Source organism: Miscanthus floridulus, chromosome 11, assembly GCF_019320115.1.
Source record: "Miscanthus floridulus cultivar M001 chromosome 11, ASM1932011v1, whole genome shotgun sequence".
Taxonomy (NCBI): domain Eukaryota; kingdom Viridiplantae; phylum Streptophyta; class Magnoliopsida; order Poales; family Poaceae; genus Miscanthus; species Miscanthus floridulus.
In genome coordinates this window covers 52,321,685-52,464,639 of record NC_089590.1, presented here as the reverse complement: position 1 = coordinate 52,464,639, position 142,955 = coordinate 52,321,685, and the positions used below count along the sequence as shown (strand labels likewise).

The window sequence follows — 142,955 nt, the reverse complement described above, 5'->3', positions numbered from 1 at the left end:
AATGCCTCCTTCCGTAGGAGGCACATCAGCAGCACAGCGATGAGGCTGAAGTCGCAGATGAACTTCCAATAATAGCCGGCGAGGCCCAAGAAGCCCCGCAGCCCATGGGCGGAGCGAGGTGCTAGCCAAGAGGCGACCGCAACCACCTTGTCAGCAGTCCATGGCGATGTCGCCCGCTGATATTACGTGGCCAAGGTAGGCCACCGAAGACTGCCCCAAAGGAACACTTGGAGCGCTTGAGGTGGAGCTAGTGCACCCGAAGTGCGTGGAGGATGATGCTGAGGTGTTGTAGGTGTTTGGCCTAGGAGGCACTATATATGAGTATGTCATCAAAAAACACAAGCACGAACCTGCGCGAAAAGGGGCAGAGCACGTCGTTCATCAAAGCCTAGAAAGTAGCCAACGTGTTGGAAAGGTCGAACGGCATGACCAGGAACTCAAAATGGCCATGGTGAGTGCAGAACGCCGTCTTGGCAACGTCGTCGGGGTGCATCCATACTTGGTGGTAGCCTGAGCGCAAATCGAGCTTGGTGAAGAAGCGAGCCCCATGAAGCTCGTCGAGAAGCTCATCGATGACTAGAATCGGGAATTTGTCCTTGGACGTCTTTGCGTTGAGGGGCCGGTAGTTGATGCAAAAGCAGCCAGGAGTTGTCCGCCTTGCGCACCAACAGCACAGGGGGCAGAGAACAGGAGACGTGCTCGACCAGATGATGCCTTGGGCGAGCATAGCAGCGCATTGATGCTCCAACTCATCCTTCTATAGCTGTGGATAGCGATAGGGGCGAACAGCTATCGGAGTTGTATCCGGCAGCAGGTGGATGTAGTGATCATATGGCCGCATCGGAGGGAGCCACTGTGGCTCGGCGAAGACCGTCTCAAACTACTCTAGGAGCCGGTCCAGTAGTGGCTAGGAGGAGGCAGCGGCGATCGCACACACGGCTGATTCTCGAATGTTGTCGCGGGGGGAGCCCAGGCCCTTCCACAGAATTCATCGAGAGCCCCATGTGAAAGCCATGCACAAATCCTCAAAGTCCTAGAGGATAGGACCCAGTGTACGTAGGAACTCGATGCCAAGAATAAGATCAAAACCACCTAGGCTGATGCCATAGAAGCTGATGGTGAACTCCTTTGTACCAATGGCCAAGGCCATATCCCGGGTGATGGTTTCGCAAGGCACACGATCGCCGTTGGCCACCAGTACCCACATGGTAGGGTGCAGAGCTATAGAGAGATTTAGGCGGCGTAGGAGATCAGCGTTGATGAAGTGGTGCGTCGAGCCAGAGTCGAGGAGCGCCACAAGACGGTGGCCATGCACGGAGAGTGGAAGGAGCATAGCATTCTCGGTTTGGATGCCGGTGATAGCATAGGGAGACACCTGAGGCTGGACTGTAGGTTCCTGCACCGCTGCTGGGGCTGGCGCATGCACAGCAGCCTCCTCTGGAAATGCAGCAGCGGCGGCCACCTCCGCGGGGATCTCATCGTTGAGGAAATCCGCCGACTCAAGGTAGAATAGGCGCTGGCACACATGACCGCGCACATAGGGCTCATCACAATTGTAGCAGAGACCTTGGCGGTGACGCTCCAATTGCTCCATTGGGGACAGGTGGCGGAAAGGATGAACAGGGGCTGCAGCGCCCGCTGGTGCCTGAGTTGTGGTCGCACCTGGGGATGCTGGTATCACTGCTAGCAGGCTGTAGCGACGCTAGGAAGCCCAGACGCTAAGGAGGCCGGATGCCACGCGAAGGAGTGGCTGGCATCGTGGTAGCGACGCAGCGCTCAAAAGCCCTAGCCAAATACATGGCCGTTTGGAGGTCCTGGGGTTCCCGTAACTCCACGTCGACCTTGATGTGCTCCAGGCAGCCCGCCCACAAACAACTCCGCCTTCTAGGCGTGGAGAGGTTCCGAGCATGACAGAGCAATGCATTAAAGCGGTCAGAGTAGTCCTGTACCGTGGAGGTGAAGGGCAGGCGAGCAAGTTCGGATAGACGGGTCCCACGAATCGCCGGCCCAAAACGCAGATTGCACAGCTCCTTGAAACGATCTCACGTAGGCATGCCCTCGTCCTGCTCGAGGGCATAGTACCATGTTTGGGCCGCGCCGGTGAGATGGTACGACGCTGAGCCAAGTGCGGTCTGAGGCGAGGGTGCGCTGCCCGCGGAAGAACTGGTCACAATGATTGAGCCAATTGAGGGGATCCTCGGGGCCATCGTAGGTGGGGAACTCCAACTTGTAGAAGCGCGGAGGGTGAGCGTCGTGGCTGACACTCGGAGCTATTGGTTCTAGAGCAAAGGCCGCGAACGGCGAGGCGCCGGGGTGGTGCTGCATGTTGCCGCCATAGAGTAGAGGGCCATCAACGCCCCCATAGAAAACCCCCTCCGTGTAGGAGGGCTGCTGGACCGCCCCACCGTAGTGGATCAGGGTGCCTGTGGTAGGGGCTGGGGCAGCCAACGTCGTGGTCGCCGGGAACGTTGCCATCATATACACCGGCCCTACCGTCGAGGCCAGGGCATAAGATGGGATCGGCGACGGAGAGGGCGGCATCCGCAGTAGATGGATGGGCACACCCGTTGTACTGGACTGGGGCATCCCAGCAGGGAACACCGGCGGCAGGGAGCCATGGCCGATTGGGGCGACGGTGGCGGCGGTGGTGGCCGCGGTGGGGGAGGCAGCGGCTGCTGCAAACTGATGAGATAGAACTGCATCGCGGCCATGGAACGGGACAGCTCGTGGATGGCCGCGGTCATCTGCTCCATCGACATTGTAGAAGACGCAGCGACCGTCGAGGCGGATGACAGTAGGGAGGAGGATGTAGGCTACGCAGCAGTGGTGGTTGGCGACGGCGGCGGTGGGCTGGTGGAGGTGAGAAGAGAACCTGACATCTCTGATACCAGATTGATAGGACTTGATGCCCTACCGGAGTTGCTGCGTAGGTTATAGGGGTGGAAGAGCGGAGGGCGAGGCTTAGGGAAACGGCGGTGGGTTGGCGCCGTGGTGATCACGGCGCAAGGAGGAAGAGGAGGTGCGGCTAGGGCTCCCAAGGGAAGCCGGCAACAAATATATTGCTTCTGCTTAATTCCAATCTCAATTGTTTACAGAGTACTTATCCTCTTGAGAATCCTATAATTAAGGAATAAATACCATAAATAGCAAATAATAATAATATGGGCTCTTAGCCCTCTATAGCCGGCGCTAATGGGCCTGCGTCCTATTATAATAGACGCCGATCATAACAGTAAATAAGTGAACACAAGAAGTAAAGGCTTGCGTTTATATTCATACAATTGCTATGGATCAGTACTACAACAAAACATCTGCCACTGTGAACTGCGATGTTTTTCAATGCTTTGTTCTCAGATCTCTGCATAAAAATATGAGCCAACCTCAATGCTCTGTTCTCACTTGGAAACTAGGAAAATTAAATATAAGAAAAAAGGAACATTGTATTTAATATAAACATTAAAGCCTGGATCTAACCATCCATGCATAAGCATGAGCTATAGGTCACCATAATCAATATAACACGCAGGGTCATTTCCATTTCAAAGGGAAAACATGCCCCTCTGGCGAAGTGGCTAAACTGTGCACGTCCTGAACCCAGGCTTAACAAAATGATGATCAAGTTAATAAAGCAGTATATACCAAAAATTTCTCCTGATTACTCCCAGAAGCACATTTAAGTTACTAAGTTCTGCTATCTGTCCTTCTATCATGCAAATTAAAGCTAGATACGATTTCAACCCAATGTTATGCCAAGATGAAACCAGCTTCTCACAAGTTATACCGGTTTGAGCAGTGTGCTCGGGGTCTCCCCTTGCCAGTCCGCGTTCAGATCCTGGTACAGCTTCTTATTTCAATGCCCAGGGGCTTCTTCCCCCCTGTGGTCGAGTTTTTGTTATGTCAAGATGGAAGAGGTTTTATTGCAATATGGCTACACACAAGAAACTGAGCCGCACAACACCACTAATTAATGGCACCACCATTAACTCGACGATAGAACCACAGGAAAACTAGAAGAATGAGTGTTCACACTGCTGGCACATTGCAACAGATTAGTGGCCAGTGTGATTAGATTGGCCAAATAAGGAAGCAGCTCATGCTCATATACACAAACAAACAGTATTGCAATATGAACCTACAGCTACTGAAAGGGACTAAAGAATTGAAGAAAACCAAGATTACCTTGGTGGTTACACAAGAGGAGCCCAAAAATTGCCAAAACGCGTCTGGAAAAAAGGTACATTGATACAGTTCAATGTTCAATTCCAAGGAGAGATTGCTCCAAAGATTTCACAAATAAAATTAAGAGATCCGCTAGGTAATAGAAGCAGAATATTTGCCCTGCCTGGGAAACAAGACTGTAGAACTTGCAGTAATCCAAAACTAAATAATAGCGCCCCAACTGAAATTACTTGCATTCCCTCAAAAAAAAATACTTGCAAGTTGGTAGCATGGAATAGCTTTTGCATGAACTACTGAGTATGACTTAAGTTCAATGGCCGTAGTTGCAGCACAAATATAGGACAAATTAGCATCGGCATTGATCCCGATCCTCCATAGTTGAATTGGTCTGCTACTTTGTTAAATTGGATTCAACCATCATTGAACCTGCTGCTCATGTCCTCGCTTGGGACAAGAAAGAAGGGCTAAGGGGCAGCAAAAGTGCAAAACCAAACATCAGAGAATAAAATTAACCTAGCTGGTAGTGCAGAAGAGACAATCAGCATCTTCCTCTCCGCATCAAGCTGGTACTCACCCCAATCGTCATCTCCAGCACCAAATCGCTCTCCCTCCCACCTATCAAGCTGTTGCTCACTGAGGTGCTTGAGGCTTGAGCACTAGACACGGGGAAATTGAAGCGTGGCCAATATTCGAATAAGATGACAGAGATAGCTAATGCACTTTCTGTAAGTTATTTTCAGCATCTTAAAACTACATTGAAACAAATATATTGCATTCCTACGATTCATTATGCTTTGCTCGAACACGGTATGACGGATATCTCGAACACGGTATGACGGATATCTGACAATCCTAATGCTGAAATCCATCTTCTATTGTCAAAATTTGTAAAAAAATTCAGAGGTCACAAGAACAATAGGCCACTGATAGATAGCAATGAGCATTTGCAAGGTAGAACGATCAAGTACAGGTGTTGCTCATATTAGATAAGTAACTAGGTAGCTTACAAAAGATGTATATTTACAGGTAGATTTTAGATATTTCTCCTGAAGAGCTTTGCATAGTAGAGGAACATCCGAGTTTTCAAAACTTGGGCATTCCCTGTTTGGCTGCTGAAAGCTGATCAGAGGGCGATGAACTCAAGCAAGCAATGACTTCTCCAGAACAGGGCCTTCCTCGTTCCATTCAACTACCAATAACCAAGAGATTAGCTACTTCTTATCTCTGTCATCCTCGCTTGTTTCCGACACGGCTCGATCAGATATGCCCTCGGGCTCCCAGCCTTGTATTCCAGACTTCATGATCACCCACTGAAGTGATTCAATCACCTGCCGGTCATACATCTGCTTCTGCTTCATCATTTCCTGGAATTGCCGCGCCTCCCTCTCCACCAGCGCCTTCTCGCTACGCAGGCACGCAATCTTGGCCATGGCCTCGTCAGCTGCAGACGCTGCAGCATGCCTCTCCTTCTCCAGCTCCTCGAGGGCAACCTCCTTCAGCAGCCTCTCCTCCTTGAGCCTCCTCCTCAGATACTGCACATTGCCTTCTTCTGAATCGCTGGTCTCTCCATCATTGTCCTCTTCCTCCCTGGCAGCCTCCTGCTCGAATTCAGCAGCCAGCGACCTCGAGACCGGCTTGTCAGGACAAGCGCTCGAGTCGTCCGAGCGGGTGCGCTCCACGCCACGGCGGCCTCTCTTCAGGGCCTGAATCTTGGACCCGCACAAGGCGCACACGACTCCCCCCACCTGCATCGCACGCACCGCGGAGTCCGTGCTGCCGACGCGCCCCTCCACGGCGGCGCAGCGCTTGGCGAGGCGCCAGACACTGACGGCCAGGAAAAGGAGCGAGATTGCGACGAGCAGGCGGTGGTGGGCGCCGACCGATCCGGCCAGTTGAGCAGCCCGCCGCGCCGCGGAGGCCCACTCTCCGCCGCCGACCTCAGCCCACCGCGCCCCGGAGGCCCACTCGCCGCCGAACTCCGCCAGCCCGGATGAGTGGAGCACCGCCATGACGCCGAGCGCGGAGCCGACGAGGAAGTACACGGCGCCGGGAACGTAGGCAGGGGAGACGCGGTTGAGCGGCTTCAAGCAAGCGGCACCGGAAACGCCGTTCTTATCGCCGCCCATTGTGACCCAATTACGGGCAAAAAACACTCCGAAATTTGAATTGGATTGAATTGAAATAAATAAACGGAGGAAAGGATGCGAGCTTTGGGGTGCTCGTGCGGCGGTTCCGGTGGAATCGGTTGCAACTGGAAGAAACCTGGGGCTGTGTTGGTTCTAGGACGGAGCTGGGGATCTGCACGGGCGAGCTGCGGCGGCGCAGGCGTTGGCGAGCGGAAGCACGGCGAACGGCGGTGATGGCGAGCGGCCGTGGAGAGATTGGAAGGCGAAGCGCTTGGAAACAGGAAAGCTAGGGGGAGTAGTACTAGTACTCTGTTGGAGGCTTTTGGAGGTTTCTGCGGATAAGTTGTGGGCGGTGTCGCTGGCCTGTGGGTCTCGTATCTCCAGTGGGCCCGAAAAGTCGGTGCGTGGCGCATGGGTTTCGTTTTGTGTGGAGCCGGACAAAAGGATCGGACGTGGGTAGTCGACAAGTCGTATCATTTTTTTTTTCGATGATGAAAAGGAGTCGAATACTTGTGGGTACTGCATGACAAATGGGGTCACAACGGGGTATGGCCGTATGGGCCCAGTTGTATATGATGTGGAGCTCATGCCATAGCCACACAGATATGGGGTCACGACGGAGTATGGAATACGTGGCCATGCAGAAAGGCATGGGAAGATCCAAACGGCCGAAGATTTTCATCCAAAAAAAAGTTCAAGGAGGTTTCTTGGCGGAAAAAAAAAGAAAATCTCTATGGATTTCTTGTCACCTGATATCGTATGGCTTGTGATTTGTCATTTCCGAAGGGACAAAGGTTTGCATGTAAACTATTTTTAATAAAATGGTAAATAAGTGCTGTGGGTTTTTTTTTAAAAAAAAAGCTCACAATTTTATACTTTTTTACTTACAAAAACTATAGTTTTGCTATACCACATCTTTCGAAACCTACGTCTAATCTATCCAACATCAGAATTGGACTAGCAGGTCTTCAGTCTTCTAATGGTATGGCATACGCGCAACGGTTTGGACTAGCAAGTTTCATTGAAGTCCCTGGAACTTACTACATGAAATTCGATGCAATTTCAGCATTTTGAAACTAGCTTCATACGGTTTCTGCAAGTCTTCGAATGCCACAAACAAGTTTCGTTCCTCTTTTCGGTAATTTTTCTAAGGAACTGAGGCAGGCAAAAAGGCCACCTGAACTTTTTTATTGCAAATGGCATAAGTAATTTACATGCAAACAAGGAAGTCCTTATGGATTTTACAAAGGGGTGAGAAGGCAGCAGAAAAAGGAAGATGGTTCACCATCCTCAAGCTAAGGATTGAGCTAAGAAAAAAGGCACAAAAAATGAAGCTCCACGGAACCTAACTGCCAATGTGAACGTAGAGCCCACAGAGACTAAAAATCTCGAGCCACTCTCCAGGCCTTTTCTCGGCCCATGAACTCTAAAACTTTTTAGCCCATGATGAACTATATAGGATCCCACATTCTCTCTTGTTAGCAATCTCTTCATTGGCCCAGTAAATATATTTGTTTCATGTGTCAAACATAAACACCTATAGGAAATCCACACCTATATATGGGCACTTATGCAGCATTACATAAAAATCATTATCGAGGTTTTAAAATATTGGATTGCATGTGGTCATGGTTTGCAGGACTACAAGTAAATGCATTAATGCAAAATGATTGTAGTTATGCCTATCGTCAAGTGACAACACACTTTTTTTTCCTCGAAGGAAAAGGTATGAGACATCTATTTTCTCGAGCAACAGGGCACGGCGACGTCGGCACCAGTATCCCAATTTTCAAGACTATTATATGTTGAAAGCAAAGTATAATAGTTTCATCTTTATAAAATACATTTTATCTTATGAAACTTTGATTATCTCTCTTCATTTATATTGTACCATATCACATACTCATAAAATTCTCACTAACACTGGCCAACCCACCTGGTCCCACCACCGTGGCACCGTGGAACCCTAGACCCAACCCAAAAGAAAATGCGGTTAAAAACCGTCCCAAAACGTCGCCGCCAAACCCGCCGGCGTGGCCCACGCCATGCAGCAGGACCGCGACGAGATCCCCAGCAGCAGAGGAGAACGTGCAAGGGCAAGGCTGATCGACTCCCCGTCGGTCTCATCACCATTCCCTACGCCCGGTCGCCGCTCCGGCCGCCGCCGCCAGTTCTGGTGCCGTCCCTTCAACCGGCACGGACGGCCGCCGGCGCCGCGCGAGCCGCGAGTTCCTCTCGTCGCGCCCAAACGACAGAACCGGGCGTCCTGTCCCTGTGCGGAGGGATCCGTTCAGGCCCCTGGCCTCCGGTTGGTTGCCAGCCGCTGCCGCGCTGACCCGAGTAGAGCGAGGCGGTGCCCTTGTCATGAGTGAGCCGTAAGCCACGCCCGTCCTTCGCCAGAGAGCGCTCCGGTACACCCACCGAGCACGGATCATACAGCCCAGCCGCATTCGTCATCCATATGCAACGTTAACCTGTTATTATATATATAAAAAAAAGGTGGGTACGAAACCGTGCATACGTTACGGAACATGCTTTGATCACTTATAGAAAGTCTGCCGTAGTTGCTACTACTACTCCGAGCTCCTCTACCTGCTGACAGCTAGCCACAACAGCCAGGCCGGTCGTTTTCTCAAGTACAGAAATCATCTTGCGATCCAAGATCCAGCGTTAAAGGCGTTTCGGGACAAAGGGACTGTTCCAACAGCGACGAGAGTCTGCAGTTTAGGCACACTGACCTCTGCTGCTTCTTTTTTTCCTACTCTATTCCTACCAAGTGCTATAGGATTTGATTTGTTTAAATCCAGTAAAGCTTAGGATTGTCACATCGGATGTGTACATCAGGGATATTATATGAGAGTGTTCGGACAGTAATAATAAAATAAATTACAAAAGTCCTTAGTAATCCGCGAGACGAATTTATTGGCAACATATCAGGTGCAAATCAACCAACCTGTGCAAACTTGGAAAATATCAATCAGGACCCCTAAATGTTGATCCAATGGATAGGGTGAGGAGGCTTAAGCGCAAAAAAAAAAAAGGTCGGCGGGTGGGGGCTTAAGCGCAAAAAAATCTCACCTCTCACCCCGTCCATTGGATCAGCATCTATTGGTCCTAATTGGTAGTTTTCAAGTTTGCACAGGTTAATTGGTTTGCACCTGATACGTTGCCAATTTATTAAGCCTAATTAGTCCATCGTTAGCATATGTTTACTATAGCACCACATTGTCAAATCATGGACTAATTAGGCTTAAAAATTTATCTCATAAATTAGTTGTAATCTGTGCAATTAGTTATTTTTAGTCTATATTTAATTCTTCGTGTGTGTATATATATATATATATATATATATATATATATATATATATATATATATATATATATATATATATATATATATATATATGAAGTAAACTTTAGAGAGAAAAACAAAACAAGGCCTGATTGCAAAAATCTTAGCGCACCCTACTGGATCCCAAACTGACAATCTGGCACTTGGCACTGTGCACGGTGAATGCTGGGCTCACGGGCACTGTGAATGCCGATGCTGCTCCCAATCTGGCAATCTATACAATCTGCTAAAAAAATCTATACAAGAACGGAGAGCTCAATAATCCTGTACAGAAGGAAACTAGCTGTTCAGTTGGTACTGTACATAGAACACGCGTCGCACGCCAGTCAATCAAACAAAAAAAAAAGAAAAAACGAAATATTCATACATGGCATAACTTAGAGGCATATAATTGAACTGTCAACCTTTATATCGTCAGATTAAGCGATTATTCTCTGGTGTACTCTGTGCCCACAGTATCTCGGCCCTTTAAGCAAATTTTATGAAAGCTGTACTTGTATACGCGGAGCCCTTGCTTGTACAGCAAGCAAGCACGCGTACATCCAGCACATGTGTGTACGTGCGTACAGCCGCGCTGGTGACGCCCAAACCGCGTACAGGAGATGGCGGTGGCATCAGCAGAACCTTTCTGCTTGGCGCAGAAGGAAAGCGGGGGGTCGAAGTTGAAGGGCGGGGGCCCCGCCAACCGAAAATGCTCTCATACGGAAAAAAGTCAACGTATTCGTGCAGGACCAAAGTCCACGAAGGCGTAGATTCTCCCTCTCTGGCAGGCACTCTCCGGATGCTCTGTGATCCTGCACCGTTCATGGCGTGCACACCGCATACGCGTCGAGGTCAGGCCAGCCGAGTAGGGCAGAAGGCAACTGCCGGTCCAGCTGAAAGGGGTTTCCGCTCGACGGTCGTCTGTCTTTGCTCTCCAGATTTTCACTTCGCCTGCGCGTGCCTACGCTTTGCATCAGCTTGACAGTGTCACACTTTCAAAAACGGTGCGTGCAGATGAGTGAAAAGGGAAGGCCTTGTTTGGTTACCCCTCCTAAAGGTTTTAGAATCTAAAATCTGGATAGAATTTGTCTAAAGAACCACACAACTCCTGAAAGTTTCTAAAAACTTTAGGAGGGGTCAAAAACTTTAGGAGCTCCACCCTCTCCTAAAAGCTCCTAAAGTCCATCCTAAACCCCCAGTACCCCTCTTTTATTGCCCCCCCCTCTCTCTCCCACCCTCCCTCCTACCCGAGCCTCCACAGCCGCGAGGAGCGGAGCCGGGGCACCATCGCCGGAGGCGCGGGGCTGGGCCGCCGCCGCGTGCGAGTGGGTCGTCGGGAGCTGCCTAGGCGCGGTCACTCGAGCTCGTGGGCGGAGGGAAGCCGGGCCGCGATCGTCGGAGCTCGTGAGCGCGGCCTTCCCTGGATGTGGGCGCCGTCGGGAGCTGCCATGGCCGCTGGGGCATGAGGCGAGCGCGTGGCCGTCGGGCGCAGCTGCGTACGCCGCCGAGCACAAGCTGCCACACGGCCGGGGCCTGCGAGCTGTGGATGAGAGCGGGCGCGACTGCCAGGGCCACGCGTGGGCGCCGGTCATGAGCGGCGTGGCTGCTAGGGCTACGCGCGGCCACCAACGTCACGGCGCAGCTACCGGCGTCGTGCGAGCAGGAGACGCCGCCTTCGGGGGCACGGGACTGGGACTACATCGCCGTGTCGGGATTGGGCCTAGGGGTGTGATGGGACAAGGGGTTGTTCCTGATCTTTCGATGAGTGTTGATAAACTCGATTTGGGATGGATTCGACGTTGGTTGTCCGACTACAACGACCACAAGGTTGTTGCGCCTTAGCAACAGGTACACCGACTCCGATTGTGATGTTTTTGTCGTGCCAAGAACACTATGAACCTGCAAGCAACCGAGAACAAGCAAGAACAAGATGAACAAGCAAATAACTCACGGATTTAAGCCAAAGGCTGAATCTGAATCACAAGTTGGGGTCTTGAAACGACACACGCGTTTACAAGGAAGAAGCAGCAAGCTATCTTGCATCTAAACAAAACCCACCCTCATTCTGATGGCTGTTGGTTCTATTTATAAGGAGGAGAGCACAAGATGGAGTGGGAAACCCTAATCTGGGCGTCCCTCAATGGGCTCTAGTCAGTACAAGGCCTAGACCCAAGTTGTAGGTCTGTGCATCATTTTGCTTGCTGCGCACAGCTTCGGTAGATTATGATAGTGGGGTTAGACCCATCTGAAAGAGGACGACGAGCTCTTTCCAACAAGTCAAAAACCAGCTTCATTGGATCTCGTATCAAGGAGTTATGGTATTTTTGATGGAGTGTTTCCTGCTGTCTCGAGATGAGCTGAGCGCCCCATTAATGATGATTCTCACTTGTTCGGCTGCTCCATCCTCATTATGGGGTCTAAACATGAGGCAATGGGGTTTTGACCAACATTTCTAAGAATAAGACAATCATCACCATGATTTAGTAGTATCCAATTCTGAGACGAGTTTGTATGAACAGCGAGGAACGACTTTACCTGATAATTAAGTTGTCGTGCTCGAGCTCTTGTCATTGGACCTTGTTGTGGAGCAGGTGTGGTTGTATCAATGGAAGGTATGTCCTCATCATCCTCCCCTTCTTGCACTTGAGTCGTCCTCGACTCTAGTCCAAATATGGCTTTAAATCTGCAATGTTAAATATGGGGCTAACCCCAAAAGCTGCAGGTTGCTCAAGTTTGTACGCATTATCATTAATCCTTTCTAACACTTTAAAAGGATCATCGGCTCTAGGCAGCAACTTAGACTTTCGCAAATCAGGGAACCTATCTTTTCTCAAATGGAGCCAAACTAGATCACCAGGTTTAAAAATGACATGTTTCTTCCCTTTGCTACCAGCTAGTTTATACTTTGCATTCATGCACTCTATTTTCTCTTTAGTGGTTTCATGCAATTTTAAGATCAGTTCAGCACGTTGTTTAGCATCAAAGTTCACTTGCTCCGTGGTCGGAAGAGATAACAAATCAATAGGAGCACGTGGCACAAACCCATAAACAATCTCAAAAGGGCTTTTCTTAGTGGTTGAATGCTATGAACGATTATAAGCAAACTCAACATGAGGCAAACACTCTTCCCATATTTTTATGTTCTTTTTCAAAACAGCCCTAAGCAAAGTAGATAATGTTCTATTGACAACCTCAGTTTATCTATCAGTTTGGGGATGACAAGTAGTGGAAAATAAAAAGTTAGTCCCTAGCTTAGCCCACAAAGTTCTCAAAAAATGACTAAGAAATTTTGCATCCCGATCATAAACAATGGTGTTAGGCACACCATGTAATCGAACAATCTCACGAAAGAACAAATCAGCAACATGTGTAGCATCATCGCTCTTACGACATGGTATGAAATGTGCCATTTTAGAAAATCTGTCCACAATAGCAAACACACTATCCCTCCCCTTCTTTGTTCTAGGCAGTCCTAAAACAAAGTCCATTGAAATATATTCCCACGATGCACTTGGAACAGGAAGAGGCATGTATAAACCATGAGGATTAAGGCGTGACTTAGCTTTCTGGCATGTTGTGCAGTGAGCAACGAACCTCTCCACGTCTCTCCTCATCTTGGGCCAAAAGAAATGACCAGCAAGGATGTCCTCTGTCTTTTTCACACCAAAATGTCCCATGAGTCCTCCTCCATGTGCTTCCTGCAACAATAACAAACGCACGGAGCAAGTTGAAATGCATAGCTTGGTAGCTCGAAATACAAACCCATCAGCAAGGACGAATTTGTTCCAAGTTTGTCCCTCTTTGTAATTCAAGCAACACATCCTTGAAATCATCATCATGAGAATATTGTGCTTTAATTGTTTCTAATCCAAATATTTTGAAATGAAGTTTAGACAGCATGGTATAACGCCTAGACAAAGCATCAGCAATGATGTTTTCTTTACCCTTCTTGTGTTTGATGACATAAGGGAAAGATTCAATGAACTAAACCCATTTATCATGCCTACGGTTCAGTTTTGCTTGGCTTTCGAATGTAGTTTCAATGACTCATGATCAGAATGTATAACGAATTCTTTGGGCCATAAATAATGCTGCCTTGTTTCTAAGGTTCTAACTAAAGCAAGCAATTCCTTATCATAAGTAGAATAGTTCAGACTAGGCCCGCTCAAATTTTCACTAAAATATGCTATAGGTTTGCCATCTTGTAGCAGCACACCACCCAAACCTAATTCCACTAGCATCGCACTCAAGCTCAAAGGTTTTATTGAAATCAGAAAGTTGGAGCAAGGGTGCATGAGTTAACTTATCTTTGAGCGTGTTAAAAGCATCCTGTTGGGATGCAGCCCAAGTGAAGGTTGCACCCTTCTTGGTGAGTTCATGTAGCGGGGCTGCAATGGTGCTGAAGTCCTTCATAAATCGACGGTAGAAACCAGCAAGTCCTAGAAAACTCCACACTTGTGTGACCTATGTAGGGAATAGGCCAGCTGTGTATGGCCTCAACCTTGGCTTGATCAACTTCAATTCCATGCGGTGTCACAACATATCCAAGAAAAGAGACTCGATCTGTTCAAAAGGTGCACTTCTCAAGGTTGCCAAACAAGTGTGCATCCCGTAGAGCATTGAAAACGGCACAGTAAATGATCAAGATGTTCCTCTAATGATCTACTATATATCAAGATGTCATCAAAGTATACCACCACGAATCTGCCAATAAAATCGTGTAAAATCTCATTCATTAATCTCATGAAAGTGCTGGGTGTATTAGTCAATCCAAAGGGCATGACTAGCCATTCATATAAACCAAACTTAGTTTTGAACGCTGTTTTCCATTCATCTCCTAGCTTCATACGAATCTGATGGTAACCACTACGTAAATCAATTTTAGAGAACACAATTGAGCCACTCAATTCATCAAGCATATCATCCAACCTTGGAATAGGATGACGATATCTGATTGTGATGTTGTTTATCGCTCTACAATCAACACACATGCACCATGATCCATCCTTCTTAGAAACTAAAAGCACAGGAATGACACAAGGGCTAAGAGACTCACGCACATAACCTTTGTTGAGCAATTCTTGTACTTGTCGTTGAATCTCTTTTGTCTCGTCCGGGTTGGTCCTGTACGGCGCACGATTAGGCAAGGAAGCCCCAGGGATGAGGTCAATCTGGTATTCTATCCCTCGAATTGGTGGCAGCCCCGGTGGTACCTCCTTTGGAAAAACATCGGCATACTCCTGCAAAAGATTAGTGATAGCAGGAGCCAAAGAAATAGATGTATCTTCGAGTGAAAATAAAGTTTCTTTGCAAACTAAAGCATAGCAAATAGTAGTACTAGCATCAATCTCATCCAAATCAGATTTGGTGGCAAAGTAACAAGAGCCTTTCAACTTGATCTCATTTTTATTATGATGAATAGATTTGCTAGACTTCTTCTTATGTTTCTCAAGTTCATTAGCGACAATCTGATTTTCACTAGCAACAGCCTGATTCTTAAGTTTGCTAGCTCTAGCAAGTTCATCTCTTAGAATAGCCTCAGGGGACATGGGGTGCAACACAATCTTCTTGTCATTATACACAAAATGAGTATTGATTTGTTTTACCAAAGTGTAAGGAATCTTTATCAAACTGTCCATGGTCTACCTAACAACATAGAGCATGCTTGCATAGGACACAACATCACAGTCAATGGAATCATGATAAGAACCAATGGACAAACTCTACCCTTACCAATCAGTGTTACCTTCACCTTACCGCTGCTGTTAAGCCACTGAATGTAGTAAGGCTGCGGGTGTGGTTTTGTGCTCAACGAAAGCTTCTCCACCATTTCAGCACTTACCAAGTTGTTGCAGCTTCCTCCATCTATGATCACATGGCAAGAGCGTTCCTTGATCACACACTTGGTTTGAAACAAAGTGTGGCGCTGATTTTGTTCAGCCCTCTCCATTTGGGCACTTAGCACCCGCTGCACCACGAGGCTCTCATAGTGCTCAGCAGCTTCAGCCTTAATGTGCTCTTCGTCTTGTTGGAAATCATCTCCTTCCGTTATATTGTTAGCAGCAAGCAAAGCATATGTTTCTTCATCAAAATCACTAGCAGAGGAGTACCCACCATCAGCCCGCACAACCATCACACGTGTGCTTGGGCAGTCCTTGCGTATGTGGCCATATCCTTTGTAGCGTAGGCACTAAATATCCCTTGTTCTCCCCATGGATACCACTGAGGATGAACTCTTGGCAGATGTAGCCGTTGCTCCTCTAGTTGGTTCACTTGGGCATGGTACATAATTTGTTGTAGAGGAGCGTGGCTTGATGGTCGAGGAAGATTGTGGGGGTGCACGTGTTGACGGTGCAGCAGCATTGGAGGGTGTCCACGGGCTAGCACGACCTGCAGGAATGTTAGCCCTCACGCTAGCTTCATCGTCCCTGCACTTCTCGTTCAGCTTTACTAAGCAAGGTGAAATAAACGATTGACAGAATTATATTCCTTGTAAGCTAGAATGTCCTGAATCTCCCAGTTCAGCCCACCCATAAATCTAGCTATGGCACCATCCTCATTTTCCTCTAGCCCGCAACGAAGCATACTCATTTGTAGCTCTTGATAGTACTCTTCTATAGATTTGGATCCTTTTCTCAATTGTTGCAACTTATGTAAAAGATCACGGGCATAATAAGAAGGAACAAATTTGGCCCGCATGACCTGTTTCAAAGTATCCCAAGTTGGTGTGTTATTTGGGTTCTTACGATGGTATTCAGACCACCAAACAGAGGCAAAGTCAGTAAACTCACTAGTTGCTAGCCCTAACACGTTTGTCCTCAGGGAAATCATGGCAAGTAAATTTTTGATCAACAGCTAATTCCCAACTAAGGTACATATCAGGATTATACCTGCCATCAAAAGTAGGTATGGTGAATTTAATCTTGCCAAATGAGTCATCGGCACGTACCTCTTACCATGGTGGGCGAGGACCTGTCTCATGGCGGCGGTGATGTTGTTCGATGCGTCGATGACCATTCACCTCCTCATCAAGCTCAGTGTCCGCTACATATTCTTCTTCATCATGACCAGCAGCGCTTGCCCATATTGTTGTTGTTGTTGTGTTTGCGTCGTTCAAAACCATCACATCGATTCTATTCCATCCTCTCCAATCGCTCCAAGACACCTACAAGAGATGTATTAACAGAACCAAGAGTGCCTTCTAAGGAAGCCAACTTGGTGTTGGTCTCAATCTGAGCCGTCTCCAATTGACCAAGGCGCTCATTTGTGACACGAACATCCTCATCAAGGTGTTCAGCATGGAGCCTCACTTTGCGTTCAAAGTGTTGCAGCAAGGCTTTCGATCGAGGTGATTGTGGAGGGGTCTTTTCACCTTCTCCTGCCATGGTTAGTATGCAGCAAGGGAATCACAAGAAAATATGTCCTACCAACTAACTAAATTAGGTGACAACAATTTTCATTCTCTCAGCATGTGCAACCGAGTTCTTACATGTCCTTACCTTGCTATGCAGATGGAGTTGGCGACGACAAGAACAACACAAGTAGTAGCAAGTAGAACCCTGTGACGTTGTAGATAATTTGTGGAGTTGTAGGTGGCTTAAAAAATCAAGGTACAACTGAAACCACATTAGTCAATGCAAGTTAAATAAGTGTTCAAAGATAGTACCGTGCTAGTCCTAGGCTAACCCGTGCTAGAGACGCGAGCCTAGACACAAATGTTGTCACCAGACAGTAGCAAACAATGGAAATGATGAGAGTAAATGGCATCAACTTAACCCTTCTTTTTTTGTTTCTTTCTTTCCTCCTTTTCCTTTCTTTTTCTTTTCTATTTTCTATTTTCTATTGTGTTTTCTTTTTCTTTTCTTTTCTTTTCGACAAGTAGCACAAACTGAACTTTTGCAATATGATTATAATAAGAATGCAACAAGTAGCATAGACTTTCTTTTACTAGGGATAAGGATTGCAACAAGTAGTACAAATATGCAATTTGAACTCTCTTATTTTCAAAACTGAGTGTACTCAGATTTGCACCAAAAGGACAGGTGCATAAGGTAGTGTTTGTGTATGCGCTACTGAAGGTGATGATGGTGAGGGTTTCAGCGAAAAGGTGGAGAGAGCAGCGGTGCTTTTGGTGGTGGTGGTGGTGGTATTGGTGGAGATTGCAGCGGCTGAAGTGGGGGGAAAGGCAACAACGGATTATGTGGTGACTGAAACGTGACAAGAACTCGAAACTCTAAAGGATTAGAACCTAAGAACCAGCACTTGACACCACGATGTAAACCACAAACTCAACAAGCAAAGAACTAAGCAGATCAGCAAGGCTCAAACTTATGTTTGGAATTTCAGTTCTATCCTATTTTTATATTTCTAGACTATAGGTAAAGTAATGAACGGTAAATCACTCACCAAAGAACCTTGCTCTGATTACCACATGATGGGACAAGGGGTTGTTCCTGATCTTTCGGTGAGTGTGGATAAACTCGATTTGGGGTGGATTCAACGTTGGCTGTCCGACTACAACGACCACAAGGTTGTTGCGCCTTAGCAACAGGTACACCGGCTCCGATTGTGATGTTCTTGCCGTGTCAAGAACACCATGAACCTGCAAGCAATCGAGAACAAGCAAGAACAAGATGAACAAGCAAATAACTCACGGATTTAAGCCAAAGGCTGAATTTGAATCACAAGTTGGGGTCTTGAAACAAGTAAATCGGGTGGTCTAACCGACACACGCGTTTACAAGGAAGAAGCAGCAGCTATCTTGCATCTAAACAAAACCCACCCTCATTATGATGGCTACTAGTTCTATTTATAAGGAGGAGAGCACAAGGGGGGGGGGGAAACCCTAATCTGGGCATCCCCCAATGGGCTCTAGTCAGTACAAGGCCTAGGCCCAAGCTGTAGGTCTATGCATCATTTTGCTTGCTGCACACAGCTTCAGGTAGATTATGATAGTGGAGTTAGACCCATCTGAAAGAGGACGACGAGCTCTTTCCAACAAGCCAAAAACCAGCTTTATTGGATCTCGTATCAAGGAGTTATGGTATTTTTGATGGAGTGTTTCCTACTGTCTCGAGATGAGCTAAGCGCCCCATTAATGATGATTCCCACTTGTTCGGCTGCTCCATCCTCATCATGGGGTCTAAACATGAGGCAATGGGGTCTTGACCAACATTCCTAAGAATAAGACAATCATCACCTATGATTTAGTAGCATCCAATTCTGAGACGAGTTTGTATGAACAGCGAGGAACGACTTTATCTGATAATTAAGTTGTCGTGTTCAAGCTCTTGCCATCGGACCTTAGTTGTGGAGCAGGTGTGGTTGTATCAATAGAAGGGATGTCCTCATCAGGGTGCTGCTGCCGGGACGGGGACGTGGCCACCCGGGGGCTTGGGCGTTGGCCGTCGGGCTTCCCTTTTCTTTTTCCCGTGGCCGTAGGAAGAAGATGGCAAATAGAGAAATAATGGACAAAGGGGGCCGGACCCCTGTCACCACCCGTGCTCCGCCGCTCGTGCTCCCCGACGGGCAGGGGGAAGGCCGCGACCAAGACGAGGCGGCGGCACGTGGTTGAGCTGCTCACGCTCCCGTCCGTCGAGATGGCCACCTCCGCGGAGACGGCGAGGAGGAGGAGAGCGAGGGCCACAACGGGAGCAGAGGAGCAGGGGTAAAGAGGAAGGGTTGCATGGTCTTTTTGCTATTGTATTTATACACTCTTTTATGAGATTTTTTCGGTCTCCTAAAATTTCTAAAACTTTTAGCTCCTAAAATAATTTTAGGAGCTTGGAATCAAACCGGACCGAAGTGCTTCGGCTTTCTGTCAGTGGCTGACTGCACGCCACGGCTTAACAGAAACGAAAGGCGGTTGACGTCGGTAGCTTGGGAGCTAGCACCACTGCTGCATCTATGGTGACAGTGATTACTGCGAAACAGTCCCGACGACTACGCCATCAACCCCATCATGACATTTACTGGCCACCCACCGGTGCTGACGGTTACGGCTCCAAGATCCGGTCGAGCTCGCCGCGGCCGTTTACTCTCTTGGTCGTGCCATGGCAGCAGAACAACTCTTGGCGTGCATCTCGCCGCGACGCGCCAAGTTGCGTGACGTCCGTCCATCAAGCGAGCTGGATTAGGATCGTCTTTCTTTATTACAAGTAGGAGGGATGCGGTACATGATTTGTGTAGGCTGTTGTCTGTCATACCAAACATTGCCTAACACACATAACAACACTTGTTGATTTGATCGATACGATTCCAGCTCAGATTGACATCTGTTTCTCATTCAGCACGTAGCAACTCCCCTTTTTTTTCTCACTGCCCAAGACTCTTGCATCAGGGCCATAGAACGTTCCATCCGGCGGTGCAGAAACCGTCCAAATCTCACCGTGGATCACAATTCACGCACCGTTGCGGGCTTGGACCCCCCTCGTCTTTCCCCACTGTACAGGCGCCAGCTGCACCTAAACAGCCCAGCGCCGGAAAAAAAAAAAAAGAAGCTTCTTTCCGATATTCGACTGTCTTGTTTCCATTCTTCCGGTCTTCCCTCCTCTCCCTCCCCCAGCAGCTGCCCCCGCATGGTGTGATCAGGCCGCCCGGGGTGGAAAGAAAAGGCGCGGCGCGACACAGCCAGCCATGCTCCCGCCGCGCGCCGCCGCCGTGCTGCTGCTGCTGCTGGCCCTGGCGGCCGGCGCGGCCCGGGGCGCCGACGACCTGGCCTCGGACACCGCGGCGCTGCAGGCCTTCCTCGCGCCGTTCGGGTCGGCGACCGTGTCGTGGAACTCGTCCCAGCCGACCTGCTCCTGGACGGGCATCGTCTGCACCGGGAGCCGCGTCACGGAGATCCACCTGCCCGGGGAAGGCCTCCGGGGCGCTCTCCCCGTCGGCCCGCTCGGCGAGCTCACCAAGCTCGCCGTGCTGTCGCTGCGGTACAACGCGCTCTCCGGCACGCTGCCTCGGGACCTGGCCTCCTGCGTCGAGCTCCGGGTGATCAACTTGCAGTCCAACCTCCTCTCCGGCGAGCTCCCCGCGGAGGTGCTGGCGCTGCCGGCGTTGACGCAGCTCAACCTCGCGGAGAACCGCTTCTCGGGGAGGATATCGCCGGCCATTGCCAAGAACGGGCGGCTGCAGCTGCTCTTCCTGGACGGCAACCGCCTCACCGGTGAGCTGCCGAATGTCAGCATGCCGTCGCTCACCTCGTTCAACGTCTCCTTCAACAACCTCAGCGGCGAGATACCCACGAACTTCGGCGGCATGCCGGCCACGTCTTTCCTCGGCATGCCGTTGTGCGGCAAGCCCCTCCCACCGTGCCGAGCGCCGAGTTCCGAAGCGCCGTCCTCTCAGTCTCCCACGCTCCCGCCCGAAGCACCGGCCCCGACGACTGACAGCCGCAGACGAGGCAGGCATCACCTCGCCGGCGGCGCCATCGCTGGCATTGTGATTGGCTGCGCCTTTGGCTTCCTGCTCATCGCGGCCGTCCTCGTCCTCGCGTGTGGCGCGCTGCGCCGGGAGCCGAGACCAACCTACCGCAACCATGACGCCGTTGCGGCGGAGCTGGCCCTGCACAGCAAAGAGGCAATGAGCCCCAACGGCTACACTCCACGCGTCTCAGACGCGCGACCGCCGCTGCCTTCAGTCCCACCAGCCGCAGCCGCGGGACGGAAGAAGCTTCTCTTCTTCGGTAGGATTCCTCGGCCCTACGACCTCGAGGACCTGCTGCGCGCGTCCGCCGAGGTTCTTGGCAAGGGCACGTACGGCACCACGTACAAGGCCGCGATCGAGTCTGGGCCGGTCATGGCGGTGAAGCGCCTCAAAGAGACCTCGTTGCCGGAGCGCGAGTTCCGGGACAAGGTCGCGGCCATCGGCGGGATCGACCATCCCAACGTCGTGCCCCTGCAGGCCTATTACTTCAGCAAGGACGAGAAGCTCATGGTGTACGAGTTCGTGGCCATGGGCAGCCTTTCCTCCATGCTTCACGGTACGTGCTCTGTTCGTTCTTGTCGATGTCAACCGACCCCTCTCTGTTTTGATGACCGAATTGAATCAGGTTTTCTGACGGGGTTCCTAATTGCATTGCAGGCAACCGCGGCTCCGGCCGGTCGCCGCTGAGCTGGGAGTCGAGGAGGCGCATCGCGCTGGCCACGGCGCGCGGCCTCGAGTACATCCACGCGACGGGCTCCATGGTGACGCACGGCAACATCAAGTCCTCCAACATCCTCCTCAGCCGCTCCGTGGACGCGCGCGTGGCCGACCACGGGCTCGCGCACCTCGTCGGCCCCGCGGGCGCGCCGACGACCCGCGTCTCGGGGTACCGCGCGCCCGAGGTGGTGGCGGACCCGCGCCGGGTATCGCAGAAGGCCGACGTGTACAGCTTCGGCGTGTTGCTCCTGGAGCTGCTGACGGGGAAGGCGCCGACGCACGCGGTGCTGCACGACGAGGGCGTGGACCTCCCGCGGTGGGCGCGCTCCGTGGTGGAGGAGGAGTGGACGTCCGAGGTGTTCGACACGGAGCTGCTCAGGCACCCGGGCGCCGAGGAGGAGATGGTGGAGATGCTGCGGCTGGCCATGGACTGCACCGAGCCCGCCCCGGACCAGCGGCCGGCGATGCCCGAGATCGTGGCGCGCATCGAGACGCTCGGCGGCATGGCGTCGGCGTCGACGGCGGCGCGGTCCGGCCGGAGCGCGTCCTTGGACGAGGCGGACGACCGGCCGCTGAGGACCACCGGATCGATCCGCCAGAGCTGAGGTCCGTTCGATCACCTGTGTTCTTGTCACTTGTCAGGCAGCAGCGTAGTGGTCATTCGGTAACTCATGGAAGGTTCGGAAGAAGAAGAAAAACAAAGAGATCTTTCTGTTCTGTCTTCTTGCGTTTGTCGTAGGGCGTTTGTCGTGTGCTGTTTATTCTTTGTTGAAGTTTCATGAATCTCTTGACACTTCTTCGTCCTCAGATGAATTGTTTCGTTTTAGCAGCGGTGAGTGTGCTGATGGTGTTGAATCGGTGGTGATAGGAAAAGCCTTGATGCAGTCATGCAATGTGTAATTACTTTACCTCTAGTACCTGAATGGTGTTCAATTGAAAAGTTTACGGCCGTTAGTTTGGCTGGTTTGTATTGTTGTTGGTTCGTAAAGAAGTACTGCTAATTAATTTATGTGAAAGAAAAATATCGTTCTACCTGGAAATTTACAACGATGAGGCCCAGCCAAACAAACGGGCTGTTAGGCTCCAGCCCCGCGTGCGGGCTGTTAGGCTCCAGCCCCGCGTGCGATCGTCTCAGCTGATTGATTTCATGTCTGAATCGTGCGTGCGTGTCATGTCTCGTCACCTACCAACTGCACCACGAAGGCACGAACCACAGAGTTGCTTTTGTGCCAGTACCCCAGCTCGCTGCATTGACTGAGCGCTATGCATCGGCCATGTACTCCAAGGTAGCGTTTGGTTTGAATTAAGATGGGATGGGATGATTTCAACCTGGGCCTTGTTTAGATGACCCCAAATTCCAAGTTTTTTCACTCTCTCTCCATCACATCAATTTTTAGCCGCTTGCATGGAGCATTAAATGTAGGTAAAAAAAATAACTAATTGCACAGTTTAGTTGGAAATCACGAGATAAATCTTTTGAGCCTAGTTGGTCCACGATTGGACAATATTTGTCAAATAAGACGAAAGTGGTACTATTCATCGAGTTGCAAAAAGTTGCAATCTAAACATGGCCCTGTTCGGGAGATTGGATGACTTCATTTTCTTGGTTCATGAGAGATGGGGCCAATCTATTTTTTGTTTGGCATGGAGACGTTAAAAGTGGGATCTGTCACTAATAAATGGGACCCATTTATAATTTTTCCTTTTTTTTTCTTCCTCTCTCTCCCCTTGTCCTCCCGTCCCAACAGCCGCTCGCACCAGGCCGCAACCTGCCTCCACCGCGAGCTCAGCCGCGCGCCACCTCGTCGGCGAACCTGGCCGCGAACCGCCCGGCGCCGCCTCCACGGCGGCAGGGCCGGCCCCAGAGCTCGCGCGCCTGTCGGGGGCGGAACTTGCTGGGGCCGGGCACGCCGGCGCCAGGGGCGAATCTCGCCGGGGCCGACCACGACGGTGCAGGGGCGGAGCTCTGCTCCCATGGCCGCGCACGGTGCCTGTGGATCTCTGTCTCGCCGGATCTCCACCTCCGAAGTTCGTCGGACCTCAGTCGCCCATGGACCTCCACCCCTGCCGCCCTCCACCGTGCCCGACCACGGCCTTCTCTCTTCTCTTCTCCGCGTCGCTCTTCTTTCCGACAGTTCGCACTCGCGGCTCGTCCCACCTGGGGCATTCTCGTCCGTGAAATTTCTGGGGACGGGGATGTCCGACATCTGATGGGTATATTCGCATGTGGGATGTCCTCGACCCTGCTAGCCTCCCAACCAAACACAGCTCGTCCCAGGTCATGTCGCATCCCATCCCACTTGGTCCTTGCAACCAAACACACGGCAACAGGATGGCGTCGTCACAGCCTCACAGGCAACCACCCTCAGAGCTCAGACCGACTTGTTCCTGAACAAGCGACCGAGACGGGCGAAGACGACAACCACACGCGATCTGACTGACGTAATGCTGGTTTGGCGTTTGTACACTGCGATTCTGCGAAACACAGAGAGATTGCGGAGGAAGCAAACACGAACATGGGCCGTACTTGCCGACCTCGAGCTCCAGCCATGTATGGTGTATCCATCCTTAACAATCCTCTTATTTGCGTGTTTAGTTGGGTGAATTTGGGAATTTAGGCTGCTGTAGCACTTTCGTTTTTATTTGGCAATTGGTGTTCAATCATAGATTAATTAGGCTCAAAACGTTCGTCTCGTAATTTCTAACCAAACTGTGTAATTAGTAGTTTTTTTTCGTCTATATTTAATGCTCCATACACGTATCGCAAGATTCGATGTGATGGGTACTATAGCACTTTTTTAAAATTTAGGGTAGAAACTAAACACGCGCTAAATCCTCTTATCCTCGAAGGAAATAAAGAAGAGAGGATGCTGGGGAGCTGGATAGATCATGCACGGCCTGTCATGTTAGTTGTCAGGCTTTATAAAAAGAAAGGCAGGTCGATGGAGCCGAGTCGCTCCCCCACTACGAGTCCACAACAATCAGTGCGCGATTTCCCGGCAATAATAATGCCCGCCCTCGCATTATTGCTTGCTGGTCTCGCCGGATAGCCGGCGGCACAGCTCGGCGCCACTGTACCGTGTGTGTATTCGCTGCATGGGCTCGATCGCTTCCCGTTCTTCCGGGCAGCCAACGCGCTTGCCTTTGCTTTGAGGCCGCTGGATCTGAAACTCTGAAGGGACGAGTCGTGCAGGGTCACAGTGATAGCGGCAGTGTACCGGGCGGGTTCACGAGCTGGCAGGCACACGAACAGGAAGCGACGCGTCCAGAGGAAGGAACCGGTGTGCACGGCAAGGCACCGGCAGGCAGGCGTCGTGCGGAGCAGTAACTGATGCCGGCTTCGGCCTTCGGCACGATGCAGCGAGCGCGAGGGCGCGCTCCTCCTGCACGGCCTGATCGGTCGATTCGATCGCCTTTTTCGCTGCGTCGAGGGTCCCCGCCCGCCGGCCGGGTTGGGACGTGCACATCAGATCAGCGCCGTCCATCGTGCGAAGAGCTGGGGCGGGTGCGTGGGGGCGCTGGCCGGCCCGGAACCGGCGGCCCGCGGAAGAATGGGTGTAGTGTAGTGGAGCCCCGGCCAGCCTCAGCAGCTGCACTTGGCAAGTGCGTCCCACCACGTGCCGTGCAGGCGATGTGTGTCCCCTCCGGAACAGCGCTGCGCCGCCTCCTCGTTCTACTAGTGCGGTGCGCTCTCCCGCGGCGGCCGGTCAGGCTCAGACCACCTCCTTCGTAAGTGAGCACGCGTGCGCTCCCGGCACCACGGCGTCGGTGTTTAAACACTTATTGCAGTAGAGTGTAGACAGTAGGCACATATAGCCCATGGCGTACCACGGCCCCTGCGCCGAAGGACCAGCTGGCAACTAGCCCATGGACTTACGAACCAGCAGTGTTGGGTCTTAGGCCCATTTAGCGAAACGGGACTGGCTTTGCCATTCTAATGGGCCACAAAGCGGCCCATTCTTCGTGAGTCAAGTCCAATTCCAACGCAAAACTCAGACAAGTTTTCTTTCTTCTCTCCCAATCCACAAAAATTGTCGACGGGCCCACGTGCCATGACACAGACCGCCGCTTCCGACCTTCTTATCTCGCAAGAAATGGGCGGACCCAACGCGCAATGAACCCCTGCAAAACCCGCTAGAACCCGCCACGCTCAGGTCCGCATAGCGCCGCCGCCCCCCAGACACACAATCCCCCAGGGTTCTCGTCCCCGCGCCGCCGCGCTCCCAAATCCCCCAGAAACAACCATGGCCGGCGGTCCTGCGGCGGTGTCGTTCCTGACCAACATCGCGAAAGGCGGCTGTGGGGCTCGGAGCCGCGGCCTCCCTCGCCTCCGCGTCGCTCTACACCGTCGACGGCGGCGAGCGCGCCGTCATCTTCGACCGGTTCCGCGGGGTGCTCCCGGAGACCGTCGGCGAGGGCACCCATTTCCTCGTGCCATGGCTGCAGAAGCCCTTCATCTTCGACATCCGCACGCGGCCGCACAACTTCTCCTCCAACTCGGGGACCAAGGACCTGCAGATGGTCAACCTCACGCTCCGCCTCCTCTCCCGCCCCGATGTTCAGCACCTCCCCACCATCTTCACCTCCCTCGGCCTCGAGTACGACGACAAGGTGCTCCCCTCCATCGGCAACGAGGTGCTCAAGGCCGTCGTCGCCCAGTTCAACGCCGACCAGCTCCTCACCGAGCGCCCCCACGTCTCCGCGCTCGTACGCGACGCGCTCATCCGCCGCGCCCGCGAGTTCAACATCATCCTCGACGACGTCGCCATCACCCACCTCTCCTACGGTATCGAGTTCTCACTGGCCGTTGAGAAGAAGCAGGTCGCGCAGCAGGAGGCCGAGCGCTCCAAGTTCCTCGTCGCCAAGGCGGAGCAGGAGAGGCGGGCGGCCATCGTGCGCGCCGAGGGAGAGAGCGAGTCCGCGCGCCTCATCTCTGAGGCCACGGCGATGGCTGGGACAGGGCTGATCGAGCTCAGGAGGATTGAGGCGGCCAAGGAGATTGCTGCAGAGCTGGCTCGCTCACCGAATGTGGCATACATTCCTGCTGGGGGGGACGGAAAGATGCTGCTTGGTCTCAATGCTGCCGGATTTGGCCGGTGATTCACTGTTTTGTTTTAGTTTGCTTGTGCTATGCTGATGCATGACAAACGGTATTTCGAAGGACAGTGATATCTGCTACCCTTGGCTATGTTAAGTTTCCCTCGTCTTGGAACTAAATGTGTGTCTTGTGCTCCAAATAAGTTTTTGGTCTCGATTCTGGGCAAGTGGGCATATTTACAATTGGTAGGGTTAATTAATGTGACATATTGAGTTGAGCCTGCATTCTAATTCCCCTTGCATTGCATTCTCATGTCAAATTCATTGATATCTAAAATTGCTTGAATTGTAGATCTGTTGTCGCCTTCTGATATTGTTCCTGCATTACAACTAGTGCTGTTATGATTTTTCTATGTGTTTTGACCTTTTAAGCATATATCTGCTGATTACTAGTGTGCTGTTGAGCCTGCAGTTGTCTAACTTGTAGGATGATATTTTCTCATCTTGGTTTTGATTGATAAGCTAGTGGCGTAGCTAGGACGTTTCTATTGGGTTTGCACTTTGCACCACCTGGCTATGGTGCAGTGGTAGGGCCCTGTCATCTGAAATAGGTTCTCATGGCACATTGAGATGCTTTGTAAGTGCCTCATAGGTTGATTACTTCCTTGTGATATCCTGTCATCTTAAATAGGTTCTCATGACATTTAAATACTAGCCCTGTCATCTTAAATAGGTTCTCATGACATTTAAATACTTTGTTGGTGCCTCATCTGTTGATTATTTGCTTGTGCTATAAGTGATAGGTCTTGTGATTTGCAGTACATGAACTGTTCATTCATTGACGAACCTATGCGTATTCTCTTCTTTTGGGAGTCTGTTATCAGATTTACCAATTGACATCTTAATATGATGCCGCATCTGAGAATATGTAGTTTTGAGCTTCAAGGAATTACCTATCAATGGATGTTTTTGCCCTGAACCCTGATGCATTGAATATTAGGTGTCCATTATCTTGTTTATACTCAGAGCCCTGTGGCATCTAGAATAGGCAAATTTGGAGTGCTTGTCAGTGCTATCATGGGTTGATCATTTGCCATTCTGGTGTTTGATTTTGGTGTTTTGCAGTTCATGAACTTTTTGATTTGTTAGGTGTTTTATTTGTTAGAGGTTAAGCTCTTATCGGTCAAGTTGGAGTTTGGCCTTGTGTATTGTTGGATTTTAGCTTCATAGTATGGTACAGCATATGAATCATAGTGAAGGATGTGTTGGTCCTGATGTATGCGAATATTGTTATCTTGATCTTTGGTAGCTTGCGATCATTCATAACCTGCCCTGCAGCGTGACTATGACTTCATATTTCAAATGATAGCCTTTCTTCAGGACCCGGTAACAACTACTGAGCTAGTGAGATTCATATACCAGTTTAGTTTCTGGTTTCTAGCATAATGTGTATTGATTCTATAGCTGTAACCTAAATTGACTAGCAAACTTAACATGTTGTACCAACAGTTTGGTACTCCAGATAAACCTGGCATTCGCATATATTACATGTGACTCTGAGAGCTCGTGGTCAGCTGTGAAGCTAGAACAAAATTGAGTTGAAAGGTTTGAACAAAGAACGATATTATTATTGTGTTTTTTATTTGGCATTGGTTAAAACCTGTATCCCTCGTCTGTCACATGAAAAACTCTTTATAAATGGCACCATCAAAACTCTTTATAAATGCTACAATCCATAAAATATTATTTCTTTCAAGTCTGACTATATTCTGCTATACATGCATGCCAAAATGACCTGTTTTAAACTGACCAACTGGTCTCTGTTGAATTTCCAAAATGACTAAAGAACCGATCAGCTCGGTTGGGTGAGACCGAACGCCCACCCTGGTTACCTCATTGTCTGTTATCTCCTACGAGTAAAAAGACAAGAACAAAAGTAAAACAAACATTTTTTTATGCGACTTTTTTTTTAGGTCGCTCCTTTCTTCTGGCCGTACAATACCCCACGTGATAGAAAAAGAAACTGTCATTCCTACGATCCTCGCCTGCTTTGAAGGAAACAAATCGATTATTTGAGGCCACATGTATCGAAGAAAACAATAATCATGTATGGAAGGAAACAATAATCATGCATGAAACAATAATCATGCATGGAAGAAATAATAATTATGCATGGAAGAAAACATCAGTTATGCCAAATAAAAGATGTGCAGATTATATATGGTGAGACTGGTGAACCTTCTGCAATTTCCTAAACGAATATTCCCACCGTTAATATATAGGTCCATTCCACTGTGTTTCTTCGTGCTCCCATTAGCATATAATATGAAAATACTGTTGTGTTCATCACCACTTCCAGTTGACTACTCCTATTAGCATATACTTCTTCTACCCAAAATATAAGTCGTTATAGGATGCGTGCAGGTCAAACTTTTTTAACTTTGACTAGGTTTGTAAAAAATACATGCAACATTTATATCTCCAAATAAGTTTATTATGAAAATATATTCAATGTTCTATGTAATGATACTAATTATGTATTATAAATATTAATATTTTTTATATATAATTGGTCGAAGTTAAAAAAAGTTAACTTCTTGGGAAGCGAGAATGAATCCTATTTTGGAACAGAGGGAGTATATGAAAGCAGTATTGAAAATATTTTAACAATCAAGTTCGTCTATGTCTGATTGGTAAGCTTAGATATCATAATGGCATCAAAAATTTTGATTCTCATGGACACCCTCATGGATCAGTGCAAAGCATCCTAATCCTACAGCATACACAAATGACAACCTTAAAATTATGATATTTTCAAAGGGTGTACAATAAAGACTATCTTAGACGTTCTGGTATTAGAGTATATACGTGCAGACACATAGACATGGTGGTGCAAGTGAGCAGCCAGCAGGAGTCGAGAGTCAGGGGTATTTGGATCCCGGGACTAAACTTTAGTCCCTGTCACATTAAATTTTTATATATCAATTAGGAGGACTAAACATGAGCTAATTATAAAACTAATTACATAAGTTGTGGCTAATTCACTTGCCAGCACTGTGCACAGGATGGTATGGAGATGTGGTGGAACTTATTCGTGGATTTATTGGTGCACGGAAGAAATGGATATCAGAAATCTCTTCCTGCCAGCATAAAAAATGATCTTAACCGTATCACGGAAAGATCTACATAGTAGAGTTTATGAGCCGCGACGCCACGCTCTCTGTGACTGTAAATTTCACGAACTTATCTTTTTGGATTAAATGTCACTTTAACGTCGGTCATATACTTTTACAGTATTGTTATCTTATCGTACGATCTGTTTATTTTTAGTACAAAAGTTTAGCTGTCCCGTAGCAACGCACGGACATGAACCTATTTGCATGTATACTCGAACTTGTGTGTACATGATTATATGGAGATGCAGCGGAACTTATTCATGGATTTATTGGCGTATGAAAGAAATAAATATCATAGAATTCTTTTTGCCGATATAAAATATTATCTTAGTCGTATCACGAAAAAGTCTATATAGTAGAGTTTGTAAACCTGCGACGTCGCGCTCTCCGTGACTGTGTTAATTTCATGAACTTTGCTTTTTGAATTAAATATCACTTTAACGTCGGTATTTAATTTAACAGTATTGTTATCTTATCGGGTTATCCGTGTGTTTTTAGTACAAAAGATTTAGTTGTCCCGTAGCAAAGTTTGTGAGCCGCGACGCCACGCTCTCTGTGACTATAAATTTCACGAACTTAGCTTTTTGGATTAAATGTCACTTTAACGTCGGTCATATAATTTTACAATATTGTTATCTTATCGTGCGATCCGTTTGTTTTTTAGTACAAAAGTTTAGCTGTCACATAGCAACGCACAGGCACGAATCTATTTGCATGTATACTCGAACCTGTGTGTACATGATTATATGGAGATACAGCGGAACTTATTCATAGATTTATTGGCGCATAAAAGAAATGGATATCGTAGAATTCTTTTTGCCGATATAAAATATTATCTTGCCGTATCACGAAAAAGTCTATATAGTAGAGTTTGTGAGCCTGCGACGTCGCGCTCTCTGTGACTATGTTAATTTCATGAAGTTTGCTTTTTTAATTAAATATCACTTTGACGTCGGTATTTAATTTAATAGTATTGTTATCTTATCGTGTGATCCGTATATTTTTAGTATAAAAAGGTTTAGCTGTCTTGTAACAACGCATGGACATGCTACCTAGTATATGTTAAAAGGTAACGTTGTATACACCATTGCAGCACCGTATCGCTCGGTCCTTAATATCTGGCCTAAGATTGACATTGCCTACCCAGATTGCTAGATCCTCCCATATGCATTAGGAGAATTTGCAATCTTTGGACAGGTGAAGGCAGCCGCCAGCGAAGAACGACGTAGAGGGTAGTAGGGCAGCTTTGAATTCCGTCTGTGGTGATCCCAAGTGAAAGCATCTAGGCCCCTAGTTGGATTTCGGTGATTAATGTCAATACAAGATTACTATGACTAACGTGTGTTTTGCAGAGGCAATTAAATTAGGTCATTGTAATAGAGATCGATTGGGCAATCGAGGTTGTCATGCCCCTACGATGGATATCGTTTCGGTTTTCAAAGGACGCACGACAAGGTTAAGGATAACTAGTTCTAAGTGTCAATTGGAGTTGAAGAGACACTTAGAGTAGTTTAGGACTTTGTTTTTCCTTTGGCCGTACTATGAAGGGGGGTATGAACGGGTAGCTTGACCTAGTTGAGTCTAGTGAGTTAGGTGTGGTGCACACTTGTTAAAACTAGCTCGAGGCAGCTCCTATGAATGCCTAAGATCCTTTGGAGCAAACTTCATTCACATATGTTCGAAAGTTGGAAGTGAATGGAGGGTCAAACACTGACCGGACGCTGGCTCCGGTGCGACCGGACGCTGGCCGCAGGGTCCGGTCAGTTCGTTTGATTAAGGTGGTCAAGTCTGGTGTGACCGGACGCTGGAAGGTCATGTGACCAGACGCTGAGGGCCAGCGTCCGGTCGACTCCAGTAAGGGTCCAGACTTGGAAAAGAGTGACCGGACGCGTCCGGTCAGTGTGACCGGACCCTGTGTATCCAGCGTCCGGTCGTTTACAGTAAGCATCCAAGAGCGACCGGACGCGTCCGGTCGGTACTGACCGGACCCTGGCAGCGTCCGGTCATCTCTTGAAAACTGGTTCGCGGGTTGAACTGACCGGAGCGTCCGGTCACCCCGCAGAAGCTCATAACGGTTAGTTTTTCAGGCTGCCCTATAAATAGAAGCTCCACTCGTGAGTGGAGTAACTTTTGCTCATTCCAACAGCTGAGAAACACGTTTGTGAGTGCCAAGAAGAGCAAGGTCCTAGTGAAGTGTTTGTGATTTGAGAATCCAAGAGAGTAGCCTCACTAGCAAATCAAGAGTAGCAAAGTGTGCATCCATCTTCTCATTAGGCTTCGCGTGGTCAAGTGAGAGTTCGTGCTTGTTACTCTTGGTGATCGCCATCACCTAGACGGTTTGGTGGTGATTGGGAGTTTGGTGTTCACCCGGCGGAGCTTGTGGGTGACCCAACTCAAGTTGTGAGCGGCTTTGGGTGATTCGCCGCGACGGAGTGTCGAAGAATCAACCCGTAAAGAGCACTTGATCCTTGCGCGGATCAAGGGGGAGCTACACCCTTGCGCGGGTGCTCCAACGAGGACTAGTGGAGAGTGGCGACTCTTCGATACCTCGGCAAAACATCGCCGCGTTCCTTTCTCTCCCTATTTACTTTGAGCACTTACTTTGAGTATTTACTTTGAGCAATTCAATACTTGTTTTACATCCATAGAATTGCTTGCTTGAGTAAGGTTGGAACATAGGTGGTGAGTTCGTTGTGCATTAGTTTGATAGAAACACTTTTCTAGGCACAAGGGGTTAATTGGGCTATCCGTAGGATTTGTTTATTGCAAGAGAATTTCGAATTAGCCCAATTCACCCTCCCTCTTGGGCATCTTGATCCTTTCAATTGGTATTAGAGCCTCGTGCTCACGTTTTTAAGCTTAATCGCTTAGAGCAAGATGTCTCACGGGGATGGACCTCCTCCTATCTTTGAGGGAGATGATTTTCCATATTGGAAAATCCGCATGGAGGCATACTTAGAAGCTCTAGATGTTGGAATTCTTAGAGCCGCCTCTCAAGGGTTCCCCGCACCTAGGAATGCCGCACAACTTCAAGGCGATGAAGTAAATTATGAGAAATGGAATGCAAAGGCTCGCAACACCATTTTTAGAGGCCTTTGCAAAGAGGTGTTCAATCGTGTAAGGAACCACAAAGACGCCCATGCTCTATGGTCGGACGTTTGTGCGCTCCATGAGGGAACCAAGAGTGAGCGTGAGGAACGCTATCATCTTGTGATTAAAAAGCTAAATTCTTTTGAGATGTTTTCCAAAGAAAGTGCTAATGAGATGTATTCTCGATTAAATGTTCTTGTAGAGGAAGTCAATGGGCTTGGACTTACTCAAATGTCACCATCCGATGTTGTGAGAAAAATCTTGAGTGTCCTCCCCATTGATAAATATGGGCACATTGTGACCGTGCTACATCAAGGTGATCTTTCCACCGCTACATCGACACAAATCTTGGGAAAGATCAATGCTCATGAGATGTACATGCACATCACACCACAAGATGGCTCATCCTCTACAAAGAAGAAAGAGAAGGACTTAGCATTCAAAGCTAGCCAAGACAAGGGCAAAGCAAAACTTGAGTATGAGAGCTCAAGTGATGAAGATGATGAAGAAAGTCTTGCCCTCATGGTGAAGAAGACCACCAAGATGCTAAAAAGGCTAAATAAGAGTGGCATCAAGTTTGATGGCAAGAAGAAGAAGTTCTTCACAAGCTCAAGAAGAAAGCAAATCTCCGAGATGGATTGCTACAATTGTGGCGAACTTGGCCATCTAGCTCATCAATGCACAAAGCCCAAGAAAGACAAGTTCAAGAACAAGGGCAAGAAAGATGATTCAAGTGATGAAGATGAAAAGAAGAAGAACAAGCCATACAAGAAGAGAGATGGCAAAAAGAGGGACTTCTACAAGAAGAAGAAGAGTGGCAAGGCCTACATTGTCGGTGATTGGCTCACGGACATTGATTCATCAAGTGGATCATCCGATGATGAGAGTGACGATGAAAAGGTGGCCGCCATTGCTATTGATCTTGCATCTTCACCGCCACCATCGCCATCATCCTCTACACACCTATGCCTTATGGCCAAAGGTGAACGCAAGGTAACTAAGAGTGATGATAGTAGTGATGATGAACATGCTAGTGATGATAGTGATAGCGATGATGATGACTCACCTACATATGATGATCTTGTCAAAATACTAAGAAAATATACTAAGATCATTAGAAAGAGTAGAGCCACAAATGAAAAACTTGATGCTAAAAATGATTCACTCTTAGCTAAGTGTGATACATTAGAAAAGGCTAATGATGAGCTCAAAGAAACAAATGATTCTATATCATCCAAACTCAAGGAGCTCAAATCTTCTAAGAAAGAGCTTAAAGATAAAAATGATAAACTTGAGTGGGTGCACAATGAGCTTGTCACTAGTCACCATAAGCTAAAAGATGAATATACAACTCTAAAGATCAATTATGATACCCTTATTATTGCACAAGAATTCTTACCAAATGAGCCACATGATGCTACTAACCATGTTGTTAAGATTGATATAGCTACCTCATGTGATGATTTAATTGATGAAAGCATTGAGCATGGATCTAGTAGCAAGGGCAAGCAAGTGGTTGAGTGCAATGACTATGATGAGTTTGTCAAGCTCAAGAGTGACAATGAGAAGCTCATGAAAGATCTTGAAGAAATAAAAAGTCACAACACCATTGTGCTAGAAACTCATGATCATGACAAAGAGGTGATCCTTGAGAATGAGAAGCTAAAAGAAGAAATCAAGAAACTCAAGGAGGAAAAGAACAATGATATTCTCAAAGAAGAGAACAAGAAGCTCAAGATGGAGAAAGAGCATCTCAAGGTGGGATTGAGCAAGTTTGCTAGAGGCAAGCATCTCCAAAGTGAGCTACTCATGAATACCGTCATGAAGATGGATAGAAGTGGCATTGGATACATGGCAAGTGTAGAGAAGAAGAAGGCTCAAGCTCAACACCAACAATCAAAGCCAAAGCCAAAGCCAAAGAGATGTTTTGAGTGTGGACAAGAAGGCCACTTTGCTCATGAGTGTCAAACTCCACCACCACAACCCTTGCCCAAGCATGCTAGACCCTTTGCTTTCAATGCTCACTACATGCTTAGAAAAGATTCGAGTGGAAAGATGAAAGTCATGTTCTTAGGTCCCCCCAACAAGAGTAGGCCTAAGAAAATTTGGGTGGCTAAGTCACTTGTTGAGAAGGTGAAGGGCCCTCAACAAGCTTGGATCCCTAAAGCTTGAATCTCTTGTGTGTAGGTGAACTACAAGACCGGTGGAAGTCATTGGGTTATTGATAGTGGTTGCACTCAACATATGACCGGTGATCCACGTATGTTCACCTCACTAGATGAAGAGGTAGATGGACAAGAGAAAATAACATTTGGAGATAATTCTAAGGGCAAGGTCAAAGGATTGGGCAAAGTGGCAATATCAAATGATCATTCCATCTCCAATGTGCTCTATGTTGCTTCATTGAGCTTCAACTTGCTATTCGTTGGGCAATTGTGTGATCTTGGCTTTCAATGCTTATTCACCGAAAAGGAGGTTGTTGTATCCAAGGTAGATGACAATCAAGTGATATTCAATGGATTTAGATACAACAATTTATATCTAGTTGACTTCACCTCCGAAGATGCAAACTTGAAGACTTGCCTATTCACCAAAACAACACTTGGGTGGCTATGGCATAGAAGACTTGCTCATGTTGGGATGAGCTCACTCAAGAAGCTTATGAAGAATGATTTGGTGAGAGGGTTGAAGGATGTGAAGTTTGAGAAGGACAAGCTTTGTAGTGCATGTCAAGCCGGCAAGCAAGTTGCAAACACTCATCCAACCAAAGCTTTCATGTCAACCACAAGAGTGCTAGAACTCCTACACATGGATTTATTTGGACCAACAACATACAAGAGTTTGGGAGGAAATCTCTATTGTCTTGTGATTGTGGATGACTATTCAAGATATACGTGGGTGTTCTTCCTTCATGACAAATCCGAAGTTGCATCATGTTTCAAGAAGTTTGCCAAGAGAGCTCAAAATGAGTTTGAAGTGAAGCTAAAGAAGATAAGAAGTGACAATGGCAAAGAGTTTGACAACACAAACATAGAAGCTTATTGTGATGAAGTTGGAATCAAACATGAAGTCTCCGCAACCTATACTCCTCAACAAAATGGTGTAGTTGAGAGGAAGAACCAGACTTTGATCACTCTTGCAAGGACAATGCTAGATGAGTACAACACTCCCGAAGCTCTATGGGCGGAAGCAATCAACACCGCATGTTATGCATCTAACCACCTATTTCTTCAAAAGTTCCTTGTCAAGACACCATATGAGTTGCTCAATGGGAAGAAGCCGGACGTCTCTTTCTTTAGGGTGTTTGGTTGCAAGTGCTACATCTACAAGAAGCGGCAACACCTAGGGAAGTTTCAAAGGCGTTGTGATATAGGTTTTCTTGTTGGTTACTCATTAAAGTCCAAAGCATATAGAGTATTTAATCATGCCACTGGCTTGGTTGAAGAAACATATGATGTGGAATTTGATGAATCTAACGGCTCCCAAGGAGCACATGAGAATCTTGATGATGTAGGTGATGAACCATTGAGGGAGGCTATGAAGAATATTCCGGTGGGAGACATCAAGCCAAAAGATGATGAAGATGATGTACAAGTCATTAATCAACCCTCTTCATCAAATGTACCACAAGATGGTGAAAAAGTTGGGAGAGTAGAAAATGAAGATACTCATATCTCCCATGAACAAATAGCGGTACAAGCATAAGATGTTGATGCTCCACAACCTCCTCCTCAAGTGGTCAATAGAAGAAATACACCTCTCCTATAAGATCATCCACAAGATCTCATCATAGGGAGTCCAACAAAGGGGGTGATGACTCGATCTCAAAAACTTACTTCATTTATTGCTCATCACTCCTTTGTCTCTTGCTATGAGCCTACCAAGGTAGAAGATGCTCTTAAAGATCCGGATTGGATCAATGCCATGCATGAAGAGTTGAACAACTTCACTCGCAATGAAGTTTGGAATCTTGAAGAGCGACCAAAAGATGCAAGAGTCATTGGAACAAAGTGGGTGTTCCGCAACAAGCAAGATGATCAAGGTGTTGTTGTGAGGAACAAGGCAAGACTAGTGGCAAAGGGGTTCTCTCAAGTTGAAGGTTTAGATTTTGGAGAAACCTTTGCACCGGTTGCAAGATTAGAAGCCATCCGTATCCTTCTTGCATATGCATCACATCATGAAATGAAACTATATCAAATGGATATGAAAAGTGCATTCTTAAATGGCTTTATTAATGAACTAGTCTATGTTGATCAACCTCCCGGGTTTGAAGACCCTAGATATCCTAATCATGTTTATAGGTTGTCCAAGGCACTATATGGGCTTAAGCAAGCCCCAAGAGCTTGGTATGAGCGCCTTCGGGATTTCCTTATTGAGAAGGGCTTCACCATTGGGAAGGTCGACACCACACTATTCACCAAGAAGCTTGATGGGCATATCTTCATTTGTCAAGTATATGTTGATGATATCATCTTTGGATCATCAAATGAAGACTCATGCAAAGAATTTGGAGAATTGATGTCTAAGGAGTTCGAGATGTCAATGATTGGTGAGCTTACATTCTTTCTTGGTTTTCAAGTCAAGCAAATGAAAGAAGGCATCTTCATCTCTCAAGAGAAATACACAAAAGATCTTCTCAAGAGATTCAAGATGGATGAATGTAAGCCAATCAAGACCCCAATGCCTACTAATGGACATCTCGACCTAGATGAGGGAGGTAACTCGGTTGATCAAACTCTCTACCGTTCTATGATTGGTAGCTTGTTATATTTAACCGCATCTAGGCCCGACATCATGTTTAGTGTGTGTATGTGTGCTAGATTTCAAGCTAGTCCTAAGGAAACACATTTAATTGCCGTAAAAAGAATCCTTAGGTATCTTAAGCACACACCAAGCATTGGCCTTTGGTATCCCAAAGGAGCTTTATTTGAATTACTTGGCTATTCCGATTCGGACTACGCCGGATGCAAAGTTGATAGAAAGAGCACATCCGGAGGGTGTCATTTGCTTGGTAGATCACTTGTGTCTTGGTCCTCCAAGAAACAAAATAGTGTGGCTTTGTCCACCGCCGAAGCGGAATACATTGCCGCGGGTGCTTGTTGTGCACAAATATTATACATGAAACAAACTTTACTAGACTATGGAGTAGTTCTAGAGAAAGTACCTCTTTTGTGCGACAATGAAAGTGCGGTAAAACTTGCAAATAATCCGATTCAACACTCTCGCACCAAGCATATAGATATCCGCCATCACTTTCTAAGAGATCATGTAGCTAAAAATGATATATCACTAGAAGGTGTAAGATCCGAAGATCAATTAGCGGATATCTTCACTAAACCGCTAGATGAAGCTACATTTTGTAGATTGCGGAACGAGCTCAATGTACTTGATTTTAGTAACTTCACAAAAAATTGAGCTTGTGTTGTCCCTTGCATTCATTGTAAAATACAACATGTTTAATTTGTGGCAATGCATATAGGGCTTGTCTAACATGGTTAAGATAACCGCCGAAAAGCGTGTGAAGAAGCTTAACCTTGGATCAAACTTGACAAGCAACTAGATTTACTTACAAGTATTACATATGCATAAATGTTGTTTTGTCATTTTGTTCCATTTGCCCTCTTGTTGCCTATTTTCTTAAAAAGAATTATAGCCTAAGGCAAAATATCTTGAAAAATATGAGGGTTTGAGAGAGGTCACTCACATCAGTCCCAATTGGTGTTTATTTGGATCTTATTCAAGTTGGGACTTGATTGGGAACAGGTAGCGCGAAGGCATGTTGAAGAATTGCTGGAAAAGGTGCACCGGACGCTGCATCGGACGCTGCTGTCCAGCGTCCGGTCAGTTCATAGAAGGTGAACTGCTGTTGAAGGAGTGACCGGACGCTGCGTCTGTGCGTCCGGTCAGAAAGGGTCCAGCATCCGGTCGATGAAGAAAGGGCAAGCTGTACTGATCGGACCCTGCCTGCGTCCGGTCATGGACCACCGGACGCGTCCGGTCGCGATTCCAGAGGATTTGGACCTCTCTGGAATCGACCGGACGCTGGGTGGTAGCGTCCGGTCGCTACCACCGGAGCGTCCGGTCAGTGGATCTCGCGCGTCTTAAGGACTCTTTTCCCGTTTCCTTCTCTGTCGCGTGTTGGGGGTTATATATCCGGATCTCCTTTTCTTCTTTGACCTCAGCCCGAGCCGCCGCCGTGCCCTAGCCCTCGCGCCACCAAGCCGCGCCGCCGCTGCCTCACCGAACCCGCCGCAGCCTCACCTGCGCCCGCGCCTCCGTGCGCCTGCCTAGCCGCGCCGTCGTGTCTTCGCATCGCCGCGCCTCCACGCTCGGCCCCCGCTCGCCAGTCGCGCTCCAGCCGAGCCACCGCGCCAGCTCGCCTCTGCTGCACCTCGCCGGTCACCTCGTGCCCAAGCTCGCTGTCCAATCGTTGCCCAGGGCTATCCTCCCATTGATTGGTATGGCAATCTTTGTATTTCAATCTTGATCTCAAATTATGACCTAGGTCAAACTCTAATCGCACTGATTCCCCATTGCATTCAGGGCGTCTGACCAAACCCTAGCCCGGTTACGAGAATCCCCCGCGTGATATCTTATCTCTTCTCGGATCGTTGATCGTCAGGTAGAAAGCCACTCGATTCAAATTCGCATCTACATTGCTTTCTCTGTTAGGATTTCGCATCCATTAGATATATGGTATTTATTTGTATATCCATCTATTCTATCGTGCAGCGAGTCGGTTCCGTTGTGTTTCGTCTGGCAGTTGGCAGTAAACTCGGAGCCAAGCTCGCGAGTAAGGATCGAGGCAAGCCTCGAAAGCAGCAGTTTGACAGTTGATCTTCATCAGCGACAGTTCACCATCTTGTCAGTTCAGATGGCTCGCACCAAGAATGTTGGTGGTGGTCCAGGTGATGATGATCGGAGGCCCCCGCCTCGTCAGCCAGCCGGATCCAAAGGCAAGTCAACCAAGCAAGTAACATCCAAGAAGCGGAAGTACCCCGACGCAGAGACAGCAAGAGCAGCAGCTGTTGCAGAGGCCGCAGAGCGTGCCGAGAGAGGTGGTACCCGCAGCGGAGTTGTCATAGCAGATCAGCCAGTTTCACCCGTAGTCAGAGCTACGATTGAGGAGGCTGAGCGTCGTCATGGTAGTCCAGCTGGGACTGCCACGTTGGCAGGACGACGGGTTGCCATTGAGGAGGGTCCGTCAGCACAGCAGTAGCCCCCACCAGCAGAGCCTCAGCCAGCCCAGGAGACTCAGGAGAGTCAGGAGACCGAGCCGGCACCTCAGCTACGTCGCTCGAGTCACACCAGTGCTGCAGTTCCACCGAGGCTAGTTACACGGCGCAGGGGTTCACGTCCCCCGCCCAGACCAGAGGGTCCGCCTCCAGTGGTACACCTCGACTTGAGGGCCACTACAGCCAGGCAGGTTCAGCAGCTGCGGTTTGTTGAGTTTGAGATCTGGTTTCCTCCGAGGAGGGATGAGAGAGCAGCTGAGGGGTTCTACACGCCACTGCATGAGGATTTCTACAATGCATATCTTAACAGTGGGGCAGTGTTCAGATCACAGAGGGTCTGTCAGATAGAGTCCATTATGGCAGCAGCCGGAGAGGGCATTCGGCAATACTTGTCATATTTGCCAGGACTGTCAGATCTGATTGGACGGACAGGGATATATGTACCTTCTTGGGTCCGTCAGTTTTATGCCTCGCTCTATGTTGATCCTCATCACAGATTCATTCACTTTGCTTTCAACGGCAAAGACCACAGAGTGACTAGTGGCAGAGCCAGGGAGATACTGAGACTACAGGAGCAGCCTGTAAAGATGCATGAGGTTTGCTATGGACAGCAGGGGCCTCCCAGGCGTCCTCATGGAGGGCAGGTGCCCCCCACAGATTTAGTGCGGCATTGCTTCAAGGAGCCGTTTGGTGAGGGGTCGAGCAGGAACCCCAGTGACTTGACTCCTACAGCGAGGATACTAGAGGCCATCATCAGGAGGACACTTCTTCCCAGGTTGGGATACAGGGAGGGCCTGACTCGCTTACAGCTCTGGCTTCTCAATGCCATCATGCAGATGACAGTGTTTGACATCTGGGACCTCCTTCTTTCTGAGATGGAGGATACTATAGCTGAGGGATTCAAGGGTCGCAGGCAGCTTCCCTATGCTCACTGGATCACCTTCCTCATTCGCAGAGTTGTGATGGATAAGCCCCCTGGCATGATGGATGAGTATACAGGTGCCACCACAGAGTTCCCAGCTTACAACCTGTCACAGCGGATCAGACACGCCACTCCTCAGGCACCCAGTCAGCCTAGCCGTCGCCCCGACGTGCCAGAGTCTGCAGCTCAGCAGGATGAGATCATCAGAGGGATTGCAGCTACTGAGGAGGAGGAGCTAGAGGCACAGCAGGAGGTGAGCGAGTACAGTGATAGCTCCGACGACGACTACCAGCCTATACCTCAGATGCCTCCACGCAGACACGATGCAGAGGCCGGTAGCTCCAGTTCTGCTCCACCTGCTCCACAGACAGACCCCGCTCTCATTGCTATTCTTGAGCGGATGCAGCAGGATCAGACACGACAGGCACAGGAGACAGCTGCCAACTTCGCACAGTTTCAGGCTCGTCAGGACGAGTTCCAGCGGCAGCAGCAGCTCCTTCAGCACCAGCAGCTACTAATGCAGCAGCAGCTCATGGGATTCATGCAGCATGTAGTGACAGCCATTGGGGTCCCAATGCCACAGCCTTCGCCCCAGCTTGCACAGCCTCCTACCACTTCGACGACTCCAGCAGTACAGCCCATCGGGCTTCAGAGTCAGGGACAGCCTCCAGTTCAGTTCACGTCACCTCCAGTACAGGTGTCCTAGTGGTTAGCCTCACCGGGTGTTGCCCCGCAGTTCACGCCTTTTCAGACGGGCTTTACACCAGAGCAGTCTTCCTCGCTGTTCGTGCCTGAGTCGTCAGTCTCCAGGAGTCTTGGAGCATCATTCAGCGAGTTGACCGGCATGCCTACTCCGCCTCACATGCATACTGCCGGACCGTCTACAGCAGCTCCAGCTATCATGACCACTCAGAGGCTCCCCTCGTCTGTCGCCTCGTCAGATCCTACGACAGACTTACTTGCAGCGTCACAGGCAGCACCAGCCCCAGCTCAGACCCAGACCGCTTCAGCGACACTTCCTGCTTCAGAGGGTCAGTCAGTTCAAAGCTCAGGATCAGATGATGATGCCGCCCAGTTCCATCTTGCTCCACGTACTTCAGCGCCCGACTCGTCCGCTGCAGCCCCGCCGTCCGACCCTTAGGTTTTGGTGTTTGACGCCAAAGGGGGAGAGGATTTGAGTATGTAGACTCAGGGGGAGCGAGTTTTAGGGGGGCTAGTTATCTAGTATTAGCTTATTATATACATTTGGAGTTTCATTTGTGTGATACACTATTACTTATGCATTCGTGTGTTTACTTTCATGCATACTATTATATATATGAGATAGTGCTATCTACGTGATTGTGATATTTGACATGTGTGATTTCTACTTTGCTTTATCTATATGTCATATCACTTGAGTAATGCTCATTTGCCCTTTGCTTCCGCGGTTATACTTCGAAGCAAATGAGCTTTGTAATTAGTACTCATGCTTAATTCATATCCTTTGAGTACATTGTGTTGGCTTGGGTCATATAAGCTTGACTAACTCTTTTGTTCTTATTGACAAAAGCTTATATGAACCAAGCCCGTCAAAAACCTCACTCCATAACATACTCGAGGTGGTATTGTCATCAATCACCAAAAAGGGGGAGATTGAAAGCATCTAGGCCCCTAGTTGGATTTCGGTGATTAATGTCAATACAAGATTACTATGACTAACGTGTGTTTTGCAGAGGCAATTAAGTTAGGTCATTGTAATAGAGATCGATTGGGCAATCGAGGTTGTCATGCCCCTACGATGGATATCGTTTCGGTTTTCAAAGGACGCACGACAAGGTTAAGGATAACTAGTTCTAAGTGTCAATTGGAGTTGGAGAGACACTTAGAGTAGTTTAGGACTTTGTTTTTCCTTTGGCCGTACTATGAAGGGGGGTATGAACGGGTAGCTTGACCTAGTTGAGTCTAGTGAGTTAGGTGTGGTGCACACTTGTTAAAACTAGCTCGAGGCAGCTCCTATGAATGCCTAAGATCCTTTGGAGCAAACTTCATTCACATATGTTCGAAAGTTGGAAGTGAATGGAGGGTCAAACACTGACCGGACGCTGGCTCCGGTGCGACCGGACGCTGGCCGCAGGGTCCGGTCAGTTCGTTTGATTAAGGTGGTCAAGTCTGGTGTGACCGGACGCTGGAAGGTCATGTGACCGGACGCTGAGGGCCAGCGTCCGGTCGACTCCAGTAAGGGTCCAGACTTGGAAAAGAGTGACCGGACGCGTCCGGTCAGTGTGACCGGACCCTGTGTATCCAGCGTCCGGTCGTTTACAGTAAGCATCCAAGAGCGACCGAACGCGTCCGGTCGGTACTGACCGGACCCTGGCAGCGTCCGGTCATCTCTTGAAAACTGGTTCGCGGGTTGAACTGACCGGAGCGTCCGGTCATCACGACCGGAGCGTCCGGTCACCCCGCAGAAGCTCATAACGGTTAGTTTTTCAGGCTGCCCTATAAATAGAAGCTCCACTCGTGAGTGGGGTAACTTTTGCTCATTCCAACAGCTGAGAAACACGTTTGTGAGTGCCAAGAAGAGCAAGGTCCTAGTGAGGTGTTTGTGATTTGAGAATCCAAGAGAGTAGCCTCACTAGCAAATCAAGAGTAGCAAAGTGTGCATCCATCTTCTCATTAGGCTTCGCGTGGTCAAGTGAGAGTTCGTGCTTGTTACTCTTGGTGATCGCCATCACCTAGACGGCTTGGTGGTGATTGGGAGTTTGGTGTTCACCCGGCGGAGCTTGTGGGTGACCCAACTCAAGTTGTGAGCGGCTTTGGGTGATTCGCCGCGACGGAGTGTCGAAGAATCAACCCGTAAAGAGCACTTGATCCTTGCGCGGATCAAGGGGGAGCTACACCCTTGCGCGGGTGCTCCAACGAGGACTAGTGGAGAGTGGCGACTCTTCGATACCTCGGCAAAACATCGCCGCGTTCCTTTCTCTCCCTATTTACTTTGAGCACTTACTTTGAGTATTTACTTTGAGCAATTCAATACTTGTTTTACATCCATAGAATTGCTTGCTTGAGTAAGGTTGGAACATAGGTGGTGAGTTCGTTGTGCATTAGTTTGATAGAAACACTTTTCTAGGCACAAGGGGTTAATTGGGCTATCCGTAGGATTTGTTTATTGCAAGAGAATTTCGAATTAGTCCAATTCACCCCCCCTCTTGGGCATCTTGATCCTTTCACCAAGAATTGTGCATGGTACGAGGAACCAATTGTATATTCTACACAATTTGTTTGCTTTGAGTGATGGTACATGGTTTGTCAGACACAATTTGTTTGCAGCGGTAGCCAAATTATACGAAAATGGCGAGACTACTTTCAATCCAACTATGTAAAGTCTACAAACGCCACGGACCACGGTGTCGTTGAACAAGTGATATTGTTTCTGATCTGTTGATGTTGTATTAGTCACACACCATAAAATCCAAGTGATTCCTAAAATTAGTTGGACTTGGACAGGGCAAAATTCGGCTTGAGCTAATTTTGAAACTCACTTGGGCCAATTTCTCTAGGAAAGCACTGGACGGTCTGGCGCTTACAGTTTCGTTACCATCGTACTGTCTGGTGCATGTGTTTTATCAAACCGTATTCAACGTGTTTCGGTGCTATGTGGGAATTGTTCGGCGTGTGCATTTTTCCACCATTGGACTACTCGTAATTTATCGATGTTTACAGTGGTGTGTAAGAATTGTTTGGCGTGTGTATTTTCCTTGCTATTGGACTATTCAGTGAATGCATTTTATTAGGAGGTGTTTGGATTCCAGCCACAGTTCGCCTCGCCGCAATTTGTGGCACGCCTCAGTTCGTAAGGCTATGCGTAGACAAAGGCAGACACAGAGACACCACACTCATTTGCCGTCACACTCTATGACGAAGGATTTCGGCACCGCCACCACAACTCGTCGCAACTCAGTCATGGCGCAGCGTGGCCCATAACCAAACATCCCCTAATGTTTGTAGCATTGTACATGAATTGTTAGACGTGTGTATTTTCCTCTCCGTCAGACAGTTCGGTGTATGTCTTAGCCCAGAACTACGATCATTTGTCATTTTACAATTTTGGCATAACCATTTTGTAAATCTTTCTTCTATAAATATGACAATTTTTTTTGCTTTCAGATTCCGTAAACTATATAATACCGTTCTCCATCGTTTTCATCTCACACCGGAACAATGCATCTGTTTGTTGCATAACACACGTCCAAAATTGGCAGCTCAGAAACACTGAAACAGCGCGTTGCATTTGCATCCCATGAAACGAAAGAAATAAGGCTTTGTTACGGCCCAAGATACGGAACCGCGTCCGACATCGGAAGAGGAGGCCGCAGCACATGGGCTTGGGCCGCATCCAAAGTGTTCTAGCAGAGCAAGGATGCCGAGTACGCGTACCACGGGGATCAATGGGCAAAGGCGTGAAGCAGCTGTCCACCCGGGAATCGGATATATGTGTAATAGGTTAGAGGAGAGAGGGTAATGAGAAAACTTGTAACAATTGACTTGCCTCATGCAAGCTTCCTCTGAACCTGTCCCCTTGCTTTGCTCTTCTTCCTCCATTCCGATCTACTGCTACTCGCATAAATCTATAGAACTTTCCTTGGTCGTAACAAATTGGTACTCAGAGCCCTCGATTCTTGGCCGATTTTTTATTTCCTCCACCTTGATCTAGGATCGTAACCCCCGACGGCTGGTTGATCGTCCTCGGTGCTGCGGCAACGAGTGATGAACCCGTAGGTCCGTGCCGAGGCTGATCTAATCGGTGTACGAGCAAATCGCCGGAATCCGATTCACCCTGGAGCCCCACCAAATCGACCACGAGCATTTCACCCGCTTCCGCAAGCAGCTCGGTGCCATGGATCTCAACACCAAACTCATCCTCGACGAGCTCAAGTCTGTGCAATCCAACCTCACTAATCGGATCGACGCGGTCGAGCACTCCATCGGCGCCCGCGTTGATTCCCTGGACGCTGCCGCCAAGGTGCTCGACGCTTGGAAACCGACGATGGACGCCTCCGTAGTGGAACTGCATGCGGAGATTGGAGCGTTTAGGAAGACCGAGGAGAAGGTGGAGTCAATGCGGGAGGAGATGACTGCACTGCGCAAGTCTGTGAGCCGCTCCATCCTCGACGCCACACAGGTCGCGCCGACCGGCGTGCTACAGCATCCCAAGGTGTCCCCGCCGTGAATTCCCTCTGGCTGGACTCACTTCTGCCCGTTAGGGCCCCACGAGAAATCAAGTCACCGAGAATTTGAGTCTTATGCTCGATCCCCGGTCAAGGGTACGTTCATCCCGCTTGATCCCAATTCCAAACCCAAGCTGTATCAATCCTATTCGAGCTTGGCTCTCGTTGCTGGCACTCAGGGCAGTTCAGGAGGGGTGCACGGGTCTCAAGATCATCATGGTTATGAGGATGGGGATGGGGGTAATCATCACCTACCTAAAATCAATTTTCCTCCATTTGATGGTTCCAACCCAAAATTGTGGCTCGAGCGTTGCTTAGATTATTTTGAGATGTACTTTGTTCCGCGCCGCCGCTGGGTCAAGGTGGCCACCATGCACCTGTCTGGCGCCGCGGCGTGTTGGTTGCAATCGGTTGAGGAGTAGGTTCGCTCGGGGGGCTGGGAGCAGTTTCAGGAGCTGGTCATGAACCGCTTTGGTAAAGACCAGCATGAACTGCTGGTTCGTCAGCTCTTTCACATCCACCAGTCAGCCACGGTCCAAGAATATATTGACAAATTCATTGGGTTGGTAGATCAGTTAATTGCGTATGGTCGTAATACCGATCCAATTTACTATGCTATACGTTTTGTCGATGGATTGCGTGCCAACATTCGTGCTGCTATTCATATGCAACGTCCCCAGAATTTGGATACTGCCTGTGTCCTCGCTATGTTGCAGGAGGAATTGGTGGACCCTATTCGTAAGAAGGAGCTTCGGCGACCTAAACCATTCACCTTTGCCAAGGCTCCTGTGTGCGGGCCACTACCGCCGCTACTCAATCAGCCACCGTGCTTGGACCGTCAAGATAAGCCGGTGCCACCGCATCCGGTCCCTGAACAACATGCTCATGGTATGGATGACAAGCTCTCCACGTTGCATGATTATCGGCATGCTCGTGGCCTCTGTTTTTGGCGTGGAGAGAAATGGTCACGTGACCATCGATGTCCTGAAGCAATTCAATTGCATGCTTTGCAAGAACTCTAGGAGGTTTATTTTTCTGGGGACTATCAGGAGGATGGTTATGATGACTCTTTGGAAGCTGACACTGATGAAGCTCAATTGTGTATTGCTATATCTATGGCTGCTTCTAGAGGTCCACCCTCTGACACCTCTATTCAGTTCATGGGGCACATTCAGGGTCATCCAGTTCGCATTCTTGTTGATTCTGGCAGTAGTCACACCTTTGTCAGCGCTGCACTGGCTGCTCAGTTGCAAGGCCAGCCTATTCTCTTGCCTCCACTCAAGGTCATGGTGGCAGATGGTTCGCAGTTGCTCTGCTCCTCTCAATTTTAGAACCTCGTTTGGACTGTTTAGACTCATGATTTTGTCTCTCAAGCTAAGGTGTTGCCGCTATCTTCTTATGAGCTAATTGTGGGCATGGATTGGTTGGCTTCTTATAGTCCAATGAATATTGATTGGCAACACAAGTGGCTGCTTATTACACAAGGACAGAACCAGTGTTTCTTGCAGCGTTCTCTCTCAGCACTGCCTCCCGGTTCAGTGGTGCAGGTATCGGTAGTATTGTCAGATGACTCAGTTGTCGGTTAGGAAGCAGTACCACCAGAGGTCTCGGCACTCTTAGCTGAATTTCAGCCAGTGTTTGCTCCTCCTTCAGGTTATCCTCCAGCCCGTGATTGTGATCATGCCATTCCATTGCTACCGGGAGCCAGTCCATTCTCAGTCCGTCCATATCACTACCCTCCAGCTGTTAAAGATGAAATCGAGCGACAAATTTCAGATATGTTACAGTCAGGAATCATTCAGCACAGTAACAACCCCTTTTCTTCATCTGTGTTGCTAGTCAAGAAAAAGGACGGTACCTTCCGCTTTTGCGTTGATTTCAGATAGGTTAATGCTATTACTGCTAAAGCTAAGTATCCGGTGCCCGTTATCGAGGAGCTACTGGATGAGTTGACCCATGCCTCTTGGTTTTCCTGTCTAGATCTCACTGTTGGGTATCACCAGATACGTTTGAAAATCGGAGAAGAATTTAAGACTGCCTTTCAGACACATTTGGGCCATTATGAGTTTTGAGTTATGGCCTTCGGCCTCACATGAGCTCCAGCAACCTTCCTGAAAGCTATGAATACCACTCTCCGGTCCCTCTTGCGCAAGTGTGTGTTGGTGTTCTTTGACGATATCCTCATTTTCAGCGGTACCTATGAAGAACATTTGGAGCACATTCGTCAGGTGCTAGAGTTACTACAACGTGATCAGTGGTAGGTCAAGATGTCCAAATGCCGCTTTGCTCAGCGTCAGTTATGCTACCTTGGTCACATCATTTCGGCTGAAGGTGTCGCCACTAACCCTAAGAAGATTCAGGCAGTTGTGCAATGGCCATCCTCCCAAACAGTAAAAGATCTATGAAGCTTTTTGGGTCTCACCGGTTATTATAGGCGTTTTGTCAGGAATTTTGGCATTATCTCGCATCCTCTGACTGAACTGTTACACAAGGGTGCTATTTTTGTCTGGACAGATTTGCAGGAGCTGGCATTTTTGGCTCTCAAACATGCGCTTACATCTACTCTAGTGCTTGCCCTTCCTGACTTTAGTAAACCCTTTTTAGTTGAAACCGATGCAAGTGGCACTGGTATTGGGGCAGTGTTAATGCAGAGTGGGCATCCATTAGCCTATTTGAGCAGAGCTTTGGGACCTCGCTCACGGGGGTTGTCCACTTATGAAAAAGAATATATGGCAATTCTGATGGCTTTAGAGCAGTGGCGCAGCTACCTTCAACATACTGAGTTTCAGATAGTTACTGATCATCACAGTCTTGTTTAGCTCACAGAGCAACGCTTGCACACTCCTTGGCAACAGAAAGTGTTCACTAAATTGGTTGGCCTTTAGTACAAGATTGTGTACTGCAAGGGTGCTGACAATGGCGTGGTCGACGCTTTGTCTCGCACTCCCACCTATCAGCTTGCTGCAATTTCACTCTGTCAACTGCAGTGGCTTGAGGAAGTGATTTCAACCTATGCATAGGATGTCTGTGCTCAAGAGCTCCTTACTAAGTTATCCATTACACCTGATGCAGTACCTCGTTTCACATTGAGGGATGGTCTGCTCCGTTATAACCATCGAGTTTGGGTGGGTCACAACAAGGATCTACAGACTAAATTGATTGCAGCAGTACATTCAACAGCTATTGGTGGATATTCCGGTGTTGCTGTTACCTATCGCCGTCTCAAACAAATCTTTGCTTGGCAAGGGATGAAGTCAGCTGTTTAGGCTTTTGTTGCTGCTTGCACTGTCTATCAACAGGCCAAACCTGATCGATCTAAACTTCTAGGTCTATTGCAACCCTTTTCGGTTCCTAACGAAGCTTGGTCAGTCATCTAAGTGGATTTCATTGAAGGGCTTCCGTCTTCAGGCGACTTCAACTGCATTTTGGTCGTGGTAGACTTGTTCTTCAAGTATTCTCATTTTCTGGCCCTCAAGCATCCATTCATTGTTGCCTCTGTTGCTCAGCTATTCCTCTAGCAAGTATATAAACTGCATGGTTTTCCCCCAAGCTATCATCTCGGATCGAGATAAGATCTTTACTAGCAATTTTTGGCGCGAATTATTCAAATTGGCTGGTGTGGTGTTGCGTATGAGTATGACGTACCACCCACAGTCCGATGGTCAGACGGAGCGGGTGAATCAATGTGTTGAAACATTTATGCACTATTTTACTCATGCATGTCCTCGCACTTAGCGTTAGTGGCTGGACCAAGCTGAGTTTTGGTACAATACCAATTGGCATTCTGCTCTTGGGCTCTCACCATTTGAAGTTTTGTATGGTTATGCCCCACGACACTTTGGGCTTGCTGTTAGCCCGGATGTCCCGGTGATAGATTTGGCCACCTGGTTGTCTGACAGAGCTCTTATGGCTGATGTAATTCGACAACATCTCAACCATGCAAAGCAACGCATAAAGAAGTATGCCGATCAACATTGGTCTGAGCGTCACTTTGAGGTAAACAATTGGGTGTTTGTCAAACTTCAACCGTACATTGAGTCTTCCTTGGCTGAAGGGTCGAGATGACGACTAGAGGGGGGTGAATAGTCTTTTCTAAAACTTAATCGTGTCGGCTAACCGATACAAATGCGGAATTTAAATTAACGGTCTAGCCAAGACTACACCCTACTATATACGTTCACTAGCACCTTGCAAAGATAACAATTATGCAACAAAGGTGCCGGGCTAGCTAGAGCTCTCCTTAACAATTCTAGGAGCAAGGTTACATAAACCTATGCCACTAGTACTTTAAGCGATAAGGGAGCTCCTACACATGCTAGTAAGTAAAAGCACAAAGCTAACTAAGCTCACTAGCAATGCTCAATAACAAGGCAACCAATGCCTAATTAGAGAGCGCAAATACTTAGCTACACAAACTAAGCAATGTGACTAACAAGGTTACTAAAATCAAATTAGCCACGCAAGGGAGCTACTTCTATGCTACACAAGCAAGAAGGTAATTAGTAAGCTACGCAAGCTATCTAATTACAAGAGCAACTACACAAGCTTAATATGTATAAAAGTAATTGCAAGCTTGTGTAATGGGGATGCAAACCAATGGGAAGAACAAGGTTGACACGATGATTTTTCTCCTGAGATTCACGTATTTGCCAACACGCTAGTCCCCGTTGTGTCGACCGCTCACTTGGTGGTTCGGCGGCTAATTAGCATCACCCGCTAAGCCCGCACGTCGGGCGCCGCAAGAACCTACCCCTTGAGTGAGGGTAGCTCAATGACACGCTTTACTAGAGTTACTCTTCGCGGCTTCCGCGGGGCGAGCACAATGCCCCTCACAAGCACTTCTCCGGAGCGCCGCACAAGCTTCTTGCGGGTTTTGACGGAGACCACCACCAAGCCGTCTAGGAGGTGGCAACCTCCAAGAGTAACAAGCACCACCGGCTTGCAACTCGATCACCTAGTGCCACTCGATACAACCTCACGATACAATCGCACTAGAATCGCTCACTCACACAATCGAATGATCACTATCAAGTATATGTGTGATGGAGGGCTCCCAAGCACTCACAAGCATGGACACTAAGTCCCTTGAGGTGCTCCACACCAGCCATGCTCGAAGGCCACTTCTATTTATAGCCTCAAGGGCTAAACTAGCCGTTACCCCTTCACTAGGCAACGGTCGGACTGACCGGACGCTGGACCTCAGCGTCCGGTCGCCCGCAGACGACCACGTGTCCTGATTCCAACGGTCACTTGACTTGACCGGACGCAGCAACTTCAACTGACCGGACGCTGAACCCCCAGCGTCCGGTCATTTCCAGTAAGGTACCAACCTCGACCGGACGCGTCCGGTCACACTTGATCGGACGCAGCTAGCGTCCGGTCACACTCCAGCTTCTGCGTCATCGTACGTCAGCCTGACCGGACGCAGCCTGCCAGCGTCCGGTGCATTTAGATCCAGCGTCCGGTCAGTTGACCGACGCCAGCATCTTCGCGACCAACTCGTTTTCACTTCTAACTTCTTCACCCTTGCTCCAATGAGCTAACCAAAAGAATTTGCATCCGGCGCAATAGAAAATAGGCATTCCATTTTTCCAAAAGCGCTGAATCCCGAGGCAGAATTCGGCGCTTTTGAGAAAATGGAATGCCTATTTTCTATTGCGCCGGATGCAAGGGACCCAGACCCATCTCAACCCTGCAAACACCACCTCCTTTATAAATGTGCCAACACCACCAAGTATACACCATCATGTGTATGTGTATTAGCATTTTCACACTCATTTTCTAAAGGATGTTAGCCACTCAACTTGCCACGCCACTCGATCCTAGCGAAAATACAAAGTTAGATCACTCAAGTGGCACTAGATGACCGATATGCAAACAAGTTTGCCCCTCTTGATAGTACGGCCATCTATCCTAAACCCGGTCATAAACTTCTGTACACACCTATGACCGGTGAAATAAAATATCCTAGGTTATATCTTTGCCTTGCGCATTCCATTCCATCTCCTCCAATATCGATGCAACACATGCACCAACACGATCAACAATGATATGATCCACTTCATATCATCACATGATCATATTGGTTCATCGATCTTGACTCTACTTGCTCTTCACCGTTGCCATCGTCCATCGGCGCTAAGTCTTGTTCAAGCTTCACCGCCACGCGGTCCATCACTCCAACGCCTTCGACTTGCCCTTCACGCTTGCAACCGGTCCATCAAGCCAAGTCTTGTCTTGATCTTCTCCACCTTGATCACATGACTCAATGTCATGTCTCATGTGCATTTAAGCTCCTTCATCATCACATATGTGAGCTTTGCAACATCTCCAAGCCATTTTCACCTCCATGGCATATGTTGCTCACACACATGTACCTGTGGACTAATCACCTGTGTATCTCACATAAACACAATTAGTCCACCTAAGTTGTCACTCAATTACCAAAACCAAACAAGGACCTTTCATTGGCCCAGCGCCCCAATCAGAAGTTATCTTTCAAATTCTTTGGACCGTACCGTGTGGTTGCACATATGGGTACCATGGCCTATCAGTTGGAGCTGCCGACCTCTTCATCTATGCATCCGGTCTTTCATGTGTCGCAATTGAAAAAGTCAGTCGGTGCTCATCATACTGTCACAGCTCATCCCCCTTTAGCAGATGTTATTTGGAGTATTCCTGAACGGATTTTGCAAGTCCGATCCGTGTTCAAAGGTACGCGTTCAATATCTCAGGACTGATCAAGTGGTCTAATTTATCAGCTTCTCTAGCCACATGGGAGGACCTGGAGCATCTCAGACAACAGTTTCCTCGCGCCACCGTCTGGAGTCGGCTTGCGCGCAAGGGGGAGGGAATGTTACGGCCCAAGATACGGAACCGCGTCCGACATCAGAAGAGGAGGCCGCAACACATGGGCCTGGGCCGCATCCAAGGCGTTCCAGCAGAGCAAGGGTGCCGAGCACGCGTACCAGCGGGGACGAATGGGCGAAGGCGTGAAGCAGCTGTCCACCCGGGAATCGTATATATATGTAATAGGTTAAAGGAGAGAGGGTAATGAGAAAACTTGTAACAATTGACTTGCCTCCTGCAAGCTTCCTCTTAGCCCGTCCCCTTCCCTTGCTTCGCTCTTCTTCCTCTATTCCGATCTACTGCTACTCGGATAAATCAATAGAACTTGCCTTGCCTTGGTCGTAACAGGCTTTTGCCGGCTCGTGCGCCGTCGTCCACTCGACCTAGGAGAGCGTTCGGCCTGGCCCGTCTCGCCGGAACCTCTGGGCAGTTTGGCCCATCGCGGCTGACCACTGGCCTCGTGCGCGCGACCCGCTGCGTCGTGGTGGGGTTGCTCGATCCGCGGAAGCAGCGGGTGGCGGGGCCGTTGGGTAGTGACGGCCTGACGGGGCGACGCCGACGCCGACGCGACGCGGCAGCCGGCAGTGGGTGCTGGTCGCCTCGCCCGCCCGACAGTTTGTCAAACACCCAGGCCGAATCCAACGGATAGTCAAGTTAGGCGCGGCGGGACCATGTGAATGCTATGCTATGCTTACGGAGTGGAGTCTACTTGCTCAGTCGCTCTAGCCATCTCGTGTCATGCCGGCTGGCCACTGCCAAGGTGACCAAGCCACAGGCTACAACAATCGCTCACCCTCCTGTCGATCAGACTATATAGGAGTCTGAATGGAAGACATCAGCGTCGTGCTCAAAGATCCGATCGTACCCAAACAAGGAAGCGGCTCCAAACAGCAAAAACAAGCTCGTCCGGGGAAGGAAAAGGAAACTCACGCCTCGTCTCAAAAGCTGCTCCCACGAATTCCTGGAGCAGCAACCAGACCTCGCCTCGCGTCGCACTCGCACCTAAAGATGGCAACGGGGACCCGATCCCCGATTCCCCGCGGGGAATTCCCCTATTAGGGGACGGGGATGGAGTCAAATATGCCCCCACGGGGATCTAAACGGGGAGAAAACGTCCCCCGTCGGGTTTGGCGGGGACGGGTCTGGGGGAGCATTCCCCGTCCCCGATACCCGCATCCCCGCCCCGTTTATATACAGGCTTTGCTCTCTTTCCTGATGGCCCAACCAGCCCACGAAGGCCCAATGTCTTCTGAGTATATATAACAGCAATAACCCTAGTTCTACACCTTTGTGATGATTAATATCCTGCTTCTTGCTATTTAGCTATTTTTGGATTGTGATTCGTGGTGTACTCTAATATTGTGTCGATGAACTCATGTGAATGATGATGAATTAACCTGAATGGTGATGAACAAATGCGGGGACGGGGATTTTTCCCCTCGCGGGGGCGGGGATGGGGGAGAAATCGTTCCCGTGAGCTTTGGCGGGGACGGGGACGGGGATTTTTTCTCCCCGCGGGGACGGGGATGGGGAGGCAACCTCCGACGGGGAATTCCCCGTTGCCATCTTTACTCGCACCCCCACCCCCACCCCGACCCCAAGGCGGCCAAACCCCAAGGAAAACGAAAAACCCAGCCGACCACCACTCCCTGTCTCCCTCCAGAGGCCGAGAGAGGCAGATCACCTCGCCATCTCCCCTCCCACCCCACGTCCCCTCCTCCTCCTCCTCCCACGCGGGTCGCCATGCCGCCTTGCCACCGCCGCTGCTGAGTGCCGCCGGCGCCGTGGGAGGATCCGCCCGCAAGCCAGCTGCTTGTCGCCTGGAGCACGAGCGCCGGCCCCCATGGACCCGGCCTCCGAGGAGCTCGAGCGCCGCAGCCGCTACCTCAGCGCGCTCGTGCGCCGCACCAAGCTCGCCGACCCGCCGCAGCCCGAGCCCGAGCCGGAGGCGGAGGCGGTGGAGGCCAAGGCCAAGGCGGACGTGGAGCCGGAGCTCAAGGCGCCGCCGCGCCCGCACGTCGGCGGCGAGGAGGGTAAGGGAGGGAAGGAGGAGGCCAAGGCGGCGGCGGAGGAGAGGACGGCGGTGGCGGTGAAGGCCTCCAGGGGGGGAGTGAAGGCGGCCGAAGGGAGGAAGGTGGTGGTGTGCGTGCGCGCGGCGGACATGCCGCTGTCGCTGCAGCGGCGCGCCGTCCGGGTCGCCGTAGAGGCCGTCGCCGCCATGCCGCGGCTCGAGAGCAAGCGCCTCGCGCTCGCGCTCAAGAAGGTAACCGTCGACACTGGACAGAAAGGTTTTTCTTCTTGTTTATTTGAACCAGCAGTGTCAAAATAAATTGTTACTATGTCAAAATAAAAAAAATCAAAAGCATGTTCATTTCATCCATGTCTGTGCGTGGCCACAAATCAAGGACAAATGCATGCGCAGATTTGTGGCTAAGTCGATTCAGAATAAGATCTAGAGCGTAGGAAGGATTCAAGTAGACGTTTAGCTCTCAAATTTGATACACATGCTCGGGAGGCAGAGACATTGCCAGATCAGATGGTTCAAAACTTTCATTTACGAGAGCTGGTCCACTATGCAGCTTACAAAGAACTCTATTTATGAGATATATATAGTGCTCAGAGGATGTGCAAGAGTAGTTAATGCTTTTGCTATATAGGTCGTCTCTAGCAGTTTCATGTTGCAATCTTATTTCAAATTAATATATAGATGACGACTAATCATGCTCTACGAACTGGGAGACTGGTCCGCCAATTAAGGGCTGATGTTTTTGTGCAACAAGGAAATAGTGAATGCAGGGGAAAGGGGTATAGGAGGATTATTGGAAGAAAACCAGTAAATGTGATTCGTAGCAAGTCATATGATCATGGAGTCACACAGCTGAGATCACCTTTAGATGGAAAGTGCTCAATTTCTGACTGGTAAGGGCAGCTCCAACAATACTAGAAGAGCTAGCTCATAGGATATTTTATTGAGTAAGGAGAGAGAATGATAAGTTAGCTCTTCATGAAGAGCTAAGCTCATACACTTTTTTTTATGATGTATGTGTCTATGCTTACACATTTTTCTATACTAGCATGTTGGGTTACTTTATTTTTATCTTTTTTTTGAGCTAGCAAGTGAACTATATTGTTGAGGGTGCTCTAAGTGGTGCTTGATATATGCTGTTGATTCCAGGATATAATGTCTTTGTACCTGTCATCACTGAGAGTTACTCCATCTCCTTGTTGCACGTTATGGCTTCATTGATCTGATCTAACGGTGATGCCAAATGAAGTTCGCCTAAGAACTTCTTCCATATTTATTTATTTATTTTATCACAACAAAATCATCACCGGCCCAGCTTTTAGTGAAAGCTTAACAGAGTACATAACTGGGGGACAGCAGTTTACCACACAGTTCTAAAACAGGTCATTGAGCACAGCACTGCCTGAAACTGACTCTACTCCTACCTCAAGTCCTCAACACACTTAGCAAACCACCAAAAATACAAAAGACCACATTAGTCAAACTGCAAACTTCCACAGCAGTTGCCAACAAGCCTCCAGCAAAAACCATCCAAAACAAAACCAAGAATCTTCAACACCAACTATCAGCCACCACTATCTTCAGACTTGCTTCAGATGCTCAGCAAACTTCCCCATTAGCCTTTCCACCTCCACAGACTCTTCCCCTTGTCAAGACAATCTTCAATTGATTAAGCTTTTTGCTCTATGCAGCACTGTTGTTGGGTCCTTCATCAGCTTGTTGTTGATACCATATCGTTCCTCATTTTCTGTAGTGCTCAAAGTACACCTGCACAGCAAAATAACATCACTTCTCTAATTCTGGCAGGTTTCTTTCATTTTCTTTTCTGTCTAACTAACTCATGTTTGATTGTCTAACCAACCTTTTTTTTTGTCAAACATGCATGAGAGTTGTGTTTGTACGAGGGAGGGAGGGAGGGAGGGGGTCCCTTAGGCCTTCCACAGTGTAGGCTTACGATGATGCTTCAAAGAGAGAGTTCTCAGGCAACACTTCTCACACTGCAACTACCGGTGATGATGCCAGGAAATTGGGGAATGGAGCAATTAGATGCATCAATGCGGAAACTGTAAAAAGGAATATTTTGTTCATTGCACACCGATTTCCTGAGGCTAGTTAATTATGCCACTGTTTATTGTTTGTGGGACCCACTAAGATGAAAAAGTTTGAAGTTACACGCTGCAGCAAAAAACCAAATAAAGCATCACTGTGAGGTAGCAGACATGAACAGTATTAGGCAACACTCACGCTGTGGAAGGCACGACACAACCCACTTATCACTCAATGGAATTAATATGGGGCTGCAAAAAATCAAGCCAAAAAAAAACACTTTCGCTTTCCCTGTTAAACAATAATGGAGGCACTTAGAATTACAGAGTTAGATTTGCTCCTACTTTTCACATAGCTACTACTTCTACTTGTCTGTGTTGGAGCGTCTTCCTTATTCCTTATCTGCACCCTTTGCGGCATAAGTTGGTTATGAACTTATGAGTCATGAAACTAAGGTAATAAGATTTGGTTGGTTTTGCCACAATATTGAGCCAACAACCTCAGTTGTTGCTATTTATGTTCTTTTTGTTCTTTCCCCCTTTCTACTTGGTCTCGCTTACCTGCTAATGCATGTAAAGTATCCCTTTTATTGTATTCTTGAATTTAGCCATATTTCTTATATAGAGAAACAAGAATGCTGGCATCATTGGAAAAATTTTCTTAGATTTCCACAGAAAGAAAAAGGCATGATGTCCATGTGACCATGTGGGTGTGGGTTAATGTTAAAATTTGGCAATTTGCTACAACTATGTGCCAGTTTTTTGTCCACAAACATTCCCTTTGTGTGTTCTCTTTTCTCTTAATGAAATGATACACAATTTTCTTGCATGTTCAAGAAAAGAAAAAAAATTGATTTTTTTTAAAATTGTTTGCACATGTTAGCATGCATTGCTCCCTGGATTTTTGTTTGCCCCTGCTAGATCGGTGGTCCTTTTCTCCTCTCTCAAGTCGCAAGGTAGTGCCTTATGTGACGTGCCTGATGACCTGCTGTTGTGTTTGGTTGGAAGTATCAAGCATTTTATTTTCATGATTGTGTTCTTCGATTCTCACTGTTCATGATATCTGATGACTGATTCTTTCTTTCCTTCTTTTTTTTTTGTGATTCCAAGGATTTCGATACAACATATGGGCCTGCATGGCACTGCATTGTCGGCACAAGCTTTGGTTCCTATGTCACTCACTCATTGGGAGGTTTCTTGTACTTCTCCGTTGACAAGGTCTACATTCTTCTCTTCAGAACTGCCGTCCAGCCACTTGCTCAGCCGCAATGAGACCTGGGAATCTGTTCACTCAAGCAAGCGTAGATGCAGCGCATATTGTAACTCTGAACAGAATAGATGATGCTCAACACACTGTGGTGCCGCGTTTGAGTAGTAGAGGTAATTTCATCTGTACACAAAACCGTAGAACGGCCATGCCCTCTGTAACTTCTACGTCGTACTGTGCTGTTGTGTAAACATTCTTGTGCTGTGGCCTGGAGTTACAGAGCCTGACTGTCAGATCTCAGTTTCCAGCTCTACCTCAGTATCCAATGTACTTCGTGGTTACACATTCGAGCTAGTGGGGGGCCCGTGATGATCCCTCATGTATCTCGCTTGCCAAATGCTAGTAGAGCTGCACTTCCTCCGTCTCTAAAAAGTATGGATCTTATCAGTGAATAAAAAAAAAGTATGAATATGGATAAATGGATTTATAGCAAAAATGACATTTTCTTTTTGAGAGAGAGAGGGAGTAATCCTTAGCCGACCCGACCCTAAATGCTCGGTGCCAGGAAAAGATAACAGCTACTTCCTCTGTCAAAAAAGAATGGAAGCCTTGCTTCCCATGGAGTCAAAAAATCTAAATTTTAACTAATCATGAAATACATTTGTATAATAAACTTAGTTGAAGATTCAAATGTATGTAGATAATATTTTTTATAAATCTAACCAAATGATTATTTGTCTTGATGAAAAGTGAGACTTTCATTCTTTTTAGGACAAAGAGAGTAAGGCCAGTCTCAGTGAGAGTTTCATGTGAGTTTTATTTGCATTGAATAGGTTGTCACATAGATATTTTTGATGACATGACAGTCTATTTAAGAAGAGAGAGAAGAAACTCTCTTGGCACGATTATCAACTATCTATGAGTCATAAAATTAAATACAAATTAAACTATGGAATGAAACTTTGTATTGAGAGTGGATGTTTCATCCTAGTTTCATTTTATTCTATATGACGTGGCAGTTTTGGAAACAACGCCGTGAAACTATCCACTGAGACTGGCCTAATTGACAACAGACCGGCAAGTAGCCATGTCAGTGAGTCAATCAATATAATGTTTAACCAAATAAGTTCAAAATAAATTGACATTTAGAGTAGTCTTAAATCAAACTATTTTAAATTTGATTAAATCCATAAAAAGGTGCATCAATATCTAATATATTTATTTGGTGTGATAGATGTTGTTACTCTTTGCTATAAAATTGATTAAAGTTAAGCTAGTTTAACCTAGCGTGATTCTAGAAGTTGATTGTTTGGCATGCCAAACGATGGATGCCGAAACAACTCCTTGCAAGAAGCCTAGAGAAGCCAGAATAGTTTCTGTACCACCTAACAAAATTGGCATAAAACTCTACTAAAAAAACTGCTCCACAAGAGAAGTCAAAGTTAGAGCCATGTCAAACAAGTCCTTATTTTGGGATAGAGTGAGTACATCATTAGACTAATCATAAAGTATACGAAAAATAATAGAATTTATGATACAACTTCGTCCCCCCAAAAAAATAATTTTGAGTACATTCTATGTTAAAATATCTAAAGTTTAAGCAGATGTATAGAAAAAAATAAAAATGACTATGACACTAGATAGGTATACTAAAAATATATATCATGACAATCCTAATGAGACTTATTTAATATAATAAATTTGATATTTTTATATATAAATTAGTCAAACTTAAGGTACTTTTAACTTTGTATTGTGCTAGAATTGTATTTTTTTTCCTCTAGATGGGTACATATCACTAGATTCATCATGAAATATATGTTTATCTATCTACACCTAAAAAATAAGTACGGTCATCGTTGTATCAATTAACCTTCGCCTTGCTCCCTTCCGCAGGTCCAGCCATGTCTCCGGAGTCCCCTGGAAACGGAAGCGACGCCACCGTCTTCCCAGCCACGTTACCGTTTATTTATTTCCAAAGAACCACGTTGCCGTTTATTTATTTCCCAAAAATAAACCTCGTACGCGCTCAGGTAGTTCTGCCGTGCGAATCCAGTCCATAAAAGAGACCCCACTTTGCGTGCTACCCGGACGCTCGGCATGGTAAGGTCCTGCTCTGATTCCTTGTTTTCTAAGTTCTCTTCTTTTCCATGCCTTTCGGGAACTGTCGCGCCTTAGGCTATCTCCAACGGTGCAGCCTCAAAACGAATATCCATACCGTGGTTTAGGTTATGCACAGTACAAAGGTAGCGTACCCAAAACTTTCGTTCTCCAACAGCCAACCCAAAGGCAACAGAGAGGAGCCGGCGGCCTCGGGCCTGGCGGCGCGCGGCGAGCTCCGCCCCGTGCTCGGCCCCGGCGTGGGCGCGGGCGGACCTCGGCCCCGGCTCCGGTCGTGGTGGTGGGCCCCGCTTGCGTGGAGGAGACGCAAAGGGAAGGAGAGAGGACGCAAGTTTGGGTACCGTGTATCGTCGGACGCAAAATGCCTGCTGCGTTTGGCTACTCTGTTGGAGAGCGATTTTTCCCCGTAAAAGTACTGTGCACGACGTAAAATGCGAATGGGTCATGGTTTGGGTACTTCGTTGGAGACAGTCTTATCGACGTGTTCTTGGGAGCGGCACCTTCGGATTGATGTACCGCGCCAAGCTCCTCTACAGGTGCGAGCTGGCCGTCAAGCGGGCTGAGCGCAACGGCAATGGTGGCCGACGGTGGCGTCGCTTCGAAGCAGAGCGCGCGCTCCACGTGGAGCTTTTGTTGCCGTCGCGTGTGAACCACCGCAACCTGGTGCAGCTCCTGGGCTTCTGCGGCGAGCGCATCCTGGTATTCTCCACGACCACCTATACACGACTGTTAGTGAAACGAGACCTATATGCGAACGGAGACGAACAGCCGTCTCTTCACGAGTGATCTCATCTATCAAGCATAGAATTAGTGGATAGGATTAGACAGTTAATTTTAGTCCCAAAAAACATGTCTTTTAGAACAGTGTTCCTTCGTGACACCCCTCTACTTGTATAAATATATTTTCGAGTTCAATGAAAGTAACAATTCTCCCAAATCTCGTTCATTTATATTCAATATCACTTTATATTGCTCCTCATATTTTTTCTGAAAGGTTTTTAAGGGAGTTGTTTTTACGTCGTATCTCCAATATTTTTTTCCATTAGGGTTTTTAATGGAATACCAATGACATAGTGGTTTATTTAAATCACAAATAAATATGCTATTTTCTCCTTATTTTTCAATAAGGTTTAAAGTAGTTTTTATGGCATATCATATATTCCTCAGATTTTTTTCATAGGGTTTTTCGAGGAATTTCAGCTTACAGATGCATTGATCTCAAGAAAGATTCGATCAAGGAGGAGTGTTGTGACACGACACCTATACGCGAACGGACGTCTACAGACGAACAGGCGTCGGTTCACGAGTGATCTCATCCATGAAACACAGGATTAGTGGATAGGATTAGACAATTAATTTTACTCCCAAAGAGCATGTCTTTTGAGAACAGTCGTGTCCCTTACACTTCTCCATTTATATAAATATATTTTCAAAATCAATAAAAATAATAGTTCTATCAAATCTTGTTCATTTACGTTGACTGCTTTAACAAGCAGCAGCAGCAACCGCGCTGGCTCACTCGCCGCGCCTCATTAACGCGCAACGCTTCACGGAGCAGCACCACCTTCGCTGCCGCCCCGCATCAGCTACTCTAGCGAGACCTACAACATGTGACCTCGTGCGTGGTGGCTTCCAGCAAAATGAGACCTCCAGCAACAAGTATGAGGCTACGATGACTTAATTCGTGGTGGCCGGCGTACATGCATGGCCACGTGGACATGATGATATGTGACGTCACAGTGACTCATTTCCCTTTAAAAAATAATTTGAAAAAAATACTGTCATACATGTACGCGGATCTATAAAAAATAATAAAAGCCAACTGATTGTCTCATTCGATCTGATCCATAGCCCCATGCAACGTACGGACATATATTTAATCATATAACTATATTTGGATATACTTGGTACTATCTTATATAAATAAAAATCTAGTTAAAGTCTAATTGACTTCTCAAAGATCGAGAACTTCCTTTTAGAGCAAGTATAATAGCAGGCTATAAGCCGACTAAATGCTGAGGTGGAGGAGAGAGGGGAGGAGAGAGAGAAGCGGGTTGTAAGCTTAAAGCCGGCTTGGGCACAAGAACCAAGAAAGTCTGTGAGAGAAACAAGTGAGCCATATATTAACTGTAAAGAGCTAACTACTATATGAGTGGGCTGAGAGAAGGCTGTAAGGAACCTTACAGCCAGCAAGCCAGCTGTATTATTAGTCTTGCTCTTAGAAAGATGGAATGATATGACTTTCAGGGCAGTCCCAATGGTGCATTGATGATGGTTTCTATCCTCATTAAATGACTTGCCACGTAGGTAAACGCTGACATGACAACGTAATTAATGAAGAAAGAGAGCAAAAATCATAGAAATGGTTTTTTCATGAAGAAACCAGGTCTACTCTTGACCCAATACACCAAGAAACCATGAAATCGTCATTGGGGAGAAACCAGCAGTTTCTAGGGAGCTCGTGTCGCACTCCCATTGGAGGAACAAGATAGAGTTAGAAGAGAGAAAGAGAAAATAATTATTACTCATAGAAATCATGAGTTGGAAAGCAGTACTTTTTTTATGCGATATCCTATATTATAGAAACTACTAGTTCCTTTCATTAGGACTGTCCTCGGAGGCTCAAAGGCGCTCATTGTCTAGGAAAGGACACAGAATCGCTGTATCAATTTTATCGGTTTTTTAGTCTTAGGGCCTATTTGGTGTAACAGAACCGACCAATTATACAAAATTAAGTAAGAAAATCATCCGTCAGAGCAGACGATTTAGCAAACTTAAGCCCGTATAACCCGGTAGTCCGTGAAATCACGAAGGATTTCAAACCATCTTCCATTCCAGTCAAGATCGTAATAAGTTTAGCGGTCACCATCACATATTACATAAAAATTCACAGTCTCAGATACATCAGAGTTTCAACATAGTTATTACAAACCAGTTCGAATAAAAGTAACGGAAGTCATTTGTTCAAACCACACACACAATCACGTGGAGTTTAAATATAGTGCCAGCGAATGATCATCTCCAACAAAAGCATCAGATGAGACGTAAGGAATGACCATGCCCATGGTCCTAAGCATCACCCATCGCAGGATAAAGGCAGTTGATACAGTAGCCGTAATACATCTACCCATCTGCAACAAGTGGGAATAAAACCCTGAGTACGAGAAAATACTCAGCTAGACTTACCCGACATAACCGAAAATAAGTGACACCAAGGATTATGAAGGGCTTTATAGTAGGGTAGCTGACTCATTTGCAAAAAGAAGCATTTTTAGCATTTCAAGAACCTTTCGAAAAGCATTATTGTCAAGTTAATTATTATTAACATATTGACTAGATTTACACCTATACTAGAGTAAACATGTGATTAAGCAGATAATGATAACCAATGATCATTAAACAACTTCCATACTGTCATATTTATTATAACTGTCCAAGTGTTCCATAACATTTACTACGATGAAGTAACTCAAGTCAAGTGCTCACTATCCAGGAGCGATGGCGATTCGAATCGATTCCTAACCAGCTGGTGAGTTATTCCTTACACAAACCTCACTCGCCCGCTAAAGTGAGATATTGATCACCGAGTCAACTTTCTAGGAATCTCGAGTTTGCCAGGAACCACATGTACCCGGGGGCCGACCGACTGCACTTTGGTCTTATCATCCCGCCCCTCGTGTCCTACCACACCTGCTTCGGCACAGTGCGTTGCGGGCAATCTACTCGGCCCGAAAAAATCTCCCAGCTTCGCGGTCGGAAGGTACTTTATCCGGCCAGCTAAATGTAAGGCATGCGTTCAACATGACTCGAGGCCCAACAACGGTCGGTCCTTAATCGACACAGACGGAAAGCACTACAGTCCAAAACTCTGCAAGTCTCCGTCCGGTCTCAACTTCATTTAACACTTAGTTATACCATGACTTCATAGTCATCCAAGCAGATCCAGGTAACCACCTATAGCTCGCAGGTGATAGGAAATCACCCGACTTCTACCGGTCTAAGCCAGCTAAGCATTGACTCGACTGCGGATACCCAGGTAACAAGGATATAGTATAACAAAGATAAACAAGGTATAATGCAGCAACGGTTGCAAACAACTCCTGAACATAATGCATCAATTAAAGTAAAGCATTTAATTAAATCATTGCAAATCGGAAGAAAAAAATGCTTCGGGACTTGCCTCTCTCGAAGGAGCTCGGACGGTGATCGGGGCACTCCGGAAGTTCCTCAACGTCCTCCTCGTCGGCTTCTTGCACTTCCTGCGGCTGCACCTCGAACTGCTCCTTGGGCTCCTCGGGTATGACGACTGGGTTCTCGGTTTGCGATCCTGTATGATGCAATGCGCGTAAGTGCTTATGCAAACAGTGCATCGACGGAGATGAATGCAATGGATATGTTTAAATGCAAGGTAGTCAACATCATCCAAGAAACTATACTACAAGCACATGTCATCTACTGCATTCTCTTCTACTACTAATATGTTAAGTCAACATATCTTATGAAATGCCTCAAAGATACACCAAAGCTATTATTATTAACTAACCTTGTATTAAAGAGGATTATTTTATTTCCTTTTTAATTAGGGCTACAACAGCAATCTCTATTTCTGGTGCTTATAAAAATCTGAGAAAATTACAGTAGCATGGTACTACTCTAAGTAGACTACCATCAGATTTTCATGATATTTGAATGAGTGGATTAGCCTACACAAAAATCACAAACTATGGCATGATTTTGTACATAAAAATACTTTGAACTGTGAAAAGTGTCAAACAACAGAATTAATATTTTTCCTAGGTTCTTCATAGCATACAATGACTATACAAAAATTATCACATGCATGTTTTATACAAAGTTTGCTCTCTAGCAAAAATAACAAAAATCAGCCATTAAAGGTACTTGAACTACACCTCCAAAGTTTTTCCACAGCACATGCATGAAACATATTTTTCCTAGGAAGTACATGACATAAGAAGATTAACAAACTTAGAATCATATTTTTGTGAAGACTATAGATTTTTCTACATATTTTTCAAGTTATCAGCAATATACATGATTAAATAAAATCCTACAGAAAAGTATCCCAAAAATGACATGCAATAATTTTCCAAGTAGATCTGATGATAAGGAACCTAGCAAAATTTGTTTCAACAAATTTGGAGCAAATTTGAAGTACCCAAACATTTTTCAAACCATTTTAAATTTCAAATAATAAAGAATAAATGGAAATCAAATCACTTAAAAGTTACTGGGCCAGCCCGCTGGAAATCAGTTGGCCCACGGCCGTTTTCGGCCTGCGCGGCCCGAGCGCGAGGGACGGGAGGACGGCCCAGCAGGGCGTCAGCCCACTGCCGCTCGGCCTGGCCGGTCCGGCTGAGGTAGAGGCCTCGTCGGTGTGCGCGCTGACGCGGCGGCGTGGCTCGGCCACGAGGCCGGCGGCCATCTTCGGCCACGGCAGGGCGAGCTGGCGAGCGCACGGGATGTGCGAGGAGACGGCGAGTGCGGTAGGGTAGCTAGGCTAGGCTGGAGAGGAGAAGGAAGACGACTTCCATGGCGGCCGAGCACGGCGGCACCATGGCCGTCGGTGGCGAGGCGCGGGGAGGCTCAACCTGAGCTCGAAAGGCGGCGCAAGCTCGAGCGCGACTTGAAGGAGGGCGAGGCGGAGTTGCGGGCGGGAGGAATCGGGGAATGGCGCGGTGGTGCGGGAGCTCGACGCCGGCGGAGCTACGAGCGCGGCGAGGGCAGAGCTTGGGGCTCTCGGCTCTGGAGGAGAAAGAAGGCAGCGCGAGCGGGAGTGAGCGAGCGCACGGGCACCAGCAGGTGTAGGCGGGCGCGTGGGCGCGGGGTCAGGCTGCGGCTGCCGCGCGGCGGGCGACGCCGGCACATGGTCGCCACGCGGCGGGAGTTCTCTGCCACGGTCGTGGCGTGGCGCGGCGACTGGCGCGGCTCGCGGGAGAAGGAGCCAGCTCGCGGGGCTGGGCTGGGCCGAGGCGAGGTGGGCTGGCGCGGGAGGCGCGCTGCTGCGGGCGGCTTCGCTGGCGCGCTGGGCCGGCTTCGGCAGGCGGGCCAGAAGCGAGGCGGCGGACCCGATAAGGAGGGAAAAAACCTTTTTCATATATATTTTCAATGAATTTTTACATGCTATCTTTCAAACATTATTTTGAGTAAGAAAATGACCTCTTTTGAAAATGTACCAAAAATGAAAGTTGTTTAGAATTTAATTCTCTACAACTTTGCTTTTATGACCAAAGCCAAATTCTTTCTAAATTTTGAATTGTAACACCAAAGTCCACGTTTAGCTCAAAACCCTAATTTTTGGAATTTATTTTTGAAGCCAAATTTTGAATTAATTTGAATACAAACATTGCTACAAAAATTGAACTAAACATTGCTAGATGATTTACAATAGTAGCCAAACATGTTTTACTAACCTAGCAAGAAAAATTCAGGGCAAAACAATTCTTAAACAGGTGTATGCAACATTCAGATTTCACACATGTTTCAGATGTTTCAAAACAATGTTTCAATTGGTATTCACATGATGAAGCATGTATGATTTGGATGCTTGATGATGCATGATATGCGTGATTTGCAGTGCCTAAATGTAGGCATAACACCGGGGTGTTACATTTGGTTCCTTTAGTCCGCGGACTAAAGTTTAGTCCCTGGACTAAAGTTTAGTCCGGACCCTGTTTGGTTCCGGGGACTAAAGTCCATTAATGCAGTTGTATAAAGACAATATTATCCTCTATTGAGATGAAGATATTACAGCTGCTGACCATAGGTGGGATGGGGAGTAACGAGGGGCAGGATTGTCTCCAGAACACTTTAGTCCAGTTTAGTCACCCCCTCATGGACTATAGGACTAAACCCTTTAGTCTAAATTTTAGTCCATGTGTGACATTTTAGAGACTAAAAGTGAGCATTTTAGTCCACATTTTAGTTTAGTCCATAGAACCAAACAGGCCCTTAATATACACAACTCACAAAAGAATATTCAACTCAGAAAGTATCCTGTATTCTACATTTGTACAGATCTCTAGATTTAGAACTTTAATCCAATCCAAAAGTTTCGATAGACCGTTTAGATTTCAGCAATTTACGGATTCTAAAGTCATCTTAGAACGAGATACCAAACATAACACATTCATCATTGAGAATGGGACAGACAAATGCAAATGTCCCACGGACCCTGTGAGGAATCAAGAGAACCAAAAAGCACAGACCAATGAGACCAGCCATTGATTTAGGACCACTCACAATAAACGGCGATGAAAAGGTAAAATGCAAGTGACAACAGTTTAAAGGGCTTCCCAACCCAACCAGACCTGGCTCCAGTGCCCCCTCCGCCTGAGACGAGGTGGGACACCGAGGCCTTGCCCGGCAGCATCTCATATGGGGAGCCCCCAAATTTTCCCGACAATAATCATAACACAGGCTACAGGCGTCGCACCCAAGAAACCAGGGTCCAGATCACATTGCATAGTGTCATTAGACAGCAGCAAACACTAGTACTAGTTTCTAGGCACGTAAAGCCGGCTTTACTGCCCCTCGCTGGAGTCGCGCTTGGGCGCCTCCCTGATCTCTTCAGCAGGGTCCTCCTGCAGCCAAGCACCAGAAATATGATTGTTCAGGGAAAAGGTTGATTTCAGGAAGATTCAGTTCAAGAGTGCGAAGAGAACATAGTGTTAGCGACATGGGTCTTACCGAGATGTCAGAAGTCCATAGGGTCAAGTTATCACGGAGGAGCTGCATGATCAAAGTGCTGTCCTTGTAGGAGTCCTCGCTCAGGGTGTCCAGTTCCGAGATGGCCTCGTCAAAAGCCTGCAAATTGACCAGGAGGGAACATCAGCATGATGTATTTCACATGTCAATGGTCTCAACTCTCAACAAAGAAACGAACTATAAACAATTAAGATGTCCATTCTTCTTTCAGTTGTGGAAGACTTCAGAACACCAGATAGGGTAAAAAAACATTCAAGCGCATGAGCTAAGCTGGAAGACTTCAGAACACCAGATAGGGTAAAAAAACATTCAAGCGCATGAGCTAAGCTACAATATTTGAAAAGATCAAACACATTGCGATTTAATAGCATGACAAACTGCACGAAGTCTACTCACAGAAACAAAACTGACCAAATACATATACCCAAAAAAAATGGAGAATATTGCTTAATGCCCAATTTTTTATGAGCCACTGAGGACCTAAAACCTAAACTATTAGAACAAACAATTTCAACAAGTGCAGAATATACTGTAATATTTTATTCTCATAAAGTCAATTTGACATTGATCTAAAAGGATTTGAATAACTGTTCAAGGACAGATTTAAATTCATTGCAGATAATAGTTTAATACAAAGTAGCAGCCAACCAAAGGACATAACGCTTCTCTTATAATCCGTCTTTTTCAGCTTGTTTTTTTAGCCAGAACAGTGTTTCGGCTTGTTTTTTCAGCGAAGCGAACAGGGCCAAAAGGTTAGGTACACCCAATAGGATGCTCTAGTGTGCACACACTCAGCACAACAGTTGACTGCAATTAAAAGGTGTTGTCTCCCAAAATACTGATTCCAAGAAATTTCCATTGTTGCATACGTCAATGACAGAATAGTGAAGAACCAAAATGTTAGGTTTCCTGTCCATATCACAACTTGTGCACCAACCAATCCATGTATAAAAAGTACACATTTATGACTGCAGGTGTGACAACGGAAAACAATTACTCCCTCTGTTTTTTACATGATGTATTAGGTTTGCCTTAAGTCAAATGTTTCTCACTTTGACCATCAATTTCAAAAAAAAAAAAATCCATGTAGTTTCACATGTGAACCACATATACTATGAAAGTATTTCTCATAGTGAATCCAAAAACATAAATCTTTTGTTGTTAGCCTATATATTTTTTAAAAAAACAATGGTGCTCAAAGATAGAAATATTTGACATAGGACAAAACTAATATGCATGTAAAAACACAGGGAGTAGTATTTTTCATTAGTGCAGTTTTAAACTTTTAATATCTAATATCTGGAGGGCTTCATAGTTCATACACCAGAAAAATTAACTTAAAATTCTCACTAAAGGGTTGTAGCATTGAGTCTAGTGATGCATCAAAGGAGAAAAAGGCAACATAGCAAATATGGTCCTCTAGTGATAATATTGTGATACACTAACGCCCTATATGCCATTTTCCCCTTACTGCTCAATTAACATTGGTCTAAATCATTTCATAAGTACAGCATATCATCAAAAGCAGACCAGCAATTCCCTACACAAGCACTGCACATCCACATAGATAATATACTAACAAAACATCAAATGATGCTGAAAAACAAACCTGCTTTGCAAGACTGCAGGCGCGATCAGGTGAGTTGAGAATCTCATAGTAGAACACTGAGAAGTTAAGTGCCAATCCAAGCCTAATAGGGTGAGTTGGAGCAAGCTCAGCCAAGGCAATGTCCTGAATGCACCACAAACCCCTTTTCAGCAAACTTGTAATAAAACATGACATGAAAAAAATTAGCATAATGTTTCACAAACAAAATTGCACACTGATTAAGAAATGAAACAAAAAATTGTTGACCTGGGCAGCCTTGTATGCCACCATGGTGTTCTCAGCAGCGTCCTTTCTCTCAGCTCCAGTCTTGAACTCAGCAAGGTATCTAATCATGACAACTGAATCAGTCAAACGAAAACACAATCCCAAAGAAAATGTGGAAGTCTTACTGGGATTCATATAATCATATTACCTGTAGTAGTCACCCTTCATCTTGAGATAGAAGACCTTGGACTCGGGAGCAGTTGAAGAGGGCACAAGGTGGGACTCGAGCAGCTTGAGGATGCCATCACAGATCTTGGTGAGCTCAGTCTCAATCTTGCCACGGTAGTCCTTGATGAGTGTTACACGGTCCTCATTGCCTCGGCCCTCCTCCTTCTGCTCAATGGAGGAGATGATGCGCCATGAGGCGCGGCGGGCTCCAATGACGTTCTTGTATGCAACAGACAGGAGGTTGCGCTCCTCCACAGTGAGTTCCTCAGAGTCAACAGTCTTGGCTACCTTCTCCATGAACTCAACCATCTCCTCGTACCTCTCTGCCTGCTCGGCGAGCTTGGCCATATACACATTTTCCTCACGGGAAAGCTCTGCTGATGCCATCTTACAGTTCAGTTTTCAAAACTTTTCAGTACGCCGGATCTGCAGGGTTGGGACAAGCAGTAAGCTAACTTCATCGCACGATTAACACTTTATTGATCTGTGGCACGAATAGCTATTAGCTAGTCGAGATCTCCAGCTAGTCATATTCAGACGGGGGAATTTCAGAGGAAAAAGTAAATTCTAAGCATAAAACAAGGAAATTCATGGTCTAGTCAAGGCAATTTTAACATTAACTATTTGAAAAGGAGAGGCTACTACAGTATCTGCTTGGCGAATTTTGCCTACAATAACCACAACTAAACCTAGCTGAAAGCATGTCTATTAGCTTCCAACACTTCCTCTAACCTTGAAAAGCGCCAGATCTGAGTACCTAAGTACGAACTTCCAGCGGTAAAAACTGCCGCTTAATATGCACGACACAGAATCAACTGGTTCGACTGGAGTACAGGCTTTTGACGGATCCGTACGCGTACAACATCAGATCAAGCGGGCATGGATCCCGTCCTCGCGCCTACTCGATCTAAAGCGACCCAACCACCAGCAGTAGCGGCGACCCAAACCCGTGTGGAAACGAGATATTTATAATACAAATCCAACGCAAAAAACAAGCAAAGCGCCAAGAAAGAAAGGGGATCGAAGCAACAGCGATCCAAAATCAAGAGAGGAGGAGAAGCCGAGGGAGGGAGAGCGAGGGGTACCTCTGCGTGCGTCGTGCTCGTCGAGCTCCGGCGTTCGAATTGGGGGTGCGCGAAGAGACGACGCTGCCTGGGGTCTAGAAAAGGGCTGGTCTCCGAGTCCCGCCACCCAATCATATGGTGACGCGTGTCGACGCCACCGTGGCAGCCCTAGTCCCGCGCGGTGCATGTGGTCATCTGGCCCACCGGGCAGACGGAGCGGAGGCGGAGCCATCGACGAATTCAAGGCCGTCACGACTGTGTGGGGACCGGACAGCCTGCTCCACATGTCAGGGTGGCCCACACACGGAGCCTGCCTGCCTGCCGCTGTGATGGTGGGCCCGGTGCCGCCCTGGTGATAAGCTCGTCGGGTCGGGCGCCTCCGACCTCCGGCCCCACGCAGCGAGACGACAGCCTGGAGGCGTTGGACCGGGAGGGCGGCGCGGCGCGGCGCGGGGCCGAAAGGAAAAGGAAAATGATTCTTCTCGCACGGCCGCCAAAGCTGCCTGAGTTCACCGATCCCTGGGCCCGCGTGGCTCGCTGGCCACGTGACGTCCCTTCGTGCGTCGGGTGCGGGTAAAGAACTGGTGGGTGCGGGCAGGATGGATCTGGACCTGAACGGGCGTCACGACACAGGGCGCCGGCGGGGCGTGGGGAGCGACAAGGCGTGTCGCTGAGGAGGCCGCGGGGCCCACTCCTGCGCGAGCATCACGTGACGTGTGGCGCGCGGCAACGACTACCAGTCGGATCGAGACATGCAGTGATGGGACTTGCAAGATGAATTTGAAATCAACTCAATTATAAGATATTTTGATTTTTTATACATTATTTTTACTATATATTTAAATATAGTGTATTTAACTGCATAACAAATATTATATATTTAGATAAGTCAATTTTTTTTTTGTAATTTAGAATAGAGAGATTAAGTTTTAATTCAAAACTAAATGCGGATACAAATATTTTTTATTGTGAATAAAAAATATAATTTTAATTTGGATTCACATTCAAATACCTACCTGATTGTAAAGAACAAATATATTTGTTTTATTGATTATGTTAATAAAAATCATTATACATGTAAAAATTTAAATTAAATTATATACGGAGTATCTATTAATAAATATTTCTATTTTCTAAAATATATCAAATAAAGACAAAGATGTAAATAAATAATTTAGTATAGATATATATTTATTCATCAATATACTAAAATATAAAAAGCAATCTTCAATATGTAAATAAATAATTTAAACTATTTAAACTTAATATGATTATAACCATACTAAATTGATTAAACTTAACCTTTGTATATTATTAGTTATATTAAAATTAATATAATGTCATTAGCCGTAGAGATGAACTTTAAAAAGTTTAATCATATGTAATATTAAAATTAATATTTTTACATTAATTATTAGTCATAGGTACAACTTTTAAATATAGTTTCACTTGCTACTTTATTCTTCACATATACATATCTTATCATATATTTCATATATTTTTTAATATTGGTCCGAAATTGAATAGAGAAATTTTTTAAAAAATGAATTTTAGATATCTATTTAACCTTCATATTAGAATCGGTTCAAATATAGATAGCTATATTGATTTTTTTTAATGGATACATATATTGGATAATTTATAAATATTTAGGCATGCGAGTCCATCCTAGCTACAACTGCGAGTGGTAGGAAATCGAGAACGGGACATGGATGTTGGGCAGATGGACAGGGTTGGGCTTGGCAGCGCGACGACCAACCGCCCATATTCTGAGCCACTTAGTGGTAGCCGCTGACGTTTTCAGTGTGCTACATTTTTTGTAGACACCTCGATATAATATGGGGTGTGCGTCATTTCGCTACTTTGGTGTCGACACTCCTTCTAGAGATGGAGCTTTGTATAAACTATATGTGTCGCCACATGATTCAGAGCAACTATAGTAATGACCTCTAAAATAGGGCTCCAAGTTGGGATCTGGGAGTTTCTTCTATTTTTGAGGTTAGACTCAACTGCAAAATTAGCCCTCAAATTAAGGTTCCTACCTTTTTTAGGCTTATTTATTAGTCATAGTATTCTTATTCTTTTTTCCTCTCCTATTCCTATCCCTGCTCCTGTCCCGGCCTAGCAATGAGGAGCTTGCCGGGAAGGAGATCCGGGCCTAGGGCTCACCGGGAGGGGCAGGCTTGGCCTCGATGGTGGCGCAGTGAGAGCGAATAGGGTGGCGGCACAGGAAAGAATTGGGATGAAATAAAAGATGTGCAAGAGGGAGCTGGTACGATGAGAAAAAAATTCTAGAAAGAAGTAGGACCTCCTCATGCACTCCTCAGAGATGAGATTGTTACGAAAGATTTAGAGGCCTCTACAAGATAGGGATTCGAGTTGGAACTCTGTTGGATTCATTTTTTTAACTCATAACACCAAAAACTGGAGTAGGGGCTCTGTACAGACTATATGCACCTGTCGTTACATGAATACATGATTCATACGGGATGAAATTGGGAAGCAAAAACTACCTCTGCTTTTTAATGCCAAGAATCGTGCATCAAAATGCGAAATCACTCAAATGTGATTTTAATTTAAAAAAAGACATTTTGTTTCCTATGTGAGAACCTGGATATGGAAAATGCCAAGTGGGCTGATAGAAAATTTAGCTATTGTTACCGGGTCGTTGTCATTCTCCTGCTGAGATGTCCAGTCTCCCTTTCACAAACAAGAACAGCCAAGTTTGAACGTAAATCCCCTGTTACCTGGTCCAAATTTGCGGCTAATGATGGCACGCTCTGTGTTGATGCCATTGTTTTTTACTCCGCCCGCAGCCTCGCACACCTATCTCATTTGCCAGTTGCCACCATTTGTCTTCCTCCTTTAGGTGACGTTTGAGGTTAGAACGGGTAATTGAGCACTTGCTCTCTCTTCCTCCCTCATTCCCTATTTCCCTTCCCCTTCCGCAGTTCGGCCCTTCCCACGGCTAGGTGAGGCATCAATCAGTCTGTTCGCTTGTTTGTTTTAGCCAGCTCAAACCAGCCAGTTAACAGTGTTTTTCTCTCACAATAAACCAGCACCAACCAGCCTAAACCAGCTCAGAAACCAACCAGCGAACAGGCCGAATGTTGAACCATCGCGATTAATATTCGAGTCAATTCTAAATATCATAGTGCTACTAAGTGCAGCAGATTAATCTATGGATTGACAACCACTGACTGCGTTGGCTATGACTAGTATTACTTTCAAGTTCTACCAATGTTGCCGTTTTATATGTTACCATGTCTACTTAATCCGTCACCTCAATTCCTTACCAGGTGTACTATCTTAAACTTGTTTTTGATGCATATTGGTAATATAGGTTAAATCCTAACGCTCAGAAGTATCTATTATTTTTTAGAAATAAGTTCCAATTAAACGTTTCTTTCAACACATGAACTAAAACTAAAGTAGCATATACATTGGAAACAACAACATAATATTTTGCTATTTCTGCACTTTGTAATCTTTAATATGTCATCACTGTATGACAACAGGTTGGTTGGCAGAGGGTGTCGTGGAATATGATGTCTACTATAGGGAGCTCTAAGCCTATGACATAGTTTTATAACAGAGAAAAAAATTCAGTTCAACCAAAGCTAAATTTGTCGAGAATCAAACTAAGAGGCTTTTGGACTGATCTTTGGTGTGGTACTTAAGGCCCTGTTTGGTTACTGCAGTCATCTATACTATAGTATAAAGAGCGTGCAAGCCGCCGAGTTCCGTCTCTCTCACAGATCACTGTTACCGGCACAGTCAATGTGCGGCGTTTTTTGCGATGAACAGTACCGGATTTCTGTAAACAGTAACTGGTTCTATAAACAGTGACGGGTTACTATGAACAGCACTCGATCCATTAAGGAACAGTACGATTTTTTTTTTGCACACTACAAATTTTTTTCCCCCACTACGCACTACAAATTTTTTTCCCCCACTATTACCCGCGCAACGCGCGGGGTTACCTGCTTGTTTATAAAATTCTTGTCATATCGAATGTTTGACACATGCATGTAGTATTAAATATAGACTAATTACGAAACTAATTACACAACTTGCGACTAATTTGCGAGACGAATCTTTTAAGCCTAATTAGTTCATGATTTAACAATGTTGTGCTACAGTAAACATGTGCTAATGACAGATTAATTAGGCTTACAAAAATCGTCTTACAAATTAGCCTCCATCTATGTAATTGGTTTTATAATTAATCCATATTTAATGCTCCTTATTAGTATCTAAATATTTGATTTGATATGAATTTTAGAAGCGACTAAAGAACAAACACCCTATTACACTTTTATGGAAGCTTCTCCGACGCTTTTTAGTCACACTTTAAACCTAAATGCTTCTTTTCGAAGTCCTTCTTGGAGAGGATCCCATCCTCTTTGAGGCAGAAGAAGTCTGACGCATGTTGCTACTCGTGAGCTTGATGAACTAGGCTCTCCGTTAATCTTAGCCCTGATGTATCTAACACTAGTCATGAGAAGTAACACCCTAAATTACAGGTTTTGCAATTTAATCAATTTGCCTTTCGCTTGAACTTATGAGCATTACTTTTCAGCTCTCACAATAAATCAGCATCATCATCCACGGAAGCCTTTTTTTCAGCCAGCCGAACAGTATAAATCATAGGCCACACGCATCTTGCATTCATTGCCGTTGCATTTATTATTTCTGCATGCTTAATTTTCGTTTTCTGAATTTTCTCTGCATACAATAGCTTTAGGTCATGTTTGGTTCTTTAGGCGTTTCTAAAATTCCTGTCACATCGAATGTTTGGACACATGCATGAAGTATTAAATGTAGTCTAATTATAAAACTAATTGCACAACTTGCGACTAATTTGCGAGATGAATCTTTTAAGCCTAATTAGTCCATGATTTGACAACGTGATGCTACAGTAAACATGTGCTAATGACAGATTAATTAGGCTTAAAAAATCGTCTCGCAAATTAGCCTCCATCTATGTAATTGGTTTTGTAATTAATCTATATTTAATGCTCCTTATTAGTATCTAAACATTCGATATGACATAAATTTTAGAAACGCCTAAAGAACCAAACACCCCCTTACTCTCGTCTCTAAAAGATCCATTTTAGAGGTTTCAAAGGAAATCTCTTTTATTTTTGCAGCAGTCACCTTTGAGCATGCTTCCCTTTGTTTTGGGTCGAGCCTAGCTCTGGTTGTCCCTTCCCATGTCCCCTTTCTCTGTTTCTTAGTTGGGCTGAGGCCCAACAAATTCGGATGCACGGGAGCGGGACACCAACCCAGCAAAGCAGCCGATGCCCTTATCCTTGCTAAAAAAAAAAGCCAAAGCCCTTATCCCATTCCTCATGGTAAAATAATTATTCTACCTCCGTGAACTATCATCATTCTTATTTTTCACCTTGAACTCTAAAACCAAACATCTTAGCTCCTGAAGTCCCAAAACCATTTAAATAATCTTCATGTCATGGTTTGGAATGGTTTTGAAGACGAGTTTATCTTTTACAATTAAAAAAAAAGTAATAGTTGGTGATGTAAGCCGTCGGAACTTCCGACGTGCTCAAAACTAAAGAGACCAGGCACCGACAATGCTATGTTAATTCAAATTCCGACAATGCTCAAAACTAAAGTTAGTTCATTCAAATTCCGGGACTTCTTCCTATTGAAGCTAATTAGTTGGATTCTCTTTTGTTGTTTTACCTAAACCAAACCGTACGACAATTTCACTTTGCATTTGCCACTCAGCTATTGTCGCCATGGCATGCAGCTCCCTGTCCGGGCATGTACTTGTCCAAAGAAGAATACGGTCGGTGACGGAAACGATCGTATCAAATACGTCGCTGCTTTAATAATCGCGGATAGATTAATTATGCGCCGGAATTGACGTGACAAAGATTCCCTGCGATTTATTCGAAACACATCTTTGCAACCGCACGATAAGTTTTGATAATCCGCGGATGAACGCAGGCCTCTGCTTTTGTTTCGGCACCTAATCATTCTTACCGAGAACGCTAATGATCTACAGAAGCTTTTTTGTCTGCGGTGCGGGTACCTAAATTCCGGGACTCTTTTCCGGGAAAAAATGAGCCGAGTCATGATGCCCATTGCTCGCTGACGAGCTGCTGCTATATATACCATGGTGCCATGCCACATTGCATTGCCTCCTGTGTCAGCGCTAGTGTGTGCAGCAGCGATCTGACTGACCATGGTCTCCCCTTCGTCAGCTCTCCCCAAGGTTCTTGGAGACGGCTGGCTTCCATTCCATCTTCCATGCCTGCGATTGAGACGACGATCATTCACCAGCATGTGCTGTTTTCTTGTGCTCCAGATCGTCGATGACGCGACCGGTGAGGCCACCTCTCGCCGCGCCAAATGGTGGTACGTGACGTTCCACAACGTCACCGCGATGGTCGGCGCCGGCGTGCTCAGCCTGCCGTACGCCATGGCTCACCTAGGATGGTAACCGACTGACCCTGACCCACGACTCACGGCTCACGGCGTGGCTGGCTCACTCGAGCAGTGTTTCTTCTTCTTGCTTCGGATTCATCAGGGGGCCCGGGTTGGTGGCGCTGCTGGTGTCGTGGGGGATCACGCTGTACACGCTGCGGCTGCTGATCGAGCTGCACGAGTGCGTGCCCGGCGTGCGGTTCGACCGGCTCCGCGACCTCGGCGCCCACGCGCTGGGCCCGCGCCTGGGGCCCTGGGTGGTCGTGCCGCAGCAGCTCATCGTGCAGCTCGGCTGCGACATGGTGTACATGGTCACGGGCGGCAAGTGCCTGCAGAAGTTCGCCGAGTCCTTGTTCCCGCGCTGCGCGCCGCTGCACCAGTCCTACTGGATCTGCATCTTCGGCTCCTCCCAGTTCCTGCTGTCCCAGCTGCCCAACCTCGACGCCATCACAGCCGTGTCCTTCGCCGCCGCCGCCATGTCACTCTGGTACGGTGCAGTCGGCGCTTCTTACTGATCGAGCTACGAGCAGCTAGCTACGTGGGTGCATGCTTCGATCTCAGTGACGAACTCGATCGCATGCGTTGCGTGCAGCTACTCGACCATCTCGTGGGCGGCGTGCGTGGCGCGCGGGCCGGTGCCCGGGGTGAGCTACGCGTACAAGGCCGGCACGGCGGCGGACTCGACGTTCCGGGTGTTCAGCGCGCTGGGGCAGGTGGCGTTCGCGTACGCGGGGCACGGCGTGGTGCTGGAGATCCAGGCCACCATCCCGTCCACGCCCACCAAGCCGTCCAGGGCGCCCATGTGGAAGGGCACCATCGCCGCGTACCTCGTCACCGCCGCCTGCTACTTCCCCGTCGCGCTCATCGGATACTGGGCCTTCGGGCGCGACGTCGGCGACAACGTCCTCGTCGCGCTGCAGCGGCCGCCCTGGCTCGTCGCCGCGGCCAACATGATGGTCGTCATCCATGTCGTCGGAAGCTATCAGGTAATTAAGTGTGCATAGGTTGTCTTTGTTGGTCTCTACATACATGTCGCTGAACTACTGAAGACGAAACGCAAAAATGGCCTCTGAATCTGCAACATCGGCAGGTGTATGCGATGCCTATATTCGAAAGCATCGAGACGATTCTGGTCACAAGATTCAGGCTGCCGCAAGGATTACTCCTCCGTCTCGTGGCCCGATCGGCTTACGTCGGTATGAACTGACGACAGAGAGACTGAAACCTTCAATTTTTTTGCATGCCAATGGGACTTGACATCATGCCTGCCATTGCTTGCAGCATTCACACTGTTCATCGCGGTGACTTTCCCGTTCTTCGGCGACCTCCTCGGTTTCTTCGGAGGGTTTGGGTTCACGCCGACCACCTACTTCGTAAGCAGCAGCCTTCCACACTGACATGACACGGCCAAACAATTCTTCAGATTTCCACTGCCAGTGACGAAACTAGTTGGATTCTCTTCGCAGCTCCCCTGCATTCTGTGGCTGAAGATCAAGAAGCCGCCGAGGTTCAGCGCGTCGTGGTGTGCCAACTGGGTAAGCGACACCAGTTCTTTCTCGCATTCTTTTTTCAAACTGGTAGAGTTCAGAGCTGGGACCTTAGGGCTGGCCTCTGCCTGCTCACACATCTCTTCGTCCGCGTCTCTTTGTCAGGGCTGCATCGTCGTCGGAGTGCTGCTGATGCTTGTGTCTACCATCGGCGGCTTACGGAGCATCGTCCAAGACGCGTCGACGTTCCAGTTCTATTCCTGAATCCTGATGCTTGCATGTAGGAGTACGTGACATCGATCCAGTAGATCGTCACCCTCGTGCACGCAGCTCTACCTTTTCTTACAGGTTTTTGGGGGTGTGGCTGCAGTCTGACGAAATGTAGAGGACAATGCAATAAACTGTACTCGCTAGGGCGGTATGTGTTCTACGGGTTTTGATACGAGACAGCGCGTACCTTCTAGCTGCCTCTTTGTGAGTGCCACGGCATAGCGCCTCATGTATTTTGTACTACTCTCTACCTTAACACAAAGTATTAGAGTTTTACTGTCACAGCACGGCGTGGCTGAAAAATGTGAGGCAGATGAATCTGCATGTCGTTCAGGGATGTGGCCTTTCCCTGTGCGCTGAACTTAAATAAGCTGTTGGAACTTCTGCAAGGTGTGGTTGCAACATGCAGATTATTAGACGAATAATTTAGCGACAGTGAAATGTAAATTACATTCGCCCCGTTCGCTGGTCTGAACTTTGGCTGAAACTGGCTAAAAAACACTGTTCCGGCTGAATTATTGCGAGAGAAAAACACTGTTCCGGCTGAAAAAATAAGCCGAACAAGCCAAATTTAAGACAAGCGAACGGGGCCATTATCGTCCTTCATGGTCCTATATTTAATGCAATCATCTAATATGAGACAGATTTTCTCTATCCAAACATGTTAGGCTTTATAAAGATCAGAAGACGACACATAACACATAAGGTAAAAAAAAAACAAATTTCAGCATAAGAAGTGATTTAGATAACACACCACCAATCCATTAAAGAGTACACAAAGAACCCAAGATTCTTTAACAAATTTCTAGCACCAAAAACAAATATTTACATCAATACAAATCCTACACAACAACAGTACAAATTGTACATCAACAGAAATAGCACAAATAAAAAATTAACTATAACAAACTTTGATCTCTAATATAAGGCCCCAATTAGTTACTTACAACATAAGAATTAATACGATGAAAGTAAAAAACAACAAAACATGTTCACTGTCCAAGTTGATCACAAACCGAGGCAACAATTGGATGACTCCAAAATTATTACAAAGTGTAAACATATATTACTTCAATGAAGATATTATAGCGGCAACATAACCTAGATGTTGTAGTCACTAAAATGAGGTACCAATTTGTTAATTACACAACATGAATTGCATAGCTGCAAACCAAGCACATAGCTACATTAAAACCTGTAAACAACGTTGAAGTGGCAATAATTATAGTATAGAACAACAAAATCTATATTGGTTAGAATATATAAATCCAACACTTATCATAATCCATTACATCAAGCAGCAATGAAAATATACAAGAAGTAAATCACAATTCAAAAAGAAATTGATGCAATAGGATAAAAGATTAAGAGTTTCAATAACTAATTAACTCCACTTGCAATACATGGTGAGTATAAATGTGCAACCCGAACTACAAGCAACATGTAAATTTGAAGGTACCATCAAAGACGGGCTTACAATATGAACGTGAAGACTACAAATTTCATGAAAATGACGGCAAAAGAAGAAATATAACATTTCATCCTCGTAGGACAAGAATAGGATAGGAATGTGACTCAATCCCCGACGAGGAATTTCCCGTTGACATCCCGAGCCACCATCCCTACTCATGCAGTGCCTTTTCTCAAGTGCGTGATGCATGGTGGTTGGTGGGATGCTAAATGGAGACGTCGGGGATTGTTGATCCTAAACGTTTAATTTGGACCATGACAATTGATATTGTTGGGTCTTCTCGGTACATTACTTAAACGTGATTTTGTACATGGCAGTCGACTGTAGAGAAGCTACGACATACCCCCTATGAAAGAACCTGTGTAATCACATCTAAATATTTGCGTAGGGTTATTGTCCTACCCGTCGCTGTTGTTCCCCTCGCTGGAGTCACAACTCACAAGAGTTATTTCTCCATTTACACAGAGAGTTGTGAGCTAAAAAAACATCGCTCCACCTCTGCTCCTAATTTAAAACCCCACCATAATACTCTAAAATTAATTCTCATCTACTCCCCATCCTACTCTCTCGTAAAAGTTAACTCTAATCATTCTATAAAAAAAAATCAAGTAGCTGAGGCTCTCTACGGCCTTAAAACTCTTTTTTGTACAGCTTGCTTGTTGTTTTTATTAGCTAAATAAAATTCCTGTAGGGACTTTGGCCCCTCAGTTTCTTAAAAAAAAGTAGGGTCTTAAAAAAAACAGTCAACCAGTTTCCCACTCATTTTGCTCGTTCGGATGGTCCGATGAACAGTGTTTTTGGATGGTTTTGGATGACTAAGGCTCTGTTTAGTTCTCCTCGGAATGCAGAATCCAGAATCCATAATCAAAATCCCCCTCAAAACCCAAAATGCAAAATAGTTTAGTAGGGTGTGTACTTCCACCCAAAATCCAGAATAGGAACTCAACTAATGACAGATTTGCCCTCATTAATACATGCCCGTCCTGGGAGTTGAGGTCAAGAGCCGCCATGCCCGTCCTGGGAGAAGCGAAGTTGCTGGAACCCGGGGCGTTGAAGGCCGGTCGACTGTAGGCAGGATATCCGACGTTGGAGGGGTGTGGCTGGGACAGGAACTCCCTGGTGCCGTCGACGTTGCCGTAGCCGTGGCCGTCACCGTAGCCGTCGTTGTCACCATGGGTAGAAGCTGTCGGCGCCGTATCCGTCCATGCGGGCAGCTGCGAACCGGGAGGAAACGGTAGATCCTGCGAGCTCAGAGGAGGATCTGCGAGCTCGGAGGAGGATCCGGCCGGAGACAGAGGCAGTGGTGGCGGTGGGAGCGAGCGGCGGCGGCGGCTGAAGTGCTTCAGGGAGGAAGAGAACGGGGAGGAAGGGAACGAGCGGATAGGGTGGGGGTACTGAGGGCAACGTAGACTTTCAGGCACAAAACAGGCTTAATTTTGGCCTATGGACTCCCAAATGCAGATTCCGAAATGGACCTCATTTTGCAAAAAAAAAAAAAAATGGATGGTGTTTAGATCCATTTGGCAAAATGGTGGGCCAAAATCCAGATTTTTTTGGATTCTGACGGGAACTAAACAGAGTCTAAATAGTATTCTGTGTGAGAGAATAAGCTAATTAAAGCTGAAACCTCTACCAGCCGAACGCCGTGTCTCCCGCAGCAAGGACCGAGTACGGAGGCCGGCGCGCGCTCGATTCGTCGATTTGCCGCAGCCGGCCAGCCGCAGCGTAGCGGAGCGAGCAGCCGCGCGCTCCAGCTCAGGCCGCCCGGCATTTGCTGCTTGATCCAGAAGCACGGAAGCAACCATCCATGGATCCGACGGTCCGAAGTAGCGGGCACGGATGGCGCGACCGTCAAAGGCCACGTAACAACGTGATAGTATCGCCTTGCTGGCTTGGCAGGCCACCATACATCACTTCGCGCCCAAAAAGGTCCCAGCGCCTCCCGCCTGGCCGCGAGTCCGCGACCATGGCGGCGCCACCCGTCCCCGTCCTCTGCAGCGCCTCCCCCTGTCGCGTCGCCATCCACCTCACCCCTCCTGCCTTCCGAACCATTGCCGCGGCGCGGCCGCAGGCCTTGCCCCTCGGCTTCTGCGTCGAGCGCGGGGGCCCCTCGCCGCGCGCCCGCGCGCCGTTTGCGGCCAAGCGCGGCGGCAGCCGCGGAAGCTGCGGACGGCACGCGCGCGCTGCTCCAGGCGGCACTCTGGGGCGCCGAAGCTGCCTATATACTCTGGCTCTTCCTCCTGCCTTACGCCCCGGTCAGTAAAGTCCGTCCCGTGAGCTCGGCACGCGAATCTCTAATTTCGTTTCAGTGTGCATTTGCGTTCAGGAGTTAGGTCTTGTCATGAACAATCCAAATTATGAGCTCAAACGCTGTCTATCTTGATGCCAACGCGTCCCGAGAGATAATTCTGGCAGAAAACAGCCTGTAACTTCGATCGCCATCGTGCAGGGTGACCCGATTTTGGCGATCTCGCAGGCTACCATCAGCGACCTCATCGGCCTCTCACTCAACTTCTTCTTCGTCCTGCCGCTGCTCAACTCAGGTACGCTGAAATCCAGTAACTTCCTTATCAACCACTCTACCAGCCCAAACCCTATTTTTCCCAAAGTTATTGTGGGCGTGACTCTGTTGGTGAGTTTTCCTGGGCAGTGTAGTTGGCGTTCACCTGCTCGAATCGCCGGTACTTCACCCTGTAAGCAGCCGATTATTCACGTTTATTGCAAGATAGCAATGCAGTTGCACACGCATTGCGTGCACTGACTAAATTATATATATTGCCTGCTTGCCCAGATGGCAGAAGGATTGTTCAACTTTGTGCTCGGTTGGACGCTGCTTTTTGCACCACTTCTTTTCACGGATTATAGGAGGGACCTATTCAAGGGATCGCTCGACGTCTTGTGGGGCTTTCAGATGTTCCTCACAAATAGTATGATCTCATTGATAAAAAAAAAACTTTGTAGCTGATGGATAGAAGATGTCTGGTTGCCTAACAACATTTCATTGTCATCTCTTCAGCTTTCTTGATACCTTACATGGCAATCCGACTGAACGATCCGGATGCAGACCAGTCTCCACCACAAAGATCACAACTGGGTTCAGTTATGGTTAACGGTGCACCGGTTGTGGGCGCAATTGGCGGTCTTGTCTGTGTTCTCTCGATTGTTTGGGCATTCTTTGGCCGCGGAGATGCTGAATTTGGGGGCACTGCAGAACGGTGGCAGTATGTGCAGAGTTATGTGCTCTCGGACCGGCTTGCTTACGCGTTTCTATGGGATATATTTCTGTACTCCATATTCCAGCCATGGTTGATCGGGGACAATCTTCAGAACGTGAAGGCAGATGCTACTGAGTTTGTGAATGCGGTGAGGTTCGTCCCCGTTGTAGGTCTAGTTGCCTACCTTCTTTGCTTAGAAGAAGAGGATTAGCTGTTAACTGTGTTTTTGTAATTTTTGTGATCATTTGGATTGTTGTTCAGTATGCAGTTGAGTGAATTCTGTTTTTAGTGGCAGTAAGTTTTAGCAATAATTTTTGTGTCAGGGGTGCGTGTATGAACAAGAATTCATTCATCATCACATTTGCAACTGAAATCAACAATCTTCTAACCGAACAACCGGGATGGACACACAGTATTTCCTTGGGCTGCTAATCTCTCTAGGAAACAAGCCCATCAGAAAACAACTAATAAGTTTCTCTAAGACGTAATTCTAATTGCCTGACGAATGCCACCCACCGCTGTAGGATGTGGTCCAATTCTTCAGAAAGCTAGGACTGACACCAATGCCACAAAACCAACTGCGACAGAAAAGCCATCAGCTATCATCTTGGACCCCCTGCTGTATCGCGGCATCTGGCTTCTCACCGACGGTGACGGTATCATACGTGGTGTCGTCGGCGTTGGCGTCGCCGGCGTGAGGGTCGCTGGAGCAGTGGAGTTGGCGCTTGGGCGTGGAGTGACCGCTGGCGGCGGCGGCGCTGATGGTCCATGGGGAAGAAGACCTGCAACTGCAAGAGGGATCATCATCAATTACAAACTTTTCAGTGGGTTTGAAATCCCTGGCACGAAGGGAAAAAAGGCAAAATGTGCAAGCAAGCGCGTAATGGAGATCGCGTGCGTACGAGTACGATGAGACAGGCACGGGACGCGAGGCTCAAATGGGAGGACTTTTACCTGCGCAGGCGCCGGTGGGGGCGGGAGGTCGAGGCGGCAGAGGCGAGGCATCGCCATCACGCGCGTCATGTTGACGGCGACGGGGGCCGTGCTGGGGTTGCTGAGAGCCTGGCAGAGGCACTGCGTCTCGTCGTGCACCATGCTGCCCAGGTTGGCGCAGCAGGCGTCCGCCGGCACGGCGGAGGTGTCCTCGACGAAGGATATTGGATAAAATATTAACGGTGGCTAATTATTGTTTTTAAAATTATTTATTGTAATCAATAAATATGTATTTTAATTATTTATGAATAAATATGCCTTATATTTATATATATCTAAAGTATATATAATCATTCTTAAGTAATTATTAATTTGATTCATTTTTATATATATCTGAATAAGTATTTCTTTAATGTTTTTTCTGTTGTTGTTGTTGTAAAAGATGGAGTACATGAACTCTTGGAGGTATGGTTCGTTAAGGTTCAAGGCAGGTTTCCGTGAAGAGGTGGATAAATTTATTGAAGCCGTAGAGAAGCATGCAACGACGTTAACAGAGAATAAGGATACAATTATTTGTCCCGGTAAAAATTACAAGAACCGTATGGCATAGACAGATATGACTATCATCAGATCACATTTGATTATGCGAGAATTTGTTGAGGACTACACAGTGTGAATTCATCATGGTGAAACGATTATTGTTAACGATGAGGATGAAGAGGAATACGACGACGAAACCTTAGAATCCATGTCCCAATATTTAGCAGAGCTTGATGTATGAATGGATCCTGAGTTTGGCGATGAACAAGGTGGTGATACTGGTGGTTGGGATGGTAACGACGAAGGTGGTGCCAATAATGATGGCGGAGCACGTGTCGGGGATAAAGATGATTTGGAGGACATAATTCGAGCCCTTAGACCAGAGATTTTACTAAAGAGCCCGAAAGATCTAGAAATTTTGAAAATGATGACAAAAGCATCGAATGAGACTGTGTATGGTGTTAAAAAGGGTTGTCCGACACATTGAATATTGCTATGTTTTGTGCTTGAGCTACTCATCCTGAAGGCTAAATACGGCTGGTCAGACTGTAGTTTTAATGATCTATTGCGTCTACTGTCATGGGTGCTGCCACAACCAAACTCAGTTCCCGCCAACACATACCAAGCGAAGAAGGTCATAAGTCCATTGACAATGGGGATTAAAAAAATCCATGCATGCCCCAACCACTGTATCCTTTTCCGTGGCAAAATGTTTAAGTCACTAGATAAATGTTTCCGGTGTGGGGCCAGCCGGTACAAGAACAATGATATTTATGGTGGGGACGAAGCCTCCACGGAGAAAAAGAAGAATTTGTGGCCATCACCCGCATGTGCTACTTCTTTTCGGAGATCTCACAAAAGATGATTGGTAAGAAAGAGCTGAGTGATCTACATGAATTTGTGGTGGAGACACAAAACCAACTAGAGATGTGTTTACCTCCTGCTTTTTTGATATAATACCACATCTCATGATTCACATGGTTCATCAGATATTGGCATTGGGCCCTTGCTACTTGCATGAAATGTGGTTCTACGAGCGAGTTCATGTTGGTTCTAAGCCGATACGTGCATAATCGAGCATACCCAGAGGGCTCCATGATAGAGGGTTACAATACTGAAGAAGTCGTCGATTGCAGTCAAGAGTACCTAAAAGTACAGAAAGTGATTGATAAACCCGATTCTCGTCACAAGGGTAGGCTAACTGGGAAGAGCACCAGTGGTAGAAAAATGTTCATCGACCATGATTACAAAGAAGTGAGTCGGACGCATTACAGTGTCTTGCAGAGTACACAACTGATGCAACCGTACATTGATGAACACTTGACTATCATTATGACGGAGAGAAATGATCGTTCAGATGACTGGATCATGAAACAACACAAGCAACAACTAACTACATAGTTGAAGGGCCAAAACATACCGCCTAGAGAAATCATAGACACTATTCCCATTAGTAGGTTGGCGAAGGGGACATCGACACAAGTGACATCTTGTTTGAAGTTGCCATTTATTGAAATTCAAAATTTGAACTGTTTAAAATTTGGTCAAATAAAAAGATGACCAAAATATAAGTTGTACATCTTGATGAGTTCTGGAACTTTGGTATTCATGAGTTTTTCAGCTGAAATCATTAGTGTTTCAAAATCTTATTTGAAGTTGTCATTTTTCGAAATTCAAATTTTGAATCATTTAAAGTTCATCACATGAAAAGATGACCAAAATAAAAGTTATACATCTTGATAAGTTGTACAACTTTTATATTCATGAATTTTTCAGTTGAAATCATATACTCTTTCAAAATGTTGTTTCAAGTTGTAATTGTTTGAATTTCAAATTTTGAATCGTTCAAACAAAGTCACATGACAAGATGACTGAAATAAAAGTTGTACATGTTGATGAGTTATACAACTTTTATGTTGACAACATTTTAATTTTAGGTCATTTAATGTCCTAAAATTATAGTCGAAGTTTTAAAATTCAAATTTTGATTTTTTTTTATTTTTTTGTTTTCTATATTGGTTTGAATATCATCAAATTGTTTTTTTATATATTTGTGCATATATTGAATAATACATAATATTATATACATTTACTTTATGTTTTTGTGATATAAAAAATACAGAATTAATAATTTAATAAAATAGAAAATATTTGTAGGGACGGCTATATCAGGAACCGACCCTACAAATACATTTGTAGGGGCGGCTGGTGTTTTAAGCCGCCCCTACAAATCGTCCTGGGTATATAAGCACAAGCGCTCGGGGGCCAAAATTTCATAAGTGTTGGGTGCTCTCTTCTTCCTTCCGACGCCGTCAGGCTGCCAAATTTTCCCCGGTGCCCCACCGTCGCCGCCTCCCAGACCTCTCCCGACGTCGGCGCCCCCTCTCCGCACCCCCGGGCCACAGCTCGACATCCCTGGGCGCCACGACGCCGCACGCTCCATCTCCACGGCGGCTAGGGTTTTAGAGCCCCCGGACGGCCGACCCGGCTCCTCCTCCCCATCTCCGACCTCGAGCTCTGCCAACCCGCTCCATCCCCCGGGACACCAAGCAAGTTAGGGTTTTGTGGCCGTGCCATCCACATCCACGACCCGGTCCGCCACCGCCTCATTTTCGACCTTGAGGTGTCGTGGGCCTGCTCCCCGCCCTCTCGTGGCCCAGGTGCTCGTGTGCTCCGACGTCTGTGCTCCTTGCCCCGACGAGCGGCCACGGTGCCCATGCTCTCCGGCGTCCGCGCTCCTTCCCTAGCGTCCACGCTCCCTCCCCCGGCTAGCAACCCTGGTGCCCATTAGGGTCCAGCGTCCGCACACCTCCAACGGCCAGTGGCCCGGTTCCCGTGCTCTTCGGCGTTCGCGCACCTCCACTGGCGTCCGCACTCCTCCACAGCTTCCCCTACACCTGACAGGTTTGAGTACCTTATCCTGATGAATCTAATGCCATACTATTAGTCAGTATTGTTTTTCTTCTTCCAAGATGTTTCTGGTTCTTCATATGGAGTATGTATTCACCAGTTCAGTAAGTACTAGTCTGTTCTCTTTTTGACTAACGAGAATGCCAATGAAAAAGAGATGGCTTTAGCATGAGCATGCATCTTTTAAATTTGATTTTTGGTGTGTTGACAAGTAAGCTTTGTTAAACCTGACCATTCTGTAGGCTTTAAGTTTCCAAAGCCTGACCATTTTGGTCAGGTTTTGAGAACTACTACACGATGCAATAGCCGAACTTAGTAGGCTTTAAGTTTCCAAAACCTGACCATTTTGTAGCTTCGTAGTCTCTCCATGGATCAATTATACTGAAAAGCTTAGTCTACTATGACGTCACTAGTCATAGAGATTTTGCAAGTACTTATCTGAACTTGTTATGCTAGGAGATGGCAACTGTGTACTACTACTATCTGCTGCCCGTCGATCTAGTACCATCTTTGTTCTTCCATGTTGCCAATTCATTCATTCATACGATGATTCATCAGTTTAGTACTTGTTATTGTTTTTAGTACTCTTTGACTAACTAGAATACTAGTGGAAAAGCGACAGCTTTAGCATAAGCATGAATCCTTGTTAATCGATTTAAGGTGTGTTGACTAAATGCAATACTCGAACTTGCTATTTCTTTGAATTTCCAAAAATCCAGAATTCTGATAGACACTAATAATAGTTGTTACAAGTTGTCATTTTGAAACTTTGCAGTCTCAACATTGATCACTTGTACTGAAAAGCTTAGTCAACTATGATATTATTAGTCGGAGAGATTTAGGCCCTGTTTAGATTCCAAAAATTTTCACCCCAAAGTGTCACATCGAATCTTGCGGCACATGCATAGAGTACTAAATGTAGACGAAAAACAAAACTAATTGTACAGTTGGGCGAGAAATCGCGAGACGAAACTTTCGAACCTAATCAGTCCATAATTAGACACTAATTGCCAAATACAAACGAAAGTGCTACAGTAGTCAAAACCAAAAAAATTGCCAACTAAACGCGCCCTTAGCAAGCACTTGTCTGAACTTGTTATGCTAGATGATGATGTGTGAGTCATATGTTCAGTGCATGTCGATATACAAGATTTTATACTCTGTAGACTACACACTGTTTGATTCAAGCAGAGATATGCATTTGATGAACTTATTGGCCCTGTTCGCTTCTATTATAATCAGTGTTTTTCTCTCGCAACAAATTAGCCGAAACAGTGTTTCAGCTTGTTTTTTCAGCGAAGCGAATGGAGCCATTGAATATCCTCTCTTAGTAAATAGCACTATACACCCCTATTTTCTTACTTTGTTTCGTGCTCAGTGTTCCTAGACCCTAGTGATGTACTGTCATAGTCAGAGTCAAGATAATCACCACTGGAGGGTGTCCTGGGTGGAATCAGTTATTAAGGATGAGAAACTAGATCACCATGAAATAGAAGTACAGATGTAGATGAGAAATTAGATGGACTGATTCTTGCTTTGATCAAATGAGGAGACTGCCACAGCCTTATATAAGCTAATATATCCAGCTTTACAATCAACTCTTTTTTTTCTGATCTCATCATTAAAAATTTAGAAGCGTTAAGGTTCAATTCTCACAGGCGAAGCTATCTGATGTGACTAGTTCTTTCATCTTCTCCTTACGAAACTTCCTTCTATCTTACAGATCTATTAGGCAACAGAAAAAAAATTCTAATGCATATGAGGTAGCTCATATGATGATCGAATGGCCCCCTACTTATAAGCAGTTGTTGTTTTTTTACCACATTTCCTATCCTCTATGTTTGGGAAGCTGCAACTGCTTTTTTACACCTTTTTCTCTCTATGTCTGTTAAGCAGCTGTTACTTTTTTTATGACATCTCTCCTCTCCTCTCCTTTATTTTGCTGACGATGAAATTGTCTAAGTCCATACATTATATGAAATATGAGTTGATGATCAAGAACTTGTGAGGAACTTGGCATCATTACCAGCCGCCCCTACTGTCTTTTTCTATATGGTCATTGTTTATATGCTCACTGTGTTTATGATGCCTTTATGCTCTAAGTTCTTTATCAAATGATGATTGACATGTTTTCGAGACCTCTACCTCTACTACTACTATTACTACTCGTTTTGTGAGCTAGTTTGAACTTGATTAATGGCTATTTTCTTCACTTCCACTAGGAAATGGAGCCTTGCTATGTTGTTTTCAACGGGAAGAAACTTGGGATTTACATGTCTTAATATGAGGCTAGTGAACATGTGCTTGGGTTCAAAAATGCAATACACAAGAAGTACAACAACTATGACCATACACTTAGAGATTTCAATGCCTATGTTGGAGCAGCAACTACCTCCCCTAATCTGGTCCCAACTGATCGTGGTGAAAGCATCCCTCTCAGAGTGGTAAGAGTGGTTCTTGCAATAATGTGGTGATTATTAGTCTGTTGGTGATGGTGTTTGGACTTTAGATGAGGCTTTCCATGAGCTGCCAATGCAACTGCAATATTTAGGTCTGTGACGACTAAATTAGATGGTCGATGTAGTTGCATAACATAATTGTATGATGATTTAATTATGGTGTCTGAGGCCTATTAGTTTGGATAACACTAATTTATATTGACAGCGATATTTTTGGTTGCAATGCAATATTATCTATTAATAATACCGATGCTGCTTTGTAGACCCTCCTCTTCTAGTACTACTACTTCTACTATTCTCCTCTCATGTCCTCTGCTCCTACTTCTTTTAATCCTCTCCTCTCCTGTTCCTCTACTATAACTGTTTTTCTTGACATAAATTTAGGAGAAGATATGACCAAACTCCCTTCGTCGGATCTGCTAAATAATTATGGCCCCGTTCGCTTCGCTGAAAAAACAAACTGAAATATTGTTCCGGCTGAAAAACAAGCTGAAAAAGACGGATTATAAGATAAGCGAACAGGGCCTATGTGTATGATTTGGGCTTCTAACCAGCATTGGGGAGGGCAAACCATCTACATCCAAGCATAGTAAGTAACATGTTTTAAAGACACCTCTATAGATATTTTATTCTGATATATATAATTCTTAAATATAGATAATTCATCCTATACCATGGTTGAGAGACACTCTCAAATTTCAGAGTTGATTTTCTCAATATTGATACATTCCCTATAGACGATCGACTCAAGCAATGTCGAATTGGCTTTTTAATTCTCGCTAGAGCGGGCAACCAACAAGGTATTGTTTTATACATCGACAGGACGAGCAACGGTCAACCTCATGATATTAGTGCGCAAAAATATGTTGTGCAAGCATGTTTAAGGGCGCTTTAAAATATTAGGTATAATATTCCTACATACTCCTCTATGAGGATTGCTGCTTTGAATGTGGGCCTCCACCACGATATTGGACTGTTTTGTGCAAAGCTTGCTGAGGACAACATGAATGATGCAGTTAGTCTCATAACTTATATCCAGATTAATTGTTATGTCTATATATATGTATGGTTCTGATAACCATATTTTTCTCAACACTTGCAGATTTAGAAGAACAACGTAACATACGCAAGTTGTAGCTTTGAAGCCATTTTAAACCAGACTATGTATCACTTGGGTCGTTATAAATGGGAATATGGTGGCCCTGTTCTCACTTCAGACAAAATCTAGGGAAAATTCTTGTGACTAGGAGTGAAGATTTTCGACCAATGCTGATCGTCGTCAGTAGACCTTGTGAACGATCTTGTGAAGTAAAGGAGAGTGCACTAGTAAATACATTACGCTACATCAGTGACATTTTGACATATGAAATGAATGCTATGCACTTCTCCAAGTACGTGGTACGATGTTAGAAAATTCTAGAAAGTTAAATTATTGTTAGTTATAATAATGAACTGATCTAAATTATTATTATGGTTTGTAATGTGTTTGTAATGCATATATCTTCTTGTCAATTAGTTGTTGATATAATGTCCTTGTGAATTATTTTATATATATATATATATGTTCTGGTCATATTTAAATTTTCAAATTTTAATTTTTTTGTATGAAAATGTACTGTAGGAGCGGTTCTAAAGTGAACTGCCCATACAAATAGAAATTATAGAGACGGCTGGTGTTACAACTGCCTCTACAAATTATTTTTGTAGAGGCGGCTGGTATTACCAACCGCCCCTGCAAATACAATTGTAGGAGCGGCTAGTGATATAAGCTGCCCCTACAAACCCTTGATTTATAGAGACGGTGTGGTAGAGATGGCTGGCAAAACCACCTCTACAAACTATCATCAACCGCTCATATAAATGCTTAGTGTAGTAGTGAGGTGCCCTCGATGAAGGGCAGGCACGGGAGGAGGTGGAAGGAGGTCGGTGCTGCAGGTGGACGTGCCGTCCTGGGGCACCGCGCGGACGCCGGCGACGGAAACCACCAGCAGCAGCAGCGCGACGCAGAACGCAGGATCCGAGGCCATTGCTTCTCACTAGCTGATCCTTTTTGTTCTGGAAACTGGAATAAATTATATTGTTTTCTTGATTTGTTCCTGTGTTGATTGGTTGCAGTGGATTCGGCGATGCACGGTAATGGTGTGCTCCTGAGCTGGGGCTGGGACCTGGCATGCTTGGCGGGCGGGCTGGCGGCTGCTTGGCAGATTCGCGTGACGCCCTGCATGGAGGCTGGAGAGTTTCGCGTGAGCCGCTGCGGCGTTAGGATTCGCTCGGTGGAGTAGCCGGCAAAATGGCCAACGGGCAATGAAGCACAGGGATGGTGTGCTTCAGTGCTTATACGTCGCCGGGTCGTGTTCCATGTGCATGCCATGTGAACTGCTGTCTATCTTACCGGCTTGTTGAAACTGCTGAATGCAGATCACTCAGTCGGTTGGCAAAAACTTTCATCTAATAAACTAGGTTGCGAAATGAGGTAACTGTCTTACCAAGCTTTAGCAAGGAGTAAAAAACAACCAAACTTCTGCAAAGCTAATTTTGGCCCTCTACAATGAACTGTTCTCAGACCCTCAGTTCTCACTCCTCACACCATTGAGATTTGCGCGAGGGATGTTGGGCTCTCTGGCTCTCTCTTTTCGGATCGAACAGTGTTGGGCTCTTCATGTTTGGTTACGAGCGCATAAACGAAGCCCATGTTTGCTTGTTGGGCCTCAGGTGGATCCCACAACGTTGGACTCTTCATGGACCATGGTTGCTTGTTGGGCCGCAGGAGTCGCTTCTCTCGACCTGCCAGTCCAAGATCTGCTAGGCGGTGAACACTGAACTTTTTTTTTTTCAAAATATCAGTGAACACTGAACTGAGCCTTGCCATATTTATGGGTGCGTAGCTGACATACTTTAGGACTAATAATGTGATTTAACATGCTCTTGTCATCATGATCGCCAACGGATCAGCCACTGAAATCAACACGGCACCACTTGGAAACGCAGGCCATGTATAGTTCCACCAAAATCCAAACTTTGGCACCGTGCAAAAAGAAGATTCCTCGTCACATTAAACTTGCGGTACATGCATGGAATACTAAATGTTAACGAAATCAAAAACTAATTACACAGTTTAGTTGTACTTTGCGAGACGAACGTTTTGAGCCTAATTAGTCAACGATTAAATAATTATTACCAAATACAAACGAAATAATACGGCGCCAACCTCGTCGAACTAAACGCGGCATAAAGAAAGCTTTGCTCTGTACAGTACCTAGTCCTCCGTCACAACTGTGGCTTCTTTTCCCGGAGAGGAGAAGAGGACGGTACTACTGCTTCTCATGACCAGGGGATGGTACATTGGTACTGGTGTACAAGTCATGCTTACAGCATGGAGTAGAAGTCAAATACTCAAATGGTATACAGGTAAGGCTGTGTCTAGTTGGGTGAAATTTAGGAATTTGGTTACTATAGTACTTTCGTTTTTATTTAGCAATTAGTATTCAATCATTCAAAACGTTAGTCTCGTGATTTCCAACCAAACTGTACAATTAGTTTTTTTCGTCTACATTTAATGCTTCATGCACGTATCGCAAGATTCGATGTAATAGCTACTGTATCATTTTTTGAGAAAACTTTTTGAAACTAAACAAAGCCTAAGGCCAGTGAAAAACATACACGTCGGCATCAGCAAGTCATCTCAACTTACCATTTGGGGCTTGCCTCCACGCTCAGCTGCGCCAATCAGGCCTGCAGAAGTGCAGATGGTCAGGGGATTATCAAGGCTGACAAAACGCAAGGCTTTCAGTGCCACGCAGTGGCACTACCTGGCTGGCACAGATCTCCTCCCAGCGGGATCTGAGGACGCTGGATCCCTGCCACAGGCCACACCGGCCTCACCGACGCCCTTGGCCGGGACAGTGGAGATGCATGCGGTTGGCAACCTCATCTCGTCATCAACTGAAGAGCAAGCCGCACCACCTGTGACGCCGACTACGACCTATACAGAGGAGGTGACCATATCCGTGGACACTACTACCCTGGCAGTGGGAGAGATGGCACCTGCAGTTACGGCAGCAGCCCATCAAAGCGCCGCGTCGAAGCTCCAGGAATGCGGCAACAGGCGGACGTCCATACACTACACAAGGCTAAACGGCTGGCAGCTAAGAAGAACCTTGAATTCCTAGGTAACTCTTTCACTAGCTTTCCAGATTCCAAAGTCCTTTCAAACCTTGGTAGGGTAGGCATCAACCTAGGTACCTCAGATGTAGTTACAATCAAAAACTTAGAGGTAGACAGGTTAGTTTTATGTGCTAATACAAAGAAAGGTTCTGCTAAATCTAAACTCTCCAATCTTGAGAGTGATGATGAGCGGGATGACCAAATTGATGCAATTCTCAGCCACGCCTGTGGAAATCTAAATGAGAATTTGCTGGAGGAGGAGAATGATCAAATCATAGATCTCTCTCCACTCCGACGGAAGAAAAAATATAATAGTGCCAAGAATACAGTTAATGGCAAACTTCCCAAAAAGCCAAAGACCCCCTCAAAAATTATTATAAAATGAAGGGTGTTTTCTGGAATAGCAGAGGTCTTGGAGACTTGGCTAAGCACAGGTTTTTGGCTGAATTAGTGAAGGAAGAGCAAATTAATTTTATTGCTCTATCCGAAACAGGACGGGACTCATTCCCGGATCATGTTCTCAAAAATCTTTGTGGGGGACATGATTTTCTTTGGCACACCATGGCACCCCACGGTAGGTCTGGGGGCATCCTTCTAGGTGTGGACTTGAATGTTTTTGACATTGGAGCCATTGCTGAGGGAGATTTTTATGTAAAATTCACCCTAAGAGTCAAATCAAATGACTTCAAATTTATGCTATATACGGTATATGGACCAGCACAACTACAGAATAAGAGTGCTTTCTTAGTAGAACTCGCCAACACAGTGCTCCAAAGAAACCCTTCCATATATGTTAGGAGGAGATTTCAACATAATGAGAGGCCCAGAAGATAAAAGTTCTGGGGACTTTGACCCTAAATGGCCAAATCTTTTTAATGCTATTATTGAATCTCTAGATCTTAAGGAGATTACAATGGCAGGCCGTCAATACACATGGGTGGGGCCAGGGGATAATTCCAACCTTTGAGAAGTTAGATAGAGTTCTCGTTAGCACGGAATGGGAAATCATGTTCCCATTGACAACAGTAGAACCTAGGGATAGGAATATCTCTGACCATACTCCCCTATTTCTTAACACAGGTGCTTCAACCCACCAGACCCACAATCGTCCTTTCAAATTTGAGAGGGGATGGTTGATACGAGATGGAATTTTATGATATGGTTGCAAATATCTGGCAATCTCCATGCTCTGGGTCAACCCCCCTTGAACGTTGGCAGTTCAAGATCCGCTAGACTCCGACAATATCTAAGGGGCTGGGCGAAACACACTGCAAGGGTCATATCGAAAAGAAAAAAAGACTCTGCTAGCTCTTTTAGAGAATCTTGATAAGAAAGCTGAGATCTCTCCCTTATCTGATCAAGAGATTAATCTGAAGCATTATCTAAAAGAACGTTTAGTTAACCTTCTGAGAGAGGAGGAACTAAAATGGTATGAGAGAGCCAAAGTTAAAACCCTCTTGGAAGGGGATGCTAACACTCGGTTCTTTCATCTAGTTGCCAACTGGGAAATATCGCAAGCAACATATCTATAAACTTGAAAATGATCAAGGTGTTGTGATCGGTGATGATTCATCTCAAAAGTCATATTACTGACTTATTATAAAGAACTCTTTGGCCAGCCGAAGAATTTCGATATCTCCCTTAGGGAAGACCAAAACCTAGGATATTCCACAGGTATCACCGGAGGAAAACCACATCCTCATCAGCCCGTTCACTGAATCTGAAGTGAGGGAGGCGGTCTTCCAGATGGAGCGTAATAAAGCTCTAGGGCCGGATGGTTTTCCTGCGGAATTCTATCAGGTGTTTTGGGGAGTGATCAAGGATGATCTTCTACCCTTATTTGCTGAGCTGCATAGGGAGGCTCTTGATCTCCTACAGTCTTAATTTTGGTATTATTACCTTAATCCCAAAAGTGAATAATGCCATAAAAATTCAGTAATACAGGCCTAATTTGTGTTCTTACGTGAGTTTTAAAATATTCACTAAAGTGGGCACAAATAGGCTTAATATGGTAGCTAAAACTGTGGTGAGACCAACGCAGACTGCCTTTATGACAGGTAGGAACATAATGGAAGGGGTCGTTATCTTACACGAAACCATCCATGAACTTCACACCAAAAAGAGAGACGGTGTCATTTTCAAGATTGACTTTGAAAAGGCATACGGACAAAGTGAAAGTGGCCTTTCCTACAACAAACGCTACGAATGAAAGGTTTCTCCCCCAAATGGTGTCGATGGGTTGAAACTATGGTCACCGGAGGAAGTGTGGGAATCAAGGTCAATGATGATGTAGGACCCTATTTCCAGACCAAACGTGGACTCAGACAAGGGAGATCCAATGTCACCAATCTTATTCAACATCATTGCAGATATGCTAGCTCTACTTATTAACAGAGCAAAAGCCGATGGTCAGATAAGAGGTGTCGTCCCCCACCTTATAGACGATGGTCTAGTCCATATTACAATATGCAAATGACACCATTATCTTTATTGATCACGACCCAGAACAAGCACATAATCTGAAACTGTTGCTTTGCGCTTTTGAACAGCTATCTGGGCTGAAGATCAACTTCCACAAGAGCGAAGTCTTCTGCTATAGGTGCAGCTAAAGAGATGGAATCCTTTTATACTAGTCTCTTTGGATGCAATGCAGGGGAATATCCCTTCAGATATCTAGGGATCCCAATGCACCATAGATAACTCCTGAATTCTGAATGGAGAAAGGTGGAAGATCGTTTCGAACAGAAACTCTCTTGTTGGAAAGCGAAATACCTGTCATATGGGGGTAGACTAGTTCTGCTTAATTCAGTCTTAAGCAGCCTACCTATGTTTATGATGTCCTTCTTTGAGATCCCTAAGGGGGTCATTAAAAACCTGGATCATTATAGATCAAGGTTCTTTTGGCAAGGCTACTCAGATAAACATAGATATCGTCTTGCCAGATGGGACATCCTTTGCCGTCCTAAGGACCAAGGAGGATTAGGTATCCTAAATTTACAATTGCAAAATAAATGCCTTCTAGCCAAATGGCTGGTTAATCTGCTAAACTCAGAAGGCATATGGCAATCTCTTTTACGGAATAAATACTTAAGCTCCAAGAGCCTAACTCAGGTGGCAGCCAAACCCAATGACTCTCATTTCTGGAGAGGACTCATGCATATCAAAGATGAGGTGCTGGCTAATGGTTCATTCGATAGTTAAAGATGGAACCAACACTAGGATTTTGGGACGACACATGGGTAGGAGATAAGCCTCTGAAATTTAAATATCCATCCTTATATAATATAGTGCGGGATCCTCACGCAACAGTCTCAAAAGTGATGACTACTAGCCCACTAAACATCTCTTTTAGAAGGGCTCTGGTGGATAATAAACTTGCAGAATGGCTTAGTTTAGTAGCACGGATCTCAAATGTCGAATTGGTAGGAAGGTTCAGATTACTTCAGATGGAGTTTAACCAAATCTGGGTTATTCTCTGTCCGCTCTATGTATCTCTATCTTATAGATACACAAACACCTTTTCATCATAGGAAGATCTAGAAGATAAAAATTCCTCTAAAAATTAAAATCTTTCTTTGGTTCTTGCAAAGGTGTGTCGTCTTAACCAAAGACAATCTCGCTAGGAAAAATTGGAAAGGGGAGTCAGAAGTGCATCTGCTGTAATGGGAAATGAAACTATCCAACACTTGTTCCTAGACTGTCCCCTTACCAAAATGATATGGAGGATTATCTTTTTTACTACTAGTCTGATCCCAACCAAGATCAATCAGCCACATGTTTGGTAATTGGCTAACTAATCAAAATAAAAGGATTAGAAATTTGATTTGGGTGGGGGTGGCTGCCATGTTTTGGGCTATTTGGAGATGCCGTAATGATGTTGTTTTTAATCAAATGAGATCTAACTCTATGATGCAGGTAATTTTCAGAGGAGCGTACTGGTTACGCTCTTGGGCCCAAGCTGCAGCGTGATAAGATAGCCAAGGACGCGCTCTCTACGATGAGCAAGAAATTGGAAATAATTGCTTTAGAGATATCCAGTAAAGGATGGAAACATTTATACTATTTGAATTCGTGTCCGGGTCGATCTATAAGATTAGCTCTCTCTTTTTCCTCCAAAACTTTGTAATAATGAGCTGTGTACATCTATAGATGTAGAGGCCGAATATTGTTTTATCCATTATCTAAAAAATCAATGGCGAGGGGGCGGGTTTGGTAACCCACCAAATCATGCGACTACTTGTTGATGCGGCTGCCACCATTGATGGAGAAAGGAGAAACTGTCCTATCGTATCTGATTTGGGGAGGTCGACGACATAGACGTATACCCATCGGCGCAAGCCCAGCAACCTTTGTACACGCATCATCTCTGCTTACAGTCCTTGATGAGCTTTCTGTGGTTCTCAGTCTCGGTTAAAGCTGAAAAAGAGCCCTAAAACCTGCTTAACAAATGTGATTTAGTATGCTCATGAAGCCTGTGGTCCCTTCCTCTTTTTTCCCCTTTTGCTGCCAATTTTCTTTGCTGTTTTTGCCTAATTTGTAACAACATTCTTCAGATGAACCTGGAGCAAGAACCTGGCAATCCATGCTGTGCAAGGATACTGGAGGGCTTGAGGCCCTTTGGCGGTACTCAATTCCAACCACGGCAAAGGCCCCACACTTGATGCTAGATGCCACCAATCCAACAACACACAGGGCCAGGGTATGGTACAGTTTATATAAATACAACTCCTGACACGCAGTAAGACCAATTCAAATGTCTGAGACCAGGAGCATTGAATCATTTCCAGGTCACAAATAATGTGGTTTTCGGATCAGCAGTACGATGGGGGTAATGCTGCAGGTGCAGGGGGACCAGGGCAGCCTTGGGGTAAAAAACAAGTCTGCAGGTCACACAACAAACATGCAAAGGGACAGGTGAACAAATGCAACTGCAGGGAACAATATGAAACGGTGTGAATTTCTGTGCTAAATTGTTCTTTTTACGAGTTTGAAACTGAGTACTAACGGATCTTGGTACGGGATAAGGTCGCACTTGTGTCCATCTATCTGATCATAGTTAGACCTCGTTTGGATCAACTATTTTTTCTGAGCCGTAGTAGCTGGGCACCTAACAATTTTTTATAAGTTGGGTGTTCGAATAGTTTAAAATGGGATACAATCTCATTTATAAGCTGAGATGTTTGGATCAGAGCTAGATTTTTTTTTTTTTTGGCAGTTAGCAACTTATTTTAGTCAATCAAAACATGGCCTTAGTAGTACCCGAACTTATGCTTAACTGGAAGCTACTTTGGTAGTACCGTAGCAGGAGTGTAGGACCGTAGGAGTACCGACGATGCATGCTCAGGCAGTCAGGCTGTCAATCATTTCCTAAATTCTAAGGTAATATTCCGTACTAGCTATCTGTTAATCTTGTTCTGAAAATATCAGGAAAAGATCCCTAGAGTTTTCTCAACGGAAGTTTAGCAATTACTGTAGTATCCAAGACAAAAGCCACAACAATGCCGTCAGTCCGTCACTAGACTGCCGCGCCGCGCGCACCTGCCACTATGCTCAGCGATTGTCAGTTTCCTTGGAGTAGCATTGACGCTCGCTACACGAGCTTTGGCTGCCCTCGCTGCCGCCGCCGCCGCGTCGCCAATGCCTGTATGATTGTATTGTCTCTCACGCTCACAGCCTTCGCAGCTTTCTTCCCGAGTCCAAACCAAACGGCACTCCACTCTGGTTTCCCACCATTGATCCACTCCGTCCACGGCCCCTTGAAATGGTCTGATGATGCCTGCAACCATGTCCAGTCTCTCCAGACGCCGCCTGCTCTGCCTCTTCTTGATCGCATGCCTCGCCGCTCTTCTTTTCTCGATCGCCGGCAGCGCCGGGAAGACCAAGGGAACTGACAATGGCGACTCGAGGTTCAGAGTGCTGCGTGGTCTTGACACCCTAGGCCGAAGGCAGAAACAGCGTCACGGTCACGGCCATGGAATCTCTCCGGCCCCGGCTCCGGCGCGTGCCCGCTTACCTCTGCTCCACAAGGACGCGCGGCTGCCGGTCCCCGGGGAAGTCGCCCACAACCATAAGAGAGGAGGAAATGCCACCACGGCACCGAGGCAGAGCCCGCCGCGCGACGGGGGAGGCGAACGCGGAAGCAAGAAGAAAAGTATGCCGCTGGTCGTCGTCGCCGCGACGGCCGCGCTATCGGGGGCGGCGCTGGTGCTCCTCGCCGTCCTGGTGGTGTTCCTGACGTGCAGGAAGTTCCAGGGCAGGCGCGGAGGCGGCGGCGACCAGAGCGGCGGCACCAACAAGGTGAGCTTCGAGCCCGGCCCGGGCATGTTCTACCTGGACGCCATCAAGCCGTACCTCGACGACGCTGGCCGCGACGGCGGGGGAAAGGCGGCGCCGGAGATGGCCGGGACGAAGGACGAGGAGCCCAGGGCGCGATGACGAGGAAGGCGGCGGAGCTTGCTCCGACGACGACGGCGCCGAGTCGGTCCACTCGTGCTGCTTCCAGTCGTCGCATTTCTCCTACTCCGAGCTCGCGAAGGGCGGCCAGGCCGACGGCGTGTCGCCGTCGCCCTCCGTCCGGTCCAAGCGGCGGGGCTCTGCTCCGACGACGCCTTCGGACAAGACGAAGGCTGTGGGGCCCGTATTCGCCGCTGGGCCCGCGCACGCCGAGCAGTGGGGAGCGGGGCCGCCGCGCGCACTCCCCGTCGAGCACGTCGGTGTCCGTGTTGACGGAGCAGTCGTTAAATGATCATGAGCTCCAGGGAACCGCTCATTCCGTCAGGTCTCTGAAATTCCAGAGCGGCGGCGCGTGCCACGCAATAGAAGCAGGAGCAGAGGCAGATGCCGCAAGTAGAAAAACAGCGCCACCTCCAACGCCGCCGCCCGCCACCCCGCCGCCGCCGCCGCCACCGGTGATGGTTAAACAGCAGCAGAACGTTCAGATGAGCTGTGGTGGTCCGGCCGTTCCCCCACCGCCGCCGCCTCCGCCACCTCCACTGCTAATTCCACAACGACAGAATGCTCAGAGGATCAATGGCCCCATCCTCCCGCCGCCGCAGGCACCACCGCCGGGTCTGTTCAGGCAGACGGCGCCTGTGGGCAAGAACGGCGCGCCGCTGCCCAAGCTGAAGCCCCTGCACTGGGACAAGGTGCGCGCCGCGCCCAACCGGCGGATGGTGTGGGACAGGATCCGCTCCAGCTCGTTCGAGTAAGTTTGAATCGCCTTCGCTTGCCGCGCGCACTCTGCCCCTGTGACTGTGATCACGAACGAATTCGAAACGTAACCGCTGCTTGGTTGGCGCTTCGCAGACTGGACGAACAGATGATCGAGTCGCTGTTCAGGTACAACGCCGCCGCGAGGTGCTCGGCGAAGCTCGAGGAAGGCCAGAGCCGGAGCCCCTCGCTCGGACACCATGTCCTAGGACCCCAAGAGGCTGCAGAACATCACCATCCTGATGAAAGCCGTGAACGCCACCGCCGACCAAATCTACGCCGCGCTGCTGCAAGGTATTTTAACTAGTAATGAACTGCGCGAAACAAAACTTTGCTGATCTTTGTCTCGATCGTCTTTTACATGGTTTTGTCGGGTCGGTTCAGGGAACGGCCTGTCGGTGCAGCAGCTGGAGGCACTGTTCAAGATGGCGCCCACCAAGGAAGAGGTCGAGAAGCTCGAGAGCTACGACGGCGACGTCGGCAGCCTGGTCGCGGCGGAAAGGCTCCTCAAGGTGGCGCTCACGATACCGTGCGCGTTCGCGCGCGTCGAGGCCATGCTGTACCGGGAGACCTTCGCCGATGAAGTCAGCCACATCAGGAAGTCGTTCGCGATGCTCGAGGTGGGCAATCCTGACTCCTTGAGCTCCCAGCGACGACCGGTGTTTGTACCAATTCTACTCGTAACCGTATACTAACGCCCACGTGTGAATGTTGTTCTTGTCGTCTGAAAGGACGCGTGCAGGGAGCTGATGTCGAGCAAGCTGTTCCTGAAGCTGCTGGAGGCCGTGCTGAAGACTGGGAACCGGATGAACGTCGGGACGACGCGGGGCGGCGCCATGGCGTTCAAGCTGGACACTCTGCTCAAGCTCGCCGACGTCAAGGGCACCGACGGGAAGACCACGCTGCTGCACTTCGTGGTCCAGGAGATGGTCCGCTCCCAGAAGCCACCACCGACGCGCGCTGCGGAGGGGCCGGACATCGTGACCGGGCTCGCCGCCGAGCTCACCAACGTCAGGAAGACGGCGACCGTCGACCTGGACGTGCTCACCACCTCGGTGTCGAGCCTCTCGAACGGCTTGTCCCGGATCAAGGCTAGTGGGGACGGACCAGCTGGCAGGCGACGAGAAGGGCCAGCGCTTCGTCGCCTTCATGGCCCCGTTCGTGAGCCAGGCCGAGGAGGTGATCCGGGAGCTGGAGGACGGCGAGCGCCGGGTCCTGGCGCACGTTAGGGACATCACCGAGTACTACCACGGCGACGTCGGCAAGGAGGAGGCCAGCCCGCTCCGGATCTTCGTCATCGTCAGGGACTTCTTGGCGATGCTGGAGAGGGTGTCCAAGGAGGTGAGGGGAGCCAGGGGTTGCCACGGATCAAACCAAACGCTACCCTGAACAGCTTGTGCCCGATACTGCAGAAACGGGGAGAGAACAACACTGTAATTCTTGGTTTTGCGTTGTTCTTGGTCTTGGCAAGTTAGGAATGCATTCGTTGTAGTTCAGAAACATCTCTCGCGTCGCGTCTTTCATTTTCACCGTGCATTCGTGAATAGCATAGCCTTAACGATCATAGGAGCTGATCAGTTCCACAGAATCTGATGCTTCAAATCTCACACTAAGAGCCCGTTTGGAGGGGCTTCTCCCGGCTCCGGCTCTGACACTGTATCAGTACTGTAGCGCAGAGCCGGAGAAGCTCGGAATCGTGGCTCCGCCGGCTCCTCCTCTTCTCAGTTCATTTTCAGCCTCGAAATCCAAAACGGCTCCCTGCCGCTGCCGCCGCCGCCGCCGCCACCGACGGTCGACGGCAAGCCACCTCCTGGGTCGTTTCCCCGAAGCCAGCCACCTCCCTCCCGACGCGTCCGCGCGAGACCGTCTGCGCCAAGCCGCCGCCGACCATCCGCGCCACTGCTGCGTCCTCGCCCCGACCGTCCGCGCTAGGCCGCCGCCGTATCTGCCGCCGCGTCCACGTTAGGCCGCGCCCGTCGCCCCGATTCATCCGCGCCAGGCCGGGAACTGGACTGGAAGCTCGATGAAGGTAACCTCGGCGGGCTCGAGCGCAACGGGTAGCGGCAGTAGTGAGTGCCCCTTTCGCCATGTTCCATTGATCTAGATCCAGAGCAGGCAGCCGGCGACTTTGGGCGAGTGGTATCTCAAGTGCCCGCACAACATCAAGGTAAGGATTCTTGACATTGATGACCTCACTGTGTCTCTTGCTGCTGCTCTGATTGATGCATTTTGAGTGCAGGGTGATTCAACTACCTGTGGTTACATTCGCCCTGAGGTGCAGAATGTGAAGTTGGAAGCACAAGAACACCGACTGAAGGCAAAGAAGGAGGCATTAGGAGACTGTTGCTCTAAATTGGAAGCAGAATTGCAAGAGTTGAAGCAAACACTTGATAGTGTTGTAGCTGAACTTTGAAAACTGGAGTTAAAGTCTGCAGAGCCGATTCCTGAGCCGATTCATGAGCCAAAGCCTAAGCCGAAGCAAATTGTGATCGATTATTCTGTTTTTTGGGCTTTGTAGGTGTCCTGATTGGTGTTGTGGTTTCCTGTATGTGGAAGTAAACAACTAATGTTTGTGTTAGTCAGCCAATGTGTGTGTGAGTTAGCTCTTGTGTGTCTGTGTGGTTGTGTTTGAGTTATGTGGCTGACAGGATGGATCTTGAGATGGACAAGCTTATCGTTCTAGTGCAGCTGCTGGTGGTGCCGTGTTTAGTATTTGCAGTCCTAGTTCTTTTAGTCGTGGTAGTGCTTATTAGCAAGTGAAGCATGTATTGTAATGACATCTAAGTCCTATGTAATGGAGAAGATGTTTTCCTAGAATCACGAGTCATTTTTCACTTGTTTTATGCAGATCATGTAGTCTGATTTTGATAGAATCTTGTCTGAATTTAGACAAAATTTTGATAGAATTTTGCTTGAATTTGGATAGAATTTCAATTGAATTTGGAAAGAATTTTGACACAATTTTATGATCACAATAATATTCTAGAAATATAGTAGATTTTATAAAGGTTCACACAATACATAAGTACCATTTAAGTTACAATAATGTAGGTTCAAATAAATTAACTAAGGTCCAGATACATAGGATAAGGTCGACAATTTCATGATCGAGATACATGTCCAGATACATAGGATAAATAACATCCAGATAACATTCCAGACACAAAGCATCAATTGGTTTTTAGTTTCCTTGGCTTCAGTTTTTTTGGTGGGCTCCTCTTTTGCACCGTCTTGTCTAGTGAGGCAGCAATGATGGGATCGACACCTTCACCTAGCAGGGTTTGGAGTCGGCTACAATAAAACTACCACTATGAGTCATTTGTTGCTCTTGTGTACAAGTATAAAAGAATGAGAATTAATGTGTTGCATACCCTCTTGTCACACTAATGGGGATGTTCTATATGATCTGGTCCCTTGTGAGCCTTATGGGTCTGGAGAGTGCATTTGGGGCTTGTGTAGCCATTTCTTGGTCATTGAAAGCATTTGGGGCTGGTGGTGCCATTTCTTGGTCATTGAAAGCATTTGGGCATGCAGCCATTTCTTGATCATTGAAAGCATTTGGTGCTGGTGGTTCAGTAGCAGTATCCTGAGATTTCCCTCCCTTCTTTGCTCTCTTTCTTGGGATCTTTGCATTCTCATCATACTTTGTTGTATTTTTTCTTGGCTTTCTTTTCCTAAAAGTTTAGAAAAAAAATATTTAAGTTAATGAGCACAACAAGTCAGGACAACAAGTAAATATACCAGGTCTTACCTTTTCTTAGTCCCATTATGATGACATTTGTAGCTTGTTTCACCATGGCCCAATTCTTCACATCTCTTGCACTTCCTTTTGCCTATAATCATTGTTTTCTTGCCCTTTTGTGCCTCATTTGCAGCTTGTTTATCTGCCTCATTTGCTACTTCCTTGGCTGCCTTCTTTCCTTTGCTGTCGCCACCTTCAAGGAAGCTTTTGATCCTGAGTTTTCTATACCTACCAGCAAGCTTCTTGTCAAGGGGTGTCTTAAGCCCAAAAGGCAAATCAACATCTGGCCATTATGTTCTATCAGGCAATGGCTCTATAAGTCTCTTATAAGCTACCTTGAACATCTCAACAGAGTAATACTCGTGCACAAAATCCTCCATATGTACATTAGTAGACTGTACACTTGTAATCAAAGCCAAAGCATGCTAGCAAGGCTTACCAGTATGCTGCCACTCAAGAAAGGTGCACTCATGCATGTAAGACTTAACAACATGTCTACTATAAGTGTTTATGGTGTCCCAAATCTTTGCTGCAGCACTACCACCGTCTACAATAGTCAAGTGCCCTAAGTTCTCTAGTTCTTGCTTTCAACTGCTGTATGACTGCTGGGAGGATCTTCCCACTAAGCCTTTCTAAAAATATTCTCCTTTTCGCCCACAGCACCATAATCATCTCTCTGAGTTTGTCTGCAAGCTCAACAACAGGAAGGTCTTTCCAGTCCTTGATCCAATTGTTAAACCCTTTAGCAAGGTTATTAGTGATATAATCACATTTAATCTTAGGATTGAAGGCAGATCTCGTCCACAACTTATAATTGTGAGCCTCCATCCAAACCAACACTTGAGGACTAGCATCAGTGATTGACTTATAAAAATAATTGAAAACTGATTCTCTATAAGCTCTACCTGCAGGATACATCTTAGAGAATACATCACCACCTAACATTTTAATAAAATTGTTCATTAGATGTCTAAAGCATTCCCTATGTTCAGCATGCGAAAACACTTTCTTAACTGCATTTTCCAAACCTTTGCATGCATCTGACGAAATAGCTAAAACAGGAAGATCTCCTATGGCCTTATGCAACTGAGTCATAAACCAAGTCCATTTATCTCTGGTCTCACCATCAATAAAGCCAAAAGCAACTGGGTACATCCAGTTGTGACCATCTATACCACAAGCTGCAGCTAACTTTCATCTACCATTAAGTGCAGTAGAGTCTATGCTAAGGTATGGCCTGCATCCTTCTAAAAAACCTTCAATGCAAGGTTTTAATGCATAGAAAAATCTATGGAAATAGAACATGTCGTCTACCTCCATAATGCCAATCTCAATAACACTACCTGGACACCTCTTCAGGACCTCTGCCCTCCAATTGAATAGCAGTTGAAAGCTTTCTTCCCATTTGCCATACAATTCTCTCAAAGCAATTTGTCTACCTCTACAATCAATTAACACTTGTGCTCATCCTGTAAAGTGTCTTGCAGTTCCTTTAGGCCCATAGTTGTTTTCTTCCTAAGATGATGTTCTGCCTTTGAAGCAACCCAAGCACTAGTTGGTGTGGTAGTCTTCCTCCTAGCACTTGATTCACGTGTATGCTCATCAATAACCTTTGTCCCTGCAACAAAAAATAATTAGTCAAGGCAAACAATATAGAAGGACAAAAAACATTGCTAGTCTAAAGTTATTGAAGGGAAAAAATTAACGGAATGCAAAATGCAAGTTAGTACCATAACGGTGCACCCATCAGTCTGTCTACGCCCAACAAGATGCCAAGGACAATCTTCTCCGTTGCAATTAGTAATGTATCTAGTTGGATTTGTTTTGACATTGTGTAGTTTAAACTCTTTATTTATAGTAAATTGTTTGACAGCCAATCTAAACTCCTTCATGTTAGGATAAACTGTGCCAAGATCCATACTGGGCCGATTTTGATCATGCACCACAGTCCTCTCCCCTGGTAAATAGTCATCAACTTCAATGGCTGCCCCAGTTGTATCAACTTCCTCAGTCCTCTGTCGAGTATCATCGTTCTGTTGATCGTAGCCTTTACTGTCTGCCTTCCTTGCCTTATCAACCTCCTCATTCTCAGCCCTAAACCCCAATAGTTCATACATCACCTCATCATTAACAATCTTAATTCTTCCCTCTTCATCTCGACTTTCCTCAATGCGTAGCGTATCCCAATCAACAAGAGGTGTCTGCATATGTTGTGTAGGAGGTTCTACTAGGGCTAAGCTAAGCTAAGCTCAGGCTCCCCATCGAGCCTAGTATAGAAAAAAGTGGCACATTTAGACTACCACCACATCTACACTAGTCGAGTCTCATCTAGATGATTGGTCACAGTCAGATTACCACCACAACAACAATACGCACCCTTGGATGAGATCTGGCAAGTTCTCCTCTATCCAACACTTGGAGCAGCGCCGGCGTCGGTCGGCAGAGCCAGGACGCCTGGCTGGCTTCGGAGAAACGGCCCAGGAGGTGGCCTGCCGTCGACCGTCGGCGGCGGCGGGGAGCTGTTCCCTCTCCTCGCTTCACCTAGCGACGGCGTCTCCGTCTCGCCTCTCTCCCGTCCGTGAACGACCGTGAATGAAAAGGAAGGAAGGGATAAGACCAAGGGGCAAAACGGGAAGGAAAATATGCCGCGGCAAATAAAAAATAACTTGACAAAAAATCCATCCCAGGGCATTTTAACGGGTGTACCTCATTTGATAATGACAAACGGATGAATCCCATTTACGAATTGGCAAAAGTGCAAAGCCCACTTTTCATCATAGTAGAATCGCCATTTCTCGTTAGGGAATCTAGCCTCTTCAACGTGCAGATGTGTGGTGGATGAATTCAAACTTGGGACAAAACGATCCCCACACGATCTGCGGCACAGGTGTTTGTCTGTCTCCTCGTTTTATCCACGTTTGTCTCCACGCGCTTACCTTTTCCGTGGAATTTGAATTCGTATATGCGTCACCTGCAAAGTTTCAGAGCCCCACGTTGAGATCTTAAGCTCTGCCGCTCTGTCTGCCACGTGCTCGCTCCAACGGATCGAGGCGCAATCCAGTGCCGCCCACGGGCCACGGCCCACCCGCAGACCCGCTCGTGTAGTCGTGTGCCTGCGGTCGCGGCCCATGTACTTTTGCAAGCCCAGCGACTGCGTGAGAAAAAAAATTGTCGCACAAGAACATGGTGTACGGCACCGTTCGTATGCTGGATTGTTTCTTTGTTTCTTCTAATTGTAAGGTGTAACCACCACATCTCCTGTGCTCTAAGATGTATTCCATCCATCCCAAAATAAATGCACATCTCAAATTTAATTAAATATAAAAAATATTAATATTTATATTTGTAAATAAGTTTATTATAAAAATATACTCCATGACCAATCTAATGAAAACATTGCACATCAATATTTAGTCAAATTTTAAAATTTTGACTTATCGATAAATGAGATGTGCATCTATTTTATGACCGAGGGAGTATAAGATAGGCAGTGATTGAGCGGTGTCGCGCGCCAGAGCACCGCCACATAGATTTTTTTTCCAACTGTCAGGCCTCCGCGACTTGTAAGGCCCTGTTTGATCACAGAACTAACAACTAGTTGACTAATGTTTAGTGGACTAGTTGCTAGTTCACTAGTATACTTATAGGAGCTAATAGAACTATAGTTGTTGGTCCTAGTCCATCCAAACGGGCCCTAAGCTGCCTAGCTGCCCGTCGCCGCATCACGGACTTGGCCCAATTGGACACCAACTCACAGCAGTGCCAGCCAGCCCAATAGTATTGGACTAGGCCTAGGCCTCTGGTCGTTTAGCCCATGTGTGCAGGACTGAGAGGACTCCCTCTCTCCTGGTCCAAGCCTGCTGCAAAGGTAGCAAAGGTAGCAAACGACATGGGACAACCTTGAATTGGCAACTTGCATTTAAAAAAAATCCATACCAGAGCCACCTCGTCCAATCAAGGCCAGCTAGTAATAGTTAGCTGCTAAAAACTAGTCTAGTTAGATTCAAATAAATCAAGCTAATAGCTAACCGATCAACTAATCGATAATTGGGCACTCATCTAACTTAGCCTAACAACTATCTCATTAATTAGGTATAGCTATTTGACAGTTAATTGGCTGAAATGGTTACGGCATCAAATTCATTACTGCTTGGCCAGGAACCCTCGATCACTGCCGGTTTGGCTCGGCGATGGAGAAAGTGGACGTTTGAAATGGAGTACATCACCGTCGGTTTGCAAACTCGTGCTGATATGCAAATATTTTTTTTTAAAAAAATACTAGATGGCTCATGTCGCCATCATATCGTTATCGTCGGCCTGGAGGGGGTGGGCTTGCCGAATCTGCCGTCGCACCTGGAGAAGGGGGCTCCTGCTACCTGGACCCGCCACCCGCCTAAACCTGTCACCTAGAGAAGGAGAGGCGAGCCCCTCTGCTGCCGCACCTAGACAAGGAGGGTTGGAACCTTGCCGCTAATATTTCAACCACCTACTAGCTGGTGAGATCCAAATAGCTTGCAGCTAATAGCTAGCCAGGTAATTTTAGCTAGGAACTATTACCTATTAATGGACCTAAACACCCCCCTAAGAGGTGTGTGAGTCAACCTAGCTTATAGTTAGCTACTAAGAGCTAGCTATGGTTGACCCAAATGTGTCTAGTGAATAGACCAGTTAACAACTACTCCCTCCATTCATACCATTCATACTATTGGATGTATATTGATGAACTAATTTAGAAAGTGCCTGAAAATAAACAAAAAATAATAATCATTGGACGTTATGCAAACCATATATATTCCTAGCTAGACGAACTTAGGCCCTGTTTGGTTGGGCTTTTGACTTTGGCTTTTGGTCCTAAAAGCCAAAAGCCCAACCAAAAGGGCTGCTTTTGGAGGCTGTTTTTTTTCAGAAGCAGTAGCTTTTCCGTAGTACATTTTTGAAAGCTGGTTTGACCCTGCTTTTGGCTTTTGGCTTTCTGCTTTTCAAAATTGGTGGAATAAAAAGCTCTTCCATAGTTGTTTCAAGAGAGATAAAGATAGAAGGTATATTTTATACTTGTTTAACCAAACAGCTTTTAGCTTTTCTACAGCTCACAGCCCACAGCAGCTTTTCCACAGCTCACAGCCCACAGCAGCTTTTTCCCACAGCCACAGCTCAACCAAACAGGGCCTTAGCAACATGCACATATCACGTGCGCAGATAAAACAACGCAACTGCATTCAGCGTTACAACTTAGGAAGAAGGCAATGCTCAAAAAAAAACTTAGGAAGAAGGCGTTTTCCACTGCCGTCCGGCTCTCTTCTTGCCACCGGTAACGGTGTAACGGAGAAAGCCAGGTGCCCTTTTCTGCCGGGTCACGCGGAAACGGGACACGAGCCGCGCGGGCCACGGCACGGTATCCCCGGTCGTAGCGTGGGACTCGCAGTACGCGCTGCTCAGCTGTTATTTGGATGGACGTGGTCGTCCAAGGCGGCAAGCTGTGTTAATTAAGAATTAAGATACGTACATGGCGAGCGAGCGAGCAGCTGTGTTTTGGACTCTGCGTTAGATTACCACGGATCGATCGTCACAACCTACGGCAGCATGTACGAAGCGAACCCGCCGGCCGTGTGGTTAAATACGCACCCCGCGCGGTCCCGCCACCACACGAGTTCCCACGGCACGCAGAGCTGAGAGCACGCAGCAGAGCAGAGCGCGGGCTCTCTCCGCCAGGACACTCACTGCTAGCGCTAGTCTACTACTACCACTCCGCAGCGGAAGAGAGAGGCGTCGCCATGGCCAACAACGGCTTTGGCGTGCAGGGGAACGCGGCGGCCGGCGCGTGGTCCTCCGGCCTCTGCTACTGCTTCCACGACGTCGGCGGCTGTAAGTCGTCGTTCAACCCAACATTATTAATTATTCTGGCCGCCTTGCTCGGTGTTCGTGAGCTTACAACTTGTTCGCTTGATCGTTTCCATGACTTATAAGTCGACTGATGCTGTTTTATTATGAGAGAAAAATATTATGTTATAATTGATATGATCAAGCGAACTTGGTGTTAATCGGCCGAGACAGAGATCTCTCTGATGCGCGAGATCGATCGTTCGTGCAGGCTGCCTGACGTTCTTCTGCCCGTGCGTCACCTTCGGGAGGATCGCCCACATCGTCGACCAGGGAACCACCTGTACGTATCGAAGTCGAACGAAGCTAGCTACTCTGAACAATTAACGGACTCAACTAATCCTCCGGCAGGCCGCCGGTTGCTTCCTTATAATTTGCTAATATACGTATATCTGATGCAGCGTGCTGCGTGGGCGGGTCGCTGTACATGCTGCTGACGGCGGTGACGGGGCTGGGCGCCTGCCTCTACTCCTGCATCTACCGCTCCAAGCTGCGGTCGCAGTACGGGCTCACGGAGCAGCCCTGCGCCGACTGCTGCGTCCACCTCTGCTGCGAGGCCTGCGCGCTCTGCCAGGAGTACCGCGAGCTCAAGGCCCGCGGCTTCGACATGTCCGCCGGTACGTACGTGCGTGATGCTTCCATAGCTGCAAGCCTGTACGTAACCTTTCACGCAGCGTTCTGAGGACTCTAAGGTTGACGGTGTACTCCATCCCAAAACATATGTCGTTTTCGCTTTCTGAGAAACAACTTTGACAAAATATATATTAAAAAATATTAATATTTATGATACATAATTGATATTATTGGAAAGATCTTTAAATCTAATTTTTTAATAAATTTATTTAGAGATATAAATATTACATATTTTTTACAAACCGAGTCAAACTTGAGGTAACGAAACCAAAAGGCGTCACGTAGTATGGTAGCTATGGCACGCCAACGCGCGCCGCCTGTAGCGGTGCATGGTGGATGGGTTTGGTCACTTTTTTTTGTTTTGGACAGCTCAGGAAGGACTGAGATGGTGTTTAAATGTAGGATGTAAAGTTTAGAGGTGTCATATGAGGGTGTCACATATGAGTTTTCGGATAGTAGTAATAAAATAAATTACAGAGGTCCTCAGTAATCCGCGAAACGAATTTATTAAGCCTAATTAATCTATCATTAGCACATGTTGATTGTAGCATTATATTGTCAAATCATGTACTAATTAGGCGTAAAAAAATCATCTTTGCCCTTATAAAGTAGTCGCAATCTGTGCAATGAGTTATTTTTTTAGTTTATGTTTAATACTCTACCCATGTGTGAAACATCCGATGTAATAGGGACTAAATTTTAGAGGGAGGAAGTAAACAAGGCTTGACTCGTACTTCCTTCGTCCCTAAATGTTAGTCGTCACGATTTACGTGCTGATAACTTTGACTCGATTTATAGAAAATATGTACAACATTTCTATCTCTAAATAAATTTATTAAAAAACTAGATTCAAATATCTATCCAATAATATTAATTATGTATCATAAATATTAATATATTTTAATATATATTTAATCAAAGTTGTTTCTTGGGAAATGAAAACTACAGTCATTTAGGGATGGAGGGAGTATAGTCGTATGTGCATCAGTTTCTGGTATTGTGTCAGAGTTGTTGTGGCTTATAAGTCGATTAATACTGTTTTATTATGAGAAAAAAATACTATCACTCTATTCGTTTGTTGGTTTCAGCCAAGCTTATTCAACCAGCCAACAGTGTTTTCCTCTCACAATAAACCAGCACCAGCCAGGCCAAACCAGCTCAGAAATCAACCAGCAAACACGCCGTATCATAACTGATACAATCAAACCAACGGTATGTCTGCTGATGAGATTTCACGTCTCTTTCTCTCGCATGCACGCAGGATGGCAAGACAACATGCAGAGGATGGGGAAAGGCGCCGCGACCGCCCCGCCGCAGCCGAACCCGGGGTTGTCGCGTTAGTGAAACATAACTGAGTATATATATACGCGCGAGAGTGCCAGATGTGTACGTATGTACCTGCGTACCTGGCCATCCATGTCAAGCTGCCGACCTCTACGTCTACATCGACCTTGTCGTTGCGTTTCTTGCTTCAAGCTATGTATTTTGGTGGTGCAATAATCGTTCGCAGTCCCTATATTTATACATTATTATTAAGATTTGTTTGCTTTCTATAGAAAAGAAGAGGCCAAGTAGTGCATTTGGTCCAGAATCTATTATCTGTGTATGGTTTTTTTATTCCCCCGAGGAATAAGAAGTTTTCACTTCCTTTTAATTTTAATAATAACATCATCAGTTGTGCAGCTACACGAATTTTGCTTGGTGCCTACACGAATTGTTTGCTTATCCATTCTTTTGCAGCTGCTGCAGCAGCCGCGGCTGTGAAGTAGCTGTAAGGAATAGGCTTTCGAAAAATTTAAACACATGGGCTGTTTCGTTGTTGCCTTCAAGCTTCAACAAGCCAAGCCAATATTAACCAACCTAGTAATTTTGGCCGCAGTTTTGTTTCTAGGCAAAAGTTTGGTTGGTCCAAAGTGGCCCACGCCAGGGGTGTCTGGATCCCCACGGGGCCACGACTAAACTCTATCACATAGATCTTTAGATGCTAATTAGAAAGATCACATATGAGTAAATTATAAAACTAATTGCATAAGTTGTATCTAATTCACGAGACGAATATATTAAGTCTAATTAATCCATTATTTGACAACGTGGTGCTACGGTAAACATGTGCTAATCCACGTGACTATATTTTAATATAAAAAGTATGATATCTGAACCCTGCATGTCAAACTCATAAGCATAATAAAATTAGGTATGACTGCCAACCAAACGGTAGTTTTCTCAACACTGATATTGTTTTTGGCTTAGCCACCATCCAAACAAGTTTAATATGACCAAAATTTGGTGATACTCTGATATCGCCATGGCCAAAATTTGGGCATGTTTGATTGGCTGCCCAAATTTGCCAAGCCAATGATTTGGCAACCAAAAGTTGTAAAAATTAGACAAAAATCTTTGCCACGGATTTGACAAGATAAATGTGAGGTATTGGTAAATTTTGATAACCAACCAAATAGAGGCAAAAAAATTTGGTTTGTCCAAATTTAGGCGGCTAAAATTTGGCTACCACCATTGGCTAGTTAGGACCTGTATCCAACACTCCCATCAGTAGCTAACGTTTATCATGTACTCATGTCTTGATGAGAGAAGCAGCTAACGTTTATCATGTACTCATGTCTTGGTGAGAGAAGCTTGGCGGCACCAAAGAGTCTCTAACCTCGAGACATTAAAGACTAAGACCATGCAAATCATGGTTTTTTGTACATGCTAGCGCCTGGACATCGATCCGGGCGCTAACGTTCGGACGGTGCCTGCACAGGGAGCTCGCGAGCGCCTAGCACGTCGGGCTCACTCGCGAGCGCACCAACAGTGGGCTCACGCCGTCCGGGACGTGTCCCATGCCGCCTCGAACGTCGCCCGCACCGCCAGCCGCTTCCCACGGGAATCCCATGTGCAACACCCGATCAACTTTTCAAATATCCAGATGCATCAGTTGTAACATACAAAAGAAGACAGATGAAACACTTAAAACAAGCGTCTGAAACACTTGCGAAAACGCCTGAAAACATTTGAAAACCATTACAAACATATGCAACATCCAAATAAAACACTTGCAAATATACGTATGAAACACCTAAAAACACTTGAAACATATGTTTGCAACATGCATGTATATACAACATTTAGATCTACTTTTGCAACATCCAGATAAAACACTTGCAACATACGTCTGGAACAGATGAAACATACACTTGAAACATACGTGCATAGCCATTACAATATATGCAACATGTCGATCTACTTTTGTAACATCGATATACAATACTTGCAACATACCTCTGAAACATCTGAAACGCTTGAAACATGCTCTTGCAACATGCGGTTTTCACTCTTCTTCTGTACGACGCAACACAGAGCAGGGGAACGGCCGATTCCGAAAATCTACATCCCGACCACCGTCATCGTAGCGGCTGCTGGGAGAGTCGCCCCTGATGGGGGAGTCGCTCCTACCCGATCTCGTACGCATCTGCTGGAGAGTGTCACCGAGGAGGCAGCAGATCGTGCGCCATAGAGAGAGGAAGGCCGATTGGTCGCTAGAGAGGGGTGGAAGTGGGTGGGGGGCGCTATGCAGAATGAAAACCACACACATTAGTCAGAGAGCACGGTGGAGAGGGAAGAAGCCACGTGGCGGCGCTCAAGTGTGGTGGGGAGGAAGGATGAAGGTAGGCGGGCGGTCGTAGCCCTAGGCAAAAAATACCAAGAACCGAACCAAAAATACAGAAACAGAATTTTTTGGTACCCTATTTGGTTCCTAATTCCTAGGAACCAAAATTACCGAGGTAAATTCGGTTCTTTAGCTCGGGGAACCGAATTACCTGAAACGTGCTGAGTTTGAGTGTTGTTATATTATTGATTGTACTATTATAGACTATTATATTATGTATTTGTGGTACTCACTCTTATAGTGTTGTGAACTTTTATATGTATATTTATTTTGCACTATTATTCTCTATGAAATCATGTCAAAATTAGCTTTTGAACCTGCTATTACATGTCTCTGTGACCAGTTTGGTACTGTTCGGTAAATACACCCTCGGGCTTTGGTCCTTGCCACTGTCGTAGCGTCCGCCACGATGAGGGTGGTAGCCGTGGCTTGCCCCCTCCCTCGCATCACCGTGGGTACATCTACGGGCATCGAGGGTGTCGCGCGTGTCACGGTGGAGGCTGAGATGCTCATGCACCGAGACCACGGTGCGTGGCCTGCCGCCTTGTGGCGCCTGGTGGACTGACGCATCCTTGTTGGATCGCTCTATGGGTGTGCGCTGGCTGGCGTCGAGCTCGCGTTGTGGGGACAGTGAGCTCTTGGCCTACTGCGCCAATGCACGCTCGAGTAGCATGCGAATCTCGTAATGGGCCCAATGATCCTTGGGCGTCGTGGGCCTTGGAAGCCCCCGGAGCAAGGCCATCGTAGCAGCGATGTTCTGGCTTCCCCGAGCGAAGTGTGGGAGCACTTCATCGTCCTCGATGATCCTCCTATTCACGTTAGGGCCATGGCACTCAATCTCTTGCTTGAGCTCCACGTGTTCCTGCTTAAGCTGGAGTCACGCTTCCTCGAGCTCTTAGTGTCGGGCCTTTAGCTGCTCCACCCGCAGGTGAGGTAGGGCCCCTGCATCCCCCTCGACCTCGTCATCAAGGTTGTTTGTTAGGGTAGCCTCTTCCTTGTGGATGCTTTCGATGTGTCCCTTGGGGGTACTTGCCATGAAACATTCATGAGAGGGGTGATGGCTCCCCCTGCTGGAGTCAGAGGTGGCACTCGGATGAGGTATTCTAGGGAGAGCGACTCTCCCCTGGCAAGCTGTGCCATGACATTGGCGAACAAGAAGGTGAGGTGGCATAGGTCCTCCTAGGATGGTCGGGGTCCTAGGAAGGTGTCGAGCTGGCGCTCTAACCTCCCGTAGTCGAAGTCGAGGAGCTAGTCACTCCTAGGGGCGTGGGCCTCCGGTGCGTACAGCTGTAGCTCCTCAAGGGCCTCAGCGATTGCATCAAGGCTGGCAGAGTGGAGAGGTTGGGTGGTGGCGGGAGCCTATGCCAACTCTCCCTCCGTTGTGACAATGAAGTCTAGGTCCTCGAAGCACACGTGGGTGCCCGAGACCCAGCTAAAGCTGTGACTGGCCATTCGAGACCTGAAGTGGACGTCAAGACGCGCAAAAGACCCCTACCTAGTGCGCTAACTGTCGATGTTTCAAGTTACCATCGATGAGTAAATTTGTATTATTGCGCGTCTAGCTCGTATGGTGTGCTTAGAGGACACGATGTTTATACTAGTTTCGACAGAAAGTCCCTACATCTAGTTCGTCGTTGCTGCTTGTGTTACTAGCACTGAAAGTTTGTAGTAGGGGTTATAAATAGGCGAGAGAGGGAAAGAATCCCAAGTCTCTGGTGGAAAGAGTGAACGGGTGTTGAGAGCTCGATCGCTGCTCAGCCGCGTGTTTGTGTCATGTTCTTGTGTGTTTATCTCGTGATTTGATTAGTTCGGGGTGATTCGATTGGTCCTCGATGGGTTAGATGCCTCTCATGGGATGCCCTACTTTCCCTTTTATAGGCCAAGGGAAAGCATGGATTACAGTAGAGGGAAAGAGAAGAACGAGAGAGAGCTGAAGGCCTTCAGGATCGTCGAGCCCTTCTTCTCCTTCATGTGGGTCCCGCTAACCCTATAGATGTCAACAGGGAGGCACCATGTTGTGGCCTTGTCCATCACTAACGCCATGCACAGGCATCATCTGCCGATCATGGTGCTCCACTCTGCCTAGTGGACGTCATGGTGAACTGACACGCCTATCAGTGTTTGTACGAGGGTTAGGCAGAATAGTACCGGTATGCCCGATATTGTTCTTGATGTGAATCCTCAGGTTTGGTCCGTCATAGCCATGGGTTACATCGAGGCACGCCAGTGTCTTTCCTGGTGTCAGAGTTTTGACCTAGGCCTATATGCCTAGACCTAGAGTGGTTGGTGGTGGTATGGGACCCCATTGGGCGAGGTGGAGCCTGTGGCCTTAGGGTTGGGCGAGGCGGAGACTGTGGCCTTGGTGTCGGGCGAGGCGGAGCCTGCCTCTAGAGGTCGAGCGAGATGGAGCCCGTGCCTTGGGGTCAGGTGAGGCAGAGCTCGTGGCCTTGGTATCAGGCAAGGTAGAGTCCACCACCAAAGGTCGGGTGAGGCGGAGCCCACCCCTAGAGGTCAGGTGAGGTGGAACCCATGGCCTCAGTATGGGGCGAGGCGAAGCCCTTCCCCCAGAGGTTGGGCGAGGTGGAGCCCATGACCTTGGGGTCAGGCGAGGCGGAGCCTACAGCTTTGGTGTTGGGTGAGGCGGAGCCCACCCCTAGGGGCTCCCTACAGGTCGATCGAGGTGGAGCCTACACACCTGGCGGCCGGTTGGATCCATTGTCATTCTCTTGACTGATCAGATGAATTAATGTTGACCACCATTAGCCTCTCCTCTTCGGATACCCTACTATTGGTCCTCGACAGTAGCCCCCGAGCCTATGGAGGAGTAGAATACTCCTTCGGAGGCTTTTCTAAATAGGAGGACTCTGGGGTCCTATCGATGTTTTACCACTGATAGCCTACCATGGGAGTACCTGGGGTAGTATGTTCAGGCTTCGGCGTATGCTGAACTCGATGGTTAACGCAAGAGACAGTCGATTTATCCTGTTCAGGCCCTCGATCGTAGATCGAGTAATAACCTTACGTCCAGTCGGCGCTAGCCTTTGCGTTGGATTGATCGTGATATGTTGTGTTGTACAATTATCGTCTCTCTCTCTCTCAAGAGCCCTGCCCTCCTTTATATAGTCAGGAAGCCAGAGTCCTAGTCGGTTTACAATGAGATTTCCTAGTAGGATTACTTAATAGTTCTACTACTAAGATTACATGGGAAGAATCCTAGTTGGATTAGATCTTCTCTTTCCCTTGCGGGGTATCCTATGGGTCCCGCATCGATAAGCCCTCGAGCACTTCATGGTTGAGCTCTGAAAGTCTCGCTTTGCTCCTTCAAGTCTTGTTGAGTAGGAACAAAATGTCATCCGAGTGCTTTCTGGAGTGAAACCTTATAGCGCTTCTTGGGATCTTCGAGTGGTGAGTGCTTTTTGAAGAAAAAGTACATCCATCTGGTTGTAGCCCCCGAGCCTCTTGCTATTTGGAACAAGGAGCTGGAGGATCTTGTCTTGAAGTTGCTCTTATTGTTCGTTGAAGTTTTATCAAAAAAAACTCGAATATAGCTTGTTCTGGGTTCTTTTTGTCATAATGTCTTGAAGTGGTCTACGTTGAGGGAAAAAGCGCACTCACTGAGTGTAGCCCCCGAGCCTCTTGCTATTTGGAACAAAAAGTTGGAGGGTCTTGATCCTTTATGTTGTTTGAAAATTTGTGTTCTTAAGTAGTCCCCGAGACTTGGATTATGTCATCATCCGAGTAGTTTTGCGGCATCTTTCCGTAGCGGCCCTTTAGTCTTGGATTAAACCATCATTCGAGTAGTTTCACGGCATGCAGCCTCCGAGCTTATGTTCGGGTTCTTTTTGGGTGGGTGCAATTTTTTGTAAAAATTGCACTCACTGAGTGTAGCCCCCGAGCCTCTTGCTTTTACTTGCAAAAGTTGGAGGGTCCAGGTTCTTATCTTCAAAAAATTCTAGGGCTATGTGTCTCGTAGCCCCGTGCTTTGTTCGAGTTCTTCCCTTTTGAAAAGAAGTCAGATGAAGAGTCTTGATGTGTCGTCGTCGTTGTCAGATGTAGTTGTATGGTGGTGGTTGAGTGTAAATGCCTTTTGTTCACGGGTTGTACTGTGCTGGTATATTCTTCCGAATATGCCTGTCTTCGAGTACTACTTCCTCTCGCCTGAGTCATCCATTATTGAGTCCTGTTTTTTCACTGTGTCCTTTGTTAGGCTTATTTCGTTGGTACTCCTAGTCCATGTGCGCCGCTCCTTTGGTCTATAAATACTGTCCCGGAGTGCTTGTTTTCATCCATTGGACATTCTGTTGAAACCTTTATGGTTATGAATATGGTAGTTTGTGAAGTAGAGCAGCCCCCGGGCATATTTTGTAGTTCTTGTGTGTCTTGTCGTAGCTGGAGGAAGTCTTGTGATAGGGATTAGAGGTAGGCTAATCCCGCGACAGCATTGTGCCAGGGTGTACGTGGTGGTAGTTGGAGGAAGTCTTGTGATGTGGGCTTCGCTCCTTCATCCGACAGTTCTGGGTTGATCCTCGTCGCCTGTCTTGAGACTGTCTGGTGTAGATCAACACCATATCCAGCATCACATCGGTCTTGGGTAGACAGATGCCCGCCGGCCTTCTCTGCTCCATGTTGCCCTACCATGCTGCCGATTTCCGCCTTGGATGCACTATGTCCATCCTTTGAAGAAAACAGTGTAGCTGATGGCGGTTTGTCCTTCCGAGTAGCAATTTGGGACACGTAGTCGTTCTAGAGCCTAGCCGTGTCCGTGTTCCTCTTTGCTACTTTGCTTTTTGTGGCGCCAAGTTCGTTGGGTCTTGTAAGATTTGTAATCTTTCATTTTTGAAGTTGCTTGTAATGTAACGAATCTTATCTTCTAAGTTGTCTTTTACTTTTCTGCTATGATCTCTGTCATTCATGAGGTTACCGAGTTCTTTCTTAAATAACCGGGTTACTTTGTTCCTTGTGAGGTAGCCCTTTCTTTCTTCTTGGTTTGACAAGTTGTTCTTGTAGTTCATCTGATAACCCTGTCGTGGTGCTGTGTGGATAAGTCTGAAATCTGCCCGTTGGTTTGTACCGTTGTGTGGATAAGTCTGAAATCTGCCCGTTGGTTCTGGCTCTGGGTCCTGGTGAGATTGTCCTCTTTGTTTCCTTTGTCCGTGCTAGACTTTGTCTTCCTGCTTCCGCCTTCCTTCATCAGTTTCTTGGTTATTTCGGGGTTAGTCTGAACCATCTAACCCCCAATGCCGTTCTCCATCTTTCTGTTTTTGTTCACCTTTGTGAAGCCTTCCTTGGGATCCCTCCTTCTCTATCTCTTTTTCGCTTTTTCTTTCGTCTGAAACCTCAACCCCGCCGTGAAGAAACCAGTGTTCTTGGCGGTTGTGGGATTCAGTTTCGCTAGGGTCTTAAGATTAAGTTTTTTGACTATGACCTGGTCGACTCCGTAAAAGATTGGCGTGCCGAGTGGTTTTACGCTACCAATTTGATCCCTTCCCTTGTCGTCCACTCTGGATCTGGTCCTGTGGTGAACGACTGATGGGACAAGAAGCTTGAGTCACCTGCTGAGATTCAAGCGATCCAGCTGCTCCTTGATAGGATTAGCATGCTGAAACAGTAGGGTTTGACCGGCTTCGGTATCGTTTCGAGCTTTCTTCGTCGCCGGGATCAGCCTTTGAAGGAGCGGGAACATCTTGGCTTTGAGTATTCTGGGGCCGAGGATCGCTCACGCATGGTCCCAGCTCTTGAGCTGACCGGTGAGGAGGTACTCGAGCGCCTCCTAAAAATGCTGAAGGGAGTGAGCGTCATTCCTCCTGCCGTCTCCAAGTTCTTAGCCAACAACCCGCCCCCAGCTATGAGTTGTCTATCTTCTTGTTTGAGTACTTTATGTACCCTTGCTGCATCCGTTCTTGCTTAGCCTTTCTTTGTCTCGGTGTTTTATTCTTTTTCGTAGGAGCTTGGGTGGAATTTTGTCGATCCGATCCCCCTTGATGCTCTCCCTACCGTGGCGGAGACTGGGGATCGTCTAGCTAGAACTTCTGCAATTAGTAAGTCCCAAACCTCTATAGCCCTTCCTAGGGTTTCTTCCAGATTTGTTGATGTATATGAAGAATATGTTCCTCATCTAGTCCCTCGCGGTCCTCGCAGTGTTCCGAAGAGGGGGCGAACGGATGGGTCTTCATCTGGCCTACCTGTCTCCAAGAAGCCTCGCAAACCAAGTACTCCCTCAGGTACTCCAGTCATTGCTAGCATGCTCTTAGGTGAGCACATTTAATACTCTTTGTTCCTTTATTTTCCTGTTTCTCTCTTGAACCGAGTAGTTTTTATCCTCTTTTCAGCAGGTGCTCTGGTTTCCCTGGCTGAGGAAGAAGTGGATGATGAAGTACCCCTCGTTATGCGGCGGTGAGTTGTTTTTCATATTCCTGTTGTATTGAATTTCTCTTCTTTGTCTTGACTTTCATTCTTGAACTTTTTGAAGTAATCGGAGGTCGGGTGTGAGTTCTTCTGAGGCTCCTGCGCCGACTTCTTCTAAAGCTCCGGTGTTGAGTTCTTTGGTTGCCTCTGTCCTGAGCTCTACCGCTCCTCCAGTGCGGAGTTCTTTCATGGTTCTAGCCCTGGCTTCTTCCACGGCTCCATTGTCGGCTATCCTGCTCCCGTCGCCGGGTGGTGGGGATGTTTTTGCCGTCGTGGTTCCCACTGCGAGGCCTTCTTTTGGCTTCGCGAAGAAGAAAGTAGTCAGGTGAGTAAATTCTGGCTTTTATCCTTTTGGCTTCTTTCTTCCTTCTTCTGGTTCTTATCGGTGCTTCCTTTTGTCACTTTTCAGTGTTTCATCTTCTCTTGTTTCTTCATCGACTTCTTCTCTGCCTCCCACCATGCCAACGAGTTCTGAGCCTTAGGACTCACAACATTCTGTTGATGAAGTTACCGCGGGAGCTTTGGAGCTACCTGGCGAAGTTACGGATTTGGCCACTCCGGAGGTGACTGTGGCCGTTGTGCCGGGTCCTTCTGAGGGTTTGGCTCTGGCTTCTCTAGAGGTTGCTTTGGTCGCTCCTTCTTCGCCCTAGCCGGCCTCTCCTTCCCCTTCTCTTGCTTCCGGTGGTCCCTCTTTTTCTGGTGGTGTGGTGCAGCAGTTCGATGCCACTCATCGGTTATCGAAGCTGACCACAGCCTGGGGGAGCTTGTCGACCCTCGTGACTTCTTTTGGTGAAAAGCTCTAGATAGGTTTTACTGCCGCTCTTTTTTGTGTGCTTGTTTTTCTTCTGTTCTCACACCTTGTTTCTCTTTGCCTCTTTTCGCTTAGTCTTTCTCTCGTGATCATTCTGGCTTCTTTTTCTCATCTGAAAATGAGAGAAAGTTGTCTTCTGAGGTGGACACTCTGAAAGCTGATCTCGACCTTCTCCGGGCTGAGTTGGAGACAGAGCGTCAAATGCATCGAAAGGAGGAGAAGACCCTTCATGCCCGGGTAGTGGAGACGGAGAAGCAGAGAGATGCCACGGTGGAGTCTGCGAAGGATGAATGCAAAGGTGCCGTGGGTTCTGCCTGTTTTTTCTTGTATTTTGACTTCTTTTTCCGCTGACTTGTTCTTGGATGTCTTGTCTAGTTCTCCGAGTTGAGAAGCAGAAGCTCTCGGAGAGTATCGATGAAATGAAGGCTCTTGTCCGCTCCAGTCATAATAAAGCTGAGGAGGTAATTACTCATGCTGAGGAAGAACTCGCCCTTGCTAAGCTGATTAGGCGCGGAGCTGATAGAGATCTTGTGCAGGCCCAAAAAACTATTGAAGTTTTGTCTGGGAAACTGGCGACGGCTACTGAAAATTGGAACATTTTGTGGAAATCTTTTCGCTCAGTAGCCGATGTTCTCCGGACTCCAGCGGATGATGGGCAATCTTGGGCGCAGTTCATTCCCCGGATTCTGACTCGTTTCCAAGAGTTCGTGAAGAAGTGTGCTCAAGTATGTACCAAGAATGTGCTGGCCTAGGTCCGGGTCCTTGCTCCAGAGGCGCCTCTGTCCAAGATAGCAGAAGAAGCTAAAAGCCAAGAATACCTTGACGCCGTTGAGAGGATGGAGTCTGAGGTCGAAGGTTTAGCCAGTAGGGTTGTAGACAGTCTAAATATTGACATTTCTCTTTCTGATGGCAATGCCTGATTCGACTGAGCATCCCCTTGTAATATTACACTCCTCTTTAAATGAAGATTCTTTATTTTTGTTGATGTATTCTTTGCCCGGGTGCGGTTGAAGTTACTTGACTTGCTGAGTACTTTGTCCTATTTTTGTCTCTGCTCCGCAAAACAACTCTGTGCGTTATTCTGATGAGACCCCTTGATTTGTCGAGTACTTTTCTTTTCTTCCCCTTTTGTGATCCGTCGAGTGCTTTGTCCACGCTATGACTTGTTAGATGTAAATCTTTGTGTTGATAACCATTCATCTGTGCTATGTAAAAACGACTCGGCATAGAATGTTGCCTTGACGAACTTGGCGCTTGTACTTTTCTGATGAAAAAGTATTCCTATCTAGATGTAGCCCCCGAGCCTCTTGCTTTTCGGAACGAAGAGCTGGAGGGTCTTTTGAAGTTCAATTTCGGTTGACTAGTTTTTAGCTTTTAGCTACCCTCATCGGCGGGCTCAAGCGTGTTTTCAGCTATTTTGCTCTCGGCCGGGATGCTCAGGCATGTTTTTAGCCATTTTGCTTTTTGTTTCGGGTGTTAGCTTTTAGCTACCCTCATCGGCGGGCTCAAGCGTGTTTTCAGCTATTTTGCTCTCGGCCGGGATGCTCAGGCATGTTTTTAGCCATTTTGCTTTTTGTTTCGGGTGTTAGCTTTTAGCTACCCTCATCGGCGGGCTCAAGCGTGTTTTCAGCTATTTTGCTCTCGGCCGGGATGCTGCAGGCATGTTTTCAGCCATTTTGCTTTTTGTTTTGGGTGTTAGCTTTTAGCTACCCTCATCGGCGGGCTCAAGCGTGTTTTCAGCTATTTTGCTCTCGGCCGGGATGCTCAGGCATGTTTTCAACCATTTTGCTTTTTGTTTCGGGTGTTAGCTTTTAGCTACCCTCATCGGTGGGCTCAAGCGTGTTTTCAGCTATTTTGCTCTCGGCCGGGATGCTCAGGCATGTTTTCAGCCATTATGTTTTTTATTTTGGGTGTTAGCTTTTAGCTACCCTCATCGGCAGGCTCAAGCGTGTTTTCAGCTATTTTGCTCTCGACCGGGATGCTTAGGCATGTTTTCAGCCATTTTGCTTTTTGTTTCGGGTGTTAGCTTTTAGCTACCCTCATCGGCGGGCTCAAGTATCTTTTCAGCTATTTTGCTCTCGGCCGGGATGCTCAGGCATGTTTTCAGCCATTTTGCTTTTTGTTTTGGGTGTTAGCTTTTAGCTACCCTCATCGGCGTGCTCAAGCGTCTTTTCTGCTATTTTGCTCTCGGCCGGGATGCTCAGGCATGTTTTCAGCCATTTTGCTTTTTGTTTCATGAAAACAACTCGTTGGAAGTCATGACAAGACGTGCTGTGGATGAATATCATCTTTATTGATCATGAATATAAATTAATATATATGTTGTTGAAGAGTATTGTCTTTCATCGACTGTGAACGTTGGTCCCTTGTGGCTTGCATATCTGTTTTTTGTTGAGTTGTTTTTACGCATAGAATCTTCTTAGCTAGCTGATGTGCCATGTATTGCTAACTTCTTTTCCATCTTCGGTTATTAACTTGTATGTGCCTGGTCCGGTGACTTTTGTGACGATGAATGGACCTTCCCATAGACTGAGTAGCTTATGTCGTCCGTCAGTCTTTTGTATCCTTCTTAGCACTAAGTCTCTGACTTATAGTGATCGAGGTTGGGTACTCTTATTGTAGTGCTGTCTTAAACCTTGTAGGTATCTGGCTGATTGGAGGGTAGCGTTTACTCTGACTTCTTCTGAGCTGTCGAGTTCTAATCTTCTTGTGTGTTCTGCTTCTCCTTTATCATATTGTTCTATCTTTGGTGATGTCCAGATCAAGTCGGCGGGCAGTACGGCCTCTGACCCATAAACTAGGAAGAAGGGTGAGTAGCCTGTTGCTCTGCTTATTTGAGTTCGTAGCCCCCATACTACTTTTGGTAATTCTTCGATCCATTTGGACCCATAGTCCACTAGTTCTTCGTATAACCTTGGTTTTAATCCGGCTAGTATGAGTCCATTAGCCCTTTCTACTTGTCCGTTGGCTTCTGGATGTGCAACAGACACATAGTCTATACTAAAACCATAGTCTTGTGCCCAGCTCTTGAATCTGTAGCTGTGAAGGGGGAGCCTAGATCTGTGATGATTCGATTGGGCATGCCGAAGCGGTGCATAATGTCTTGGATGAACTCGACTGCTTTGGTTGCGCTGTATTTCGCGAGTGGTTTGTATTCAATCCACTTGGTGAACTTGTCGATTGCTACAAAGATGTACTCGAAACCGCCTTTTGCTTTCTTCAGGGGTCCTACTTGATCCAACCTCCAGCAGGAAAAAGGCCAAGCGGGTGGGATGCAAATAAGATTGTGAGCTGGTATATGGGCTTGTCTTGCAAACATTTGGCAACCTTTGCATTTTCTGACAAGTTCTTCTGCGTCTTTCAAAGCGGTCGGCCAGTAGAATCCGGTGCGAAATGCTTTGCCAACTAGTGTTCTTGAAGCGGCATGATTTCCACAGCAACCTGAGTGGATTTCGTCTAGGATCTCTTTTTCTTCTTCAAATGAGACACATTTTAGGAGTACTCCTGATGATGTTGCTCTTCTATAAAGTCTATCTCCTACTAGAACGTAGTTTTTGCTTCTGCGAACCACTTGGGTGGCTTCTGCTTTATCTGCTGGCAATTTATTTTCTTTGATGTAGTCGATGAAAACTTGGCTCCATGAAGTGTTGATTACCAAGATCTGAACGCCTTTAGCCTGAATTTCATGGGTTGTTTCACCAGATTGTTTGATAGAGGGAACTGATAGCTCTTCTATGAATACGCCGGGTGGAACCTTTGCTCTATCTGATCCGAGCTTGGCGAGGACGTCTGCTGCAATGTTGGAATCGCGTAGGACGTGTAGAATTTCTAATCCTTGAAAATGTTTTTTGAGTTTCCGTATTTCAGCACAGTAAGCACTCATGTTTTCTTTGGTGCAATCCCAATCTTTGTTGACTTGGTTGATGACTACTGCTGAATCGCCGTATATGAGTAATCTCTTTATTCCGAGAGTAATTGCCACTCGTAACCCGTGGATGAGGGCTTCATATTCTGCTTCGTTATTTGTAGCTTGCCATAATATCTGAAGGACGTACTTGAGTTGTTTTCCTTCTGGAGAAATGAGGAGAACGCCTGCACCGGCCCCGCCTAGTTTGAGTGATCCGTCAAAGTACATCTTCCAGTGGTCAAGGATTGTATCTGATGAAGGCTATTGAATCTCTGTCCATTCAGCCACAAAATCGGCGAGGGCTTGAGATTTGATTGCTTTCCGTGGGGTGAAATCGATGTCAAGAGCTCCGATTTCAACTGCCCACTTGGATATGCGCCCTGTGGCATCTTTATTGTGTAGGATGTCTCCGAGTGGAAAATCTATCACCACGGTAATCTTGTGGCTTTTGAAATAGTGGCGAAGCTTGCGTGAGGTGATGAGTAGAGCGTAGAGTAGTTTTTGTACATGCGGGTACCGGATTTTGGATTCTGACAGTACTTCGCTGATGTAGTATACGTGTGGCAGAACCTCCTAAGTTATAGGGCCCACATGCACCTGTCACTAGTCCGACGACCTTTGACATTTATGCATATGTTTCCAATAACTTAAAAAGACTGTCGGGTGTCCTCGGGGAACCCCGAATCATCCACGATTTCTGAGCAGGATCACGTTACAGAGTTATTGCAGTATTAGAACATTTATTCAAATATCAAAACTAGAGTAAAAACAACAGAAGTCTTACGATAACATAGTTTACAGACCAGTTGTTTCAAACCTTACAAACTAGGTTCGATAATTATTACAAACCATAGTAGTAGTGGAAGTGGCATAATTAACATAAACTTAATACACAAAATAAACATCCTGCCCATGGATCACACATTTACTTCTCGTCGTTAGAACGAACGATAGTCATGCAGCACGATCCAAAACAGATCTGCTCATGAAGCTCACCTGCAACAAGGGGTCAACGAACCCTAAGTACAAAAGTACTCAACAAGACTTATCCGAAATATTAACTGATAAACTCAGTAATGCAGGCTCAGGGATTCAAGGTATAGCTTTAACAATGATCAAAGTTCTTTTGCGTAAAAGCTCTTTTAACAACATTCTTTATATAGAAAACTTCTCAAGAATTATATACAAAGCTGACACGATCCGCACTGAGATCATGAAACTTCATATCCAACACCTTTACAAGCCTTATTCAAGTTCCGGTTATTAATTCTACGATGATGAACAGTGAGTTGAGTCTCCTTAACCGAGGAGCAACGATGATTCGAACCGATTAAGCCCAGCTGGGGATTCCAGACCACACGACATATGTAGGTCCCCGACTCACATATATCAACCTACCCTCGGATCCTCTAAAACAAGAACGGGTCCGCGCCACCCGAGAATATAGTACTCCACCATTCTAGCCCATGGCCATGTGGGTACACGCTATTCCCGCCATCTCTCCACTCCCAGTGCGCGAGTAGCCATTCTCATAATAGAATTTCCAAGTTTAGGCTTATCGGAGTGTGTGGTTAGTACTACAAATTCTCACCTCATACAATTCAACAACGGACGTGCCTTAATCGACACAGGCGGAAAGAACCCACTCACAAGACCTCCATGTCTTGTGGCTCACACACACCAAGTCCGCCCGGTCTAGATTTATTACTCCACATTCCCATATCACATGCTAACAATATTGACCAATGTTCCATTTGTTACTTGCAGGTGGCAGGGGGTCACCCGACTTTCATCGTTCTACGCATAGCTAAGCAAAACTAGGCATATACGAGTTTAAAACTGGTAATATGGTAAATATGGAATAACAAGGGTGGTAATGCACTAATTAGGCTCTTACTTAACTCCTAATCACTTAATGCAGTAACGGAAAGCAAAAGCAAAATTAATTTGTAAAACACAAGGTAGGGTTGTATGCATCCGGGGCTTGCCTTCGTTGACGGAAAAGTCCGGTTCCTGCGACGTTACACAAGGATTCGATCCGACCTCAACAGATGGATTAACCTCCTCAATAGCTTGATTAACTACCACGTTTTCACCTTCGTTCACTACACGTAATAACAATGCCATGTTTAACACGATGTGGAATATGAAACATGATGCTCGATGATGTATGCAAAATTAACAATTTGAATACAACTTTCCTTCGTGGTATAGTTGCAAGTCAACCAACTAAATCCTTTTTCATAACACATACATCAATTGCCAAGGATCATCATCAACTAAGGACCCAAGGTCATCACTCAATCCAAAAGTCCAAACAAAAACCTAAATCATTAAAGGTTACTATTTGCTTTTATGAATTAATTATTTAATTCAAAATTATGAAATAAATCAACTTATTCTAATTGAGCTCAAAATTTTAGTACAAGTTCAATACATGTTAACTAAGTGGCAAAACAAATTTCATAATTTTTGGATAAATAAATAAGCCTAAAAAAATCATGGAAATCCATTTATGAATTAATTGAGCAATTTTTACCACATTTAAAAATTACTGAAAAACATTATTTCATATTTTTCTTAAATACTATACATCACAGAGAAGTCACACAAAAATTTTCATAATTTTTGGAGCTTTAAATAAATCTATACAAAAATAACAAAAATAGATACTATTCAATCAAATCTGAAAATAGAAAAAAAATACATTTGAACGCTGACTCACTGACATGGTGACCCCACCTGTCATCTTCTACCTCGCGCTTTGACTACGGCGATGATGGCGCTGACCAGCGATTTCTCACCGACGGTGAGATCAACGGCGACGGCTAACGTACCAAAATGATCACCAGGTCTAGGCGCATCGATTGACGTCCCTATCAGCACTGATTACGGCTCTACACTAGCTCGTCGTCGGCCATGGCAGACGCGGTGACACGGCAGTGCTACGCCGGTGAAACAAAGCCGAAAACGGGGAAACAGAGGGCATGGGAAGGTCCAGTAGCTCACCACGAACACGTTGGAGCAAAGAATGGGACCGGATGAGCTACGATGACACAGGTCGACGTTGACAGTAGTCACGACGGAGCAAAACGTCATCGGCGATGGTGTACCAGCGACTGCAGTGGTCAAAATGAGCAACCAGCTATGGATTAAGTACTACATCATCGAGACGAAACAGAATCAACCAAAACCAGGGACGGAGATGCACCGTGGAGCTCTGGCCGCGGCGAATCGTGCTCGGCGGAGGAGTTGCCGGCCGCGAGGAAGAAGACGATGCAACTCGAGTTCCTGACTTAGACTAGTTGAATTGGTGGGTTGGCTGGATGCGCAAGGATACGGCGGAGCTAGAGCATGCTTTGCTGCGATGGCATGGGCACTGGTTCGACGGCAAAAGCTCGACGGAGCTGCGGCGGCGGTGACTGGAAAACAGAGGAGAAAAGAAAACGAAGAACGGCGACGGTGGCTGGCTTATAACGCGACCAAGGAAGCGCAAAGAAGCCACGCGGAAGCCTTCGCCGTGCCAACGTGACGCCCAGATGGCCACGCGCGCGACTGGAAGCAAGCCGAAGCTCGCCGGCGGTGTAGCGCAAGCGGTGAACACTGTTCATCGAAATTACAAGTTTGCCATTCACCAAAATTCACAAATTACTCCCAAATTTTCATAACAACTCAAAAATCTCCAAAAATAAAAGTTGTTCAAAATCAAAAGTTCTACAACTTTGCTTTGATAACCATTTCCTAATTCGGTCTAGATTTTGAAATGAACTTTTGAATTCAAATAGGGAAATTTAACGAATTACGCCTTTTTGAATTACTCAAAAATTTTCTAAACAACTTGAAAAACTCCAAAAATAAACTTTGTATAACTTGCCAGGCTCTACACTTTTGCTTTTGGGCCCAACCTCAAAATATGCTTAGATTTTGAAATGGATTTTCAGGGTAGGATTGAAATGTTGAAAAGCGGGGTTTTCTCGAAAAATTCAAAATCCAAACAAACATTGAACTTGAGTCAAACAATACATTGCAACACATACCACATAAATATAAACTTGTATTAGTGTATGCATCTCAAAGTTTTCACCAAATGCCAAATGCTTTGCAATGCATATGATGACATGTCAGATTTTAATATTTAAACACCCGAGGTGTTACAATCCTTCCCCCTAAAAGAAATCTCGCCCCGAGATTCAAAGCCATAGGGTAAGTAATGGAAAAGGAAATGTGTCGCGAGAACACATACAAACTCTGTTCATAAAACAGCTGAGGTCCCTTTACAAAACACAATTTGTACTACCAAACTCAACTTACATTACTCTATTCTATATTGACGCTAGAAATTCTGGAAACTTTTCTAACAAGTAATCTTCTGATTCCCAAGTAGCTTCCTCTTCTGAATGTTGATTCCATTGTATCTTATAGAACTTGATTGTCCATCTTCGAGTAACACGATCTTTCTGATCTAACACTCGGATAGGATATTCGGAATAAGTTAAATCCAGTTCTAGTTCCACTCCTTCAACTTCAACATTCTGTTCAGGCACTCGGAGACACTTCTTCAATTAAGAAATATGGAACACATCATGCACAACTGCAAGATGTTCAGGTAATTTCAAGCGATATGCCACTTTTCCATACCTCTCCAAAATTTGATATGGTCCAATGTATCGGGGTGCCAACTTTCCTTTAACACCAAAACGGTTAACTCCCTTCAGTTGGCGATACTTTCAGATATACAAAATCTCCTTTGTTGAATACCAATGGTCTCCGTCGTCTATCCGCATAACTCTTTTGGCGGGACTGAGCTATCTTCAGATTACTCTGTATTTGCCTAACCTTGTCTTCTGTTTCTTTCACAAGGTCAACTCCAAAGAATCTTCTCTCTCCTGGCTCAGACCAACTCAACGATGTTCTACACCTACGACCATAGAGTGCTTCAAATGGAGCCATTCTAATGCTTTCCTGATAACTATTGTTATATGAGAACTCGGCCAAAGGTAAGCATTCATCCCACTTATAGGAATAGTTAAGGACACAACACCTTAACATATCTTCAAGTACTTGATTAACCCTTTCAGTCTGTCCATCAGTCTATGGATGATAAGCTGTACTATACAGAAGTTTGGTACCCAATGAAGAATGCAATTGTTTCCAAAAGTTGGAGACAAACTGTGTACCCCTATCTGACACAATAGTCTTGGGTACTCCATGGAGACTCATGATTCTTGCTAAATACATCTTGGCATATTGGATCATAGGATATATTGTCTTGACTGGAAGAAAATGTGCTGACTTAGTGAGTCGATCTACAATAACCCATACTGAGTCAAATCCCTTTGATGTCTTGGGTAGACCAACAATAAAGTCCATACTTATGTCCTCCCACTTCCAAGATGGAATAGGTAATGGTTGTAACTCACCAGCAGACCTCAAATGTATAGCTTTCACATTTTGACAAGTATCACACTTTGCTATGTATCTAGCAATCTCTATTTTCATTTTAGTCCACCAGAATCTTTGCTTCAAGTCATGGTATATCTTGTTACTTCCCAGATGGATTGATAACCTAGTAGCTTGTGCCTCATCTAGAATTGACTGCCGCAACTCAGGAACTTTTGGTACCACTGGGCGATCCTTGAACCACAACACATCTTCATTGTCAATACTAAAGCATTCCGCTTTTCCATTCTTGATTCTTTCCTTAATATGGGCTATACCCTTGTTTTCCTACCGAGCAGCAATAACTTGATCTCGAATAGTGGCTTCAACAATTATGTTGGTCAAACTTCCTTGTTGAATTACTTCTACATTCAACTTTTCCATTTCTTGACATAAATTCAAACCCATTGTTCTCACTGTCAGACAATTGCAATAACTTTTGCGACTGAGGGCATCTGCAACCACATTTGCTTTACCGGGGTGATAACGTACTTCCAAATCATAATCCTTAATCAGTTCTAACTATCTTCTTTGTCGCATGTTCAACTCTGACTGAGTAAAGATATACTTTAAGCTCTTATGGTCTGTATACATATGACACGTATTACCAAGCAGGTAATGCCGCCAAATCTTCAGAGCATGAACCATAGCTGCTAACTCCAAATCATGAGTCGGATAGTGTTCTTCATGTTGCTTAAGTTGTCGGGACGCATAAGCAATGACTCGGCCCGCATCAACACACATCCAATACCAATACCTAAAGCATCACAATAAACATCAAACGGCTTCTCGATATTAGGTTGGGCTAATACTGGTGCAGTGGTTAACAGTTTCTTCAAAGTCTGGAAAGCCTCCTCACAATCTGATGACCAGACAAACTTAACTTGGTTCTTCAAGAATTCAGTTATGGACTTTGATATTTTCGAGAAATCTGGAATAAACCGACGGTAATACCCCGCCAAACCTAGAAAACTCCGAACTTGATGAACTGTGGTTGGCGGTTTCCAATCAAGCACATCCTTCACTTTGCTTAGATCAACTGCAACTCCTTCGGCTGACAAGACATGTCCAAGAAATTGCACTTCCTTAAGCCAAAAATCACACTTGCTGAACTTGGCATATAGTTGATGTTCTCTCAAGCGGGTCAGAACAATTCTCAGATATTCCGCATGTTCTTTCTTATTCTTGGAATATACTAAAATGTCATCAATAAACACCACTACAAACTTGTCTAGCTCAGGCATGAATACTGAGTTCATTAGATACATGAAATGAGCTGGAGCATTTGTCAAACCAAAAGACATTACCAAGTATTCATATAATCCATATCTTGTGGTAAATGCCGTTTTGGGAATATCTTCAGGCTTTATCTTGATTTGGTGATATCCTGACCTCAAATCTATCTTGGAGAAAACTTTAGCTCCAGCCAATTGATCAAAAAGCAGATATATCTGAGGTAATGGATACTTATTCTTGATGGTCACTTCATTCAATGGACGATAGTCGACACATAACCTCAAAGTCTCATCTTTCTTTTTCACAAAAATTGCCGGACATCCCTAAGGTGAAGAACTAGGTTGGATAAACCCTTTCTCAATCAATTCTTGTAACTGAGTCTTCAAATTGGCCAATTCCTTAGGTGGCATCCTATAAGCTCTCCGAGAAATCGGAGCTGTTCTAGGTTGTAACTCTATATTGAACTGTACATCCCTATCAGGTGGTAGACCGGGTAAATCTTTAGGAAACACATCCGGAAATTCACACACTACCGGAATATCTCTAATCTCTTTGACAGCAGTTGCACAAATCTTGCCCACTGATCTTCTTAGGGTTGGAAGTTGGATAAGAAGTTGAGAATTACTATCAGGCAAACTTACTCTTAAAGTCCTATTCAAAATATCTATAACAGCCTTATGCTGATACATCCAATTCATTCCCAAGATTACATCTATATCCTGATCCTTAAGGATAATCATGGTAGTGGGAAAAATATGCCCACCCAGGTTTATGGGTACCTGGTATATCATTTCCTTAGTACATAGACGTCCCTCGGGCGACTGTATAAAGAAACTTTCCTTTGTTGCCCCAATTAAAATTTCATGCTTCACGACAAATGTTCTATTGATGAATGAATGCTGATGCGCCAGAATCAAAAAAATATAACTACAGGGTGATTGGCAACAGGAAACATACCCATCATCACTGGCTCCCCTTCTGGAATTTCTCCAGCTTGAATATAGAACACCCGTCCTGTCTTCCTCTCATCTTTGCCCTTCTGAGCATTTTGATTGGGGTTCTTGTTTGGTGCCTGACCCTGTTGTTGATTAGCAAGGGCCTTCTAATAATTTTGATTAGCCTGCCTAGGATATGGACATTCCCTAGAGAAATGACCAGTTCTTCCACAATTGTTGCACGGATAGTTGTGACCCTAGGGATGTTGGAGCATTGCCACCAGGAGTATTGGTTGACTGTGAACTCGGATAGGTTATAGCAGGATGGACATTTGACTGTTGCCCGGCTTGGAACTACGGCAGACGATAAGGAGGACGATTATGATGTACTGGATGATAAATCACCCTCTGCCTCTTCGGATTTCCCCCAAAAGATCCAGACGGCACACTCTTTTTCTTTTTGAGCTCCTTATGCTGCCGATACTTTGATTCTGAAGCAATTGCAATATTTACTGCCTCATGGTAAGTGACATTGGTGCAAGTGGTCATCATAGTCTGCAACTTGGTATTCAGGCCTCTCATAAACCACCTCTTCTTCTTGGCATCAGTATTGACATGTTCGGATGCATATTGGGACAGATGATTAAATCTTCCCACATACTGCATCACGCTTTGATCTCCTTGTTTCAAAGCAAGGAATTTATCTAGCTTCATAGCCATCACTCCTTCGGGAATATAATGGGCTCTGAAGGCTGTACGGAACTCAGCCCAACTTATTGGAATGTCAGCTGGTTGCATAGCCACTAAGTTTGCCCACCAAGCACTTGCTACTCCTCTAAGTTGTTGGGCGGCAAACGTAGGTTTCTGATACTCCGTGCATGGGATAAGGTCAAATTTCTGTTCCATGGTTCGAAGCCAGTCATCAGCCTCCAATGGTTCATCTGCCTTGGTGAACACCGGGGGTCTTGTGTCTGTAAAATCAATATATGTAGCCTCCTGTCGGTTATGGTGGCGTCCACGGTTTCCGTACATCTGATTCTGATTACTCTGAGCCATCTCATGAAGCAAACGAGAATTTTCAGCCGTCACATTAACAAGTGCAGTTATAGCATCAGCTAAATTGGTTGGAACTAGTGGCGGATCTGGAATACCATCCTCATCTTGTGAAGTTCCCGGAATAAACGAACCCCGTGTACGACGCATCTGCTCATAACAAACCAAACTTTATTCACATGTCTTTATTGAATTGTACCAAAGCTTACTCTAGACACATTACATAGAGTTTACTAATGTACAAACAAACCCACGAGTACGAAAATAGAGCTACATAACTTAAACTAAAGCTACTATTATACAACTCTACTCTTTTCCTCAATTTCTTCAAACTTCAGGCTCGGTATCCATTCCGGAATTATTACCGCCTTCATCATCACTTTCATCAATCATTACTAATTCTTCAGGATCTTCTTCTTCTTCCTCTCCCGATTCATCATCATCGGCAAGGATGACACCGGGGTCCATGGCATCAGCTTGAGGCTCATGATTTGGATTTAGTAGATTGCTAAGCCTATGAACCTCCTCATGTAGATACGTATTATGTTCTTCTAAATCTTCTACATAGAATTCTAGCTCATGAGTTCTAGCTCTAGCTACATTTTCCCTGTGCCAAGCTTCATTTCTTCCTTCCACCGTACGAACTAACATGCTTTCGCAGTTCCTATACGTGGTGGTGAGCTGCCTTAATTGACCCTGTAATTCTCCTATTTGTATAACATCCAAAGCCCTATCTCTCGTAGATTGTGCTAACTCCATAGAAACCCTCAGTATCTCTGCTTGGGGATCAGGCCTAGAGCTGCTACTGCTAGCACCATCATTTCTAGGGGCAAGTTGGTGACGAGGAACTCCTTTGGGTCCGGTGGACTTATGGGGCGTCATCTTGGCACGAGCCATACTGTCGGTAGCCAATGTAATCCAAGTAAGACCATTTGATCAAAATCCAAAAAGTAGCTAAGATGGATTACATTCCTCAAACCAGACTCACTACTCAACTCCAGACTAAGAGGTGAAGGAAGTAACGAGTGAATTATTCATGATGCATGAATCGTTCTTATGAACAAAAACAGCAAAGTTTATAATACACATAAACAACATTTGTTTTTATATAGGGCATAGTATGATTACTACTCCACCACACAAAACCTTTTTAATCCAATAGGGAATGGTGAGAAAGAAATAAGATAAGTCAGAAGCAATTTGGACCAAATTAACAAGTTAAATTTAGTCATCCAAATCATTTTGAAGTTTTTGTAAAATAATACAACAAAAACCTTGTAACGATTGCTCTGATACCATTCTGTGGCAGAACCTCCTAAGTTATAGGGCCCACATGCACCTGTTACTGTCCGACGACCTTTGACATTTATGCATATGTTTCCAATAACTTAAAAAGACTGTCGGGTGTCCTCGAGGAACCCCGAATCATCCACGATTTCCGAGCAGGATCACGTTACAGAGTTATTGCAGTATTAGAACATTTATTCAAATATCAAAACCAGAGTAAAAACAACGGAAGTCTTACGATAACATAGTTTACAGACCAATTGTTTCAAACCTTACAAACTAGGTTCGATAATTATTACAAACCATAGTAGTAGTGGAGTGGCATAATTAACATAAACTTAACACACAAAATAAACATCCTGCCTAAGGATCACACATTTACTTCTCATCGTCAGAACGAACGATAGTCATGCAGCACGATCCAAAACAGATCTGCTCATGAAGCTCACCTGCAACAAGGGGTCAACGAACCCTGAGTACAAAAGTACTCAACAAGACTTATCCGAAATATTAACTGATAAACTCAGTAATGTAGGCTCAGGGATTCAAGGTATAGCTTTAACAATGATCAAAGTTCTTTTGCGTAAAAGCTCTTTTAACAACATTCTTTATATAGAAAACTTCTCAAGAATTATATACAAAGCTGACACGATCCGCACTAAGATCATGAAACTTCATATCCAACACCTTTACAAGCCTTATTCAAGTTCCGGTTATTAATTCTACGATGATGAACAGTGAGTTGAGTCTCCTTAACCGAGGAGCAACGATGATTCGAACCGATTAAGCCCAGCTGGGGATTCCAGACCACACGACATATGTAGGTCCCCGACTCACATATATCAACGTACCCTCGGATCCTCTAAAACAAGAACGGGTCCGCGCCACCCGAGAATATAGTACTCCACCATTCTAGCCCATGGCCATGTGGGTACACGCTATTCCCGCCATCTCTCCACTCCCAGTGCGCGAGTAGCCATTCTCATAATAGAATTTCCAAGTTCAGGCTTACCGGAGTGTGTGGTTAGTACTACAAATTCTCACCTCATACAATTCAACAACGGACGTGCCTTAATCGACATAGGCGGAAAGAACCCACTCACAAGACCTCCATGTCTTGTGGCTCACACACACCGAGTCCGCCCGGTCTAGATTTATTACTCCACATTCCCATATCACATGCTAACAATATTGACCAATGTTCCATTTGTTACTTGTAGGTGGCAGGGGGTCACCCGACTTTCATCGTTCTACGCATAGCTAAGCAAAACTAGGCATATACGAGTTTAAAACTGGTAATATGGTAAATATGGAATAACAAGGGTGGTAATGCACTAATTAGGCTCTTACTTAACTCCTAATCACTTAATGCAGTAACGGAAAGCAAAAGCAAAATTAATTTGTAAAACACAAGGTAGGGTTGTATGCATCCGGGGCTTGCCTTCGTTGACGGAAAAGTCCGGTTCCTGCGACGTTACACAAGGATTCGATCCGACCTCAATAGACGGATTAACCTCCTCAACAGCTTGATTAACTACCACGTTTTTACCTTCGTTCACTACACGTAATAACAATGCCATGTTTAACACGATGTGGAATATGAAACATGATGCTCGATGATGTATGCAAAATTAACAATTTGAATACAACTTTCCTTCGTGGTATAGTTGCAAGTCAACCAACTAAATCCTTTTTCATAACACATACATCAATTGCCAAGGATCATCATCAACTAAGGACCCAAGGTCATCACTCAATCCAAAAGTCCAAACAAAAACCTAAATCATTAAAGGTTACTATTTGCTTTTATGAATTAATTATTTAATTCAAAATTATGAAATAAATCAACTTATTCTAATTGAGCTCAAAATTTTAGTACATGTTCAATACATGTTAACTAAGTGGCAAAACAAATTTCATAATTTTTGGATAAATAAATAAGCCTAGAAAAATCATGGAAATCCATTTATGAATTAATTGAGCAATTTTTACCACATTTAAAAATTACTAAAAAACATTATTTCATATTTTTCTTAAATATTATACATCACGGAGAAGTCACACAAAAATTTTTATAATTTTTGGAGCTTTAAATAAATCTATACAAAAATAACAAAAACAGATACTATTTAATCAAATATGAAAATAGAAAAAAAATCCATTTGAACGCTGAGTCACTGACATGGTGACCCCACCTGTCATCTTCTACCTCGCACTTTGACTACGGCGATGATGACGCTGACCAGCGATTTCTCACCGACGGTGAGATCAACGGCGACGGCCAACGTACCAAAATGATCACCAAGTCTAGGCGCATCGATTGACGTCCCTATCAGCACTGATTACGGCCCTACACTAGCTTGTCGTCGACCATGGTGGACGCGGTGACACAGCAGTGCTACGCTGGCGAAACGAAGCCGAAAACGGGGAAACAGAGGGCATGGGAAGGTCCAGTAGCTCACCACGAACACGTTGGAGCAAAGAATGGGACCGGATGAGCTACGATGACACAGGTCGACGTTGACAGTAGTCACGGCGGAGCAAAACGTCGTCGGCGATGGTGTACCGGCGACTGTAGTGGTCAAAATGAGCAACCAGCTATGGATTAAGTACTACATCATCGAGACGAAACAGAATCAACCAAAACCAGGGACGGAGATGCACCGTGGAGCTCTGGGCGCGGCGAATCGTGCTCGGCGGAGGAGTTGCCGGCCGTGAGGAAGAAGACGATGCAACTCGAGTTCCCGACTTAGACTAGTTGAATTGGTGGGTTGGCTGGATGCGCAAGGATACGGCGGAGCTAGAGCACGCTTTGCTACGATGGCGTGGGCGCTGGTTCGACGGCAAAAGCTCGACGGAGCTGCGGCGGCGGTGACTGGAAAACAGAGGAGAAAAGAAAACGAAGAACTGCGACGGTGGCTGGCTTATAACGCGACCAAGGAAGCGCAAAGAAGCCACGCGGAAGCCTTCGCCGTGCCAACGCGACGCCCAGACGGCCACGCGCGCGACTGGAAGCAAGCCGAAGCTCGCCGGCGGTGTAGCGCAAGCGGTGAACACTGTTCATCGAAATTACAAGTTTGCCATTCGCCAAAATTCACAAATTACTCCCAAATTTTCATAACAACTCAAAAATCTCCAAAAATAAAAGTTGTTCAAAATCAAAAGTTCTACAACTTTGCTTTTATAACCATTTCCTAATTCGATCTAGATTTTGAAATGAACTTTTGAATTCAAATAGGGAAATTTAACGAATTACGCCTTTTTGAATTACTCAAAAAATTTCTAAACAACTTGAAAAACTCCAAAAATAAACTTTGTATAACTTGCCAGGCTCTACACTTTTGCTTTTGGGCCCAACTCCAAAATATGCTTAGATTTTGAAATGGATTTTCAGGGTAGGATTTAAATGTTGAAAAGCGGGGTTTTCTCGAAAAATTCAAAATCCAAACAAACGTTGAACTTGAGTCAAACAATACATTGCAACACATACCACATAAATATAAACTTGTATTAGTGTATGCATCTCAAAGTTTTCACCAAATGCCAAATGCTTTGCAATGCATATGATGACATGTCAGATTTTAATATTTAAACACCCGAGGTGTTACAATACGGGACGTTGCACTTTATACATGCGCCCTTGTTCTTCTCTTTCTATGACTATTGCCGTGCTGATTACGGTAGGAGTCGCTGCAATATATAGCATCATATCTTCATCTTTCTTTGGAGGGGTCAGGATAGGCGATGATGTGAGGTATTCTTTAAGTTTTTTGAAAGCTTCGTCGGCCTCTATTGTCCACTCGAACTTGTCTGTCTTCTTTAGTAGTTTAAAGAAAGGTAACCCCTTTTCGCCGAGTCTTGATATGAAGCGGTTGAGGGCCGCCATGCATCCTGTTAGTTTCTGCACATCTTTGACACTTCTAGGTGGGCCCATTTTTGTTATAGCTTGAATTTGCTTGGTACTGGCTTCGATCCCACGCTGACTGACCAAAAATCCAAATAGTTGTCCTAAGGGAACTCCAAATACACATTTGTTTGGGTTCAATTTCCATCTCCATCTCTTTAAGTTTTTGAAGGTTTGCTTTAAATCTTCAATCAGGGTGTCTAGGTTCTTTGTTTTTACCACTACATCGTCCACATATGCCTCCACATTTTCACCGATTTGATTCCCAAGGCAAGTTTGGATAGCTCTTTGGTACGTGGCGCCAGCGTTCTTTAGTCCAAACGACATGGTCTTGTAGCAGTAGGCACCAAATGGGGTGATGAAAGATGTCTTGCTCTGGTCTTGTTCTTTTAGTGCGATCTGGTGATACCCTGAATAGCAATCGAGAAAAGATAATAGTGCAGATCCTGCTGTTGAGTCAACTATCTGGTCAATGCGTGGTAGCCCGAACGGATCTTTTGGGCAATGTTTATTGAGATCTGTGTAGTCGACGCACATGCGCCACTCATCCGTGTTTTTCTTCTGCACAAGGACCGGGTTTGCTAGTCAGTCTGGATGAAGGATTTCCCTGATGAATCCGGCTGCCATCAGTTTTGTTATTTCCTTTTTAATTGCTGCCTTTTTGTCAGGTGAGAATCATCGTAGCCGTTGCTTTATAGGCTTGGAGCTTTCATTAACATCAATTCTGTGCTCAGCCAACTCCCTTGGGACTCCTGGCATGTCGGCCGGCTTCCAGGCAAAGATATCTTTGTTGTCCCGAAGAAAGTTGGTGAGCGCGAGTTCCTATTTTGTCGAGAGGTGAGCACTGATGGTTGCTGTCTTGGAGGTATCGCCTGTGCCTAAGTCGATTTGCTTGACGTTGGCTTCTTTTGGTGGTGCGATGATGCTGGGCTTTTTAGCCGGTATTTCTAATTCTTCTTAGCTTGTCTCTGCAGCGATTGCGGCTATTTCTTTTCTTCCCTTGTTGGCTTGTGCCTTAGCTGCAATTTGGATCGCCTGAACGTCGCAGTCAAAAGCACGCTTCAAATCGCTTCAAAGATAAAGGATACCATTGGGTCCTGGCATCTTAAGCAGTAAGTACGGATAATGTGGTATTGCCATGAATTTGGCCAGTGCTGGACATCCAAGGATTGCATGATATGACGAATCGAAGTCAGCGACCTCAAATTTGATAAACTCTGTTCGGTAATTTGAAGGAGTTCCAAAAGTAACAGGTAAAGTAATTTGTCCGAGTGGCATGGCTGCTTTACTGGGTACTATTCTGTAAAAAGGTGTGCTTGTTGGCGTGATCATCCCGGCGAGTTGTAGTCCCATTTTCCTTAGAGTTTCTGAAAAGATGATATTGAGTCCAGCTCCTCCATCGATTAGTACTTTGGTGACGGTCATA

General features: G+C 46.3%; 8 protein-coding genes and 4 pseudogenes across 10 annotated transcripts; 8 read left to right on the top strand and 4 right to left on the bottom strand.

Annotated features, from left to right (window-relative positions):
• Window positions 1-5,108: 5,108 nt before the first annotated feature.
• On the bottom strand, window positions 5,109-6,600 carry LOC136493151 (protein FLOURY 1-like). Its single transcript, XM_066489199.1, has one exon. It carries the CDS (start codon window positions 6,303-6,305, stop codon window positions 5,391-5,393), a length of 915 nt encoding a protein of 304 aa, XP_066345296.1. The 5' UTR covers window positions 6,306-6,600; the 3' UTR covers window positions 5,109-5,390.
• Window positions 6,601-20,110: 13,510 nt separating this feature from the next.
• LOC136493099 (probable inactive receptor kinase RLK902) lies at window positions 20,111-22,809 on the top strand. Its single transcript, XM_066489143.1, has 2 exons — window positions 20,111-21,616; window positions 21,718-22,809. The coding sequence occupies exons 1-2, from the start codon at window positions 20,275-20,277 to the stop codon at window positions 22,380-22,382; spliced, it is 2,007 nt and encodes a 668-aa protein (XP_066345240.1). The 5' UTR covers window positions 20,111-20,274; the 3' UTR covers window positions 22,383-22,809.
• A 3,082-nt stretch (window positions 22,810-25,891) lies between these two features.
• LOC136493098 (prohibitin-3, mitochondrial-like) lies at window positions 25,892-27,099 on the top strand (annotated as a pseudogene).
• Window positions 27,100-54,896: 27,797 nt separating this feature from the next.
• On the top strand, window positions 54,897-58,889 carry LOC136490730 (uncharacterized). The gene is made up of 2 exons (XM_066486929.1): window positions 54,897-55,556; window positions 58,475-58,889. Exons 1-2 carry the CDS (start codon window positions 55,137-55,139, stop codon window positions 58,634-58,636), a joined length of 582 nt encoding a protein of 193 aa, XP_066343026.1. The 5' UTR covers window positions 54,897-55,136; the 3' UTR covers window positions 58,637-58,889.
• Window positions 58,890-67,933: 9,044 nt separating this feature from the next.
• On the bottom strand, window positions 67,934-71,692 carry LOC136490729 (14-3-3-like protein GF14-6). Its single transcript, XM_066486928.1, has 6 exons — window positions 71,544-71,692; window positions 70,439-70,884; window positions 70,273-70,351; window positions 70,027-70,149; window positions 68,400-68,516; window positions 67,934-68,293 (listed from the first exon to the last, which is right to left on the bottom strand). Exons 2-6 carry the CDS (start codon window positions 70,843-70,845, stop codon window positions 68,234-68,236), a joined length of 786 nt encoding a protein of 261 aa, XP_066343025.1. The 5' UTR covers window positions 70,846-70,884; window positions 71,544-71,692; the 3' UTR covers window positions 67,934-68,233.
• A 5,982-nt stretch (window positions 71,693-77,674) lies between these two features.
• Window positions 77,675-79,890, top strand: LOC136493204 (lysine histidine transporter-like 6). Of its 3 annotated transcripts, none has more exons than XM_066489265.1 (8): window positions 77,675-77,763; window positions 77,857-77,987; window positions 78,079-78,462; window positions 78,568-78,961; window positions 79,066-79,171; window positions 79,257-79,348; window positions 79,442-79,510; window positions 79,628-79,890. In XM_066489265.1, exons 1-8 carry the CDS (start codon window positions 77,734-77,736, stop codon window positions 79,724-79,726), a joined length of 1,305 nt encoding a protein of 434 aa, XP_066345362.1. In that variant the 5' UTR covers window positions 77,675-77,733; the 3' UTR covers window positions 79,727-79,890. The 3 variants fall into 3 exon arrangements, with proteins under 3 accessions (XP_066345362.1, XP_066345363.1, XP_066345361.1); XM_066489266.1 differs by having other exon boundaries at window positions 79,425-79,510; XM_066489264.1 differs by having other exon boundaries at window positions 79,442-79,890.
• A 3,213-nt stretch (window positions 79,891-83,103) lies between these two features.
• LOC136493205 (uncharacterized) lies at window positions 83,104-84,740 on the top strand. Its single transcript, XM_066489267.1, is given in 6 exon segments — window positions 83,104-83,354; window positions 83,356-83,458; window positions 83,653-83,746; window positions 83,859-83,896; window positions 83,995-84,130; window positions 84,220-84,740. Coding segments are annotated over 6 exon segments (966 nt in total). The 5' UTR covers window positions 83,104-83,169; the 3' UTR covers window positions 84,630-84,740.
• A 93-nt stretch (window positions 84,741-84,833) lies between these two features.
• LOC136493206 (non-specific lipid transfer protein GPI-anchored 15-like) lies at window positions 84,834-93,287 on the bottom strand (annotated as a pseudogene).
• Window positions 93,288-101,013: 7,726 nt separating this feature from the next.
• On the top strand, window positions 101,014-104,101 carry LOC136494101 (formin-like protein 2). Its single transcript, XM_066490247.1, is given in 8 exon segments — window positions 101,014-101,843; window positions 101,845-102,057; window positions 102,059-102,628; window positions 102,730-102,841; window positions 102,843-102,927; window positions 103,018-103,253; window positions 103,365-103,727; window positions 103,729-104,101. Coding segments are annotated over 8 exon segments (2,523 nt in total). The 5' UTR covers window positions 101,014-101,193; the 3' UTR covers window positions 104,023-104,101.
• Window positions 104,102-104,656: 555 nt separating this feature from the next.
• LOC136493056 (uncharacterized) lies at window positions 104,657-105,192 on the top strand (annotated as a pseudogene).
• Window positions 105,193-105,803: 611 nt separating this feature from the next.
• LOC136494433 (uncharacterized) lies at window positions 105,804-107,877 on the bottom strand (annotated as a pseudogene).
• Window positions 107,878-112,060: 4,183 nt separating this feature from the next.
• On the top strand, window positions 112,061-114,226 carry LOC136494478 (cell number regulator 2-like). The gene is made up of 4 exons (XM_066490636.1): window positions 112,061-112,237; window positions 112,464-112,535; window positions 112,654-112,869; window positions 114,147-114,226. Exons 1-4 carry the CDS (start codon window positions 112,147-112,149, stop codon window positions 114,224-114,226), a joined length of 459 nt encoding a protein of 152 aa, XP_066346733.1. The 5' UTR covers window positions 112,061-112,146.
• Window positions 114,227-142,955: the final 28,729 nt, after the last annotated feature.

What these genes read in the sequence shown, in the direction of transcription:
- LOC136490729 (XM_066486928.1), bottom strand. Translation starts at nt 70,845, where the DNA reads ATGGCATCAGCAGAGCTTTCCCGTGAGGAAAATGTGTATATGGCCAAG. An exon ending in TGGCATACAAGGCTGCCCAG is followed by an intron (nt 70,150 to 70,272) that starts GTCAACAATTTT and finishes TGGTGCATTCAG; the next exon opens with GACATTGCCTTGGCTGAGCT. An exon ending in TATGGACTTCTGACATCTCG is followed by an intron (nt 68,294 to 68,399) that starts GTAAGACCCATG and finishes GCTTGGCTGCAG; the next exon opens with GAGGACCCTGCTGAAGAGAT.
- LOC136494478 (XM_066490636.1), top strand. Translation starts at nt 112,147, where the DNA reads ATGGCCAACAACGGCTTTGGCGTGCAGGGGAACGCGGCGGCCGGCGCG. An exon ending in CGTCGACCAGGGAACCACCT is followed by an intron (nt 112,536 to 112,653) that starts GTACGTATCGAA and finishes TATCTGATGCAG; the next exon opens with CGTGCTGCGTGGGCGGGTCG. An exon ending in CGGCTTCGACATGTCCGCCG is followed by an intron (nt 112,870 to 114,146) that starts GTACGTACGTGC and finishes GCATGCACGCAG; the next exon opens with GATGGCAAGACAACATGCAG.
- LOC136493204 (XM_066489264.1), top strand. Translation starts at nt 77,734, where the DNA reads ATGGTCTCCCCTTCGTCAGCTCTCCCCAAG. An exon ending in GGCCCGATCGGCTTACGTCG is followed by an intron (nt 79,172 to 79,256) that starts GTATGAACTGAC and finishes CATTGCTTGCAG; the next exon opens with CATTCACACTGTTCATCGCG. An exon ending in TCACGCCGACCACCTACTTC is followed by an intron (nt 79,349 to 79,441) that starts GTAAGCAGCAGC and finishes TTCTCTTCGCAG; the next exon opens with CTCCCCTGCATTCTGTGGCT.
- LOC136493151 (XM_066489199.1), bottom strand. Translation starts at nt 6,305, where the DNA reads ATGGGCGGCGATAAGAACGGCGTTTCCGGTGCCGCTTGCTTGAAGCCG.
- LOC136493099 (XM_066489143.1), top strand. Translation starts at nt 20,275, where the DNA reads ATGCTCCCGCCGCGCGCCGCCGCCGTGCTGCTGCTGCTGCTGGCCCTG. An exon ending in CCTTTCCTCCATGCTTCACG is followed by an intron (nt 21,617 to 21,717) that starts GTACGTGCTCTG and finishes ATTGCATTGCAG; the next exon opens with GCAACCGCGGCTCCGGCCGG.
- LOC136490730 (XM_066486929.1), top strand. Translation starts at nt 55,137, where the DNA reads ATGGACCCGGCCTCCGAGGAGCTCGAGCGCCGCAGCCGCTACCTCAGC. An exon ending in TCGCGCTCGCGCTCAAGAAG is followed by an intron (nt 55,557 to 58,474) that starts GTAACCGTCGAC and finishes TGTGATTCCAAG; the next exon opens with GATTTCGATACAACATATGG.